Source organism: Carya illinoinensis, chromosome 8 (assembly GCF_018687715.1).
Source record: "Carya illinoinensis cultivar Pawnee chromosome 8, C.illinoinensisPawnee_v1, whole genome shotgun sequence".
Lineage (NCBI taxonomy): Eukaryota > Viridiplantae > Streptophyta > Magnoliopsida > Fagales > Juglandaceae > Carya > Carya illinoinensis.
Genome location: NC_056759.1, coordinates 8,661,611 through 8,805,789, shown reverse-complemented (window position 1 = coordinate 8,805,789; position 144,179 = coordinate 8,661,611). Strand labels below are relative to the sequence as shown.

The window sequence follows — 144,179 nt, the reverse complement described above, 5'->3', positions numbered from 1 at the left end:
ATGATTCTTTTGCTGTTGATAATTTATTCAAATGTGTGTAATCCATGTTAATCTCACTCATTTGTATTTAAAGAAATTTTAAATTAAAACATGTTAGAAATAATGCAAATTATGAAGTATAAAATATATAAAGGTAACATAAGAAACACATATAACTGAAAAATAGATGAGAATTAAATACCTTTAGACAGATTGTTGACCATTTCATTATATACATTATTTTTTTTGTACAGAAACGACCATTGTAGGATTTTTTTACGATAAGAACTTTTATACAGAAATTAGAAATTGTATTATCTTCAATATAAAAGTAATTTAGAATTAGAATGGGATAAAATTATGTGAAGAATAAATACTTTTTCTCTAAAGTGTGTCTGGTCATGATTTGAGCCTTAACAATCCATTTTGATAACTGAGTAACTATAAGTCTGGCTGTCTGAGTGACATTGCAAAGACCATTACTTTGATTTAAATTTTGAAGTAGCATTATTGGTACCCCAACTTTCAATCTGATCAATTTATGATTTGGAATGTCGGGAAATTTCAAATAATTTAAAAATTATACTGGAAACATTATTTGGTGTTTTGTTATATTGTCACCGGCTTTATATATCGAATCAACACTGAAAATAACCTGTTCATCCAAACCGATGAGATGATCTATCATGTAATCATTGATATCCTACATAACATCATTTGATGGTGCTAGAATTGCTCTTTCTCTCAAGTATCTTGAATTATTATATTTATCTCTCAAATTTGGAGAGGTAGCATTTACGATATTAGCAATAAGATAATTATCAGACTGAACAATTAAATCAGTTGTTATCTTAATCATTCATTCACTTTCAACACAACTCAAGTCACTATCATCCGTTCTGAAGATCCAATTTACAAAATCTCTTCTAGCAAAATATCCCTTATATTTTTGTCAAATCTCATATTTTGAGTCATTGTAAAAACTACCCAATTCCTCTACATTGAAGATCTATTAATAGTTGCCTCAACTATTTGCTTCCTTTGATCTTTGGATACAACTGGTAATATTTGATAGAAATCACCGCTGAGAACAACTGTCTTCCCCCAAATGGTTTTTTTACACTATTTACATTAGTAAATTGTAAAATATCTCTCAATGAATTATGGGAACACTGTTTAAATGAGCAAGTTGAATTATTTGATACATTAATTGGTATTTGAAATCTTGAATGAGTAGTTCGACCACCAAGGAATAATAGAGTCACAATTCTAGATGAAGCAATTGCAAGTATTATTTTCCCTCTGAATGTAATCGAAATATTAATGTTTTCCAAAGATAAGTTTATCTTATACCACCATATCCGTATACAAAAAAGAAATCACCATTTTCACCATTCACAGATTAAGATTAACAAATAACTTGTTATATTTCTCCTTTGACCCGACCCTATTATAGTCCAACTCCTCTTGTAGCAATCTGTTATTGCTTTCCCCAAGTAGTAATACATCTGGATATGACATATTTTTAAACTCTCTTAACGATTTTTCACTTCTTACCAACAACTGTTCAATTTTACAAAGTGCATAGTTTTTTATTTGTATCTTGGTAAGATGTAAGCTTTGACAATGAGAAACTCTTTTTTGGTGATGAAGAATGTTTTTTGATAACAACTCCCAATTAGCAATCTATAATTTATAAGGATATGCAATCTCACAAAAAATTAATATTGTGACAAACAATTCACGTAGTTGCTTCCCATATGCCTATTGTGAAGCATGATTTAGAATTTCTTAACACTCATTTTCATCATCAAGTAAACTAAGGACATAAGATGCCGACTTAAAAGATGAGTACAATACGTTATTTACTGTTCTTATTTCTTCAAAAGGTCGAGATCATTTAACTATATTAAGAAGCATGCATAAATAAAATCGTTCCCCACTTTTAGGATGTGAGTAATATATTCGGCCTACACATCATCCTTACTTTTTCAGATTCCATTTTTTATCTCTATTATTCTAAACTTATTTATATGAAAAATCTGAATATGTTAAATTTCTTGTTTTCTCATACATAGCTTTTGCCTTTATCCATTTAGTAAATTTTGTTTGTAAAATATGTGGTCGATTGAGTAAATTATCTAAATCATCCGAATCTTCAAATATGATTGACTGCTCATTTTCAAGATGGAAACTTAGCCTCTCCACTACTGGTTCACGATAATGAATGTCAAATCGAAATATTCTTCAACATGCTTCCATTGCAGATACATATATGCAATCTAAATACGATTAAATCTCACCAATATTAGTAACATGTTGTGATCCTATAAAACCATCCATATGAAGATTTTATTCCAGTCGTACGGTTAGATCCTTTATCATGCATTTGAACAAATACTTTCTACATATTGAACGATTGCACCATTCAACATTTATATGTACTTGATATTTCACCAACAGGTCCACGTTATAATGAACAATAAATTTGTTGTCTAACTTAAGACCATTCTTTTCAATATACATATCAGAATAATCTCTTCTCTTATATATTGCAAATCCATTTTCATCAATTGACGTTTCCCTACAAAAGTTTTTCAAAAAACTTTTACAACACTTGTTATTAATCATAGAACTTGCTTTTGGTTTATAAATCCACATGGACCATGAACCATATACTGATTCGCTGCATTATAAATGATTTTATCTTTGTTAACATCTGGGATATCTGTGGATATTATTGTATCTATTTCTGTCAGAGTCGAATGCTTGTCATCATAATGTAAAAAAAAAAAAAAAACAGTATATGTGCATGAGGTAGTCCTCTCTTTTCGTACTCAATAGTGTAGATGATTGAAAAGATAAAATATAAATTTAATTACATCTATATATATTTGTCTAGTTTAGGATACTAATGAATATAACGGATAATAAAGGAATTAAGTATTACCAGCAAGCACCCTCCCGAAGTGTTGGCCATGTTTTAAGTCATGTAGAAATTGATCAAGTTTAAGTTTAAAAACCTTGTGACTATATCTGGTCGATCATTTACTTTTTGTCCTGAATTCTTAGATATAAAACTTTCAACTTCTGGCCATTTTGCATTGCATGTGAATGTTACAAATAAATCAAGATAACCTGTCGACCTACAAATGACCATTGCATCTTGATAATTCACAATCATATATCTTGGGTTTCCTATAAAACTTGAAAGTAATACAATTCTCTTTCCAGTAGATACAGAGGTGGTATCTTCTCTCAAAATTGCATCTCTCAATCCACTATATAACTCAACCCTTAATTTACATCAGTTTATTCTTACCCACATCGGTCGGGTCTCTTCAATACATATGTATGAATCAACAACAAATTGTTGGAATAAACGACTGCCAAGATATTAATGTGTGTATTCTCGTTCACGTTCTTGCAATTTATAAAATAATATTTCTTCATAATAATGAATTCTTTCTTTCTTGATGTATTTCTATGATCAATCCTAGGTAAAATACCAAGTCTAAATCCATCTTCCCATATGGAAAAAGAAAATGATATTGTAATGCCATAAATGATGGATGCAACTCATTAATCATTTTCAATCTACCTTCTTTATATTCAACAACAATATTCCGATGAGCATCCTCAATACCAATATCACTAATAATAATTACAGCAATCTCAGAACAATTGGAAAAATTATGTTCTCTTCCATCTGTTGTTTTTGAACTAATAAGACGTAATCCTATTTGATGAATATCATCATCTAAGAAACGGTCTCTTACCATATGAAAAACTTTTACCAATTCATTTGTTTTGTTAAAGCTTCTAGACCAGTGCGGTAAGAATTGACTACCCAATATTTTTATTGGAGTTGTGATTCAATATACTCATTCAATTTTTGTACCTTATTCTCAATGTGATAGAAGTGTAATTGTGCGAATCGATGATTAAAACCATCTATTGGATGTAGGGTTCTAATTTTATGATGATTTTGACTATTATTTCGAAAGATGTATGGATCTTTTCCATAATTGATATTCTTATGTATATTTCTATCCATTGAAGTCATAGCAAGAACAACATTATAACTTCATATTTATGTCTTGAATCTTTTACAATGTTGCCCACCCATAGGACTTAACAATTCTTCTAAGAGAGAATGTGGCTTCTAAAGTAAAGGTAACACAACTTAACTCTCCATACAACAAAGAGAAAATCTCGATTGAGTGGGCATCCTTAATTTTTGAGTTCTCTCTTCATACCATAATATTGCTCCACAATAATCACATTCATAAAATGGAGAACCAAAATTCCAAGGCTTTGTATTTTTCTAGAACGTAGAAAATAAAATAAAAAATAATCATTACTATTAATTCTATATTAAAAAATATGTTATCATACATCAATTATGTAATCGAACCATTTACTCTGTGGATCCGCAATTGTACTATCTTTGCTTCGTTCACCATCAACACACATAATTGCTTCACTTTCTATATCATCCATTATCATTCGTCTTTTACGTCACACAATTATGCCATCATTTATACTATCACTACTTTGTTCATTGTCATTATGCATTCTTGCTCTACTCCTTTTATCATTAATGATTGTTTGTCTTCTATTACGTGCTAGTCTAGTATTTTCCATTTTTAATTTTTCTGAAGAATAGAAATGGTCACAAAGTAAAAAAGGAACATGAATACATTAGATAAAGTAACTAAAAATCATAAGTGAACATAAATGCATCAGATAAAACTAAAAAATGAACTTTGTATATTTTATTCTTCAGAAAATGAACCCTAAAAAAATGAACCCTAAACCATCATATAATGTTTAAGTGACTAATTCTTGGAAACCTTTTTCAGATTACATATGTTTTTCCAACTTTGGCTTTCAAAACTTGCACAAAACTTTTGCTCTTGTTTATTTACCAAATAAAAAATGTACATAACGTATTGACCGTATGTACTTGATGTATTCATTAGTAAGACCCTCCTAATCCAACTGGGGCCATGATCGCATTTGCTCTTCAGCCCACGTCCAGCCCATGTCTCTTCCACTTGCAGCATCCCACTTCTACTTTATTCCCTTCCGGCCCACTTAAGCCCATACTTTCATTTAATTGCCTAGGGTTCTCTTCGATCCCCAACTACCCCAAATCACTTCATTTAAAAAAAAAATATAGTTACAAGTATAATTATATATTAATATATATATTAATCTAATGTGATTAATCAAAAAGTAAATTTTATTAAAAACAGTGTTAATTTAAATTTTAAGTATGAATGAATCAGTATTGATACACAGATTAGTACGCGACTGTGCTTATATATAGTAAAACTCTTCATTTAATTCCCCAGCCTTTACCTCTTGCCCTTCCCAACCTCTTATCGCCACTGATCCCCCGAGGCCTTGTCCCCTGTCGCGTAAAAATTCCGATTCCAAATACTGAAATCGTAGACCTTGTGGGTTTAGGATCTAATAGCACTAGCAATGATTTATTCATCTTTATTTTTATTCTTAAATTTGAATAAATTTGCCTTAAAATCACCTACATTGGTTTATCTATCTTTATAATTTTAAATAATTATGAACAGTGATTATTCATTTTTGAAGATGTCATTTTCCTTCTTCAAACATTATTTTATTATTTTTTCTCTCTCCTCCCAACTCTCTCTTTTCTTTTTTCTCTTCTCTCTCTTTATTATTTTATTATTATTTGATCAAAAAATACATAATCCAATATAAGAATTTTTCTTCATATTCAAAATTAATTTTCAAAATATGTAATTTTACATATAAAGATAAAAAATCCATTATCAATGCTCTAGGTAATGGCTTCTTCATCTTCATTTTTATTTTTAAATTTAAAGAATATGCTATTAAACTCATCTAAATTGATTTATTAATATTTAAAATTATAAATAACTAACTACAATTATTATTTAAACATAAAAAAATATATTTTCATTCTTTAGATTATTTTTATTATTTTTTCTCTCACCATCCCGAACGGCTCTTTTTTTTTCTCTTTTCTCTCTCTCTTCTTCTTTTCTTTCTCTCTTTTTTCTCCCGGGTCCGGCTTGGGTCCTGTGGCAAAAACAACAAAAAATTTCCTGTTAGTCAAACCGACGCCGTCTAATGTGTTTAGTTAAAGAAAAAAAATATGAGAATTTAATACCTAATTAACAGGTTAAGAATACGAGAGTTTAATATTATTGAGTTTTGGAATCATCAGTTGGTTAAATTATTAAATAATAATAATAATAATAAATTTTAAATTTAATGCTATTTATGGTCCTTACCTTACAGTAATTTCAAATTTCTTGACGAGACATCTAAGTTTCAAGTATCCTGTTTAAAAAATGTAGATAAAATTTTCATTTATATAATAAATTTTATTTTTAATGGCAGACTCACTTTTTTTAACGAGAGTACACGACACTTACGCACTATATATTTATAATTACCCAATAAGAAAATTAGTGCTACACATGTATAATATTATACGTACTTCCCATTCAGTAAGATTTTTTTTTAATTTGAATTTTAAGATTTTTACTATCTTTAGTAGTTGACACATGTTATGTAAGTAAAATTGTAAATAAAAATAGTAAAATTGTAAATAAAGATAGTACTTAAAAAAAAAACATTTGATTTAAAGTTTGGATAGTAAGATGAGATGATTTTAAATAAAAGTTGAATAAAATATTGTTAGAATATTATTTTTTAATATTATTATTATTTTAAAATTTTTTAAAAAAATTAAATTGTTTATTATATTTTATATAAAAATTTATAAAAATTATAATAATAAGATGAAATATTTTTACTATCTAAATGGATTAACAGATTATGGTGAGCAATATTTTAGCCTTTTAGGCGATATTTTTTAAAAAAAAATTCATGAACAATATTGCTATTTATTAGCTAAATTCAATATTGATATTTCTTTACTTGAAATCGATATTGTAACTTATGAAGAAAAAAAAAAAAAAGCTAGAACTTAAAAACAGAGACGGCACCAGTTTTACTAACAGGAAATTTCCTGTTATTTTTACCACAGGACCCAAGCCGGACCCTTTTCTCCCATCCCGAACGGCTCTTTTTACTCTGTTTTCTTTTTTCTCCTCTCTCTCTTCTTCTCTTCTTTCTCCATCCCCGAACGCCTCCATCCAGGAACGCTCTCTCTTCTTCTCTTTTCTCTTCTCTCTCCATCGCCGAACGCTCTCCATCCCCGAACGGCTCTCTCTTCTCCTCTTCTTCTCTTCTTCTCTCTCCATCCGAACAGCTCTCTCTTCTTCTCTTCGACACCCATTTCACCCCTCTCTCTCTCGTTGCTCTGTTTTCTCTCTTGGACGCCCACAATTTTCTAGTGGTTTCTTCATCAACGGCGGCCTCTTCTCTCGCCCAAAAGGTGATTTCGTGTAGCCCATTTGTGGATTTGGTTGCAGAATTTTTTTCTGTGTTATTTGGCCTAATTAGAAATTTTTAAGGTTTTTTTTTTTTTTTTTTTTTTTATGTGATTGCCCCTAATATTGAATTGAGAATAGAGATAGATAGAGAAAACTGGGTTGGTTCTTCGGTTTTTTTTTTTTTTTATTTCCCCTGATCTTGTACATGAATTAAGAGTGTTCTGTCCCTATCGTTATCTCTAGACACTGTACTTTGTTGATGGGGTTTTTTGTACTCATCTCCGAGAATCCAACTTAAGAAAATCTCTAGTAGTAAAGTAATCCTTTCCGGCACCGACTTCGGAAGGTAGGTGGGACAGCAATTACATTTCGGAATAGAGTTGATTTGGGGCTAGGTTGCATTCTTAGTGCTCTAGAAAGAGATTGCTTGTATTAATTGTTGGGAGCTAATCATCTTAGTTACGCCAGTGATGTGGATTAAGTTAGAAGATTGTTGCTTACTTTGGCAGAGATTTTCGAAAATTCTCTATTAGCTTATAGCTATGTTGCAGGAGAGAGAGAGAGAGAGAGAGAGAGAGAGAGAGAGCATGTGCTATATCAATATGTTAGAAGGCTTTTGGGAATGAAAAAGTAGCTCATGCAGCCTGAAAAGGTAATCCATGAATTAACTGCATATTGAACTTAAAAATATATTCAATGCATAATTGTATATGGATACATCTATTTTATTTTACCTGGAAGCTAAGTTCACCCAATGACTTGCTGTCCTCCACCCAGCGCATCAATTTGCTTTTGAAACTGTTGAGAGCTGCTGTGGAGCTGGTGGTTGTTGCTGTGGAGCTGCTCTGGAGCTGATTGCTGCTGCCATGGAGCTGCAGTGAAGCTGCTGTGGAGCTGCAGTGGAGCTGCCAAGTTGTATTAAAATCATAGAGTATGTGTGTCTGTGTTGCTGAATATATATGGTAGATTGAATTTATTGGACTTGGATGTCTAATTTGTATGGAATATAATTGTCTAAGTTGTGAATTTGTATGAAATTAGACCACACATAGAGTATGTGTGGATTTCTATGTATTGCTGAATATATATGATAGATTCTGTCATCTACAAAGCAGATTGGTGACTACACGCCAATTTTGTGTAGGAAGATGACTATAGTAATATTTCTCAAGTTCCCTTCATCTTCCTCGTGAAATGGTCTCGTTTTCTTGTAGTAACGTTAGGGAGGGTACATGATTATTTAATTTCTGGGTACATGATTGTAGTAACGTTAATGTTGGGGACAACAGCTTGTGGAAGAAAAACTCACGTATAGGCATAAATAACACAAGAAAAATAGAAACATGGAAAAAGAGAGTAAATGAGGAACGTACCACCCTCAGCTTAGGAATTTTAGGGAAAAAAAAGTAATAATAATATTTTATTATTATTTGGTCAAAAAATACATAATCCAATGCAGGAATTTTTCTTCATATTCAAAATCAATCTTCAAAAGATGTAATTTTACATATGAAGATGAAGAAACCATTGCCAATGCTCTAAGAGGGCCAAACCATAGCGACCGCTTCAGGTATTTGTTATTTTACTAATGGGCATCACTCTCATCAATATGCATACCTAAAAGGTCAGTTAAGGATTGTAGGTTGTTAAAATGGCTTTTGGTTTCCCTTTGATTGTAATTGCAAGCCTATATAAAATGATTAGTTAAGGGGAGTATGAGTTGTCTGAAACTTGGGACCTTTTCTGAATTTCCAGAATTTGAGGTTGTATTTATTTATTTTTTTCTTTTTAAAATTTTATATTTTACGTCAATCGGTCTGAAGGTTTTTCATGATAGGTTGACATTGGCCTAGCTTATGAGCAAGGTGGAGCAGCTTGTCTTAGTGTTTTGACAGATGAGAAGTATTTTAAGGTAAATAAATCAGTTTTAATCTTTCTGGGCATTCTTATGGCTTCAATGTTGCTGGATTTAGTTCAGTTTGGTGTATGTTTGTGTTGTTGAAGCTTCGTAATGGGAATAAGTTTAGCTTATTGTTGCTTTTTTATTCCAACGCAGTGAAGCTTTGAAAATCTGCAGTTGATAAAGAATGCTGGAGTCAAGGTCTGCTCCTTGAATTGCATTTTTACTTAGTCTATGTTGTGATAGGTATGAATTATGCATCTATTGCTAGCAAAATATGCAGTGCCCTCTACTGTGCAAAGAATTTGTCATAGATGCATGGCAGATCTACAATGTTGTGCATCAGCCTGGTCTTCAGACCTGAAAACGTCCCAATTCTTACTATTCTGTAGGATCTGGCTCAATCAGAGGGATTGTGTTTATCCCATTTCTAGATTATTTAAATTTTAATGCTTTTAAAAGCACATGACAATTTGTATTTTTCAAGAAAGAGAATGAAAAATATTCCTATCTGTTTCTCACATCTGAAATTTTTGTGAAGGTGCATTTGCTGCAGACACCGCTGGAGGTAACTTCACCCCTCATACAGTACCCATACAAACCGGTAAGGTAATAACCGGATGGATATCCGAGAAGTTTGCATGGTCATTTTATATTTTAGTTTCTTACTTGGCATGTTATATGTTCTGTCATTTCTTAAGAGGTTTTGTTTTGTCTGCTTCAGGATATTATTAGTAAGATATCATCACTAGCTCAAAAGGGTCCTTCTGGTGATTATGAGGCATGTCATGCATTTGGGACTTTTTTTCAAACAACCCAAACATCATCTACTTGTTTCCCAAATACTCTTAATAGCCACTCATCATCTATACTTGTTTCCCATAAAAGAATACCCTCACATATGGACGCTTATACCTGGCCCAAATAATTAGTTATAAAATCCATGCAAGTCTTAGAGCATGTTTGGGAAACATTAAAATTTTGAAAATTCTTAAAATTTCTCATAAATTTATAATTTCCTGCAAACATCAATTGGGACCTGTGACTGTGTGGAAAGTAATCTAAATGAAGAACAAATGAACCTAAAAAAGAAAAATTTGTTCGAGTCTGCACATCATATGTCTGCAATCATTGGGACTTTAAGTTTTAATTGTAACCCTTAAGTTTTATGAATCTTTAAGTTCTATATCTTTAAGTTTTATGATTAATTTATGGTATCAGTTACTTCATTTCTTAGGACTATGAACAAACATGTGTAATGCATAGATAGGCTATATATACCATAAACACACAAAAGTCAGTTAGACTCACCCGTTTAATTTTCCTTTGAACTTCAGCACCTCCACACCCGAAAAACAGTTGAATGTAGAAAGTACAGTGGCCTGGCCTCACTTTATTTGGAGAGAGAGAGAGCGAAGAAGAAAGTGAAAGAAAGAAATGCAATTTTCTAAAGAAAGAGTGAAAGAAAAACGCGTCTTTGGTTACTTTTTGAAATGCAGAAAACCGCTTGCCGGTTTATTCGGTTGCCTCTTCACATTTAAAGTTCACCATTGCACCGCCATTCGGTTAACTATTATTTGGTTTCCATTTGATAATTTCATGCACCACTTGAAACTTTGTAAAGAAAGCGTGTTCAAATGAGATAATAGGATTAAAATATGAATAATTAGTATAGAAATATTTTATAATATTCAAACTGTTGAATATGAAACTATTAGTTTAAACTGTCAAAATATTTAATAATTATAAAAAAGTGTGTCCAAATGAGATAATAGGTTTAAAATATGAATAATTTGTATAGAAAGATTTAATAATATTCAAACGGTTGCTAATATTCATCTCTAAAATTAAGCAATGCTTGGCGCATTGCAGTTACTACCTGATTAGTGCGGGCTGAATGGCAGTTTATCTGATTTATATGATAATATATGTTCAGTATACTATTCTGTTTTTGCATTGTATCTGACTGTAGGTCTGAAGTATTGAAGATTTAATGACATTGAAGGGGTTCGGATTGACTCCTTGTGTATATTGATTTGGTCAATTACGTTGTGTTGGTAATTTCCACCCAAGAGTTCAATAAAATTCCCAAGAAAGAATAGAAAGCAAAACAAACTAAACCATGGGCAAGCGAGAAGGGACTAAGAAAGCACCAAGTCTTCCACCAGGGTTTCACAATTCGATCTCACTTAGAGAAGAAATCACTGGGAGAAAGCAAGTCAAAGGTGGTTCCAACAATTCCAGGTCCATGCTAAAACTTGATCAATTGCAGAAGCTATCGGCATGGACCAGTGGACAGGCTGCTATTCCTTCTCTAGGTGCTTTTTTTGGGCATCGTTTGGCTACTGTGAGAGAGGCCATGGGTTTATTGCCTGATCCTTCACTGTTTTCTTGTGAGAGGTTTGTCTGTAACTTGAATTCTTCCATGGTTGTTTTGTTTCTCTGTAGTTGTTGTTGTAGTATTGGCTCAGCTTTGAAGTTTTGATGGTTAGGTTTCATACTGATGTATATGTACATCTTTCTTGAATATTGGATTCACATGTAGATAGAAATATTTCTTCTTGTTGAATGATTACCTGTTTTGGTGTTTGCACTTATGATAAGCAAGGAGTAAGAGTATAAATGAGATGTTTTCTTTTGTATACTTCCTGTGTACACTGGCTATGCCTATTTCATTCGTATGAATAAAATCTTCTTATTACTTATAAAAAAATAAAAAAAATAAATAAATGAGATGTTTTATTGACAGTCTTGTTTCCTTTACAAATTCATTGTTTGTTTGAATTTTTAAGTTGCCACTAAACATAGAACTCAGATTGGTTATCCTGTGTTTAGAGAGCCAGACTAGGCTGAATGGTAGAATTGGTTTTATGTAGGGGAAGGGTCATGTTACATGTCTAGTTGGTTTGTGCTGATATCTATATAGAATCTTTGGGTGTTTAGATGGAGGAGTTCTTAAAGAAAGAAAGAAAAGGAAAAAAAAAAAAAAAAAGCGTAAAAGGAGACTATAGTCATATCTTGTTGGTGGAAATCAAATTCGGAGGCAGATGTGGATTGTTGTCAGCTTGCGTTATACCCCATGTACCTGATTATTATGGAAGGACTATCTGAATACCAGGCCCGTATTCACACTTCTTGGTTTTGTTATCACGTCTGATTTGACTAGAGAATCTTTATCGAGCTTTCTCTCTCTAGTCTTCCATGTGGCATTGACCAGCTTAGCTTATTTTTATTCGTTATAGAATTGAGTCATTATAATATCATGTAATCCACATTATAATGAGATTCAACCAAAAGTTTTGTTCTCAAATGCTTGATTGAATATGATGTATCAAAGTGAGTTATTCAACCGGTTATTTGTATGTGTCAGTTGTCTTGTTATCTATCCTTATTAATTTTAAGATTTTATGGTTTTAACTTCTCACGTTATGTGGAGAATATTGGATGGTATGATGTTTTTATGTCGATATCCTGTTAACATAAGTAAAGACCATGCAGTATACTTCCTAAAAGGATGTACAGTACCACTTTCAGATTGCACGAACAATGGGAGTTTATTAAAAGTAGCTCGAGTGGTTTGGGTTCTATCATCTATGGTTTAATTTGAATTGCTTTTTGAACTTATAATTTTATATGTTTCCTTTTCTAGTAATAAACCCTGATTGCCATGTAATTTTATTACAGATGTGAAACAATTCTTCAGCCGGGTTTTAACTGCACCGTTCGAATTGAAAAGAATAAGGCAAAGGCAAAGTGCAGAAGCAAGAAAACTAAAAATTTTATGCAGAACAATGTAGTGTACAAATGTCTCTTCTGTTCACATTGTAATATGAGGAGAGGGACCCCAAAAGGATATATGAAAGAGATATGTCCCTCAAAGGCTAAAGCATCGTCAAAATCAGAACCTGCAAAATCCAGGCCTCAGAAATGTGCGAGCTTGGAGAAGGGCACCAGAAGCAAAGATGGTATCAATAAAACCGATGGGGTAGCTTCACCAGCATATCCCAGGGAGGTTCCTACTGCAGATAGTCCCATAACTCCTTTAGCGAGAACTGCTACAGCTTCACCAGCATATCCCAGGGAGGTTCCTACGACAGATAGTCCCATAACTCCGTTGGCGAGAACTGCTACTACTTTGTTGGAGGGAAGGAGGAGAAAGAGAAACCTATCGATGTCCAAGAAACCAGTTGGACCTGAAAACAACTTTATCCCCACAGATGCAGAAAAAACTGTGAGCACGTCAAATAAAAGAAGGCGAAAATCTTGGACTAGTCTGAAGGAAATTGCTGAGGCATCGGAGAAAGATAGCAGCCAAAAATTTACTAATTTGACGATTCCTTTCTGTATTTAGACTTTAGACGGATACCGATGGTATCAAAAGTTATGATTTTGTTATACTTCAGTAGATGAATGCTCCCATGAGGAAACTGTGTAGGGAGAGTTTCAGGGATGCGTACATTGTAAATTTGTAATTTAGGGATGTTCTATCATTTTCTAGTTTGGACTTGTTAAGAGTTTTCAAAGATGAGAGAATAAAATTGAATTCTTATAGAAGAAATCAGCTATGTAAAAGTTGTATATATATGTACAAAAAATCCTAACTAATTCTTTCATTTGTACGAGCAGATGGTGTGCAGTGCACTACCATTTGCAGTAGACTACATTACAGTGACAGCCAAAATGTTACAATCGTGCCAAGAGGGCACGTACCAAGCCTATTCTAAGTTATTCGAAAGGATTCTGAAGGAGCAGCTGACGTGGAGAAGCAGTTTGTCATCTTTAGCTGAGGTGGTGATGCCATTTGGTGAAGTAGCTGAGTTGATGTCGTCTGATGAGGAAGCTGGAGTGTTTTTCAGCTTTGGAAGTAGGGCAGCTGGCTCAATATGCCCCCTCGAGCCTAACGGGGTGTCCACCACAGTGAAGCTCGTTTGCAGTAAATGAAATCTAGTTGAGACCAGGAGCTTAGTGAGGATGTCGGCCAATTGATCCTTTGATGGTAGAAAGGCGACTTGAAGAGCTTTGGTAGTGACCCTGTCACACACAAAATGGAAATCAATTTCCATATGTTTCGTACATAAATGTAAAACTGGATTTATGGAGAGATAGGTAGCCCCGATATTGTCACACCAAGGGATAGGTGGTTTGGGAATAAAAATACACAATTCTTTGAGCAGTAACTGAATCCAAAGCAATTCAACAGTGGTGTTGGCAAGGGCCTTATACTCGACCTCAATGCTAGAATGAGCAACAGTTTGTTGCTTGAGGGAGCTCCAAGAGACTAGATTTTTGCCAAAATAGATACAAGAACCATTGGTAGAGCAGCGGTCATCGAGATAACCTGCCCAATTGACATCTGAGAAGGCTTGGAGTTGAAGAGAAGATGATTTAGAAATGAAGAGGCCAAAATTTAAAAGCTGTTTGAGATAGCAAAGCAAACGCTTTGCAGCTTGCCAATGGGAGTTTTTGGGATTATGCATGAATTGGGAAAGTTTATTGATGACAAAAGCAAGGTCAGGTCTTGTTAAAGACAAGCATTGAAGGCTGCCTACACAACTCCAATAGAGAGTGGGATCGTTGAAGGCTGGGGTATCGGATATGGAAAGTCGAGTAGAGGATGCCATTGGAGAAGTGACCCCTTTGGTAGAAAGCATGTTGGTTCGGGAGAGTATGTCTCGAATATATTTTCACTGGCAAAGAAGAATGCCATCGGGTAGATAGGAAATTTCAATTCCTAGAAAAAAAGACAGTTGTCCCAAGTCTTTAATGGGAAACACAGAGCCAAGGTAGCCAAGGAGGTGATCAATTTGTGAGGTTTGAGATTTAGTGACGATAATATTATCCACATAGACAAGAACATAATTTAAAATTGAATTGGAAGTGCACCCAGACTTGACGAAAACACAGAAGCTCCAAAATCGAGAAGAGAGAAAAAATTTGAGGGAAGAAAAAAATTAGCAAGCTCTGATACCATGTCAAAATAGTGTGAATAGCCGAATAATTGGCCTTCAGTTCTGTATATTAGATATAGACTTTACAAGGATGCTATACATGGAAAGCATATAAGTTCCCACATGATTCTAGCCCTATACATGTAAACTATAATCTGTCAAATAATGTATGCTAACTGTACAGAATAATAAATAAATAAATAAGAAAACAATTGCTGGCTAAAATAAGAAAAGAAGTGTGGACAGCAAAGCTATCCGTTGACAGGATCGACTTTAGATGGAAGAAAACCATACTCACAGAATTGAGAGCTGAGCTGTGCAAACCATGCACATGGAGCTTGCTTGAGGCCATAAATGACATTTTGCAAACGGCAAACATGATGTGGATGCTCAGGGTGCATGAATCCAATAAGTTGGGCCATGTAGACAGTTTCATGTAAATCATTATGGAGGAACTTGTTATGGATGTCTAGTTGACGGGGTGACTAGCCATTGGAGACGACAAGAGAAAGAACGAGACAGATGGTAATGGGCTTGACTACCAGACTGAAGGTCTCAGAGTAGTCAAGTCCTTCTTGTTGATGGAACCTCTTGGCTACAAGGCGTTCTTTCCATCGGTTGAAAGTCCCATTTGCTTGGTGCTTGGTTCGGAAGACCCACTTGCAACCAACAATATTAGATAAGGGGGGAGAAGGAAGAAGAGTCCAAGTGTGATTTTCTAGTAGAGCTTGAAATTCATTTCTCATGGCATTGCACCATTCAGTAAATCAGGAAGCAGTTGTGTAAGATGCGGGTTCATCTGGTGTTTGAATGGAGGTGATGAGACAATGTCGTGGCTGGGGATAGGGGATAAGGCTATCGAAAAGTTGTTTTAGACGAGATGAGTTTGTTTTGGAGTGAGTGATTATGGGTGATCTGGGAGGATTTGATGGTAAGTGAGATATGGAATCAGGAAGAGAAAGGTCCAAAGGAAGGGATCGAATGGAAGAAGAATCACAGGTAGGGGAGGAAGAAGAAGGGAGTGGGCCTTACTTAGGGAGTGGGCTTAAATCTAAAGGTGGGCTGTACGATGGGTTGGGAGGGGAAGGACCCAAAGCAAAAGAAGGGATATGGGTAAGACCGTATGTGTGGTTGAAATGGATTGAGGCAAAGGAGATTCAGATTGTGAAAAATGAAGGAAATGAGTTCTCATTGAAAATGACATCACGTGAGATATACAGCCTATTGGAAGAAAGAAAGATGAAGACGCTTATAATCTTTGTGAATGGTACTATTGCCAAGGAAAAGACAAGATGATGAGCGAAAAAGAATTTTGTGATTATCGTAGGGCCTAAGATTGGGCCAACATTCGGATCCAAAAACCTTTAGAAATGAATAATCTGGGTCTTTTTTGTGAAGTATAAAGTGAGGTGATTTGTTTTTTAGAGATGGAGATGGGATTAAATTAATGAGACATGCTAGCTACGGTTTGAAAAGTATCGGCCCAAAATTTGTAGGGAAGTGATGCGGTTGCTAAAAGGGCGAGGCCCATCTCAACAAGGTGCTGATGTTTTCGCTCAACCACACCATTTTGTTGGTGGGTATGTGGATAAGAGAGACGATGTGAAATGCCTTGAGCATTGAGGAGACGGGTTAGAGGCTGAAATTCACCACTCCAATCACTTTGAACGGTTTTAATTTTAGCATTGAGTAAATGTTCAACATGGGTTTAGAAAAGAAGAAAACTAGAGGTAACATCTCCTTTGGAATCAAGAGGATAAAACCAAGTACATCTACTGTGATCTTCAGCAAAAGATATTTAATAATTGAAACCGTCTTGTGATAGATAAGGGGATGGACCCCAAGGCCCAAACATCAACAAAAACTAAATGCAAAGTTCTTAAAGACCAATTAACAGAAGACTTAAAAGGAAGTTTCCGACACTTGCCAAGAGGGCAAGATGAACAAAGGAAATTTGGCTGAGATGGAAAAAACGGCAAACACTTGGTGCGTAGGATTTGAGAGACAAGTCGAAGAGTTGGATGGGCAAGACGGTGGTGCCATTGAGCTAAGGTGGTCCTTTCACCAACAAAAGCAACAAGATCAGATGGTGCTGACGCGGGGGAAGGAAAAAATGTAGAGGCCACTATGGGTTGGTCCTTGGAGCAAGGGAGTGCCCGTCCGTTTGCCCTTCACAAAGAAAACAGAGTCATGAAATTCAAAGAAAACAGAGTTATCATGACAAAATTGTTGGACCGACACAAGATTCTTGGTTATATGAGGCACATGCAACATTTTACGAAGTAAAAAATTTGAAGAAGCAGAGGAAAGTTGAGAGTCACCGATATGAGAGATTGGAAGAGGAGTACAATCACCAACACGAATTTATTCAGTACCGGAATATGGCTCAGATGAAAGATTCAAATTTTGAAGATCAGATGTTAGATGATTTGTGGCTGCAGAGTCTGGATACCAAGCCGAATCAGAGAAGGAAGGAGAACTGGTATAATGTGCAGAAAGAGAGTGTGGTGGGTCAAATTGATAGGCTTGATTAAAACGATGATAGCATTGAAGTGCTACATGACCCACCTTGTTGCAAACTTGATAGGTTGGCTTGTTTGAATTTGGGGGTGGTTTTTGAGAGAATGAGGAGGATCGACCACCACGAGAACGACCGCCACGATGGCCACTGCAGCCTTCACGAGGAGTATTGGATGGAGAAAAGTTGGTGGTGACAAAGGCAGAGGGAGTTGGAAGCAGACCTTGTTGTATAGAGTTAAAAGAGAGGCGACTTTCAAAGGTGAGGAGGAGATTGAAAAGTTCGGCTGAGCTTATAGGAGTGGGTCGCATGGTAATAGATACAACAAATGACTCATACTGAGAGTTGAGGCTATTGAGGAGATAGAGACAACTTCAGACTCATGTAGAGGCTCTCCAGCAGCCATCATTGTTTCGGAGATGAACCTTGCGGTAATAATCTGTGACGTAGAGGGAACCTTTTTTAAGATTAGTGAGCTGGTGGCGGATTTGGAAAATCTTGTCTTGAGATTGTGAGGTGAACATTGTGTCAAGATTGACCCATAGTTCACGGGAGGTTCGGGAGGCAATGGTCTGGGCAAGAATGGGTTCAGTTAAGGAGGAAAGGAGTGTACTGAGAGGGAGCTGGTCCGTGCGACGCCATTGAAGGTAGAGATGGTCTGGTTGGGGAATAGATGTTCTAGATTGGGAGGGAGAGGGAAGGAAGCATGGGAGGTGGAGGAGGAGTTGAACCATCAATGAACTGATCAAGATCTTGGCCATGGAGGTAAGGAATTATTTGAGCACGCTAGAAAAGATAGTTGTCTGAGCCAGCTTGACTGAAACAATGTGGGAGAAGTTACTTGGGAGTTGGAATATGAAGGAGGGGAGGGGATTTTTTTCAGAGGAGGAGGGAATGTTTTCGCCGGCCATGAGGAAGAGACGTTAGTCAATTCTAGCTCTTGATACCACCATGTTAAGAGTTTTCAGAGATGAGAGAATAAAATTGAATTCTCATTGATGAAATCAGCTGTGTACAAGTTGTATATATATACAAAGAATCCTAACAAACTCTGTCATTTGTACGAGCAGATGGTGTGCTCTGCAGTGCAATACCATTTGCAGCAGGATACATTACGGTGACTGCCAGGATATTACAATCGTGCCAAGAGGGCATGTACCAAGCCTATTCTAAGCTATTCCAGAGGATTCTAAAGGAGCAGTTGACGTGGAGAAGCAACTGTCTATCTTTAGCTGAGGTGGTGATGCCATTTGGTGAAGCAGCTGAGTTGATGTCGTCTGATTAGGAAGCCGGAGCGTTTTTCAGCTTTGGAAGCAGGGCTGCTGGCTCAATAGGACTCGTCCCATGTTTGATCCCGAATCACTCCTAGTTCATTTCCTCGGCTTGGATTCTTGTTTCTGTGTCACTGTTAAACTGTGCTTACTGTTGCTTAATCCATCTCGATCTTGTAATTAGGGCGTGGAATCATATATAGAAAACCACCTTTATTTGAGATTTGATGAAAATGAAGATTTTAACATTTTAACTCTACAAAGCCAAACGACAGTTGCTCAGCCTGGGAGTATGGAAAGTTCACATTTTAGTAGACCACATGTTTGTTGAAATTTCTGTTTGACATCGAAGTGCATCTCAGTAACACTAGCACATGTTCGAATTTAATGAGCCTAGTTCAGACAACTGATTGCAGATCCTTGGCCATATTACCGTGTTTCCTATCCCATCAGAGAGAATTTTAGACGAAATGGAAGGGTAAATTTGCTTGGCGCATTCAAGGACTAGGAGAAGACCGCTCAAGCACCTTCGTTATCCACGGGCCGGTACGCCAATAGTCCTCCGGACTGTGGTGTTAATTTGTTCTTGAAAAGGACAAGCACGAGCATCGCAGACAATTCATTTACAGATTTGACGGATAGTAAAAATCGTTGTTTAGCCAATGATGAAAAAGACGACACTGGGGAGGAAGAGAGAGGAAAAAATACTGCTATTTGTTGGGATTCAGATGATATTGAAGATATTCCATCGCTTTTCCGAGGAAGAGTACCTCGAAATCCTGGATAGTTGAACAGAGAAAAGCCGGCCACTAACCCTTCCTCTTCCCTATAAGCTTCAGCCTTTTAGGACTCCTGCGCCAAAGAAGCATGTTAAACCAGCTCCTCCATTGGCAATTTCCTCGAGTGCATTTCTATCAAATCAAGCGTGCAAAACCCTAGTGTCCTTATTGGTATATCCAAAGAGATCGAGGGCCGTTGTTCGGAGGAAGGCGTCTGTTATTCTCAACAAGCGGGCTAGATTTAAGAAAGGGATTTGTTATTAGTAATTTAAGTACATGCATTTTTCTTTCTTTTTTCCATCATTATTGTTTTTTCTTTGCTGACTATGTTGCTTTCCTTTCCCAATTTCTATCTGGGTGTTCTCTGTTGCACTGGGCATCTCAGGAAGACAGGCATTAGAAACGTTATTGATTCTTTGAAGTTTTACTTCTTTGGGAAGGGGTCTATAATCGATAGAATTATTTGATATGACTAGATAGGCCGTTCACCATTAAACAAACACATCGACCAAGTGGCTTACATTCATAACTCTTTCATGTCAATAAATAATGCATGAGCCAGCTCTTATTTTTGGCGTTGGCTTTCAGTTGCTTTTTATCTCTCTATCTATGACTTCGGCCTCCGAATGTAGTAACTAACAGTTTTTTCTTTCCAAGTGTTCTTGTCAAGAAACATCTCCAAGAAGCTCACTTCCCCACTTGCTTTTATAGTTAATGCAGCAGTGCTCCTAGTGCCATAAGGTCCCTGTACGTGCACCAGAAGATAGATGGATGAGCACAACTCAGAAACTTCTATGGTTGCAGGTAGTGTATATAATATATATAGCTTATAACTTATATTTACCAGTGGGGTGTCAACTTCAACGAAGATGGAGCTCAAGTTGAACTCCCAGTCGAGGGAACAAATATGAGGTAATTTGCTTTCATCTGCTTTAACTGTGTCTCTCATTAGCATCTTAAGCATATCTTTCACATGTACCTCTCCCTTACCATATTGACACAGCTGTTCCTTGAAACTCGGCCCTAAGCGCTGAGCCTGCACAAATGAATAAGTGGTAATTTAAGATGATATATATCATAACAGAATTCTTGAGTTTTAACTCTAAACACAATGCAAATCTCATATTCAAATTATATATAAGAAAGCAAGAATCAGCGTTACGTAGGGAAGAACCCTGACTATGTTGATCTAATTTGTGGTCATTCTCTAGATATAACTTGTGTTTGAGGTGGATATTATATAGCTATCCAATGTGAATGCTACCATTCAACTCTTTCTTCTAGTCTTGTTCATCCTATAAAAATACCTTCAATTCTTACCAGCCAACTCCGCACTGTCTCCTCTCTCCTTATTATGTTGAATCTAGTTCCAATTTCAAGCAGAGTGAAAATTCTCACCTTGTGCCATGGGGAGTCGAGCTTTGCATTTGAAAGAACGTGAATGCCTGGAGAAACCTCTTGAACGGCAATGGGTTCTCCTTTCGGCCTGTTGGAGACATAAACCATGGATTTGGAAGAGATATCAGCCACAATGAGGTTAAAGCCGTTATACTGATGGGCCTCTGTTATCAATTCCTCTGCAAACTCCTTTGGAGTCTTTGTGCTCTGCATTCATTCCATGCCAAAGAAAATAATAACAATGGTAATAGAAAGTGAATCAATTAAACCATTACATTTAAATTAGACCTATTGGGCTATATATCTTATTGATAACGATGAAAATGGGCAGTAATTAGACTTGGGGGATATAGATCTTTGATTATGTTATTCAAAATAACATTATGTACCTCTAAGAAAAGCACAGGCAGGTCTCCACGACTCTTTGCCTCAGGGAGATTATGAAGCTCCAACACGTTTGTTAGAAAAGCTACCCTCCCTTCTCTTGAACAAGCCAACCATGTCCCTCCTGCAACCTCATCTCTCCCTCCTAGTATATCACCACCTTCCCACCATGCCACTTGCTTTGTAGGCCTTCATGCACACACAAAAACACCAATCCAATTATGTTCCCCGCAATTCAAACCAAATACAAAGAAAAGCAAGAAGACTGATCAGTATTAGCTTGCCTGTTGTGGTATTCATCTCTGTTCTGCAAGAGAAGAAAAGGGAAGAGCGGGTGGACTTGCCAAGCAAACGCAGCTATACACATTGTTCTGAACTCGAAAACTCAACTATTCTGCAATTTAACAGATTGAAAAGCTTGGCTAGCCTTTAGTCACTGCTGAAAACGAAAGAAACCCTATAGTAATCACTAAGAAAGAGTACTTGTGGAAGAGTTGAATGAGAATATTCACTTGCTTTTGCAGGTGTGTTTTTGGCTGATCCCTTGTTTCTTACTTTATAGGCTGCTTGAACTAAGAGCTGCTGCTGCTTGCTTGCCTGCATCTATTGCAATGTGCTGTAGCTCCGTACAAAACAGGTGGCCATGGCCGAACCTAGAATTCTAGATCGTCGGTGGCATCTGCTAAAAAGATGTCAAATAAAAAACTCTTTCACCCTTTTAGATAAGTACCCAAAAAGTAATCTGAATCATCAATTTGTCAACTCCAACTGCTACAGTACTCTGGATGCTGATAGGAATGACTTTTTCAGGACCCTACCCACGCAAGGCTCACACCCTAGCGGGGTCTAAATCCGAAATCAGCGACGTCGCGGCTAGTTAATTTTAAGGAGATCGGTGACGGCTGGGTACGTACGGTGGATGTTTGACTAACTGTTTTAGAAACTGAGGCGCCGCCAGGCATTTACTTCGTGCGAAATTTTATTGCCACTTGCAACTGCCCAAACAAGGAAAATATTTGAACAGTGCTATATCCACCGATATATTTGAAAATTTTTTAAAAGAAAATTCATAATATCATTAAAAAATATTTTCTTAATTATTAATAAAAAAACCCATTTATAATATAGCATTTTTAAACTATTTTCTTGTATGGATTTATTAATTTAAGTCCTTCGTACATGAGTGTTATATAACTAAAAAGTAATGTCATATATCACAATCTCATCTCATTTTTAATTTATTATATAAAATATGATATATTTATAATCATTAACTGATAAAAATTTATCTAATAAAAGATTATTTAATATAAATAAATACATCACATCGTATATAATAGGATAAAAGTGATGACAGTATTGTATATAGAATTTTTCATAACTAATATTGAATATTCAATAATTCTTATATAATTCATTTTATCTCGTATTTAAAACCCTATATTGGAGATTGTTGATCCGCCCAATTATGATTTATTTTTTCTTTTTTATTTTTTTATTTTTATGATGAGTAGTGCTTATGCACAGTATTAAGTGACAGTTCTATTTTATTAATATTTTTCTAATTTAAAATTAAAATGTTTACATTTTTAAGTAGCATGATACATCAACACGTAAAGTTATGTATATAAAATTGAAAGTATGGAAAAAATTTTCTTTTTATGATTGATTTTATTTGCATAGTGGCCCTCAAAGCAAAAATAGTATAATTTGTTTTTTTCACGTATTAAACATAGTGACCTTGATAAAGTAAAATAATTTTGAGATAATATATATTGTTTCTAGTAATTTCCATGTTAGAAACATTGAGATTTATAGTTTGCAGACATTTGTGTAAAATATAATAATTGTTGGTATGATAAAATCACTACCATGGATGTTGAAAATAATAATTTCTTGTAATTATTAACATGTATCTAATTTTAAGGCTTGTCCATGCTCGCAGCGTTAATGTTTGGAAAAGCTCTTTTTAATCTTAGGCCCTAGGTGTACTATTTTTGAATGTTTAGAGGACCTTGTGTGATGTTGATTAAGAAAATTGGGAGATAAAATGCTTGGAATTTGTCATGGTTGAGTTTTTAATTTTATTTTTTGCACGAGTGTTCAAGAAAACAACGTTCCAATCAATCTCGAGAGTGCACAGACATTCAGTAATAAGTTTTTTATAAGTGTATTTCAAGTAATTTAAAAAATATATATATTTAAATTCGATAACCCTTAAAAATTATTTAGACTCAAGAAAATTTGAATCCTCAAACCCATAACCTTTACCGCTAGAGATATACTTTTTGCAGTCGGCAGATGTAGTCGGCTGTAAAAAAGTGAATTAATACGGAACTTACATGAAAAAAAAAATTATTTTTATAACTTTTTTTTATTCATGTAGGTCTCCCTGAATATAAAAAAAAAATTTTATAATTTTTTTTTATTCATTCCGTACAGCCGACTGCATTTACCGACTGTATGTAGCAAAGCCCTTACCGCTAAATCTAACCCTTAGGGTTTATAATTGAGCTTGTTTTTGCCCCTAATTGAATTCTCAGTGTACAGTAAACAACTTTACACCTCATACATACGTTTAAACTATAAACTAAACAAGGTTCTAAGATTTCACTAATCTTATGGTTGTTAGAGCATTAGCATTGATTTTCCTACATGCATCTTCAAAATCATATCTTTTGAAGATTGATTTTGCATATAAAAAAAATTCTCACATTAGATTATGTATTTTTTAACCAAATAATAATAAAATATTATTTTTTTAATTTTTTTTCTTAAAATTATTATTTTTATATATTTTATAATTAGTACAATGTACTAAAAAATACCAGTTTCATTTATCTAAATACTATCAATTTTATATATCAAAATGATCAATTTCATCAATAAATATTAATATATACTAAAAAATATTTTAATGGGTAGGAGAGAGAAAAAATAGTAAAATAATGTTTGAGGAGTGAATAGTACTTCTTCAAACTTGAAGAAATACTATTTATAACTACGTAAAATTTTGAAGATGCATAATTTAATGTAGACCAATTTAAAGGGATATTATGCAAATATGAAGATAAATATGAAGATGTATAAATCATTGCCAATGCTCTTTATATATTAACCCAATCCAATTTTATAAAATATATCTCAACAATAGTAATTATTAAATAGTCTTGAATAATAGACACAGGGTATTCCCAACCTATCATAGTTATGTCAAAAAAATGAATATTTATATATGCAATTTGAACGACGGGATATGTTGTGATAGGTTCTGAATATACCACGTTATCCATAATGAATGACTCCTCAATAATTTTCCATCTCAAATAAATGTACTTGGGTTGAATCTAAATATCAAATACTGTACTTTCAAACTATCTAGGGTTATCTGTACTTTGCATGCCAATTTATTAAAACTAACACATTATAACTACAAAAAATGGGACACTTTGCACCCACTTTAAACTATGAAAATTATTTAAAAAAAAAAAACTATGAAAATTGAGATGAATGAGAAATAGGTAATGTAATACAATAATAACGATTAGATCTTAATAGATGTGCAAAATGCCAATTTTGGTATCATAATACACTATTAGCGTTTAGATTTTCATGAAGTGTACAAATTGTGTAATTTGTGATAGTTTGAATATAAAATGAGTCAATTTTCATGGTTGATGGTGGCTACGGTGCTACCCCTTGGATAGCTCGATCTAAGCCATCTCGTGGTAGCCACCCATAAGGATTTCAAACGTAATTTTTGAGTAATATTAGATACAGTTATATATATAAGTCCTGAGCATTCTATTTAAAAAAAAAAATTAGATCTATCATTGGAAAAATTAGTTTTCATGTGGGCCATAGATATATCAATTTTTTTTAAAATGAGTGCGTGAAGCTTATACATTTTATAACTGTAAATATAATTTTTTTATAAAAATTTAATTATATATATTTTTGAAAAATCCTACATAGAAGCTGTACATCACGCATCCATTTAATCAATATATAATTTATCATTTTTATTATTTTATCTTAATACTTAAATATATGTATAATTAAATAAAATAATAAAAATAATAAATCACATATTAGTTAAAAATAACAAATACATATTAGCAAGACTTTCTTATAACATTTGTTATTTAAAAAAAAACAAAAAAATATAGTAAAATTATTTGTTATCCACTTGAGTATAGGGCAGACATTGAAGCCGGTTATTTGCCCTTGACTTGGCGGGTCGGTTATCTGGCTTCGGATTCCGCTTGCCCAATATAATAGCCACCGGGTGGTACTAGAGCCAACGAGAAGCGCTACCGAACTTTTGTACCGAGTGTAATTTTTTTTAAAATTTTTTTTAAATCTATTTAAATATTAAAAAAAATCTTAAACTTATTTAAAAATACTTCATCATTGACAATTAAGCTAAAAAATTAAAAAAAAAAAAAAAAAAAAGAGCTACTTTGAAACAACCTAGTTGCTTTTGGGCGAAAAACAGCCATTCAACCTGGCGAGTACACGTAAGAAAAAGGGAATGAGTCGTATACATTGCATGGCACCTGATCAAATTTCTTCCCCTTCAAAAATCACATTCCCCACCGATTGGACGGGGATGAAGAGAAGGATGAATAGAACTGCAAAATAATTGGGCATCTAGTTGGAAGGTGGCTGGAGGAGCATAAACAGAAGAAGTCTTTTAATCATTTGGGTTTCTTTTATTTTCGAATTTATGAGTTTTCTCGGATTATAAGACTTCGCGTGAATAGAGAGTTGTATAATTTGGATTTTCTCCATTCCTGGGCATAATTTCTCAAGCGGATGTTTTTGATTTGGGGATTTTGACGAGTTTCCATATCGGCACACTCAAAAAATGAGAAATCTCCAGAAAACGTAGAAAAACAATCAAAAGAAAAAATAATACAAGAAAGTTTCATGACAGTATGAAAAACCCACCTAGATTTGCAATTCTCTGGGTTTCTCACATTTTCTCTCACAAATGAGTAAGCAAAGCTTCTGAGCTAAGCAAAATCGTTTTCGATTTATCAAATCTTGCACCCTCTTGGTAAATATTCGAATTTAATCTCCATAATGTCTTTTGTTAAATCTTTTACGTTTGGTATTACTGTTTGTTGAACTCCTTCAGCAGTGAAAACCGAGAAAGAAGTTCGATTCGTAAGTGAGTTCCTCTTATCGTTGAGGAATATAGTATCTATATTATTTGCATCTAGGTTGTTTGCTTGTTTCTTAAATTTTATTGAATATAAAATGTAGCCAACATTTGGTTTTGGGTGTAGGTGAAAAAGATGAGTCCCTGTCAATCATGTTCACAAAAGGTCTTGATAAAAATGCACTTCGAGTCGTTGTTGTGAATTTTCCAGCTTGCTCATTGCGAGTAGGATCTGGGTCTTTGTTAAATTGCTTGCATTTTTTCCCCAAAATTATTTGTACAACAAGAGAGAGAGGATGAAAGTAGTTCTTCTAATCTTGTAATGGACAATTCATACGAAGTCTTTTAATCCAAATGATAGAACTCTCTCGTCATGTTCATGCTGGGATGAGTGGAGATGAAGATTATCTTTGATGCAGTCTGGAGTGAGATGAAGAAAAGGGATGAATATGGATGTCTGGGTTTGGAAATACCCAGAAACGGGATGAGTGGGTGCGGGTGCAGTCTGGAGTGAGATGAAGAAAAGGGATGAATATGTAAATCAAAATGCTTACATGGCATTAATTTACTGGTGGGTTGGTTTTTTAAAAGGAAAACACTAAGTCGTTGGCATTTTTTATTTTATTTTTATTTTTTTCTTTTTCTTAATGATTAAGAAAAAATTATTTAATATTATTATAAAATTTTTATACTTTTTAAAAATATTTAAAAAACAAAATTAAAAAAAAATATTTTTACTTAATAGTAACTAACGGTACCTCTCAAGCCAGAGGCGCCGTCCTTGAAAAGACCAGTCTTACTGGCTTTTAGATTTTCATAAAAATAAGAAAGAGCTTTTGTTACATATAAATATACTAATGTATTAATTTATATATTAATATTAATTTATTTATATTTAAAATTTAAATTAATATTATTTTTAATAAAATTTATTTTTTATCAAAACCACGTGATATTAATGCGGTGGATTTGTAACCATATTTTTCTAATATGGTTGTAATAGAAATACGGTTGTAACCGTATTTTTCTAATAAAAAACCATTGGTGTGATTTGTAAACTGCCAAGGACAACTGCCTCGCGTCCTCGCATCCAACATGGAAAAAAGCCAACAACGCTGTTTTCTTCTGCATAGAGAAATTGCCCAAGACTTATGCAAAACAAACCACCGAAGGTATTCCATTGCCTAGCCCCACGACAACAATGCAACCTTCCCATTTTTTTTTTTTTTTTTGTTTGTAGAGGAGCGGCAGGGGCTTACCAAGAATAGGAGAATGCGGTGGAGGAGATTCGATAGAGTTGATCGCGGTTGATCTCGCACTCCATCATCACGCACGGTTGATCTCGGTTTGATCAACAGCTCAGCTGTTGAGATTCCTACGCCGCACAACTCTTCCCCACACGGTAACAAACATCACGAAGTCTCTTTTTTTCTTCCCAAAAAACAAAGCAAGTTTTCTTGCCCATACCTTCAACCGTGGTCCAAGCTAGCCATCGTTTTCGCCACCGTTGACCTCCACCAAGACCGCTGCCATGCATAGCTTTCTCTCTCGATAAGATCTTCCTCTCTCGGTTAGCTCCCTCTCTCATTTATCTTAATGCTTTTGATCTCTCTCTCTCTATAGTTCCCTCTCTCTCCGTTAGCTCATCTCTCTCTATCTCAGTTTCAGCAAAGGCCATCGTCAAATCAAAGTCAGCTCCATGCACAATTTCTCAGCCAGTTCTGTCGAGACTATTTCCTACTCCATCGCATTGGCTTTGAGAATTTGAGTTGCATCGTCGGAAACCAGATAGTGGTCGTGGTCGTCTTTGTGGGTAGGGAAAGCATCGTTTTTCGTTGATCTCTGTCTCTACTTTCTGCTTTTTGGTTTTCTTTCCTTTCTTCCGCTTTTATTCTTTTCTTTTTTTATTTAGTATTACCATATCAGCCGCGAGACTGTGACGGGGATATAAGACTGCTGTCCGGAACTGTTTTTTTCTGTATTTCCCAATAGCCACCTGTACCATGCCACGTGACAAAACCTTCCTTTCACGTAACTTCAGTGACTCGGTCCCAAGTCAGCACACCACACGTGCGGACCAAACTTGTTCCAGTATTACGAAATATTTTTCTCGGGGAAAAAGAGAACGAAAAGAATGGGCGAAACTTCGGAGACGACGATGCAGCTGCAGAAGAAGAAGCAGAAGAAGAAGGGACGCCCATCTCTCTTGGATCTCCAAAAACGCTCTCTCAAACAACAAAAGCAGCAACAAGACCCTAACTCTTTCAATTTAATCTCTATTCCTACCCGTCGCTCCATTCGACGGAACCCTTTCCCTGACGAGCCGGAGTGCTTTTCCGGCGAAGACGACGAACGCAAAAAGAAGAAGCACAAGCTCCTAAATGGTCTCGACCCCCATCCGTATTACCCGACATTGTCGCCCAATTCCTCGACATTGGACTTAAATCCGGACGGATCTTATTCGAATGCGAATATCGAGGATACTGAGGCGGCCCTCAACAGGCGCAAGATCAGCGTCTTCAATCACGGGTCTGACGCAGTGGTAATGATCATCAATTCATTTAGCAGAAAATCCTATTTTTTTAAAAGTGATTTTCTGAAATCGTTTTGAGGAACCGAGATATATATGCAGTATGCGATTGAGTTGCCGTTTGCGTTTCGAAAAGTTTGAATCGTTTGGGAATCCGCGCGCAATTTCATGGTGTTTTGGTGGTGGGCTCATTAGATCAGCGAGTGGATGGACAAGTTTGACTCGGTCCAAGTTAATAATATTCTTTAAATTTTATTGAAATCCGAGTGGGCTTCAGTTTTCTCTTTATTATCATTTCTTAACATAAATCTTCCATTTATTTTAATGTTTGTTTGTTTTCTGTATTCCTACCGTGTGTGTGTTAATACGCACAGACTCGCGCCCCTCATATATGAGAAACTTTAACTTGTCTGTTCGTTGATTAGTTTCAGAATTTTCTTTCCCCCCACCTGTACTTCCTCCGCTTCTTGTCGCAATATAACTTTTCATATGATTATTTTTCCCTTCTCTAATAATGACAGTGTTTCTGCAATTCCCTTTTATTTATTTTTTGGTAAATGTTTATGCAATTTTTTTTTCCTTTTTTTCTATTATCCTTTTGGTAATTTCGACATGGATATTGGACTAATTTTGCAGGATGAAAAGGTTTTGAAAGCGACAGACACCCTACACGGTATCTAAAAGTGAATCAATCTCAATTCTTTGCTGAAAGTCGTTGTGGGGGATTTTTGTAGTGATTGTTTTTTGTTTTTCTATGTGAAGAACCAAGGTATTGAATAATTTAATTTAATTTTGACAGGGTCGAAGGTGGACTCCGGTCCCACGACACCTTTGCCAGACAAAAAGTTGTTGGTGTTCATCCTTGACAGGCTTCAAAAGTGTGTATTATTGATAGCTTTGTATATTTTATTTTAATTTTAAACATTGTTTTAAGCTTGGGTTTTCATCGGTTAACTCCAATTCGCTTGCAGAAAGGACACTCGTGGGGTATTCTCGGAGCCCGTGGACCCAGAACAGGTGCATTTTTATGGCAATTTTAATTTGTATATTATATTTGAATACCCATTTCATGATTTGCTATAATTTGATTTCCTTCTAGCTTCCTGATTACCATGACATCATTGAGAATCCAATGGATTTTGAAACCGTGAGGAAGAAACTAGATGGGGGAGCTTATGCCAACTTGGAACAGTTTGAGGTTGGTTTAAGATTGCACTTCCTGCAAATTCCCACTCACACGCATTCAATATGAACATATATTTGTAACCAGAGTTTCAAAAATGTCGATCTGTCGCTGCATTCTAATTCTGTTGCGACTGTTATACAGGTCATAAATTTTCTAGTAGTTGCTTTATGTTCTTGTTCGTGTTTGTTCATGCTCACATGGACTTGTGTTCTAATTCTGTTCTCACTGGGATTTTGCTTTTATGGGATTCCTGATATTAAAATTGTAGCAAAATGTTTTTTAATTTTACCTTGTACACGGGAAGTTTGATTATGGTGAAGCCTTCTCTTATTTCATGCCTTCCCGGTCAAGGAATTTAACTCTCTTTGCTATCTAACTTGCAGAAAGATGTGTTTCTTATATGTAAAAATGCAATGCAGTACAATGCACCAGATACCATTTTTTTTAGACAGGTTTGGTCTTCACTGGAACTTGTATTCTTATCTTTTTTTGCATCTCTCTTTATTGCATCACTGGAACTTTACTCTTTTTGTAGGCACGGACTATGCAAGAGTTGGCAAAAAAGGACTTAGAAAACTTGAGGCAGGATAGTGATGATAATGAGCCACAGCCCAAAGTTGTGCGGAGAGGCAGGCCTCCAGGCAAGAACCTGAGGAAGTCCCCTGGCAGCTCTCCTTCTCGGCATGTTTGTCCTGGGCCAGCCTTGGATGCAACTCTTGTTTCTGGAGGAGGTAATGCAAGGGGTTCTGGTGCTTACAATCTAGGAAAAGGACTTACTCCGCCTGCTCAGTTGGTCAGGACTTCTCATTGGCCTAAAACCAGTGAAACTTGTACTAGTTGGTGGTCTGAGTGGGAGAATGAATTTCCAGGTAAGGTTTGAATCGAGTGTGTTGTAGTACTTTATGTTCTGTCTGTACTTGTCATTTTGAATCTCTAGCCTTTTCAACGACGTCTGAGCTGTTTTTCTCTTGGATTGCAGCTTCTGTTTTGAAGTATGTTTTGAAGTATGGGAAGAAGCAATTTGCTCTGGATGATAATAGGCGTGACACCTATAAGCATGCCTTGGACTCTTGCCGTCAGCCATCTGTCTGGGCTGCACTCAATGGGGAATTGAAGCAACTAGTGGAGGTATGTAAGACTGTTTTTCCTGTGTATCCTTATTCTCCCTCAAGGCCGGGGTTTAAAAAAGGAGCTATGTAAACCAGATATTAAGAAAGATGATTGTTGAAAACCTGCAAATGATGCCCTATGAAGTGAGTGATATTCTTGGTCACTAGGGGAGGTTTGGATACAAAAAGCCCCTCATCTCATATAATCTAATCATTACAACTTCTCAAATTTCCACACAAGATACAATAAACAATTCAACTTTTTCAAATTTCAAAATAAAAATAATATTAAAAAATAATATTCTAATAATATTTTATTCAACTTTCAAATTCCATTTCATCTCAACTCACCATCCAAACCTCTTCTAAGATGGTTTACCCCAATGTATTCTGTGTGATTGCTGTTTTTAACACTGTTTTATAGTATGTACGCTATTTCTTCTAAATGTAAATGTAAAAATCAGGTAAGTCTGCACTTGGAGCATGGTTATGTGAGAAGCCTAGCTCAATTTGCTGCTGACCTTGGGCCCGTAGTTTGGAAGGTTGCTTCAAAGAAAATTGATAAATTTTTGCCAAGGGGACTTGAATTTGGTCCTGGATGGATCGGAGAAAATGAGGCGTTAATGCAGGAGCAATCTTTATTTACTGAGGTGAGATCTTTTGAGAGGTCGATACCGGATGATTGTAAAAGCAAGCTTCTATATCACAGGATATCTGAATCAAACATTGGCTATACAAATGGATTCTTGTTGCAAGGTCAAGAAGACCTCGAAAGAATCGGACTGGATTCCTAATGTGAGTTGATTTCCTTAAACATATTGGTGGAATAAAACCTATGCCTCCTCGGAATAAGCAGAAATCCATAGCCTGCTCTGATATGAATGGTTTAATGGTGGTTTTGGGTCTGATTGATTTCTTAAAGTCGCATATCAGGACAGTAAGACTTACCTGATTAACTGAAATGTCTGGTTCTGATAATAAGTCATGTCTTCTAAGATGTTTGACGTAAATTCAAGAAGTAACACTACTTTCTGCCAAATGCCTATAAATTATTCTGAATCAAGCGAAGCCTGGTTCTCTGAATTTGCAACACACTCTGGTCTTAAGTGACATGAAATATCAGTAGTGATCCTTGGTGGGGGAGGCATATTTGCAGACATTGTTATTCATTTCCTCCTGATGTAGATGTGAGATTTCAGCAAACGAGTTCACCTAGTTCTAATGTTCAGATTGGTTCATCTCAGTGGCAGGATTCAACATTGCAACTCTGACAGCAATGGGAATGGATCATCTCGTAGCTTACCAGCATGCCTCCACGAGTCGCCACATTTTGGCTATTGGTGAAGTTTTGTGTAGATAAGTGCTTCCAAGTTTTAGGTTGAAATGATTGAATCTTATTGATAGTGAAACATTTAAAAGATTCAATGAAAAACTAATGGAAATACGCGTTGTGTTGTGGACCAAAGTGGCTTTGGATTGCCGGTCCATTGGAGGTAACAGAGGATAGATACTTTTGGAATACATATGCATTCCAGCTTCCCTTTGCCATCCTTTAATATCTGAAAAACACTTCGTGTTATTTTATTTTAGAAGTATTTTTAAGATGAAAAACTATTAGGTAAGTCAGGGCGTAATAGTAAGTAAACCTATCGTCTCATGCTATTAAGTTGTGCTAGAATTTTTGCGTATTATGTCATGTCATGTAAAAATGACTATACATAGAATTGTTTTGATATTAAAACTATTTATGTAAGATAAATAATATTAGTAATTGTAGAGTGCACAGCACAAGTGCTGCGTAATTTTTTTAAAAAAAGTATGTATGTACCGTGCCAATAAGAGAATACAAATATTAGAGTAATGCAAATGTTAGTGGATGCAAGCGTATTTCGCGACTGTAAATATAATTTCTTAAGTAATGTAATATACAGTTATAAAATGTGTAAGTGTCGTATAATTCTTTTAAAAAAATAAATAAATATAAAATTTATATTAAAAAATATTAATATTTTAATAATAAATCTTACTTCTTTTAAAAAATTATTATACAATATTTATATAGTTCATAACTGTTTAAAATTATATCCGCACTAATTCCCACCTTTTAGCGCATAATCCGGTGTCGTTTTCTGGACGTACATTAAAGGCCACGAGATTTCCAACACTGGGAGTCTGGACTAACTACAATGGGCCAGGCCCAAATAGCAATTGTTGAACTCTGTGTCGAAAGGCCTGTCTCTTTAACAAGTAAAGACAGAACTATTGGTTAGACATTGTCGTTGGGCGACAACGAGTCCCACATGGTTTAGTTACTTCTGCATAGTTGTCTTTTTAAGACAGAAGGAAGCCCGAGAAGAGCGTCCCTTCGGGGACATCCGATAAAATTGGAACGATACAGAGAAGATTAGCATGGCCCCTGCGCAAGGATGACACGCACAAATCGAGAAATGGTCCAAATTTTTTTTTATTCCTTTTGCCCTCGACCTGAATCTTTCTACCTTGTGCTCGGAGTCGATTCAAACCCGGTAAGCACTGTTTTAGTCACCACATGGCCTGGCTTACAGTTTTTTGAAGTTTCCGATGATTTTTCTTTCCGAAACTTGATTGAACTTTCCCTGATTGCTGAAGATACTGACGGAGATTTTGAAATCGTCGTGGTTGATATAATCGAATGTTAAAAGCTTGCAAAATAATTATTTATTTTACTTATTGGCTCGGGAGGATATCCCAACTTCAGTGTCAAAATGTTATTTTTTTCGTTCACTTGTGTATCTGTTGATCTAAAACATCTGCTGTTGACATCAAATTCTAGTTTAGTGTTTTCATTCACTAATTGTGTTCCTCATGCTTCAAGAATTTTCTGTAGTCAATTAATTATGATGTCGGGGCGTTCCAAGTATTTCAAGAATCTGTAGTCAAGAAATAGTATTGACAAGAATGAGGGGGAGAAAACGGAAAAAAGAACGGACTACAGAGAAAATGATTAACAAATTAGAGATGGAAAGAACCAAAACTTGAAAGGTGAAAGTAGATCTACTCTCTATGTTCATACTGTTAACTATGCTGATGAAGTTGTGGAGTCTAAAAAAAGAAAAAAGAAACTTGATTGGTGTTCATATATTGGAGTGCAAGGGATATATTTATTTCTTGGTTTCCCATCCTCTAGATAGGACAACTGTGCATTGTTGGGATTTCTCTGAAAGTATCTTTTGCAGGATGTTTTGTTAGGCGGTTGTGTTCTGCTTTTGTTTCTTTCTGTAAATGTGTTTTTCATGTGATTTTTGCTTTGTGAAATAGTAGGATTTTAATCCATATGATGTAATTCCTGCTGGCTCTGAAATGCTGGTGCAAAAATGTACTCACTGCGTAGCCATATCCTGGAAATGAAGTGTTGGGACCTGAAGTTACATGTTAAATGATCAACCGGGAATGGCGTTGGGCTTGGTCTAGAGCCGCGGACTGGCGGTGTTTGAAGTCATATTGGTGGGAGGAGAGTCAAGAGTATGGATGCTGAAATACTAGATATGTGAGTTCTGAAGAAACTGTGTTTTGTAGTAAATTATAAATATTCCTCACCCAAGTTTTGAATTAATCTGTGTTGTTTTGAAGATAATGTCTGGAAGTTTAATAAATTCAGTATTAATTTTATCTTTTTAATAACAAAATAGGATACATTGCAGTTACTTGGTGTTTTAACAAGGACATTGCCCCTAAATCTGGGAAAGTCCAGTCTTTTTTTCATTTTCTAAATTTTAAAAAGCTCATATTTTTTGGAATTTTTTGCTTTATTTTATAATTAATCAAGGACAACTAGGGACCTTAAAACACTGAGTTAAGATATCAGGACAAGTTGGAGGTAATGAGGTGAGATAGATTTTTATGAATAATAGAGAAATGTTTTGAATTAAAATATTTTATTAGATTTTAAAAAATAAAAGAGAAAAAGTTGATAAAAAAATTTTAAAAGTTAAAAATTTGTTTAAATATTAATATTTAATATTATTTTTATTTTAAGATTGGAAAATTTTGTATTGTATTTAATGTTTTGTCTGAAAGTTCGGTAAAATTATAATAATAATTAAGTTTTGATAGAATAAAATAAATTAAAAATTAAAAAATATTTTCTATTTAAATAATATTTGAGAAATACATTACGACAACGATAGATATAATCAAATCTATACGTGTTTAAACGAGCCAAGAATGTAAAAGCGAGTGGCCGTCGAACGTTGCGTGGCTCTTGGGTTTCAATTCTGTCATTTTGCGACGTCAGCCGCCAAAGTATGACAGGCGGGAAGGAACAGAACGTCGCTCGAATCGAAGCCGTTGACAATAAAAAGATAAACGGATCCAACGTGGGTCGCATAAAGCTGAGTCAGTTCGGTTTGGGTGATGGATCCGAAATGTCAGTGTCAAACCTAGTAAGAAACAGCTCACGGCCGAGGTCAAAACTGTAACCTCACCTGCCAGCAGGGGACCGTAACGTTTAAATGCAGCAGAAAGATAATTAAAAGGAAGAGGAAAGGGAACGGCAAGAAAGATATCAGAGTGAGCGGGGCGGCGAGAGCGACAGGTCAAAAATCAAGCATAAACATCGATGCTTACTGGTAATTATGATCACACGAGCAGAGAAGGAAAGCAAAGGAATTCAGCACTTAAAAAATAAAAATTATAAAAATATACAAATATTCAGGTCCACATTTTCCGAAAGCGAAAGAGGAGAGGCATAAATCAAAGGGTAAAATCCAGCTATTATTACAGTCGCCGCAAACTGTGCCGCTAAATTTGTCGCGCTCTATTTCTCCGTCTATCTGTGTTTCTCTGTCTGTAAATTTTGCGGCAAGGAACAACACACATTTTTCTTTTTGCCTTGTCCGCGTAATTTTAGTTTCGTTTTTTCTCCGTGTTTTTCTTTTCGCGTTTTCCTAGCGTCATTTGCCAAGCCGACGGTTCTAGGACTTTCTTCTTGGGTCGTTTTATTTTCGTAAAATTTATTTGCTCTGTCTGTCTGTCTGTCTGTCTGTTTTTGTTCTATTTTTGAAAGATATTTTACTTTGGGCTTGGATTTATTGGCTATTTTTTTTTAATTCTATTATTTTTATTTGGTTGAGGGGCTTCTTGATCTCCCGGGTTCGAAAAGAGCTTTTATGTCTTTGAATAGGGTTAGGGTGTGTTGCTTTCTTTGCTTATCCCCACCTCCTCTCAAAGCACGTTATGTTCTGGGAATTTGAGATGGGTGAGTGGGATGACAAATTTGTTTCGGTTGGTGGTTCACCGTTGATCTTAGCATTTTCTCTTACTGGTTTCTGTGTGCATTAGAGAGAGAAGGGGAGGGGGAGGGGGAGGGGGAGAGAATGGTTTGTTTTTCTTGCTTCAGTCCTGGAGGAAAAGGTGTGCGCAGGATTGAAATTGAGAATGGCACGCGATCCGGTTCTCGGCACTCTGCTGATTCGGCAGGTCTGCATGTGTATCTGTGTAGCTAAAGATTGGAATTTCCGTGCTTCCTTCAGACTTGTTTTATTAATAAATTTGATTTTATCGTATTCTATTGAATTTTTTTTATAGGTGCATTCTATTGAATTATATTTAACAGAAACAATTTGATAATGTATTTTTTTCTGGGATATGGATATGCAGGTAGTGGGAGGGGAAAGGAGGAGTCAGGCGATAACGGTAAGGGAATCCGATCCACAGCTAAATCGTGCGAATGCTGGGAGTTGATTCGGGTCTTTAATGTTTCAGTGAATGGGAAAGGGAAGGCGACTTTGAATGATACTAAGGGCAACAGCACGAGAAGCAGTGGGGCGCGCAGTTTTACGTTTCGTGAGCTAGCAGCAGCCACGAGAGGTTTTAGGGAGGTGAATCTGATAGGGGAAGGGGGTTTTGGAAGGGTTTACAAGGGCCGCCTTGAGACGGGAGAGGCAAGCTCTGGTTCTATTTACAACATGCCAACATGTGTGTTATTATCTGGATATTATGGAATTTGCATTTGCTTGCACAGAAATATAAGAATTTAGGGGAAATGGATTTCAATATTTAGTTTAAATTGCTTGGGTAAGATACGAAGAGCAACAATTTTTAATGTTAAGAACCTTACTTGCTCAAAATAAGGAATATGAAACAGTTGGGTGAAATACACTCTCTTTCGAGTTATATAGCTCTTTTCACGTATTAAAAAAAAAAAATTGTAGCCTTTGTTAAATTGATAGGTAGAGTATTATTAATTGCTGGGTTGTGAATCTTAGAACATATGGAAAGTATGTTATTTAAGTCAAAATTTCCTTTGGATGGAAATAAATTTGTTATCAGCCATCCTGCTGCATTTTTTAATATGGGTGTGAGTTGAGTTGGTTTATTGTATTTGTCATAAACCACTTGGTTTACATGTGCAGGTTGTTGCGATTAAACAACTTGATCATGATGGCGTCCAGGGATTTAAGGAATTCCTTGTGGAGGTTCTCATGTTAAGCTTGTTACACCATTCTAATCTTGTCACTTTGATTGGGTATTGCACTGATGGGGATCAGAGACTGTTGGTCTATGAGTACATGCCAATGGGTAGCTTGGAAGATCATCTCTTTGGTAAGTATGTTAGATATGCATCTTTTACACTTTCTAATTGATTCTCTTACTTTTAACTTCTAAAACATATGTTGGATGAAAAGCTCCACCTTAGCACTTAACTTCAAGCAATAAGTGGCGCAGGTCAAGAGAAATAGATGAATGAATTCCATGTTGAATGGCGTCTCCCTAAATAACCTAGGGTTGTTAAGCTAGAGTCTCACTGTTCAACAATGAAACTTGATTGAATATCACCACCAAAAGAAAAGAAAGAGAAGCCTCGTCTCAAAGAAGTTTAAATAGAAATCAAATTCATTCATTTATTTTCCAATGGAGTGCATCAACATATAGATACCTATTTATTAGATAATCAAGGAGATAGAGAAAATCAAGTAAGAAATAATACTAGAATAATGAAGTTAATCAACCGACATTAGTAGTTGCAACTAGATGGAACTCCAGATAAGTGACAAGTGAAATCACAGTTTTGCTGGAGTTGAACATCCTCTGCATCAAAAACTATGAGGGCTTTGTTTTCCTATACGTTTTTCAAGTGTATATAGAGCCAGAGAATGAGATTTTATATATATATATATATATATATATAATTGAGTCTGCTTTTATTGCTTTGTTGTTCAGCACTTGACATTATTTCTTTTACTGGAAATTTTGATTCTGGACGATCTTGGAAACTTTCATTCCTTTCTTAATTGCTATGAGCTCTGCTTTAAAAAAGTTTCTGCAGAAGGATCAATGTTAGTAATCAAACAGGATTTGTTTCTCGACAACCTTGAGGATTGCAGCTTGTTGTCATGTAGCTTATTTGTTTTTCTCTTTCTTGTTAAATTCACTTATAGACTGCAAAGTTTTCAAAACTGGAAAATCCGTTTGGGTGGGCATGCAGTTTTTGAATACTAATTTCACAATTGGCAACCTGGTTCATGTGTGGTGGCACCTTATATTAATTACTCTGATTGGAGGGACTGATTACTCGTTTTCTGTATTCAGATCTGGACCCTAACAAAGAGCCACTGAATTGGAATACAAGAATAAAAGTTGCTGTTGGTGCAGCTCGGGGGCTTGAGCATCTCCACTGCAAAGCCGATCCCCCTGTTATTTACCGTGACTTAAAATCTGCAAATATCTTGCTGGACAACGATTTCAATCCGAAGCTCTCGGATTTTGGGCTTGCTAAACTGGGACCTGTTGGTGACAATACTCATGTTTCAACCAGAGTGATGGGAACATATGGTTACTGTGCCCCAGAGTATGCGATGAGTGGCAAGTTGACCCTTAAATCTGATATATATAGCTTTGGTGTGGTTCTGTTGGAGTTGATCACTGGCCGGAGGGCAATAGACTGCAGTAAGAAGCAGGGAGAGCAGAACCTAGTTTCCTGGGTGTGTTAACTCTCTCTCTTTTCCCCTGTAGCATGTCAGTCATATAGTCCCTCCCCCCCCCCACAACACTACTTTCATTTCCCATTATCTTTATAAGTTCATGTCCGAGAATTATGAAGCATGTATAATTTGATATTTGCTCTAGCTAGATCGATATTTACTGCTAAACTCTCTGTATGAGTTGGTTGATTGTCCAGTTCTTATTCTGTGATGATAAATATGCACTTGCTGCCTTAGGAGTTGTGTATCCCATAAAGTACAAAGCTATAGCTTTTGGTGACTCTTTTCTATAACCTTGTATTTTGTTTTCGTAATATTTACACTTTTTGCATTGCAGTCTCGTCCATTTTTGAGGGACCGAAGGAAATTTACCCAATTAGTTGACCCTTTATTGCAAGGGCGCTTCCCTGTTCGTAGTTTGCATCATGCAATTGCCATTACTGCAATGTGTCTTCAAGAGCAGCCAACTTTCCGCCCTCTCATTGGTGATATTGTTGTAGCGCTTGAGTACTTGTCCTCTCAGAGTAATACTTATGAAGTCCATAATAGCCGAGTCCGCAGTTCCCTGCCTCGATCATCCTCGCAGCAAGACAGTGATATCTTTTCCTGTGAATCAGATTATCGAAGAAGTTCGACTTCTGTTTAAACATCGGTGGGCAGAAGCTGCTGAAATTATATGATGCTGTAAGGCACCAACTCACTCGCTATTGGATTTGAAAATTTCAAGATGTTGTAAGAAAAGAGGAACTAAAAATGCTTATTTGTGCTGTTTACCAGAGCATGTAGTAGGAAGCTCCTCGCATTGATTGCAGAGACACTGCAACTACCCTGCCGCTTCCACCCCCATAAATTCCAGAAGAAGCTATTGATTTCCATTGTTTTATTTTAAAGTCCAATAATCATATTCATTCTAGGAGCCATCTTTTTGTTACATTTTTTAGGCAACTGGGAAATGAAACCTTCTAGGGGGTTCGAGCTTTGGATGTCCTGCAATGTCCATACTTGGGCAAGTGAAGCGGCCAACTGGCCTGAGGGTCATTAGCCTTTTTGTTACATGTTCATTCATATGATCATCATCAACATAAAATATACCTTATGTAAATCTTTGGCAAGTATTTTAGCTTTTCCTTATCTTCATTTAGCATCTTTGTTTCCCTAGTAGTTATAAACCAAACAAGTGAATCTAGCATTCCATTAAATCTTCTGTGTATGCTTTTTAACCTCCGTGAGGCATGCTTATGCAGCATTTCATTTATGGTTTAGATCTGTGCGGTTCAATGTCCCTATAGTCTTATATTAGGTACCTTTTGACCCACTATGTTAGGTCTTCTTTGGTAATTGGACACCTATCACTAGGTTGTGTGCTGTTTCTGGAAGAAAGAAAAGGGGTGGGCACTCGAGTGATTCCAGTTATACAGTGCCTCTGCTATGAATGTGGGCAGCAATCATTGGAGTCACCGCACAAAGTAGCCCTACCCTTCTATAAGCTATACTGTTGTGGGGGATGTTTAGCATCAAAATGACACTTATGACTAGGTTTCCTTAAATCATTTTTGAAAAAACTGAGATCTAGTCAGGAGCCCAAGTGCCCTTAATTTAGTATCTAAATGGCATTCTAATTACCGCCTCTGGTTAGTATTGTGTGTATGGTGGTCGTCTTTTTCTCATTTTCTATTCTGATATTTACTTTTGGGGTGACAAAGAGTTGCCACACGTATCTATCTTTGCAAATCATATTCATGAATTTGGTATTATCATGCAAATAAACTACATTTTTGAACTCATTTTAAGTACATGTGTCAATTTGTTTCCTTCTCTGATACCAAGTAGATAAGATTATGGAATCTGCATCCTGATATGTGTGCTTCTCTGATATGTGTTCTTGCAGGTTTGCTACTTTGTGAAACTTGAAGGAGAAAAAATGTAATCCATTTGCAATGTAATGATATATATGCACCTGCATAATGGGTATCTCAAAGTATGCTTTACGTATATATCAGAGTGTTCAGGATGTAGTTTTTTCTTCTGAAATCATTAAAAATGGTTAGGTGCTTATCAGTGGCTGACTTACAAGAGAAAGGGAAGAGTTCAACAGAAGGAAAATAAGGTCATCTCGAGATAAAGGGGTTCTCCTTTTCGTCAAGAGTAATTACACCGTAGATTCTTTGATATTATGAAAGTTGGAAAAGAGGAAGAGGATGGGGGGCTGCAAATGCTGGAAAAACCTGTAATCTTCATTGTTTGCTGGAAACAATATGGGTTCATCCTTACGCTTTGAGCTATTCAGCTATTGTCCAGATTCTTGAGCATACAATGTATAGGAAAAAAAACAGAAGCATCATATGTCGTAAAAAAGAGAGACAACTTTATCTTGTGGCATTTCGTTGTTGCAAATGTAATCATGAGCAAAGGAAAGAACTATGTTTCCAAGAACAAAATAAAAGCAATTATATTGTTGTCTTCCGTTCACATTTTAAATGATTTTTTTATGTGAATTATTTAAATAATAATTACGTAAAGAGAAATGTTACAAAAAAATCTTATATCATGCATCTCCATTTAGGCTTGTTTGGATTTCGAAAGCTTTCATCTCATCTTCTGATAATAATTTTCTTAAAATTTTAAATAAAATATAATAAATAATTTACTTTTTCTAAATATTAAAAAATAATATAAAATAATATTTCATTTAAAACTATTTCATCTTATTTCTAAATTCAAATTTATGATTATATTTAAATATCTACATATTTAAGCATTAAAATAGAATAACAAATCATATATTTATTAAGTGGAGGTCGTATTGATTAGATAAACGTGTGTAGTGAGACACTTTCTTATAAATTGTTTTTAAATAATTTTTTTTTTTTAATTTCAGTACTGCTATTACTCATGAAAAACGTGAGGTTTTTTTGTGTCGGCAGCCTCTTTAATTTTTTTTTTTCATAAAAAAAAAATAAAAACAGATCAAAACGTAAAAGAAAGACTTGCCCAGCTATTTTCAATCCAATCATTATTCATTTCGAAACTGCTCCTACCATCTTCTCCCAAACACCACTTTATCACTGAAACTTGGACCGATCTGGGTTACAAATGCTGGGTTTGTGCCACATGATTTCAAGTTTACAGACTCTTGGATAGAAAGGAGCAAGAGACCGAATGAGAAACCGATTTGATTTGATCGGATCTGCAGTAGAAGGTTATCTGCTAGATAATTGGAGCTGGAGATCGAAACCGAGAACATAAACCATTTAACTTGTACTCATTCTCTTACTCAGACTTGAGAGAATGAAAGACTTGAGGCAGGCCACGTGGCACTGCCACAATAGCACGTAACGAGCCGTATGTGTGTTGCGCGTAAGGATAGCATTATTCTTTTTATTTAGACTGGAAGATATTAATTTAGAGAATTCAACCCATTTTGTCTTTTTCCCCCGAGAGGCAAGAGGTATGGATGTTCCAATAGCTTTACTCAGTACTTCCTGCACATAGTTTCTATTTTTAAACTTTGTCCTCACTTCCCTAGGAGACAATAGATTTTGTTCCTTGTGTTGGCTGAAGACTGAAGTTGATCACTGGCTGCCTGTGGCATTTCAAGGACAAGGAAAGAAATCTTAGGACGGCAACACTTCTTCCGGGTAGTTTACCACATAAAAAGGACAATTGCCATTAAACTAAGCTTTTTGATGTACAACATAGCAATCAATCTAACATGGTAAAATCAAAATATTGTGATAATAAAAAGCTAAGAGCTTATGAAGATGATATCGACTGCCATCTTGAAAATTATGTATTCCAGCACATGTACAGCTTCAAGGAATGACAACAGCTAGCCTTCCTCTACTAATTTAAGCACATTTTTATGGCTCGCTGCTTTCATGGCAACGACTTTTTGTGAAAGGTTTTCAATTTATTTATTACCAAATACCAATCCTACTCAATATCTCAGAATTTTCCTGCCCACCTAAACGTCGATGTATCTGGACATTTTCAGAAACATACTGTCTTTTATAAAATAATATAACTTAATTTATATGATATATTAAATTTATTTTATAATAAAAAAATTATAATATAAAGTATTGCATCAATTCACGTTAATTTAAAAATTTATTTTTATGAGATTTTTTTTATAGTTAAAACATTTTTCTGACACTTTTAGATAATCTCACACAAATAATGATATATACAATCGTGGAATGTACAAGTATCGTATAATTATTTTTAAAAAATTTTATTTTTTTTATATAAATCTCATATTTATTTATTATTTTCAAACTAATCATATAATATTTGTACAATCACAACTATAATTTTCATTTCTCATCTCACATTAATGTCACACTCAAGCGTCCACAGCACAAGTTAGTTATAGGTCATATCCCCCCATGACGCCATCTCCCATATTTTCTAAACTCGTGTGCCACTCGTAATATCAAGTGTCTAAAGTTTGGACTAATTAAAATTAATCAATGAGTTCTAATCCAACTCGATGTGTCTAGATCAAAATGGCTCGAAGCACGCCATGTGTTCAGCATTCATGGGTCATAATTAAAAAGGCGCTTTAGAAAAATGTTATCTTCCGCACTCTTTATGAATTTCTATCTGTTAAATAAATAAATTGACTTAATTATAGATCGAAGTGTCAATTTAATTATTTTCAAATATTATTTAAATATAAAACAATTTTAAATCTTTTAACTTTTTATCTAATGATTATAACTATTATAAATCTTAAAACAAAATATAAAAATCAATACAACTTTTTCAAAATTTTAAAATAAAAATTATATTAAAAAGTTATTTTAAATTTTATAATATTTTTATTCAATATTTTCCTTCTCATTTTTTAAAATTTAATAAAAAAATATATTAATTTAACTCATTTTACTTCTATTTAAAGACTATTATATTACTATGCACAGAATTCACGAACAATGCCTTACTCCGTTTACAGGTCGTGATCGTGCATGGAAAATGGAAACCAGCCATGGGAAATTGACAGAGACGTCGGCGCTCCATGTATATGATACGGCTGTATATATGTATACATGCATGTACTATAAGAAGTCCTCCTTCCCTTGTTCACACTGTTCTTTCGAAGTCTTGTTCACACTGTTTTTTTGTATTTTTTGAAGTCTTGTTCACACTGTTAATTTGCCTTAAATGTGCGTTGAATAAAATCTCTTTTATTTGAGAAATATATTATGACTATAAAAAATAATAAAAAATTAATTTATAATTTGATATGACCTAAATATGACGCATGCATCATGTCATAAATTACGTTAATTTATAAATTTTTTTTTTTAATCTCGTTAAGGCTTAATATATCTATTTATTTAAACAATATTGGCACTCCATCACCAAATACAAATCAATGAAAAATATTCAAGTTAGGTCATTGACCAGTAAATGCATGACCTACCCAACTGGACCAAAATAGTCAATAAGTTTTATAGGTTTATAAAAGCAAAAAATATTAAATAAAAAAGTAAAATAATTTAAAATCATAAAATATTTTCAAAATATAATAATTGAAACTTAGTTCCAAGATTCATTTAAAGAGTCAAAACTTTAGTATTGAAAGTTGTAACAGAAAATTTAATGGAGAGATTTCATTGATAAAATTGTCAAATCTAAAAAAATAAAATGATAAATTAATTTTATTGACTTTTTAATTATTTAATAATTTTAAGATGTGTAAATCTTATGCATTTTTTTAAGAGAGTTGCTACACAGCAGCCTCACACCCAACACACTATCATTTTTGAAGTATAAAATAGAAGAGGGTAAAATAGTAAATTTATATTTTTTAATAGTGTGAAAAAGTATAAGGTTGCTGAGTATATTTTTCCTTTTTTTAAAGTTGCGCTACTCCTACTGCTAGGGACTCCCGCTAGTCCAATTACGTGTGTTTTTTTTTAATATATAAAAGAGTCCATCATTGAAAAAAAAAAAATTATATACAAATATTGCACCCTAAGACTGACTACAAATGAACGGTAAAATACAAAACAAATAAAAGGCCGAACCCTTTACTAATGTAAATTTTATTCTTTTTATAATATGTTTGTAAAATGATGATCGAGTTGAGTATAGTTTTTTTTTTTTTTTTATATTATTATTTTTACATAGACTTTAATGTTAAATACATGTATAGACTTATTTAATTTTTTTTTTCTAATTTCCAAAAATACAAACAATCAGCCCAATTGCACAAGGGGTTTTGCTTTGCGTTAATTGATAAGAGCATTCACATTGAATTTTTCATAAAATTTCTTATAATTTAAATAAAAATCACATTTTTTAAAATTTTTTTTTTCTAAATTTTACTTATATTTCAAAAACCTCCTAGATCCAATTCTCTAAAAAGTCCTAGATCAAATTATCTATTCTTTTTCTATTCTATTAAAATTATATTTTTCTAAGTTTTTTTGTTACTTTTTTCTCCCACTTTCTTTTATAAACTTAACTACAAATTTAATTATAAAGGATCTCTAAATATGGGGATTCTCTATAGCAACTCCATCCATCTACCATAAAATAGACAATGAGATGAGGAACGGTTTGAGATAAAGTATTCCTTAAAATTTGGAGAATTTTTACTTTTATGATATGGAATGTGAATGCTTTAAGTCGCAATACGGTTGCCCCTAACGCTTGACTTTCTTGACTTTCTCTATTATGCTTCCACATTTTACTTTTTTATAGGAGTTTTGTTACATACAAGTATAGTTACCAATCTGTGTATCAATACCAATTTATTTATATTTAAAATTTAAATTAACACTATTTTTAATAAAATTTACTTTTTAACTAATCTCATCATATTGATGCATAGATTAGTACATAATTATACTTGTAACTGTATTTTTCCTGTTTATAATTATGAAAATTTCTTCTTGTAAGTAAGTTTGCTTACGAAGTCGCACACATACTAACATGTAATGCATCCATTTAATAAAATGGTGGTACGCAGTTTGGTGCATCAAATTGATTGTACCTAACAAGTCTCGTTAGTTATATTTGCTCGCTCCTTGATAAATGGTAAAAGTTGTAGGGCGAGAAGGGCTATAAAACGCGGTGGGCATGATAGTAAACGACATAAACGAGAGAGAGAGAGAGAGAGAGAGAGAGAGAGAGAGAGAAGCGATTAGCGATCCAATGATGAAAAGGTCCAAGTCGCTACACTCTGTCAGCTTGGCTCCTTCTTCGCTCTTTCTTCTTTAGGGGAACCAACTTGGAGACCACGGAAAACTTCATAAAAATATATATATTTCTGCATTGAGATAGACTTGAAGCCACAAAAAAGAGAGTAATCGTCATGGGAAACTGCTTTGGAGCTCCGGTAAACAACCACAGTACTCCAAGCACCACCAAATCTTCAACCCCATATCGTACGTATATCCTTATCCCCGTGCACCAATCTATTATCCCTAGCTAGCTTTCTCCTTCATCCTTCCTTCTATCTTCTCTGGGATTCCTGGCTTTCTTTGGGGCTGCCAAGAAAACCCAAGTCAAAGATTATTAAAACAAACTGATCAAAGTCGGGCTTAGCTCTTGTGTTTTTATTTTTGATCTGATCTCTAGGCTGTCTGCCTTGTCTATTTTGTTGTTTCGGAAGTTATATATTATGTTCATGCGACATGAACATCATATATAGACAGTTGGAGGTAGCTTTTTAAAGTAACCTTGTTATTAATTTAAGGCATGGTTTTTCCCTTTGATCATGTCATGATGCAGAAACATCAAAAAATATTGGCAAACAAAGTGATACGACACAAAGCAACAGCAATGAGACCCAAAACAGCAACGTCGTGGAAAGAACCTTCGGTGAAACGGCTCAGGCATCCGGAAGGGTCATAACGCCCAATCTGAAAGTGTTCACTCTGGCCGAGCTGAGGAGTGCAACACGAAATTTCAGACCGGATACGGTGCTAGGCGAGGGAGGGTTTGGAAGGGTTTTCAAGGGTTGGGTCGACGAAAACACGTACGCGCCGTCCAAGGTCGGCGTCGGACTAGCGGTTGCCGTAAAGAAATCGAACCCCGATAGCCCCCAGGGCCAAGGGTTGCAAGAATGGCTGGTAAGTTTAACTGTGTGCGTTTCCTGTTTCAATACCATTGACTCGGAAATTGAATAAAAAATACCACACAGTCTAATTTCAATTCCTAGAGTTGGGTCAATTCATAAGAAGGGACTTCGAGCGTACATTTAAATTCATTATTTTTTCTAATTTCCTTCCATGCCAACCAATAATTGGGAGGCCCACCGGGACAGATTCTTCTGTATTTGTGAAATTTCCAAGAGTAACTTTTTGGGTGGAGCTTGACCGATTCTTTGAAACATTGACCCGGCAGCTTGGTTTTATCTTTTCCATTGCATTTGCTTGTGCCGACAATGAAGGGAGGATAGAAATTTGTGGGTTTTGAATCAGAAATAGTTCCCTGATTTTCACAAACAATAGGCCATTCTAAGCAACATGACCACTACAGCGGTTTTTATTTCTTTCTTTTGGAACTTTCCGTGTGTTTGTGTTGAATCAGCATAGGAATTTTGATGCTCTACATTAGACCTTAAAATCCCAAAAGTGCATTTTCCCAATGCCTAAAGGTTTTTCTTTTGGGGTTAATTTGAATCGAATTTGATAATCACCTGTATTTGTGGGTGTGCAGGCTGAGGTGAAATTCTTGGGGAAGTTCTCTCATCCCAACCTAGTTAAGCTCCTTGGTTATTGTTGGGAAGATAAACAATACCTTCTTGTCTATGAATACATGCAGAAGGGAAGCTTGGAAAACCATCTTTTCAAAAGTAAGAATTCATATTTTTAAAGAGATTTTTCTCTTATTCTATTTGTAAATCGGTATAGACGATACTTTATTCATCGCTATCATGGTTTGCTACGTTAGCAATGACATGTCAGCAATTAAAAAGGTGTGTCATCTGTGTCGGAGTCCTTATTCACAGCTAACATGGCCTGCCACATCAGCAATGACATGTCAACGGTGAAAAATATGTGTCATTTATCTGTTTGCATTTGTTTTACTCTTATGCTGAACCAACAGGAGCTCCAGAACCACTTACATGGTTGACGAGGCTTAAAATAGCAATAGGAGCGGCTCAAGGGCTTTTTTTCCTGCACACAACAGAGAAGTCAGTAATCTACCGAGATTTCAAGACTTCGAACATATTGCTGGATGGGGTGAGTGAGCTTTCCAGGTTGTGACTTGAAGCCACTTGAACAGAGTGGGCTTTAGTTTTCTAAGACCATTACTTACTAGTTTGCTTCGAATTTCTTATTTTCAGGACTATAATGCAAAGCTTTCAGATTTTGGGCTCGCCAAGTTGGGCCCGGCTAGTGGCTACTCGCACGTGACAACGCGTGTCATGGGCACTTATGGTTATGCAGCTCCCGAATACATCGCAACCGGTAATATTAATAGATAATCGTAGGCTTTACTTGTTTATTATTTTATAGTGTATTTGAATTTTTTTATTTTTTTAAAGTATTTTTTTAACCTCCTTAATTATTAAGTAAAAATTAAAAAATATATATAATTTTATTAATAGTTACTTTATTAACCAAAATTAGTAAAAGAGCGGTAGCAGGATAGTAAACCTATCATTATTCAATATGGATAATGAATTTTCAGTAGAATATTACTTCTAATAAAAAAAAACATTTATCTTCTTGATCTATAGTTAATAATGGTTAGATTGTCTAGAATTTTTATCTGATACAAATTATTTCTTTTAATATTTCTGATTATATGCTCTAGATTTTGAATCTAAATATTTATATATATATTTCAATATATCTTTAATGAGTGAAGAAGACTAACGTATCAATTTTTAGCATTTGGCCTAAGGTCATGTTAAAAGTTATTGAATAGGGTGATGCTACTATGCCGCTCAGTGTTTATCTGCCTGTCGTTTTTTGTATTTTTTTTTTTCATATTTTCTTAATATATTTAAAATTTTAAATATATATATATATATTAATATATTTAAAATCATTCTTTTTAATCACAAAATAAAAAACAATAATAATAAAAAGTTTGTGACCAACGGTAACTTTAAGGGGTTAAGTAGAGAGGACATATCAGCATTTTTCTATTGAATATATTCTGTTTAAAAATTGAATAGACAAGATTCCTTTAAGCGAAAAATAAGTTGACTTTTCTATCCATTCTCCAAAGCAATTTCAAGTTGATATCAGCTACCCATGTACTCTAACAAATAAAAGAGTTTTGTTATTCATTATTTTCAAAAATTATATATTATATTTTTTTTATTTTTTTATTTATTTTTAGGTTTATTTTTTATAAATTAATTAAAATTTTCTACTCATTATTTATATACTAAATATTTAATTAAAAAAATAAAAATAAAATAAAAAATATAATGTATGATGTGTGAGTTTATGTTAAAATTTTTTTTTTAAATAAAAACAAATTCAACCCATTTAAAATCAATTTTCTAACATTTCACACTACTAACAGGTCATTTGTACGTAAAGAGTGATGTGTACGGATTTGGAGTGGTGCTGCTGGAAATGATTACGGGCGAACGGGCTCTCGACCCACATAGAGCCAATGGTTTGGCGAACTTGGTGGAATGGACTAGACCGTCTCTCTCCGAGAAGAAGAAACTCAAGAAAATAATGGACGCAAAGCTATGCGAATATTACCCACTTGAAGCTGCATTCCAAGCAGCGCAACTAATACAAAAATGTCTGGCATCAGACCCCAAACATCGTCCATCCATGGAAGAAGTATTGGAGGAATTGATAAAGATCAGCGCAATTGAGATGACAGCAAAAGAGAAAAAAACTGCCACCTCAAAGCACAACAGACACCAAGATCAGGAACAGACCAACAACCATCACCTTCGCTCTCCCATTCACCAAAAGCATGCAGGCGTTTACGGTGGTGGAGGTACTAGATCATGAGCTTATCATCTCTAGCTAGTTAGTCCATGGGTTACATATGAGAATTGATATTTGCAATTATAAAGTGGATAAGCGTCGTGCATTTTTTTTGAAAAAAAGTAAATAAATATAAGATTTATTTTGATAATAGACCCCACTATTTTTCAAAAGTCGCGTTTGTACGACTCATGCATTGTATCTAACATTACTTTTACAGATTATTTAGCACTTGTACTTCTCTTTGTTTTTTTTTTTTTTGAGGGGGGACTTAGTAATATAGCATGCAGCTTTGAGTTTTTATTCTTGTGTAAAGATAATAAAAATCACAAGAGATTACAGAAAATGCAGTTAAATACATTACAACTTCATCCTCAAAGAACTACATGCAAGGGTATTTCAAACTTTAAAAACATCTCCCATTTGAATCTAATCCTTCACAGCCCTTATCTTCTTTAGAGGCCAGACTAACTTTCGTCAGCTAGCAATTAGTATGTGCAGATAAAAAAGCACCCTCGGCTTTGGGCTGTGTTAATTTCACTGCTACAAAAGGTCGAGGGGCGGGGCATACTATAATGTGTTATGAGATTTATCTTTCAAATTAAATTATGTTACGTAGATAATATATAGTGTAAAAGCTTTATGTAAGAAAGTGGCACTCATTGTGGACACTCATTTCCCTTCTCTTGGGAGTTATGAAGTGGCTCTCAAGCCAATTAATGAGTTTTGATGGTTGACCCTTAATAGCCAGCTAAGGGTTACACTTGGATCTAGTTAGGGGTTAATAGCCTCTGCTCTTTTAATTTGGATGAGAAGTGTATGGAACAAAAAGAGAAAATGATCTCTCTCAAAAGAATTATCTCTAGTCTTGACATCTAGGCTGTGGAATTTGTGAGTATTGTTTTCGTATTATCACGTAACACACTCCACTATCGATACGAGAGGATTTCGGACGAACAACAACGACGACGGAAAATTTGTAGAACAACCACACTAGATTCAAAATATTTCCGACAAGATAGTATCACTTCTGTTGTGTATTTTGACATAATATTTCTAACATTTGCAAATAGAATTATTTTTCATGCTATTGTTGATAAGCAAATAGAACAATTAGAAAGGAAATACGATATTGAAAAAAAAAAAAACAAAAACTTGTAAGTTATCAAAGTTTAAAACTTTCTTAGTAAGTGTCTTTGAACATTTATGGTGGGTTAAGTTGCCCTCAAAACGTATCAATTTTTCTATAAACTTAGTTGTATATTTCATTGTAATTACCTATTTATAATTTTTTTTAATATATAAAACACTATATTTTGTTCGTAATAATCAAAAGAACTACAGAAATATTTAAAACCATACTCCATATACATATAGATAAATATATAGTAAAGTACGTGCCGTTTGGGTGCTAAATGATACGTAAAATGGAAGATCAGATCCTACGTTCTAACCTTCACCAAAATAATTCTGTTTTGGTGAACTCAATCCAATGGTTAGCCCAACGTGACCCATGAAATGCATGTGCATACTCTTTCCTAAAGATTTCTTCACCTAGCTTCGGCTTTTTGCCTTTTTAATTATTTTCTTTTCAAATTAAGTATTTTTACATTATTTGAATTAAGTTTCTCTAATATCTTATACACATCATTCACACATGGTTTGTCAAAGGATACGTACAAATCTTGTTAAATGACACGTGTTGAACTGTCATTGGTGTTGGTGTGACATTTCTAACAATTTACTAACCAATTTTTTTTAATAATAAGATAGATTAGATAGACATTTTTATATTTAGTCATAACAATTAGCCATAATTAAAAGCTCCTATCAAAAGAAAATAAAATGCCTTTCGTATTTGTTTCATGTGCGCCCTTCCCGTGATTTTGTCATTTCTCATTTTAAAAATAAAGAAAGATAAGAGCCACAGGTTTTAAATATGGTCATCGTGCTATGAATTCAAGTCAAATTATGAGGAATGAAATTTACAGTCGTGAAGTGCATAAGTGTTACTGATTATTTTAAAAAAATTAGTAAATACAGAATCTATAAAAAAATAATAATAATTAATTTTTTAATGATAAATTTCATTCTTTCAAAAGAATTGTGCGATACCCGTGCATTCCTCTATTATATTTAGTATTATTCTTAAATTATTATTATCTCATTTTCCCATATGGACTTTTTGTTTTCATTTTTCCTTTTTCTTGTTTTAGCTATCTATGCATTAATTTATGTTACTGAAATCGATTAACTTCGGTGCAAGAAAATGTTTTGCCTATTAAGCTCTATCTATCTCCTAATCCTAGTAGAGACTACAAGACCCGGATAATGGTGGGAAAAACTTCAAACATCTCATACCAATCATGGTGTTTATTTGAACAGCTTTGCTACATACAGTCGCCACATGCAGTCGGCGTGCAGTCGGCTGTACGAAATAAATAAAAAAAAATTATAAATTTTTTTTTTTATATTCAAGGGGACCTATATGAATTATAAAAAGTTATAAAAATAATTTTTTTTTTCATGTAGGTCCCGTATTAATTTTTTTTTTACAGTCGACTGGACTGCATCTCCCGACTGCAAAAAGTATTTCTCTTATTTGAATATTATGAAGTTTTCACTTGTCTCATTTACCATGAGTTAGACTCTTATTTATAAATAAGTACGACTGGATGTCTATTTTAATATTATGTAAAATTATTATTTATTTCCAAAGTTGATATAAAGAGATAAATTTAATCATTTATAATTATTTTAATAAGTTATATATTACTTAAAAATGAGTAATGTTAGATACAATATTCGTGGAGTATATAAGTGATACATAATCCTTTTGAAGAATGGTGATTTTCATTATTAAAAACTATTATTAAAAAATTAGTTCTTTTAAAATAGATATCATATTTATGATCATATTTTTTTAAAAGAATTATATAATATTTATGTATTTTATAACTATAAATTTCATTATTTTTTTCTTAGCGTGAAGGCAATATGAATGATCAAGCTGCTGGTAAGAGATGAGCAAGTCGAAGCTTAATAATTAAAATTAATGCGGTAAACGTAATTAAGAAACATGATTCCAGGAGCTGCACGCTGATGATCCGGGAAAGCTATATATAAATTCGTTTGTAGTACGGCTGGTGCATGCTCCACGCATGATTTAATTCTACCTATATAATATATATATATTAAATGTACGTGACATGATATTCCACATTAATGGACCCCGCGCGGCTGCTCAAACAATTAATGGGAGGGCGTGATGAATGTGCGATCGAGAAGCTTCACCCGGCAGGTCAGTTGGGCTTTAATCAATATCACATGATCAATGATCATGACGAGTTTGAACTTTGATGTCTTGGTCTTGGTCTTGGTTAAGATTCAAGCATGCATGCAGATCAATTGCATCGATATCTTTTCTGCCCTGTATGCACTGCATCTATAATGTGCGAGTGAATCCCAACATCTCATAGCTCGATGTTCTCAATCCTGATCGATTGGGTTCACACTTCTAGGTGCATGCATGATATCATGGATATTCTTCTTTAATTATCTAAAAAATAATGTAGAATTTTACTAGTCTCTTCAACGATCTTTACGCTTCAAATTCAAGAACCTACAACGACCGTTTTAGAAATGGTTGAAGAGATAGAAGATGTTTATTGTTTGAGATATGATATTTGTAGTTAAAAGTGAGTAAGTATCACGTAATTACTTAAAAATAAATAAATATTAGATTTAAATAAAAAAATTAATTTTTTAATAATAAATCTTATTTTTTTTAAATAATTATATAACGCTTATATATCGTTTACACACTTCACGACAGTTAGTAGATAGCATTAATTTTATTTTTCTTTACATATGCACTAAAAACTTACAAAGGAGATAAGTAAGAAACTTGAATTAGTGGAGAGTTATGAGTAATTGCTCAACCCCACCACTTGATTATTCAATAAATGTAATTATTTCATTTTGAATTATGGTTCAATTAATCCGCGTGGACACTCCTTAAATCATATTCCGCTAAAAGCCTATGTATCCAATTTTCAAGGAAGTCCATATACGGCATGTAATAAGATTGGTGTGCATTGATGATGTAATAAATTACTTAGGCCATATTGTTTAAACACTTAGATGAGGTGAGTCTCATCTGAAAATTTTTTATAATTTTATTTTCAAATATTACTCAAATATAAAATATTTTTCAATTTTTAACTTTTTATCTAATTATTATTTAATCATTATAATTTTTCAAAACTTCCAAATAAAATACAAAAAAATAATACAAAATTTTTAATTTTTAAAACAAAAATTATATTAAAAAAATTACATTCAGATGATATTTTGATTTTATAATATTTTTATTTTCTTGATTTTTTCTCAAAAACTAATAAAACGTCTTAATGTAAACCATTTATTATTATTCACATAATTATTATTTCATCTCATTATCTAAACATGTTGCTAATCACTCACAAGGCTCTGGATGTGCAAGTGTATCCAAATATAACATATATATATAATGCGATTCATTCATAGATATAAATCAAAAAAGTTTAAATATTTAATAATTTAAATTATAAATTGTAAAGCATATTTGAAGCTATAAAATTAATCATTCCCTCCCTAAGTAATCTAACTAGAACTAAACGGCTATATTTTGTCCCACTCAAACCCCCACTCCCCCCCACATACTTGATTTGGCATCTATGATATGTAAATAAATGCCGAGAGTAATAGCCTGATTGGTGATTTTATGGAGAAAAAAATTATCTACCGTTGATATATATATTTTTTTGATTTGGCATCTATGATATGTAAATCAATGCCGAGAGTAATAGCCTGATTGGTGATTTTATGGAGAAAAAAATTATCTACCGTTGGTATAAATTTTTTTTGGGGGGGGCTGGTGGAGAAGAGTAGTAGAAGAGTCATACAGGACCTCGACCATTAGCTTTTCTTCAACCTTTCTATTTGTATTATTCTTTTATCTTTAAAGCAAATACTATAAAGTAGGTTATAGAGAAATGTAAATAAATTGTTGAGAAGAGTAGTAGAAGAGTCATACAGGACCTCGACCATTAGATTTTCTTCAACCTTTCTATTTGTATTATTCTTTTATCTTTAAAGCAAATACTATAAAGTAGGTTATAGAGAAATGTAAATAAATTGTTGAGCTAGTTGGTTTGGATTCAGAAATAAGATGAGAAGGTTTTAGATGAAAGTTGAATAAAATATTACTAAAATATTATTTTTTAAAATTATTATTGTTTTGAATTTTGAAAAAGTTGAATTGTTTATTATATTTGTATAGAAATTTGAGAAAGTTGTAATGATAAGATAAGATAAAACGATTTCAAAATCTAATGATTCGTGTGCACTTGAATTTGTACTATTTAAAATTATAAAATTGTTTCATTCAACATATTTCTTTAAGGAGTAATGCTATATATAATCCTAAAGTAAACAATTCTCGAGCATTTCCTTTAAAAAATGTTTAGTATATCATTAAAAAGTAATTTTTTATATGAATCATAGATTTACCCACCTTTTAAAAAAAGAATGCGTGAAATTTAAATATTATAAAACTATAAATATGATTTATCTTCTTTAAAATGACTATAATTACACTCAAGGCTTGTTTGGAAGATGGGATGATTTCATCTCATCCTATCTTATCTCATCTCATTTCTTTTCAAAATATAATTTAAACAGAAATATAAATATAGATACTTTTTAATTTTAAATCTTTAATTTTTTTCATTTAATTATTAGTTAGTCATTATAGTTTTCTCAAACTTTCAAAAACAATACAAAAAATAATTTAACCTTTTCAAATCTTAAAATAAAAATAATATTAAAAAATAATATTTTAATATTTTTATCTAATTTTTTCTCTCTTATTTTTTAAAATCTAATAAAATATTATAACTCAAATATTTTTCCTACTATTTTAAAATTATTGACAAATTTGTTGTTGACAAACATTCTTACGGTTGAAATTGAGAGTTTTGTAGACAATTTCAGAATCCACTTAACAATTATCTTTCTCGTGTATAGAGTTTTTAGAAAGAACAAAAGAGCAGGTTTAGAAAGAACAAAAAAGCAGGTAAGGGTTGAATGGAACACAAACAAAAATTCCCAAAGTTGGTAAATATGTCGTCTACAAAAAAAACATACCATCTGCGGAGTTATTATCATAAGAGACATCTGCATCAAATAATTAAAGCAGTGCAGTTGTGCTAGCTTGGTCTACCTTCTTCATTATTCCGCCTGCTACTCTACAGTGATCTCCGTGGGCCCTCAACTCCACCCACCAAGGAGTCAGGACCAACCCCCCCTTCCCCCGGCCGGAACTTCAAAACCACCGAATCCCCAACCTCAAACTTCAAAGTCGCAGAAGTCTCATCCTGCGTAGTTGCATGTTCGATCAAACTTGTCTTAATTCCTACCGTGAAGCTGTGGACTATTTCTACTCTCCTTCTCTTATATTTATTTTTTAAATTTTTAAATAAAAATTATATTAAAAAATTATATTTTAATAACATTTTATTCAAACTTTTAATTTTTATCTCATGTCATCTTTGTAACCCTAAATAAGTTTTGAATTAAAAGGAGAAAATTTAGGACATTACATTACATAAATAGTAACGTCATTTTAAAAAAAAAAAAGTATTTTTAACTTTATAAAATCACTATTCATTTAATATGATGTTATAAGAAAGTGATAAATTAATCATTTACCTTATAATCCACCAGGCATTGACACATTTGATAACCCTAGTAAATCTTTCGTGACCTGTGACAAAAATCGGCTCTTAAAGTAAAGTAAATTTAGGTTTTTCAAATTTTTTATATAAACTATAGATTTTATCACAAGAGAAAAACAAATAAAAAAACATTCAACACGTATATTTAAATAAAATAATAAAAATAATAAATAATATTTTAATGTGTAATATAAAAATAATAAATAACATTTTAATATTCATATAGAAGCTTTAAGGATTAAATCGGAGCATGCGGGCAAATAAATGCTTACTTCCATTTGGAGTGCGGCAGTTTTGTATGATCGAGGCGTGTCGCCGAGCGTGATGATGAGCGCAGTAGAGTGACAATTATGACGATAAATATTAAATGGGTCTTTAAGTTTAAGCTCTCCAGGGGGCACCCCCAAAATGCCAACTCTAACCCTCGTCTAGAATCTCTCCCCCCAATGACTTGGTCGTCCCCACCATCATTACTCTCCACTGACATTACCCCAAATTGCTTGATTAACCTTCTCTGAACTCGTTTAGCATCCATATTGATTTATACATATGCATATACAAAATCATATATTTTAAAGATTCAATTTATTATATAAGTGAAACTCTCACGTTAGTTTATATAAATTTATAATAAAATATTATCATTTTATTATTTTTTTACTTTTTTTTAAAAGTTTGTAATTTCTATATATTGGATTAATATATAATTATCACTTAAAGAAATTCTATTAATACCCAATACATGTACTTAAAACTTGTGAGAGAGAGAGATGTGTATGGGTTTGATCTTCAAATATATAAAATATTTTTTAAGAGTGAATGAGTAAAATATATAGTAAAATATGTAAAGATAAAATATGTAGAAAGAGAGTGGGAGGAGAGAGAAAGAACGAGTAAAATATGTTTTGGAGAGTGAATAGTAGATCTTTAAACATGTAAATGTACTGTTCATAGCTATGCAAATATTTAAAGATGCATAATTTAATATAGATAGATTTAAACTCATATTATGCAAATATGACTTTGTATATGTATATGCATAGACCAATGTGGATGCTCAATGATTTAGAACTAATCTTAGTATTATAATTTTTTAAAATTTTTATATAAAATATTAAAAATAATTTAATTTTTTAAAATTTTAAAATAAAAATATTATTATAATAATATTTTATTTAACTTTTAATTTTTATATAACATTATTTAATTTTATTTATAAATCTAAACGAACTTTAATATTTCTCAAATTCCATCTAACTTTATTTATTTTTTAAAAAAAATATTATTTATTATCTCTATACTACCGCAACATATATTAAGATGTGATTTATTATTTTTATTATTTGATTTAAATATATATATATTGATATCTAAATATGTATATGTAAATAAAATTATAAAAATGATAAATCTTACTCTAATGCGTAGTGAAAGGAATAGTAAGTAGGATTTTTCATTTATTTATATATTAGTTGAACCCGCATCCCCAAATCATGGTATAAGCTCAAAATGATTGAGGAAGTGTATATATTTCGATTTTCGACCCAATTTTCTACTGTTTCAGGTCAAAACATAGAGCCTGGTTTTTGTCGTATGCTGTTCTCTAGTTAAATTATACATCAATTACTGAATGAGCAAATCCACTTTGCCCTCGTTGCCCTACTAATTAGTGAGCGTTTCTTTTTCATCATTTCCTTAACATCTTAACCATAATGATGTTTTTTTGGTTGACTATTTCTGTACACACATTGCTTGCGTGATTATATATGCAATAAAAGTCTGGACAGATGCATGATGATCATCTGCCGGATATAAAGATTATTATAATTAATGTAAGATACAACTCTCATGAATTTATTGTCCATATTTAACTTTGAGTCATGTTATTTTTTTTTCTCAGCAAATAGAATATTTATAAATAAACTAACAGTTATAAGATACAAATTTAATAAGGTGGGAGTCTCTTGTAATCTTTCTAAAACCAACACATATTATAATACAAAAGTTAAAAAAAAAAAAAGAGTGATCGGAGCGAAAATGTTAATTCTCACCCAATTCCCACAAGGGAAGACTGCTAAGTGACAGTTTTAAAATAATCTGATGAATAGATTATTAAACTGCAGCTAGAAACCGTAGTACAAAGGCTTGTGTTGTAACATGTTGGTCTGGACTATTGGAATGAACTATTACATCCACTTTCACTCGATCATTGATTAGGGAAAACGAAAATATAGTATAGCAATCGAGAACTGTGACGAATCGCCGACGAGAGGGAGTTACTGGCGGTGACACGCGTGTAGGCCACATGGCTTTGGGTCATGTTATTAGAAGCCCTTGAGAGTCTATTTTCAATGAATATTAAGAACCTACTTCAATGCATGCTTATAAAAGCAAAATAATCGACTACTACCTCTTCTTGGAGAGTGATTATTTAGGTATTCTCATATAACGGATATTTAGTATTTACATTTTAATACAATTGGAAGGGTAATTCCCCTCTCAATCCATTGGGTTGGGTCTGGGCAAGACATTGAAGCCCATTTTGGCTCAGATCTCACCCTCTTACGGTCTAGGAATTATCAAAAGAGTTTGGCCCACAAACTGTGTTAACAGAAAGAGGATATGTTGCACGAGAAACTAGTCGGGGGGTAGATGTGACGCGTCAACCCTAATGCCTACCTGTGAGACCTAATATTAAAAGATCTGCATTGTTAAGTGAATGGAGAATACTAAAAACCTCTTCAAGTTTCTATTAAGGTTTATCTTGTAAAGGTACTCAAATTGGATTAGTGATCGATTTCTGGGTTTCATTGTAAACCTAGTTGGTTACTTCTAATTACATAAATCAATAGTTCAAACCGCTCTCAAATGTAGGGCATTTTTCATTTTTATAGGAACATTTGTACCATAAATAATGGCACCTTCAATTATAGCCCATTTGGGATGTAAAATATATCTTTTCTCACCATCCCTATAGTATATGAGACAAATATATGCATTTCGATTAGGGTCGTATTTTATTGTTACGATTTTACCATACCCTCCATTCTCTAACGATAAGAACTAGAAGTAACCGCATCGATTACCTACCGTCAAGACGTCACTTAGGTAGCCACACCGCATTAATAGCATCACCTTAGACACGTCGCATTATAGGCCATGACTGGAGCAACTATGGGCATAACGTTGGCCCTGACCTAAGGTACAGAATGTCTCCCAAAACCTCATATAAAAGACATGCTTTAGGTATGAAGAATTCTCTTTGAACACTATCATTCTCTTACAATTCTCTCAGATGAAATACTAACTTTAGTATCGGAGGCTCTTTAGACCATCACCAAGCCCACCTTTGTCTTTGTGATTGCAGGTAAAAAGATCCCAGCCCGAGTTGCTGGAACTTAACCTATGTGTATGAAATACGACATTAATAACAATATTATGTCAATTAAAATTATTCTTACATGATTAGTAATCTTTATTACATATGAGTTTGATATGTTTTATCTTTTAATTATATTTTATATTAGTCAAAATTGTTATGTCTGCATAAAAAAAGGTGAAATATTTTATATAAGACTATCTACTAAGTTTTCAAAATCAGCAAATAGGTGATTCATTTCTTAACGAGTAATATTATTATCAATCTTAAATCTTATAATTCTTAGTCATATTCATTGACATAACATGTTTTATAAGTCATATTCTTAGTCAACGTATGAACTCATTGTCCATATTTGAATTCAACTTGTGCTATTTGGAGGCAAAGGAAGATTGTAGGACAAAGCCATACATGTCAGTAGTATAGCTTATATGATATTTTGTTTTGGATTAGGGTAATTGTAATATCCTACACGGTCAAAACAGGTGACTGCAAAACTTGTAGAGCTACTTTGTAATCCCTGGTTAGATTGGATGCTTACACTCTGTTATTCCCCCGGCCATCTTGAGCGAGGTTAGGCTCGTGCAGTGTGCACAACGGCCTTCTTTGAAAGGGGCTTGCGTCTCAAGTGGTGCTTGCTGCTCGTCAAATCTATCACTTGCTGTCTCCTAAACAAGCCTTTATTGTCTCTTTAAAATTACGTTTAGATGTTGAGATAAATTATAAATAATAATATTTTATGAATCTTATTAAAATAAGTTTAATTTTTTTAAATTTAGATAAATTTATCTATTTAGGTTGAAATGTATGAAATAAGTTAAGATAAATTTAAATTTTTTATGAAAAGTTAAAAAAAAAAAAGTCCAATCTATAATTGATTTGAAATAAATTAAATTTGATTCAATAATCAAACGCAATTGAATTCTAATTCGATTTTTAGGTTTCGTTTGGGAACATAAGTGTTTTTAGATAATTTCAATATTATTTCATTACTCTTATCAAATTATTTTAATATTATTTATAAACTACCTTGTAAACATTTTAAAATATTCATAATATCTCAACAAGCCCTTAATCTCGTACAATGAAGTCAAATAAATAAGTCTAAGGATCTATTTGAGATTACGGTATGAGTTTTAAAAATACTTAAATAGTTTTAAAAGCATTTTAATGAAAAAATTAAGTTATTTTGATGTTATATATTAAAACACTTTTAATATCAAATAAACTAAAAAGTACATTTTTTCAAATAATGCAGAACGTAATTCAAATTTTAAAAAGACTGTTAATGGATGAAAATACACATATAATTTTAAAATAATTATAACTTTCAAACTTTCAAGTATATATTCATAATCTTTAAATATTCAAATAATTGTAATTTCTACGTCCGAAAGTATTTTTTTAATTTGTTTCCAAATAAACGTAACATGTTTAAAAGGATTTTAAACATATAGTTACCAAACAGTTGTGGTCGTGTTTTCATGTTGTGTCAAGTAATGAACATTCGATTATATATGTCAATCAGAACCTAACCTATTAAGTTAAACGTGTTAAACTTTCAAACCCTAATCCAACTTATTTAGATAACGGATTGTGTTTTGTCACCTGATTTAGCCCGTTTAATAATTAATTAGAAATATATTAATATGACACGACTCATTTAAACCCGTTTGTTTAATGTAAATGAGTTTAACTAAAATGCATAACTTATTTGACCTGATTAATATAATTTCACATAAAAGTTATGATATATATTTATTAATAATCACAATATCTTAAGAAATATATATCAATATTCTTCAAATTTTAATATATAAAAAACAATATTACAAACTATACAATAATAAATATGAGCATATGTCTAAAATTACAATCCTAATAATAAAGATAATAAAAACATAAGCATAATGAAAAATATCAAGAGTACAACTTAACAATAATAAAATCTTAATTTTAAAATAAATTTTAAACCAGTCAAAATAAGTTGATTTCGTGTTAAACAAGTTGACCTGTTATTGACTCGTTTATAAGTCATGTATTAATAGGTTAATCCGTTTTGATTCGAATCTGTTAATATGAAACTCGAACCCGTTAATATCAAACTCGAACTCGTTAATATCAAACCCAAACCTGTTAATTTCGTGTCGTGTTCATATTAAATTCATAGATCGTATCACATATTGCAACCCATATCAAACAATAAATAAATTTTTAATAATAAAGTTTTTTACTTTATAAGTTATAAATCTTAAAGTTATAAATTATATTTTCTATTGTAATTTCAAACATGTACAAGTATGTGTATTGTCCGCGTTGATTCACATGTGGAAATCATAGGTAGAAAGGTTGTCTATGTGCATGTTTGAGATTGCGGTGAAATATATAACTTATATCTTTAGGACTTATAATTTATAATACAAGTAATAAGTTATATTATTAAAAAGTTATTTATTATTGATAACCATTTCTTTAAAATACTTTATAAGGTAGAAATGACAGTTATTTGAATTTTTAAAAATTATGATCATATTTTTAAAAATTTGAAAGTTGTAATTATTTTAAAATTGTATGAATATTTTTATCCACTAATAATCTTTTTAAAATTTGAATTAAGTTCCGTATTATCTAAAAAAACACTTTTAAGAAAAAATACGTTTGATGTTTTTTCTCAAATATATTTTTTTAAACTTATTTAAGATTAAAAATATTTTAATTTATAACACTTAAATAATTTAATTTTTTATTAAAATTTATTTAAGGCTATTTATACATTTTTAAGACTGTTATCCCGGTCGTATTTTTGCTTCGAGCAATCTCTCGTAAATTCAGCCACCACTAGCATAAAATTACGGGAACACCCTCAGTCCCGACGGAACCGACACACTCGAGTTCAACCAAAATCGATTGAAAAATTAGACCATTCGATAAAACCACCGAAAGCGAGGGCAGTATCGTAAACAAGCTCGCGTACCGAAAAGATTGTCCCTAATAAATACCAACGTCAGAAAGACCACTTGCTCTCTCTCTCGGAGTCTCGTGTGAAGACCCATTTTGACTATCACACTCGCACTCTGTATACGACGGCAACGGCTCTTTAGTTGCTCACTCTTTCTCCCTCTCTCAAAGATTGAGAGAAGTACGCATAGGTCTTGGTTATCTTCCTCAAATGGAACTCTGGAACTGGACAATGGGGCTTCTTCTAGGTGTTCTCGTTTCGGTTTCTTTGTTCCAGGCAAGTTCAACTCTGTTCATTTTGTTCATGCTCTGTTCTTCATATTCTTTCCCTTTCTGCTCGGTTGCTTCCTCTTTTTGTCCGATCTTTTTTCTTACTTTTTTTCCGATCTCTTTTTATTTTCGCCTCTTTCTTCCTTTAATTGGTCTCCAACTAAACGAATGAGAATACATTTACTTTTATGAAAAATCTTGTTTCTCACTGTCGAAGTATTTTTACGAACGGAACGGAAATGATGAAGAAATGAAAATCTTATTTCTCATCTTCGATTTTTTTTTTTTTTTGAAAGAGTCGGAAACTTTGTCTCTGCTAAGCCTTATACTCGGATCTTTAAGCGAGAACAGAGCACAGAAGTCAGTCCTCTGTCTCTGTCTCTGTCTCTGTCTCTCTCAATCAAATGAAGTTAATTTGTATAACTCCACAATCATGTTTAAACAACTTCGATTAGATATGCAAGGGAATTGAAAACCTTCTTTGATGAATATGGCCGACTTTGAATATTATGTGCAGGTCATACTTAACGTGTCTGTAGTGAGCGCAGAGAATGCACTGCTTTTTTCGACGCCCGATGTCATCTCAGGGTGAGGCGGTTATTTTTGTCGCTTCACATCATATTGTATACTATACATTACAGTCGTCATAATTAGTGCATAAAAATTTACGATGCCAGCACGCCCTGCTTCTGTTCGGTATATTCTCTTACGTGGTTGCGTTGCGTATTCTGTGGTGTCAACACGCGTAATTTTGGGGGAAAAGTTTATAAGAATTGCTTTTGACAGAAAATGAGAAGCTCTGGTACCATGACACAAAATGAAAGAAACTTTTTCTTATTGAATGAATAAATACAGATGAAACCTCTGTTTTTATATGAGCCTCGGGTTCCAGTCAGGAAAGAAAGACACAACTGCTATTTAACGGAAACTAACTAACCTGTAAAATATTGACACGTAATCTTGATAGCTGGCTTTGTGATTTTCAAGATTTGAATTGTTCTTCCTAACCGTATCTGCTTCTGAAGATGATGAAATGAACAAAATTTTGGTTATTTTATTTCATTTATCTACAAAATAGAGTATTTATAATCCTCCATGCTGTTTAGGGAAAGGCATTCTGAAGACTATTGTGCGATGTATGGCATATGTGGAAAACGTACGGATGGAAAAGTCTTGAACTGTCCTTTCGGTTCCCCTTCCGTGAAGGTACTTGATAGAGATTCCTATTGCTGTCTCAGTGTTAACTCTGCACTAGTGGAGGCAGCAGCAACACACCTTGTATTACTATTATTACTCCGAGTGTTGCTCCTGTTATATTTTTATGTATCCGTGTACATAAGTATGTATATGTTTCAGTTTATAATCCAATATATATAGCATTGTTTGATTTCAGGATTAGTCCCTGTTTCTAAAACAGGATAGACTCTCCTTCTGGTTGTGCTAGTTTCAAGTTTTTTGTTTTTGAACCTGTGAAGGCGCTACAGTTAGCTAATGATTAGATATTGTCATGATTACCAGCCAGAAGAGTTGCTTTCGTCAAAGATTCAGAGTTTATGTCCAACAATTACGGGCAATGTTTGTTGTACAGAAGCTCAATTTGACACATTACTGACCCAAGTCCAACAAGTAAGATTTTTATTGAAATCTGTTCTTTGTATCCAGTCTCGTTGTTTGATATCTATTTTTGTTACTTGCCCTAAGATTGGCCACTCCTGCTGTGTAGTCCAGGCATTACATGGTATTGCATTAATTTGTATTTCTTACTTACTGGAGAAGCATTTTGTGTAAATGCTTATATTAACTCATCTTCATGGCAATGTCTGCATTGAGGGTAGTGTTGGTACTGTCTGTGGTCCGCTACTGTGCTTTGCTTTATGTTTGTTATATTTTGAATTATAAATATTAACTTCTCTAGGCTTTTTTCCCCAAGAGACATGTGAAACTTGATTTTTGGTATTAATGGTCCATAATTTTACTGATTCTAGTTATTTTTTTGGGGCTGAGTTTCAGATCTTTTTAGATGTACTTGTTCATCTTGCTCTTTCTTTTGAAGCTTTTTTGCTCCCTTAAAGTAGTCATTATCTAATCTTAATACTAATTTTTCTTGCAGGCAATTCCTTTCCTTGTAGGTTGCCCAGCATGCTTGAGAAACTTTTTAAATCTGTTCTGTGAGCTCACCTGCTCTCCGAATCAGAGTTTGTTTATCAATGTGACTTCTGTTTCCAAGGTCAGGAATTCCCACTTAGCCTCACTGGTAATAATAACAGGGAGGTCTTGTTGTTGTCATTCTGTTGTGCCCCTCATTGGGCAATCTAGTTGCACACTAACGTTGGAAAAGAACAATAATTTTGTGACAAGGACCATTTTATAATATTGGAAATATATTATAATCTTAAGTGGAATTTTTTTTTTTGTTTTGAAAAAATAAATCTCGGACGCTGTTTTCAATCTTGGGAAAGCTAAAAGGTTGTTAAAATTTATCCAAGCAAAAGAGAACTTCACTTGAATGTCTCAAAAGGTCCTTAAAGAAGCTGCACAAATATGCCTACAAAAATGTGACTCTTCTTAGTGCAAATCTAGGCAAATATGGAACCTGAAACAGAATGACACATTAACAGGAGCAAAATCTTATGTGGAATCTTGTTATATATAAGCAGCTTTTTGTTTCCTAAGTCGAGTTGCTTGAAGTACCTATTTCAACAGTGTTGTCTATGGTCTTTGATATTTCCCCTTAGGCATAGATAATCACGTGGACAAGATAGATAGTAATGCATGTAGCTTCCCGTTCGATTCTGTCATTGAAGTGAATGCATATCTTCTGTTGGATAATAGTTTGAAATTGCTAAAGCTTTTGTTTGTGTTTAATGAGGCTATTTCCAGAGAGATATATGTTATTGGAGAAAGATACATAATTATATATGTAAAACTGTAACTCTATTTATGTTAACTTATTCCTTTTCAGGTTAATAGCAATTTGACCGTGGATGGAATTGATTTTTATATAACTGATGCTTTTGGTGAAGGGTTATATGACTCCTGCAAGGATGTAAAGTTTGGCACCATGAATGCTCAAGCTCTAGAAATTATTGGTGCTGGTGCTCAAAATTTTAAAGGTAACATGATCTTTTTGAATTTCAACCCAAGGTCTTTCTCTCTCTGTGCGCCATATATGCAATGGTTTTAGGCTGTAATGGGAAATAACAAATATAGAATCATGTTTGTGAATTTGAACTTTTGAAGGATATCCATGTTCTTGACTATTTAAGAATGGTTTGGCTTAGGTTTTAGGCGTTCCACTTTGCACAACCCCTAGTGTATTTTGGTTGCCCCTAGCGCTTTTAATAAAATGTGGCACCTTTACTTATATGCAAAAATTCTTTTAGATTGAAATTTTGCAAAACACCTATAATATTTTAACATTGGGGTGAAATTTTGAAGTGCATGCTCAATTAGTCGCGATCACCTTTATTCTTATGCCATCATATGTTCAAAGGTGCTCTGAATGTACTTGAGATATGAGTACAATTATGGGCTAGTATAGATGACGTAAATGAAATTCCTCAAATGGATATGACATTACGGATATGAGTACAATTATGGGCTAGTATAGATGAAGTAAATGAAATTCCTCAAATGGATATAACATTACGGATTGTTGTGAATGAGTTTTAAGCGATTGTCAGGAGTAATGTTGTAAAAGAGTGTAGCTTGATACTTATTGATCAATGGGTTTTCTATGGTTTATGTGATTGCTTGAATATAAAGTGGGAAATTTGATTTTCCCTGGACTGATGGGTTGAAAAAAGAAAGATGCATTCGATCTCATTTCTTAGGTTCATGTGGACTCTATGACTAAGACAAATTGTTAATGATAGATTTTTTTTTAAACTTTCTTTTTCCTGGCATAAATTTGATAGGGCAAAAACTAATTTGATGGAGAAAATTCCACAATTTTATAATACAAAGGTGAGATTTTAGAGAGAGAGTACACTGTATTTTATAGTTATTTCTGCATGTACAGGTACAATATTAAAAAATGTATCCTTTTTCCTTTTTAACTATTTTTGGGTAAAATTTATGAAGTTGTTCATATTTTAATCACTTAGCAGAGAGGGAGAATATTTTTGGTTCTCAATGTGCTGCATGCTTTTAATTCTTTTTGTAATTATTCATGCTGTTCTATGGGTTGTATTGCTCATACTTTAATTTATTTGGCAGAGTGGTTAGCTTTTATTGGTAGACAAGCAGGGCCAAATGTGCCAGGTTCACCGTATGCCATTAAGTTCCATTCAAATGCTACTGATTCATCTCGAATGAAACCTATGAATGTTTCTACTTACTCATGTGGTGATATTTCACTGGGCTGTTCTTGTGGTGATTGCCCTTCATCTCCAGTATGCTCTAAGACATCTCCTCCTCCTCCCCACGAAAGGGGTTCTTGTTTGGTGAGAATTGGGTCTCTTAAGGTGAGAGAGCCTATGGTACTCTGGTTCTAAACCCCTTAGCGATTGCTTTGGTTGATATGTTCAATCCAATGAAAATTCTCATCGGTATTTTTATGTTGCGTGACTGTATAATGCAGTGTTGCTAATATGGTTTCTCTGTTTGTCAACTGCAGGCCAAATGTATTGATTTTGCTTTAGCAATCCTGTATATCATATTGGTTTGTATATTTTTAGGATGGGGTTTATTTCATCGGACAAGAGAAAGGAAGCCACGTTATCAAACAAAACCAGTGTTGCATTCCGCCATGCATTCTTTTAACAGGAAAAAGGATGAGAACTTCCCCATGCAGGTGCATGCTGATTTACCTTTCATTCCCAGTGATTAAACCATCATCCTCTCTAATTTGATCACCTCTAATAATTCAACTTGAGTGCAAGGCTCATCTGTCACTAGCTCTAGCTGATATAAAAAAGAGAGGAAAAGTACACATCCCTCAAACTGTAACCCAAATTGTAATCACCTCCCAAACTATTAATTTTAACAATTACCTCCTCAAACTATCCTAATTCTACAAAATTTGATATAAATACTCTTGATAAAAATTAAAAATTAAAAAATGAAAAATAATATTAAAAAATTCAAAAGATAAAAAAATGGAACAAATAAAAAGATAATAAAATAAATTTGGAAATTAATTTAAACAAATAAAAAGGGACGAATAATTTTTTTAACAAAGAATAAAATATGAAAAAAATATTTTTTTAATTTTTAAAATTAATTTTTATTTTTCTATAGAAGTGTTTCTCATTTTTTTGAAAGAATTTATTTATTTTTATTTTATAAAATTAATTTATATTTTTTTAATTTAATAGGATATTTTTTATTTTTTTGAAAGTTTTTAGGGGTAGTTTTCTATTTTTAAGATGAAGTGGGGGTACATTGCTATTTCTTAGTATTTTGGGGCTAATTACCAAAATTAATACTTTATGGGTGCTTGCAAATTGGGTGGTAGTTTGATTGGGGTTTGCATATTGCTCCCCCGGGCCCCAAAAAAAGTAACAGCCATTCTTCAAATTTTGTTGCTTGTTTCTCCCAGGGAGTGTGTCTAGTAGACTCAGCAATTTAGGATTATTGTAGCTCAACTGAATCCTCTTACCTTTTGAAGTTTTTACTGTGTTTTCGATGTTATACATTTTTTTTTTTTGGTATGATCATGATTTTTGGTTGTTTAGTGACCTAATCATTGGTTCAGAACTAGGAGGAGTAAATTTGTCAGGAGAAGCCGGGTCAGATGAGTTGCTGTATCTTTGTAAAATTAATTCTTCCTTCTCTCTATTTTGTCTTTCCTTACCATTCCAGCTGTACCTGTCGAGTCTAATTGTCCGTATGGTATGACCTGTTTGCTGGATAAGTAATTAATGTTCTTATCAGTGTTTCTATGACAATGCTTCAAGCATCCTTGATGTTGCTGACTCTGAAACTTATAGATTACTTACACTGTAATTGAACGGGGTATCGATTTTTCTAGGCCAGGAACAAAAAAAAGGAACCTGAACTCACCAGCCATGCTCATCACATGCTTTTGCATCTGAACTTTTTTTCCTTATATGTTTTGCGTGACTGAAGAATTGCTGTGTCAGCAACCAATATATATTCTTAAAATAGGGTTAGCTATGCTCATGATCTGGCCCTGAAAGGGTCCAAAGGGACTTAGTAATAACTCAGCTTCAGTTATTCCAAAATTTTATACAAAAGATTTTATAAACTTAAAAATGGTATATTCTCTGCCTTTCATTTGTTGTTAATCATATGCATGTTTTTTTTCTTTTATTAATCAGATGCTTGAAGATGCTCCTGAAATTGGAATTGGGATCCAACTTTCAGTCGTGCAAGGATACATGTCCAAATTTTACAGGTCATTACCATGCCACTACTGCTTATGCTTGTACAGTGGAATATTTTTTGACGTTGTGTATATTTTCTCATGTTCAGGATATATGGGACATGGGTTGCTAGAAATCCAACCTTAGTTTTATGTTCATCATTGGCTATGGTTCTTCTGCTTTGTTTAGGTCTAGTCCATTTCACGGTGGAGACACGGCCAGAGAAGGTATTTGATGTTTGTTTGGCGCTTAAAAAAGTTTTTTTTTTTTTTTTTTTTTTTTCTATTTTTGTGAAAGAACCCGTTTCACTTTGCTTTCTAGTGTATTATTTCAGGAAATATTGATTGTCAAATTTGCTTGAATTTGCCACTTGGATTTAATTATATCACATTGCCTTTTTGCTTGGGGAGGAATTCTTAATTCTCTGCTATGAAAGCATTGCCAAGATAAATTAGATTTGCTAGAAACAGGTTTAATGTGCACTGGGGGGAATCATCTTGTTTATACTGTATACATGGATTCTCAAGTGTGTTTACAGTTTCTTGGAATCTTGTAATCTTGAAATGGGGTTTCTCCAAGTGATATACAGTCAATTTACTGCCACATTTATAGCTTGATCCTATTTCTAGTTTTGAGCTGGAACCGGCTGATTCAATTGTTTAAAGCAACATTTGTATTTGTATCGTACTGTTAGTACTTTGTTTCCGTTGCCTACACTTATGTCAACGTTGATATATGCAACTGTTTCAGCTATGGGTAGGACCTGGGAGTAAAGCTGCTGAAGAGAAACAATTTTTTGACAGTCACCTAGCCCCTTTTTACAGAATTGAACAGGTTCTACTTTATCATAAGTTTTTGTTGTTAATATGTCTTGTCATACTTCCATTTGATTTAAAAGCTAATACGTGTAAAAGGAAAATACTGTCTTTATGGCTTTAAGGAGACCCAAATCCAGTCTTTGCTGGTACTATTCATGGAGGTTGCCCATCTCTATTTCTTATTGTATAGGTTAGAGTCCTGTTTGAATCAAAGACTCAAATACACCACAACTAGTCTAATCATATCTGCCACTGAGCATGGAGTTGATAACAGTTCTTGCCACTTTCCACTTCTGACACCACCACGCGAGGGGATTATAGTATTTATTTTACTTCACATAGGTAACAATGATGGTCTGCATTTTTCTTTGCAGCTCATATTAGCTACGATCCCAGATGCGTTAGATGCTAAATTACCAAGTATAGTTACAGAGAAGAACGTCAAGCTACTGTTTGAGATACAAAAGAAGGTATCCATTGCGGTATTTCTTTTTAGATATAACTAGGTTATATGACTTGCAATGGACTATGAGTAGGGGCTTTTTTTCTTCATTTTATTTATAAATAATTTGTGAGTTTGGCTATGTATTTTTTTTTTCCAACATTAGTCTGTTTTTTCAGGTTGATGGACTTCATGCAAATTATTCAGGATCAATGATTAGTCTCAGTGATATTTGCATGAAACCATTGGACCAGGATTGTGCCACTCAAAGTGTTCTACAGGTAAACTTGGTAGTTGGTAAGCCTGTGCTTGGGTAGTTCACACTATTGAATGTAATGAGAGAACTCGTAGAATCTCTCTCTTTTCTTGTTATTCAATTAATATGTCTGATTTAACGACAATTTTCGGCTGCGTGCATTTTTGATGCTTGAAAAAGTCTAAAATGAGTAGCAATATTTTTTTTTAATATAATTGACTTGAGCAGAGAAACTTGTTACTGTTGCACTAGCCTAGTGCTTCGTATATGCTTGTGTCTATGTCAGAAATACTAGCCTAAAAGCCTTTTATTTCTTTTATTAATTTGCTTCTTTTCTTTGGGTTTTGTTGATACATTGCATATTTTTGTGTAAAATATGAATTGACATTGGTGAGCTAATATTTATTCTTCTTGTTTCTGGTTTTTTTATTTTTTATTTTTTTTAAATTAGAATATAAGCAAGCTATTTCAAATTTTTTGCTGGGCATGAATACAATATTTCTTGTCGGTTCTTATTTCACAATGAAAGATTAACTTATCTCTATTTTACACCATTGCATTAATCTTGCTATTCCAACTGTTGCAATATATTTTTGTTGAAGTGCCATGGGGTATTAATTCTTAATTATGGCTGAAGCAACTTAATGTTTAATTTCACGATTTGCTTTCTTTCTTTTGATAGGTCCATTTGGTAAATAAGATTAACAACATCTGTTTTTTTCCTCTTCTTGGCGACAGTATTTTGAAATGGATCCTGAAAATTATGATAATTATGGGGGAGTTGCTCACCTCGAGTATTGTTTTGAGGTAATTTTTGGTAATTTCCATCTTTATGTTGTTTAAAGCTCAAGCTTGTATATGTCCCGTGTACTTAGGCTATGCCTATTTCTATCAATAAACTTGCTTACTGATTAAAAAAAAAAGCTCAATAGCTTGGATTTACTGTTTTTGCTTTTAAATGGCTTGCATATTAGTGAACTCTTTTGACATATTGGGTTGGGTCTTTCATTTCCAAATCAGCTGCTAGAGACAATACAATCTCTAAGAATTTTCATTTTTTTGAGGATATATGATTGTATATTTGCTTGTCTGTACTGATATGAGCAGCGAAGTACTGGATACTTGGAATAAGAGGTCGTTTATTTTACTTGGATTGGGCATATACATTGATCGTATTCTGGTACATCTATTTCCAATCCAATTGATTGTATCTGAAATCTGACTCACACCACACATAAGCACACCAAACACCTGGTGCAGGGAGCAAAAGAAATCGATGTATTATTGTTTTGTTCTTCTAGCAAAAGAAATGTATTGTTGCTTATGTTTTATGTAACAAGTAATCGATGTATATTACCTTCATCTCTTGCTTTGAAAAACCATCAAACACATTGCAATAATATTTTGGACTTAACTGTTTTTTTTTTTTTTTAATTTTTTTATCTTTATTTTATATAAATTCCAGACCCTTAATTTTATTTGAGTATGTAGGTTAGTTTTTGAAAATTATTAACTTTTTTTTTTTTTTTTTAATTATTTCATAAACGACATTGAATGGTACCCTTTGAAAAAGCTGGACTTTGAAGGGGGACAAAAAATATAGGATGAGTGGAATATTTAATAAGACATGACATTCGTGAGGTTAGATATCACTATAAATTGAGATTGAACAGTCTCAAACATTATTATGCAAACTTTATATTCGTAAGGCTAGTGTTCTTAAAGTTTTGGTCCTTAGCTATGATGAAAGAGTTACGTAGTATCAAGCCTAGAGTTTATAACATCTTTCAATCTTCACTTATGTAATTCTATTCTTTCAGCACTATTCCTCTGCAGACAAATGTATGAGTGCGTTTAAAGCTCCGTTAGATCCAAGCACTGCATTAGGAGGTTTCCCCTCGAATAATTATTCTGATGTAATTATATTTTCAATTCTTTTAACTTTCCAACTTAAATTTGATTGTGGGAGCATGTAATAACCCTACGGTGATAATTCTGTGACAGGCTTCTGCATTTGTAATTACTTACCCTGTCAACAACGCTTTTGACAAAGAAGGAAATGAAACTCAAAGAGCAGTGGCTTGGGAGAAGGCTTTTATTCAGTTAGTGAAGGTTTGTTCTCGGTAAAATTTTCCTTTCATTGGTTGTTTGTTATGTGTGCAATCGTTCTTTTCTTATGCACTCAAGTATTGGGCTTCTCTGCTATGTTTTCTCCACAAGTAAAAGACACTTGATGTGAAATTTTATATCATGCTATATCTGTAAGTCCTATTTTAACATTTTCATTTGTCTGAGAATTTTGTTAGTGAAGGTGTTTTTGTCTATATGGTTCTTATGGGCCTTCTACGTCATTCTTACCATAGATGAATTTTGACATAGCTAAGTATCTTATATATTAGTAAAAAAATGTCCTTTGTCCTTTCTTGATCTCTAGTTAAAAAGGATAGCAAATTTTATGTAGTTTTTTTTATACGATCCTACTCATGCCAGATCCCTTTTCACTCTGAGCTGCCAACGTTCAATGATTTATGGAGCACAATGAAGTGCTATAAAGGCATCTTTGTAATGAAGTTAGAATATCCAGTTTCTCATATAAAAAAAATAAGGCATATCCAGTTGTATATAATTTATATTAGGGTTAGATTATTCCAACTTTTTTCAAGACAATATAGAAATATGGCTTCTAGTGGTTGTAGGAACAAAGTTTGGATAACATAAATCTTGTTAAGCTGCTGTGATTGGACATGAGATATGAAGGTGTGGGCATTGCCAAGTTCTGCGCTCTCAATGTAAACACCTCAACTTCTGCATTGCAACAAGGAAATGAATCAAGATTATTTACAAACTCATGGCAGCGTATGAAAAAATACAATCTGGCCCTAAATGGTGGAAAAGGTGGAAAGGGATTTATTTAGAAAACCAAATCATTGAGATAGAGTCTTACCATTTTGCTACCCTGCTTTAGGAGGCTGCTGGTTCTGTAATGTTGATATGATATGATATGATATGATTATAAACGCATTCATGCATAAGCATTACTATTTTGTTGGTGGTTAAAACTCCTTTTGGGTCCTTTTTTTTTTTTTTTTTTTTTTTTTCTCTAAATCTCCATTTTTGTTTTCTGAATCTCCTTTACTGGTTTACTTCTTTGTGATAGGATGAGTTATTGCCGATGGTGCAGTCTAAAAATTTAACACTTTCTTTTTCCTCGGAAAGCTCCATTGAGGAGGAACTGAAAAGAGAAAGTACTGCAGATGCCATTACTATATTGGTGGGTTTCCCCCCTTTTTTCCTTCATGGAAATATTTTTTGTGTGGAAACAATGTTCAAATACTGCCACTTATTTATAATAGAAGTCTTAATTGTATATTCCTGTGGATGAGCTGTTTTCTTCTATAATATTTGAATGCGCTTTTTCTTACTGAAGTTAATTATTTATTGTCTATATTTGATACTTTATTTTGTTGCAGATAAGCTATCTTGTGATGTTTGCTTACATTTCTTTTACTTTGGGGGATACGCCTTGTTTATCCTCCTTTTACATTTCATCCAAGGTATGGTCTCATCCATGGTTGTTCTTCCATATCATGGAGACATGCTCTTTAGTGTATGGATTACGGTCTTTCTGCATAGGTTACTTATCTTATATTTAATATAATTGTATCATTTGATGGCTGGATTCCAGGTTTTGCTTGGTCTCTGTGGAGTTATTCTTGTCATGTTGTCTGTTCTCGGATCAGTTGGATTTTTTAGTGCCATTGGAGTAAAATCTACACTGATCATCATGGAAGTTATTCCTTTTCTTGTTCTAGCTGTAAGTTCCTTTCCTCTCCTGTGTCTTTTAGATTTCATGCATTTCTCCCACTAGTTTTGTTATTACCTTGTTTCTAAAGTGAAGGATACACATTCAATCCTGTTTCGTTTTACTTAAGATCTATATTCGGAACGCCATATGTTAGTTCCAAAATGTTATTTTGATTAAATTTGTCCGTCTTCATTCAGTTAACTCTTTTAGTATCTATGAAAGGTTTGGTTCATCCTTGTTATGATTTTTTGAAGATTAATCAATAATTGGTCTATTGGTGGTGATGAACTCTACCTACTCTCCCCACATTGTTGTGCTGACATCATCTTTATAAGGCTAATATTTTTTCATATCAGGTGGGGGTGGATAATATGTGTATACTGGTGCATGCTGTGAAGCGGCAACCGACAGAGTTGCCTTTAGAAGGACGGATGAGCAATGCACTTGTGGAAGTAGGGCCATCCATAACACTAGCCAGTCTCTCGGAGGTTTTAGCTTTTGCAGTTGGAAGTTTTATACCTATGCCAGCTTGCCGTGTGTTTTCCATGTTTGCAGGTTAAAACATGTTCATGCATTTCAATATGTAGCAATGAATATGATTTTTTTTTTTTTGTTTTATATATTTATTCTGTCATGATGCTTTACCTCTGGCTAATTATGTTTGCACATTCTTTTGCAGCATTGGCTGTTCTTCTGGACTTCCTTCTGCAAGTTACTGCTTTTGTAGCTTTAATTGTTTTTGACTTTCTTCGAGCTGAGGATAGGGGGGTTGACTGCTTTCCGTGCATTAGAGTTTCTTCATCAGATGAGGACTCTGGTAGAGGTACTTAGTACGTTTATAATTTATGCCTAACTGATGCATTATCCTGATTCCCTCAGATTATTTTAGACTGTGACGGGTGATTTTTTTTTTGCTGTACATGTCTTTTTTAACACTTATCTGATTGAGGCTATCTTATGGTAGCATAGGCATTGGGAAGAGAAAACCTGGATTACTGGTTTGTTATATGAAGGTAATTAACATCTTTTTAATAACGAATATTATAGTGATTTAATATTTGCACTTACCGATACTCTGCATGTATGATTAGGAGATAATGGTAGCACACAATATGTACATTTATGTCTTATCGATTCAGTGGTGCTTAAAACAATGTGCAGTGAAATGTCAGGAATCTTCTGCTAACTTGGGCTTCCTTTGTAATCATATCATGACTTGGTGTGGTTATATTGATTTCCTATAAATTATTTTGCAACTAGTTAGTAAACATTGTTTCTATTAACTTTCAGGAGTCATTAAGCTAATTTTTTCCTTTTAAAAAAAACAGATCATTATTGCTTGGTGATTCGAATTTCTTTTTTCTGGCTACAATCTTGGTGTTTATTGCTTGCCCTACTTTTTAATTATTTGGATTTTAATTTACATTTCAGGAAGTCCACGCACCCTTCCTCAGTCTTCGGGCAGTGAAAGTAGTTGTCATTTCCGTCTTTCTTGGATGTGCATTGGCTAGCATTGTGAGAAGTTTTTTTGTTTAATCAGCCTCTGACATTCTGTGAGATTATACATTTATCTGTTTTTTTCTCCTACACATCTGAAACTAATCTTGCTTATGTTTTTACTTTTTCTTAAAAAACAATCTTAGGCCTTATGCACTAGGATTGAACCTGGTTTGGAACAAAAGATTGTTCTTCCTCGAGACTCCTATCTTCAGGTTGAACTACTTGAAACCTTCTCATTATGCATATATTATGAGAATTATTTATTTGGTATGCTAAGACTTCATTTTTATATCTACAGGGATATTTTAATAATGTTTCAGAATTTCTCAGAATTGGACCACCACTATATTTTGTTGTGAAGAACTATAACTATAGGTATCATATTATCATTATATTCCCTTTTACCTCCAATTTGATCTCCTTTGTACCTCTGCTATTCTTGTCATGATATCGGCATTCTCCACCCTGATGAAGAGAGGAAAAAGTATCAACTGCCAGCTGTCTGTTTTGTTTTATGGAGTTTAAATTTTGAACCCTATTTGCTGGTGTGTGATGATGAAGCTTTGATTGTGATACTGTTTATGTGTATTTTACCACTACATGTCTTTGTGGGAGAAAATGAGGGGTTGGGGATGAACCTTAATTTTGATTCAGTTTGTTACTGTGTTGAGACTCCATTACTGATGTTCCACTACTCCTCAGCTCAGAATCAAGACATACAAACCAGTTATGCTCCATCAACCAATGTGACTCAAACTCCCTTTTAAACGAGGTAAAACCTTCTTCGTTTTATGTAAAATGTCTCAAGCACTATTTATCCCAGCTGCTTCGCTCTTCATTTCTTTTGATACACCTCACACTTTTGTGCAAGGTGCCGCATAGATTGCATTTTATTTTACTTGCTTGAGCCTTTCCGTATATTTTTACATGCCTCAATTTTCTTTTCCCTTTTGTACTCCAAGTCCCTCTATACATCCATGTTAAAGTCTCCTTGGCTTTCTCGTAGAATTTTCTATGGGTTAATTAATATAGAAACTTTCGTTTCTTTAAAAGATTAGATATTCTCTAGAAGCAATAGCGAATATTTTTCCATATAGTTGTAAATGAATGGGTACGTGCAGGGATGTTCATTGGTAAAATTATTCCTTCTCTCTAGTTTTGGAAACAATTGTTTGAATAAAAATTATAGTTATTCTCAAATTCTCCATTCCTTATTGTTTGTTCACCTTTAAAAACTCAGCCTCTAAGGGGATATAATTTATAATGTATTTCTTTGAAATAAAAGCAATGCCTTGGATTGAGTATTGGAGGGTAGGAGAGAGGTGAATGGACCACACTGTCTCAGATAGTAGTTCTTGCGGTTTATAATGATTCCAAGGGATTCAATTTTGACCTTAACTAGTATTTTTGGCATATAGTCCCAGATGTATAATATAACGAATTATTCTTTTTGGAATATTAGCATGGATGTGGTTTGGGTTTTTCTTGGGTCATTATGCAAAAAGTCACAATTTCCTGAAATTACCCCCATTAATACTCAATTAAAGAAAATAAAAAGGTTCATTGACTTTTTAAATAAAGGTTAAGGAGAGTTACATTGTGGCAATTGACTCTTCAACAGGGATAATATTTTGGGATGTCCCAAAGCAGAACAATATACAAGCAATGTGAGATGAAGAGTCTTTTTTTTTATAGGCAAGATAATTTTATTAATTATCAAGAAAACTAAGCTTAGGTGATATGAAATGAAGCTAGTAACACATTTATTGTATTATCTTATAATAACACATGTGAATATGTATATTATATTTATTGACTATGTCAGAACCTTAGGGGTGGAAGAGTGCAAGTTTCATAACCATTTTTTGAATAAAGATGTATTTCTTTTTTATAAGTAATTTTTTTTAATAGGTAAAAGAAATTTTATTGATCCACGTAAATAGGCAAAACCCGAGTATCCAGGAAGTATACAAGAAAGAGCCTAATTACAAACTATGTGCTACGGGTAGTAGCATAAAAGTCATTAAAACTCATTCCGTTCAATACAATAGATGAGGCCCACAATAACAATTTATGAAAGAAAAAGTTTCTTAAACCACTCGGAGAGGGTTCCCTATTCTCAAAACAGCAGCTGTTTCTTTCATTCCATGTACACCATATTAGACATAACGGTACCTTTCAAACAGGTGCAATCTGCCAATTACCTCTAATCCCTTGCCAGCAGGACAATAAATCTATCACCCTTTTAGGTATAACCCATGCGATACCAAGTCTCGAGAAGATTTCATCCCACAATACCTTAACTACTTCACAGTGAAGGAGAAGGTGATCCACTGATTCAATGTTGTGTTTACACAAGAAGCACCATTCCATTATGAATAGATTGCGCTTTCTTAACTTGTCTATAGTCAGTATTTTTCCATGAGAAGCCAACCAACCGAAGAAAGCAAACTTGACAGGGGCATCATTGCTCCTCCAGATGCTCTTCCATGGAAAGGTATTGGGGGTGTGGGCTGTCAAGGCCTTGTAGTATGAGCGAACTGAAAATTTCTTGTTCCCTATGTATGTCTAGAATAATCTGTCCTCCCCTCCAACCCTATGTTTCAGCGCATATAACACGCTATAAAAATCAGTGATGTCTCCCATCTCCTAATCCTAAACAGCACGAGTAAACCTCACAGACCAATGAATGGAATCAGCAGTATTACTCATATTCTCAGCCACTGAGGAGCCCTGATCAGACGCAATCCTATAGAGAGGAGGGAAAGCGTTTTTCAAAGCGACATCCCCACTCCAAATATCATGCCAAAATCTGATTTGCGCGCCCCTTCCCATCTCATATTTGCAGTTACCGAGGAAATCATCCCAACCATTCCGAATAAGTTTTCCAAACTCCCACACCATACGCCCCTTACTTCCTTTGAGCACCCCCCCCCCCCCCCGCCCCCCCAATACACAAAAAAAACAGATGCTCCCATATTTGACATCCAAAATATTCCTCCAAAGGGCATCTTCCTCATGAAGATAATGCCATACCATTTCCCAAGAAGTGCCTTAGTGAAGTTTCTCAATTTTAGTCCCAACCCACCGCAGGACAAAGGGGTGCATACTTTGTTCCATTTGACCAAATGGAATTTCTTTGCATCTTCTAACCCTCCCCAAAGGAAATCATGGAAAATCTTTTCCATTCTATATGCCACCCCTACAGGCAAAAGAAATAAGGAAAGGAAGTACATTGGGAGATTAGATAAAGTACTCTTAATAAGTGTGATTCTCCCTCCTTTAAACAAGTAAATTCTCTTCCAACTTGCCAATTTGCCTTCAATTTTCTCAACGATCCCTTCCCACATTTGATGGGCCCCAAGGTGGACCAAGCCTTAGAGATCCTTTGCAAGTTCGGATCTCTAAGGCTTGGTCCACCTTGGGGCCCATCACACATTGCCTTGGATTTATGAGGGGCCCCCAAGGGTAGCCCAAGATAGCTCAAAGGCAAGGATGAAACCTTACATCCCTGGATGGCGGCCACTTCATTTAAGTTATTGACCATGCCAACTAGGACTACTTCCGTCTTTGATAGATTCACCTTGAAGCTAGAGACAGCTTCAAAACCAAGAAAAAGTCCTCCTAAAGAGTGAATCTGATCCAGATCCGGGTCACAAAAGATCAACGTGTCATTGGCGAAGAGAAGGTGGGAGATTGACATACTTCCATGCGAAGAACCACCCACCGAGAAATTTGAGATGAAGCCCCTATCCACCACCCCTTCCATCTTGCCTCGTGTGGATCGGCAGGCCATCCCTGGCCTTGGCCCAAGCCAGTTTCTCCCGCTGGTGGTTACACTACCACCACAGATACCTCCGACGACCATCGAGGTTCCCTCCGACGAGTGTGGGGAGCATCCGAAGGCTACTTAAGAGCCACTTTTTCCTTGACAAGTAAATAGGCATAGCCCAAGTACACAAGAAAGTATATATGAGAAAACACCTAAATACACGTTAAGAGCTTGAATAAACTAAGAGCAAATCATGAAGGTTATACTTTGGATAAAGATATAAAGGGCTTTGGGTATATTTATATGTTTGTATGGTATTTTACTCATATTTGAATATGTTCAGTATCTGTTAGTACCATGAAATTGTGGAATTAATTTATTGTTGTTCAATGTGTTTTCCTCGTGATTCCCACCATTAATTTTGTAGAGCACATTCATTTATCTTGTAAGTCCGTAGTTGAATCTGGATAGTTTGTTAGGTTTTTGCTACTCATTTATCTTTGGTTGTCCCTGCAGTATATTCTCTTGATATGAATTATTTGTTTTTTTTGCTTCTGTAGATTGCAAGAGCCTCCTCAATACCATACTCAACTTACATTGCCAAGCCAGCTGCTTCATGGCTTGATGATTTTCTTGTCTGGATGTCTCCAGAAGCATTTGGGTGCTGTCGGAAGTTCACAAATGGGAGTTATTGCCCACCTGATGATCAGGTCAAGACCCAATTATTCTCAGAATATTTAGAATTTTTAGTTTTTCTTTTTCTAACATTGCTATGAAATTTTGGGTAATTTTTGTGCCTAAATGGATCCTTTTACCTAATAAATGACTGATTTAGATTGGGCTTACTCATTTAAATGACATTAGACTATGATGCACAGAGGTATTGGACTGTGTAATAAAACGGTTTTATGTTATACAAAGGCTTAGGCAAAAAATGAGTTCCCTGAAAGCAGTGGAAACTTCTTTCCACTTTGAAAATGCAGAATTGTATTTTTCTGACATTGATGGTAATAAGGCCTCCATTTTTTAATTATAAAGCAACAGGATGTCTTTTCTTTTTTCATTCCACTTTCTTGCTTAACCATGCATGACCCTCGTCATAGTAAGAATGAAACAATGATCTTGCTATAAAATCAACTTAGCTACTGTTATTAAAATTGTTCTGCGTTGGTAATGCACATCCCATTGTAATCACTGAAGTAAGTTCTCTTCCAGCCTCCTTGCTGTTCTCCCAATGAAGTTCCTTGTGGTGTGGATGGAGTATGCAAAGATTGTACCACGGTAACTATATGCTAAAGACATATCTTTTGAATCGACTTTTTCTCATTGCTTTGTCACATAACTCGATTTTTGTTTGTGAAATACACATTTTTAGATTGAGGGTTCTTAACAACTAACGATTTTGGAGCTGTTCAGTGCTTTCATCACTCCGATTTGGATAATGATCGTCCATCTACAGTACAATTTAAGGAGAAACTTCCCTGGTTCCTGAATTCTCTACCCTCTGCTGATTGTGCCAAAGGTGGCCATGGGGCTTACACTAGTAGTGTGGAACTGAAAGGTAGATAGGTTTGAGTATTTTTTACCATTATTTGCTTTATAAAGAAATATGCCAGTGTTTAGACATGCAATGATATACGAATCGAGCTCAAAGTATGTGGTGAGAAATTTAAATTTGGTATTAATTAATTAATAAATAATAATCTCCTATTAACAGGATATGAGAATGGTATTATTCTAGCATCGTCATTCCGTACGTATCATACACCCCTCAACAAGCAGGTATGGCGATGCATGATGAAGTCAAGACTGCTTTTTGTTGTAATTGAGTTACATAGATCTCCAATTTGTTGTATTTTAGGTTGACTATGTTAATTCAATGAGGGCTGCTCGAGAGTTCACATCAAGGGTTTCTGATTCTTTGAAGGTAATATTTCAGTGCTACCTGTCTCAATTCTTTCATTTATCTAAGCTCCCTTTCTCTAAAGCAAGAAAAGGATTTTTTTTCAGAATGCTCTTTGTGCTGATCATCTTACATCTGTTACGTGACATTTGTTATTTTGCTGCAGATAGAGATCTTTCCATATTCTGTCTTTTATATGTTTTTTGAGCAATACCTTGATATTTGGAGGACGGCTCTGTTCAACCTTGCTATAGCTATTGGTTAGTGAATGGACTCTGTAATGGAAAAATGATTTTTTTTTATTTTCATGGGATAACTTGATCTACTAAGTTCATCACTTCAATTATTTCCTTTTCATGGGTGCAAAATATTTGGTTTCCCTGCTAATAGCTAGGAATGTATTATTCCCAGCGCCCTGTCTAAAAAATGTTCAACTAGGTAGAGGGAACAGGCATTTCTGTAACCAGAATCTTTTGTTTTGTAGTTGTTTCTAAATCATAATATTTGATTGGAGTATTTTAAGACCCTGGTTATGCCCTCCTCAGGATCTTTGAACTAAAGTGTTTAGTTGAGTAGTGATATATTGCTTTCTTTGTTCCTTAGGGTTCATTCATTCATTAACGATGAGGGACAAATGGAGAGGGAAACCCATGAAAAACCTTTACTCACCATCGAGACCAAGTCATTTGACTTTTAGTAGAGCAGAGGATTTTTCTGTTAATGTCACTTAAAGGAGTAGGGGTGTTTGTTGCTCGATATTTCTGGGTAAGGTCATCTACCTATCAAAAAAATATTTCTGGGTAAGGTCATCTGTGGACACTGCTTTTTCAGGTGGGGGCCGAGGGAATTTGTAAGAACTTTTAAGGGTTGATAATAGAGCATACATTGCTTGACAATGTTCAAACCATTATGGTTGTAATTTGGTCCTTGTGGAATACAGAAGAAGTGAAAGGAAAAGTTTTCTGGTTATCCCAGAAGGAAAATATGGAAAATTGCAGAATCCTCCAAACATTTGTTGGTAAGAATTCCAAAGTTGTACTGTTGTACCACCTTGGAAGGGTTTTTTGGCTTTTTGCTGTCGGGAAAGATGGATACTCTAATGGCTTCAAAGCAATCATATGCAACAGTCTTTGTAGGGCTGATGCGGTGACTTGAATTACATAACACTTTTTTTTTTTTTTTTGATAAGTCAGCACTTGAATTACTCAACACTTAGGGGCAACTTGGGCAACTTACGGTCATGTGAAATTCTAGCCAATATAGGAGTAGATACGACGAGCATAAAGAATTTAAGGTTGTCAGATGTCCATGTCATTGAAGAAGAGCCCTAGTTGTCTGCTATGGTGGGTTCGTCAGATGAATTTGAAGAATGGAATGTTGTCCGCACGTTGTGGTTTGTTAGAAAACAGCTGGAAATGTTATAAGGGGGAAGGTGTATTGGGTTGTAAAAGAATTTGAACTGGGCCTGGTAGGCGGCCATGAGCAGGCTAAGAAGCAAGGAACAGAGGTTATTTCTCAACCTATGCTGCTAAAGGTAAAGGAGCGATGAAAGTCAATGGGCCACAACACACATGGGCAAAGAGAGAGAAATTGATGTGATTGCAGAAGGTACGGAAGGTAGACCCATGCGTGACGAAGAGAAATAAGGAAGACTTTGCTCATTAGTGATCTCGAAGGGGCAACTGGAGGCTTGGAATCAATAAAATTTGTTTGTTTTATAATCCCTTTGACTTCAAACAATATTAGACTACCAAAGGTCAGCTTGGGGCTGGCATGTTAAAGAGAATGCCATTCGGCGATTATTTGTGTTAAATTGTCAACAAAATAGTATTTGTCTTATTAATTTGATTTTCATAACATAAAATTTGGATTTTACAGCAAATATTAAATAATCTAACATAAATATGCATGTATCAACTCAGTAATTTTTATTTCTTGCAAGAACTAAATAGATCCGTTTGATGATGTAAACAGGTGCAGTGTTTATCGTTTGCTTAATCATCACGTGTAGGTTGGTATTAATGTTTTTAGCTATTGCTTTATATTATAGTTTTTTTTTTTTTTTCCTTCTGCTTTTTGATACTTGACTATAATGTTCTATTCTTTCTGAAATAACTCAGACATTCCATTTCTTGTTCTTGGCTTACCAATTGTAGTTTTTGGAGTTCAGCAATTATTTTTCTGGTGTTAACAATGATTCTCGTAGATCTCATGGTAATTTCCTTCCTTGATAATTAGAGAGTTTCTTTATTTGAAATATTGATGACAATTATTGTGTAATTAATTTACAATTGACCCAATTGTTGTTTTTCTTTTAAGTTGCTTACAAAATGACACTCTACAGGGTATGATGGCAATTCTGGATATCCAATTGAATGCAGTCTCCGTTGTTAACCTTGTTATGTCAGTGGGCGTTGCTGTGGAGTTTTGTGTGCATATGACACATGCTTTCTCGGTCAGTATCACTCTCAAGTCCTAGTTGTTGCTTGGAAAAGATGTTTCCCATTGCTGCTTGATGGACTTGTGCGAACATAATTTTTCCATACTACATTATCTATATGTTTCAATAATAGAAAATGGATTTGGTTGAATTTCATTCCCTTCCCATATATGATTTGATTGAATCTCAATATCAAGGGGAGAGGCCCAGCATGAAATGTGCCCATGTGATGATGCAATAGGATCCATGTAACCAGCCCCAATTAGTTGCTGTTATGGTTTAGTTGAATTTAATTTTAATATGGTTAACAGTTATATTCTTTGAACAGTGAAAATTAAGTGTTCTGAAATGGAGTATACTAACATAACTAGTCAAGGTAGGTGAGTCACTGATGGCTCCCCCTTCTGAATATGGGGAAATCTTCTTCCTTTTGACTTTACAATTTTTGTTAGAGCATGATAATGGAATACTTTTGTTAGTCTATTCTTATATATTTCTTGCACAGGTAAGCAGTGGAGATAAGGAACAACGCATGAAGGAGGCTCTGGGTACAATGGGAGCATCTGTCTTCAGGTGTTTTTTTCTTCTTTGGCAAGATAGCTAATCTAGATCCCTAAGAACATTGCATTACTTTTTATAACCACTCAAGAAAAGCCCAAGCCACATCAAAGCCCATACTTCAAAAGAACTAGTTAATGTTACAATTGGAGCCTATTGGAATCATTATAAAGGGCTTGGGCTTCTCCCTTCCAATGTGGGATCTCATTCACCACATTCTCATGCACAATCCAAAGTATTACAATCTTCTCCCTTATACTTTGATGTCGTCATTGGGCCAAGTCTATCATAGGTGGCACGGCTCAAATCTCACAATTTTGGTTTGGAATGATTAATACTATTTGTAACAATTTAAAGAAAGTCCAAGTCACCTTTAGGCCCCGTACTAGAACTAGTTAAGGTTACAATTAGAGCTTTTTAGAATCATTATAAAGGGTTTGAACTTGTTAGTGTAAAAATAATATGTTGGCATGTTCTTATGACAAACTTTAGTCCAACTGAGTTGTAAATATGTTGGGTAGAGTGTAGGTTTCAATTGGAACAAAAAGTGCAAAATTTGCAAATTTGCAAATTTGCAAGACCTGATGTGATCGACCCAGTCAGAGTAAATCAAGCATAACTTTTGATTTCCGTATCGGATTGAGGTGATCTTGGTGGCATTGGAAAGCTAACTCAATTATCTACAAATTCATGTTTTTCAAGGATCTTCAAATTCTAATGTTTACTTGGTCAAAACAGCTCAACAATGTTAGGACCAAAAAACTGGATAGAAAGTTCGCTTGACAATCGTTCGACAGTTGGGTTGAGCAAAAATTCCAGAAATCACTTTTTCACTAGGGTTTGGACTCTCTAAGTGGCCTACACAAGCTTAGGTACATATAGAATAATATGTATGACTTCTAAGGTGTGGAGAGAGACTAGAGCTGTCATATTCATTTTATTCTTGAGAGAAAACCCATTGTGCATAGAAGATCAATTCTCTCTTGATAAACAGACCTCCATCATATTGTGCTCGTGTTCTAGTACTGCTGAGTCCAATGGTGTGATGTATTTGTTGGCTGGAAGGATCTCTGGAGCTCCTGGGTGTAGAGATCAAGTTGGTGCTCGTGGTAAAACTATAGAAAGGCTGGTGGTCTGGAGCTGCCAGGGTGCAGAGATTGAGTAGGATACTTATGGTGTTGTAAGCCATATTTAGTTACTTCTAAATTGGTTGTAATGAACTAAATTTCTATAGTGAATTTTAGGTGGTGACTTACAACCAGAATGGCTTTAGAGTTTGAAGTTCTTCAAATGAGTTTCCACTTCATGACCAAAATCTGTGTGTTGATTATTTCTTGTGATTTGATTGATTGATTATTAATTTAAGAAGTCTAGTAAATTTGGAAAACACCAATTCACCCCCTCTAGGTCTACTTGGGAGCTGAATTCATGATTTTTCAGAACTTCTCCCTCCTAAGCAATGTGATATGCCCCCCCTCAATTCACCACCTTTCTTCTATACATTATCCGAGATATTACAATTCCTGACAAATGTATATGGAGATTGTTGAACTTTCTTAAATAGCTCCAGTTCTATACATGAATCTGCTTCTAATTTCAATACAAAACTCCTATTTTGTGGTTAAACTTCAAACCACGGTGTATCAAATAAATGGCATTTTAGAGGTTAAATATATTTGGTGTCCTCTTGACCTGCTGCAAAATGAGTTTTTTCCTCGCTTGCCTGTTAAAACTTCAGTGTGAAGTTTTCTGTCAATCTAAAATGATTTCAACAACTTACCTGTCTTTGACATAATTTTGCAGTGGAATCACACTGACAAAGCTAGTAGGCGTGATCGTACTTTGTTTCTCGAGGACAGAAGTTTTTGTGGTATTAATCCCTCTCTAAATTTTGTAATTACACTGACCAATATTTTCCTGCGTTTTTAATTATCTTCTCTGCATATGTCTTGCAGGTTTATTACTTCCAAATGTACCTCACATTGGTCCTTCTTGGTTTCTTGCATGGACTTGTATTCTTACCAGTAAGTCCACAATATTCTCTCTTATCATTACAATATTAAGTTGTGATTTCCATTTGTCTACATATGGGAAGTACTGAGACCATGAGCAATTTTAGGCACGAATCAGCACTGCTTTGCTTTATAGATCAAAATGTATTTTAAATTTAAGATGGCAACGAGAAAGTATGTTGCATCATTTTAGCCAGTCCAAAAAATATACAAAGATTATAATGTGATCTTTTAACTGGCTGTTAGGTACGTCATAGTAATCCCTCTAGTTTTGCTTTTAAGAAATGTGCATGAGTTGATTTGTTTCTCATATCATCCATAAAAAGGAGAAAAAAGGTCAAGTTTCTTGAGGTGGCCTAATTTGTACTATTTGTTGCTTTTGAGGAGTCGAATTTGGCTTCCAGAACGTTGAAGTGAATGTTGGTTTCCAATTGATACACACCTACCTAGAGAGATGAATAATGGAAGGAAGAAGTCATGTCTCTTCTTGGTTTTTTATGTTCACAGGTATTTTTGAGCATATTTGGTCCGCCGTCTAGATGCGTTCTTGTGGAGCAGCTAGAAGATCATCCATCTGCTTCATCACAGCTGTAGGAAGAAAACTTTTTGCAGGTTAACATTCTTCTCTTTCTATACTTAAAATTGCATGTATCGATAGTTCAAGAAAATGTCAAGTAGGTTCCGACATGTATTATATTGGCCACAAAAAAAAAAAAAAGAAAAAAAAAAGAAAAAAAAAAGAGGACGAAAGGTAGTGTGAGCCATAGAAGGACTTCTGTTAGGCTTCTGGCCCGTCAAGATTTATAGGTCTTTTCCCATACGGCTAATATTGTCCCTACATGCAGACTCAGACTGCCATTAGAGTAATTCTTGATGTACAACTATGTTGAAAAGGACATGTTTTGTGTAACATCGATGAAAGAATTAAAGAAAATGAATATGTTAAGTTCAACTGGCTTGAATTGGTCGCCACTTGTGTGCTTGCTGTTTTTTTATTCAGACTGAATCTAATATTAATTGAGTTCCACTTGGGTGGATCATGACATCATATTTGGACAGAAATTAGTTTCCAATGAAATTTAATCTTTGTTGATTCCTTCAACTTTTAAAATGAGGGGTCTAAGTCAATGACGCCCCTTTCGGTAGATTTAAATAAGCAGACGCAGATTGCACCTGCTGGACTATTTGGTTTTCCACCGTTCTAAATAATAAAATGGTGTATAATTGAGGCAAGTGAGTGGTCTTGGACGACGTATGAGCATTATTTTATGTTGTTTGGAAGATCAAAGGCGGCAAGTGTAAGAAGAGTTTCATGATCACCCACTCAACACTTCCTTGTCTAACATACGCCGACCAACCGAAATGGCCTTCGCGTTGAAACAAAAGAGGTTGCCCAGGAGGCCGAAATGCTATCAGCATCAGCAATTGTTTAGTAGAAAGGCAAAATCCCACCTCCATCATTCTTCATAATTATTGAAGTGCTTGACGCAAGAATCATTATATGATAAAAATTACACACTCCATGTCACGTTAAACGATGCATGCCCATACAAATCTGCACACGACAAGGAGAAGATAGAAACAAGGGAAAGAAAGGAGGGGTCGACTTTCCACTTGCAGGGATCGACTTTCCACTTGCAGTATCCATCCATATACGTCTCTGAATAATACATAAATTTCGCTTTCATTTTCAGTCTTAGATTGAAAAACAATATCGCCTTAAAATATACAAAAAGTTATAGATTGCAAACGGAAAATAATTTTCTTTCTTCCTGAGTGAGGTTTCTTCTCTAAGGAGGAGAAGAATGATTGAATGTACAAGCTACCATTATTGAGGAGAAACTCTAATTTTTTGACATATTATATAAAGATTCCGTAGCCATTGTGGCCCACCGTGAACGATCAAGATTCTCTGCTTTCAACCACCCCTTATAGATTACAAGTCCGGATAAAAATTACTGGAATGATTTGAATCCTTTGTGAACTTGAAGAATCTCTGGATATATCATTCGACGACCAGGACTAAATCTCAAAGCAAGCACGGCTTGAACCACTGCTGTCTAAAGACTTTCCTGAATGATGAGAAACTTCCATTTTGAACTTGAACCACTGCTGTCTAAAGACGTCCTAATTGATGGCGAGAAACTTGGAGGGAGAGCTTGATAGCGTGGCTCTGTGATGATTGGCAGACATCGATACACTCCTCCCAATCCGCATCGCATGTTAATAAGATCCACTCGGCTTCATCATCCAAGTACTTGAGATCAAATCCACTCATATCATCTATATAGAATCGCCTGGCAATCTCTAGCAGCAAGTCTGTGTACTTCCAATTGTTTTGCAACCGAAATCGGACTTTCTCATCACCATATGTGACTTTTACTTTCCGAGCAGACCATTCTTGAGATACATGACCACTATCTTTCAGTGAGGGTACAAGGTTCTCAGCATTAAGAGCTTGATGGCTCTGGGATTTTGGCAGGAGCTTTGGTCCTTGGCCTGGGGCCTGGATCTCTGCTGCACTGCCGATTCTATTTAGCACACCCTGACGATTTTCTCCAATTATTGCATCTTTGAAATGAGCAACGTTCTGCGTGGTAGGATGTTGATGTGTCCCACTCGAACAACTATGACTTGAGGTCGAAGCCTGACTGGATGAAGAGGAGGGTGATTTCGGTGCAACAGCTTGAGGGCTGAAAAGCTCACCCTCAGTCTGCATGCTTGATGGCTGCGTATACTCACAGAGTTTTCTAGCTGAAAGTGGGCTAGTTCCCGATAATTTTGGAGAGGTTAGCTCTGGGAAGTTTGTGTAGAAGGAATTTATTTGAAAAGCACCAGATGCGCCATGGACTGAGTCGATTACAAGTTGGAGTTTCTGTAAGGAGTGACCAACCTTCTTAATTTTTCGAGAAGGCCATCGTTTAATCCCGTTTTGTCTGCAGATTCTTTTCAAAGTCGTCGAACAAACTGAAAGTAAATAATGGTTAAACAAGTTAAAATGAAGAGCCAGATAGTGGAAATTATTAACACATTCTATCTTGAAGGGAAAAACAGATTCACACAAATCAAAACAATTTTTGCATACAGATCAATGCATCAGCCAACAAAATTGATACTAGCGATCATCTTTCTGGGAAAATTTACATTGGAGCAGTTGTATACGAATACACAACTTATACAATGTATAGATCTCTTACCCAACATAAGTGCAGAGCAGTCTTTCTGTGGCTTCTATTTTTTTATTTCCCACTTTTGGGTTCAATTTTTATATTCGTCAAGGCAAATGTACTTTTTTTTTTTTAAAGATTTTTCATCCCCCTAGGCCGGCTGAGGGTGGTGGGGGTTTAAAAGTCACCAACATTAAAACATCGAATAAACCATCACTTCAATTTCAGTGAAGCTTTACCTCCAATACTCTTTGCTGCATCTTTTAGACTGCCAGCAAAATATTGCCTAAGAACTTCCAAGGTGATAGTCTTCTCGACCCTGGAACGTCTTCTCTCTCCTGCTTTACTCGTGCCTACACTTGGGAAGATACCCTCATCATATGCAGAACACTCTTCACCAAACTCAATATTTCTTTCCAGCTTAGAATCTTGTTGATGTGGCCAAAGCTCTGCGGACTTCTCATGTAACATCTCCTCCCTACTAGGTTTGTCATTAACTGGCAAATTAGTATCCTCCTCTAGCTCCTTGTCTGTTACAATCCGTAAACTTTGGCAAACCTGTTGTACAATAATGGACAGTGAACTAAGCATCTTCTTCTGCTCCACAGAATCTGTGCAATTCACGGGTAAGAAGAACTCCAGGACAAAGTCAACTGTACCAGTGTGGATGCTGCGCAGGTGTATTGCAACAGCAGCACACAATCCAAACACCCTTGCATGGTGAGACAGAGGGTACTCGGTGTTGCCAAAGGATGTTATATCAGCTGAGAAGCATGGTTGATTCGTCCTAAATGCTCCCCCAACAATGCCTTGACCCTTTAACAAATGATGCTCAGAGCAAGCCTCATGAAAACCCTGCATATTGGGATCGGCGACAATGCAAGCTTGATCCACAGTGGAGACACAATTGACATAGTTATCATCAGAGTGTCGGCACCCCTCTTTACCTTGTTGAATGCATGGAACCCAGGTTTGAGCCAAGGGCAATCTATGTGTCTCACAAGCAGATCTCAAAACCTCTTTAATCTCAGGTAATGCAGCTAGGTAGGCCGTGTTGCATGCCTGCTAAAAGAAACCCCAACAATAGCATGAATAAGAAGATTGGATTGTTTTGATGAACAAATTTTATATTGCCCCAGTTATCCACTTACCTTTACATTATCAGTGCTCAAAGCATCAGAACTTCTAAGGTCAACAGCCTGCAAATTAACGAGTTTGCTCCAATTAGAAAAAAGGAATTAATGCAAATTCTGCATTGAATTTCCACAGCAGGCATGTAAACCAGCTAGCTATACAAGAGAAGCTACAATCTATCCGTGTTTCCAGACTGATACCTATACTCGATTTAGAGAATGTCTGAAAATGAAATTAAAGAAGAAAGTTTTTTAATATGTTTAGAGAGGAAAAAGGTGGCCAAGGAAAGTTGAACTATAATGAATCATATACAATACAAATCAAAACAATTGGTAGTAGTGCAGCTTTTTGCTGAAGATGACCATCTAATCAAAGACCTGGAGTAACTGAAGATCACTACTTAAGCTGTATCTTCTTCTTTCGCCGTCTTCTTCAGATTTTCTTCCTTAAAGAATCAATCATCATAACTGCAAATGTAAGGTCTTCTGCATAAAGTCAGTATTTTTCCAAGGTCTTTCAATCTACTTTCATTAGACGGGGGATCAGACATAATAAACATCAGCTATTCATCGACGCACTTGAACCTTTTTTCTTTCTTATATATATATATATACACACACTTTGCTTTTTACTTGAGCAGAAAAACTAAGCTTTCAGCATAAAACACAGTGTGAAAATAAGATTGACATAACTTTGAATGCCATCCCTAACATTTAGTTACAAAGAAAAGACGAACATACACAAGAAGACAAAATTCTGAAAAGAGAACAAAGAAAACAGACCTCAAGTGCCTTGCGAACACTTTCAACCTCAGGGAAATACTTGATCTGCTGGGTAGTCATCACAACCTCAATAACACCGAAGCAAGTCCTACTACCCTGTTCAAAGATTGGAAGAGCAAGGGTTCCACAAATATTATAATGTTGAGCATGACCAACTCTTGGGTACTCGTCACTTCTAAAGAATCGGACATCAGGAGTCCACTCAGGAACCTTGTCCAAGAAAACCCTACCAGGCAACCCCACCAACTCCCTAGAGTCCTCCTCAGCAGAGAATTGAAACTTCCTAGAGATGTCTCGGTATCTTGCAAGCCTTGGACAGCTGGAATCAAGCGAAAAAGGTTGATTACTAGTTGTTAGAACACGCCGATTCCCTCTATTGATAGGCACCCATATCTGTATAAGAACACCTTTATCTCTTTTGAATTCACTGAGGTACCCAATGGCCTTAATTAATCTCTGTGTTACAGAAGTAGTACAACCAGGATTTCCGCTGGGTGCAATCCACCACCTCTTGCCTAGTTCAGAACCTTCAATTACATAATTTTCTGGTTCACTAGAACACCCGGCAACATTAATCTTGTCTTGTCTAAGAGATGCGGCACTGACTAAACTTCTTTCCAGTAATTCATCAGCTAATGGTCTCTTTATCTCCTCTTCATTGTCCATTTGAAATGGATTCGATCTCAAGTTGTCATTAGCCTCCAAATCAGGCCATTCAAATGAATGGTCTAGTGGGGCACCAGACGTAGAGGGATTCTGATGAAGGAATTCGGATCCATTCATCGCTTCCAACAAGCATCCATCGAAAAGGAGATCATCCATGATATCCAGATCCATTGTTAAATCAGGCAGAGCACCTAGCATGGTACCGGGTGATAAAACACCATCTTCCATTATGATTGATCCTTCTTCAAAACCCCACCTATTTGTAGACCCTATTCCTCTGAATTTTAGAAGTTTGTGGTTCCAAAACTGATATTAAGCGAGCAACAATATAGAATGAAAGGAGTTATGGGATAACTTCCGGTCTTTATTCTTCCTGGTTCAAGCACTACGCTGTTCAAATTGGTGAAACATCGTCAGCAAGAAACTCGGAGACAGAGGATAAATAACCAACAAATGTTCTCCGAGAGAAAAGGCAAAGAAACTTGACTAATCAAAAGTTAAAACATAACAAGAAAGTACTGCAAAATTTTAATAAAGAGTGGGTATCTCTTTACCACTTGCATGTCAAGAATAAGGCCAGCTTGCAGAAATCAGTCAAATCCTATTTGTGAAACCACCATATCTTGGAATTTGATTTACTTTCATGATGAAAATTTAAAAAAGGAAGAAAAGAAAAGAACACAAAATGAAAACCCACTTTTCATAGATCTTATAAAGATGGTCAGTCAATATCTTCTGCAACAAAAATTCAAGATTCAAGTTTTCAGCAAAAGACTAAAAAAGAAAAAAAGAGAGAAGAAAAAAAAAGAGAACCAAATTCATTTCCCCCGATGGACTATGAACAAAATCACATTTTATGATGGAACTAAACTAGTTTTATGACCCAAAAGTGCCAAAACACCGAAACAAATAAAAACCAGTAAAATATAACAAGAAAATTGAAAAGGAAAAAAAAAAAAAAAAAGATTCTAGGAGAAACTAGGGGGGATTTTATTTATTTATTTTTTACTTTCATTTTTCCGTAAGTACCCCAAGAAAAACCCTCCGAGAGGCAGAATCATGAGCGCATCAAGTAGACAAAAAGCTTTGCTTTCAAGAGCTTTGTCCCCTGTACCTCCTTGTCTTTGTAATATCCCCCTCCGGCCACCAAACTCCAAGTGGCCTAACTCTGGTATTACCTCCACAACCTTTTTATCTCCGAAGTCAGCAGTTGTAGATTTTCTTTTTCTCTCCAAAGTCAGTAGTTGTAGATACAGTCTGATTCACAGTCTTTTATGATTCCAGGCCATTGATAAAGAAGAAGAAGATTCTCCTTCCAAGAGGACGACCCCACACAGGCACATACATACGCACTGGCTGGCTCTTTTTGGCTTGGGAACTCCAAAGTAAAGTCAGCTAACATGAAAGCATTTTAGGGAGAGAGAGAGAGAGAGAGAGATTGCATTTGCATCTCTGCTGACGCTAGGCATGATGTTGGTTGGATCAATTTTGGCGTTGTCGTGTTGATGGTATTATAACTTTCTTTGTTAATTATTATTAGGGATGGATTCGGTGAGAATAACAACTTAACAACGGCTGGATGCTCGGCTGGGATTCACCTGCCTTCAAAGAGCCGAGGAGAAAAATATATACCATTTCTAAAGATTCAAAAATGGACTACAAGTCTATTAAAAACACAGATTAAAATTATTTTTTTTGTAAATGACATATCCAATCTGTCCAGCTCAAACTCAAATACAGCCAAAACCCAGTCACAATGCAGCAGAAAGGGTCTCGAGATTAAGGAAGGACGTTACTCTAAAGAAACGTTTTTTTTTTTTTTTTATCATCTTTTCCAACACCTGTAAACTTATGTATCATCGCCTCAATTTTCATAAAGAAACTGAAGGGGAACCAATTAAGACAGGACAAACACGTCAGAGCGTAACAAACAGATCAGTTCATAAACCTTTGACTTCCTTCGATCGTAACCTACTTGTTTGAAAACATGGCATTATTTATGCTCTGTGTGCTCCATCTCTCGTGTGGCTGATTTGGACGTCGGAAAATCCCAGTTACAATAACCAATGAAGATTGAAGATCAATGGACAACGCTTATAAAAATTTATAGTCTTTGTGCTTCACTTTTCTTTTGATGATCCTTCAGCTTTGAGATTGAGAGCTTCCCATAACTCCGATTCAGATAGATTCACAGCCAAAAGGATTGAGTCCAGGATTCCGTGAGATAGATAGATACCAGGAAATCATCCGGCTTTAGTTGAACTGTCGATTGTCCAATCGTCCGGAAACACCGTTGAACTTTTCAAAACAATCCTACGTACTTCCCAGTACTCCTCGAGGATGGATCGAAGTTTGGTATAAAGTTTAAGGAATCACAAATTCTACCCAAAATTGGATGGATCTGACGTACATGTTTTGATGAAACCTCTAAAGATCGAAACAGTTTGATCAATACCAGATTTTTTATTTTTATTTATAATCTTAAGACAATTAGACGTGGAGCCAAATGACAAGTTCATTTTCAATTCAACAACCAAAATCGACCAAATTCCACATGGGTTCCTTAATTTAGTGGTAATCCATACCAAATATATATAGGATCAACAATCCAGGGACCAAACTATTGCAAGTGTTACAACCATATCAACATCAATTTAAAAATAAAATTAAAAAAAAAAAAACAAGTGGAAGTCGTTGTAGAGATGCTTGAGATTCTAGTACTTCGCTTGTGGGACTGTACTTTTTTTTTTTTTTTTTTTGTATTTTTTGTTTTCCCTAAGCAAGCGATATTATATATAAAATTAAGCAGGTACAAGATACAAGATATTATAGGGATGAGAGTACCCAACAATCATCCCAAAACAAACAAAAGCAACACCAAGAAAAATAAAAAAGCGAGTTTCAGAGCCAAAAGTATGGCTCTCACCAATCCCACTAAGGGGATGCTACTTGAAGCAGTTTTAAAATAGTCTAATGAATAGACTATTAAACTACGACCTAAAGCCATAGTTGAGAAATGTGTACTGCTTTTTGTTGATCCGGTCCGGCTGAAGGGGATTCTTACGACCACTTTATCTTGATTTTTGGTTAAGAAAAATAGGAACATAGACATAGGGATGTAGCAATTAGAAGATGTGTCGATACATTGGCAAAAGACCGCCATCGGCTGTTGTGGCGGGTGAGGAACATGGGCAGCCCTAGAAGAAGAAAATGTAGTCGAATTTGAAAGATCTGAGGCCGCTGTCCCCAATAGAAGGGCGTGTGGTGGTGATCTTCTAAGTCTGGCAAGCAGTAGATCGAAACACCAAAGTGCTACGGGAAAAATTTTAGGGGAAAAAAACCATATAAAACAGCTAAAGGTGACTGGACAGGCGAAGGGAGGGAGGAGCTGAAGCTCCAACCCCCCCGGGCAGAGCGGCTATGGCTGGCTGGGCTCTGGGCAGAGAGAAAATACCGTTGGGGAGAAATAAGAAAAATATTCCTCAAGGTAAACTATTTCATTCTAGTGAGACTCGTACTTCTATCTGTGTAGAAGTGGCTAATATTAAAAAGAAAATAAAAACTATTTTCTTTAATGAATAATACGTACTTAATCCTACCTATATAGGCAGTTCCATAGCTATTTGATTAATGTGTGACATCAACCACTAGACATTAAAAAAAAAAAAAAAAGATGGAATAAGTTGTTCGAAAAGGGATCCGTTGTACAATGATATTGCTAGACCATTTAATAAAGAACCCCCCCTCCCTCCCACGCAATTGAAATAGAATGCAATTTCTTTAACTTCCACGATTTTGCTCAAATATGAACGAGCGACTGTATAATTAGGGGTGTAAAAAAATTTGTAAAAGGGGTCCGGTCTGGTTGTGTCGGTTTTGGACCGGTTCGATCTGGAACTAATTTTTATAAATGAAAAACCAGCTGGAATCGGTCCGATTTTGGTTCCGGTTAATTTTGGATCGGACCAAACCGAACCGGACCGATACTATTTATATATTAATATTATATATAATATGTTTTATATTATATATAATTTTTAATCACATAAAAAATAATCACATATATACTAATACTAATATTCTAATATAGACTATAGTTATACTCATACTAATATAGTTATACTAAATCAACAAAACTAATACTAATATATAGCTATACTAATAGTCTAATATTAATACTATTATATTGTCTAATATATTATATAGCTATAACTAATACTAATATATATATATATACTAATACTAATCGTCTAATATAGGATTATAGCAGATTTTTTTTACACTAAATTTCTTATTTTAGTTTTTGTTTTATAGCAGTTTTTTATATAGCAGAATTTTGTTTATATAACAGATTTTTTTTATAAAGCAGATTTTTTATATTATAATTTTTTTACATAGCAGATTTTTTTTTATAAAGCAGATTTTTTATAGCAGAATTTTTTTAAATAACAGTTTTTTTTTGTAAAGCAGATTTTTGTAAATGGTAATAGATATTTAATAAAACATAATTTTTTAAACCAGTTTTTTTTTTTTAAACAGAATTTTTATGAAAAATTTGTATTTTATTAAAATCGAAAAACCGGACCAAACTGGACCGGAAACCAGTAAAACCAGAATATCGGTTTAGGAGGAAAATCGATGCGTAATCGATTTTAAAAATACAAAACCGGTACCTACCGGTTCAGTCATAGATTTTGTCCAAAACCAGACCGAATCGGACTGGTTACACCCCTATAAATAATTATAAATGTGTTGTAAAATAGTTGTAAGCACATCATCATCCTTAATATTCGTGAATTAAGGATGACAATCGAGTAAATTAAATAAGGAAAATAATAACTAACTTCTTATTAATAACTTGTATACAATTATGTAATAAAATAATATTATTTTAAATTTTACTTTGAATTTTTTTATTGATTTGATGTGTTTAAATATAATAAAAAAATATTATTATATTTAAAGTTGTTTATAAGTTGTGAATGAGTTGTTAGCCTATGATCATTACCCATCAAATAATTCATGAATTTGCAAATAGAATTCCGGCATTTATTTAGATTGAAACATCGAGTTTAAGAAACACATGAATGTGCAAATTGTAACATAAGATTTATTGTATACGTATATCATGGTATTAGCTGTACTGATTTTATCCTTCCAAATGATCGGCATATATCCTCTTAAATTTAGCCTTTCTTACTCTACTTTCTTCCAATGCAAGCCTGCCTGCATCGGTACCCCTCACAGGCCGTTGGCTTCACATTAAGCCGAGTGGCTAGCTTTTGACCCAGAGACTTGTCAGCCTGTAGACAATTAATTCCAGAAGCAACATCAAAATACCACAAATTCATTCTGAAATCATGGCCTAAAATCATGATAACCGGTATCAATTTGAGAGGGAGTCACCTGAGACCAGTATGAGATCGAGATGCTGCGGATCTTATGGGGGACACGTGGGTCAGATAAAGCGTCTACGCATCGACAGATAAATCACTCTTGCCTGGAAAAGGATCACGAGAGAAATGCGAAAGAAACCATATTAAACTAAAAGATACATCCATAATATCTATCTCTTTATATTTGTAGTTAATTAGAACAATGGATGAAATCAGGTACTGGCCTGTCTTGTGCCCAGGATCTGTATCTCTCTCCTGGTTGTTTAAAGTTGTTCTCCTTCTCAATGATGCACTGCAGTAACCAACAAATACAGGGTGAATAGCTATACAAATATTTCCATGTTTATTTATCACACGGCCCACTTAACTTATGCCTGAAATCTTGGAAATGAAAAAAATTAATGTTATTGCTCAATTAGAGAGAAAAGTAGAGAGAAACGTGGAGAGAAAAAGAAGGAAAGGGCAATTATTTTTTCAATGTTTGTAACTATGGTATCAAGAAGGTTAAAAACTAGCTACACTGCTACAATTAGATGATCTAATCGAGGAAACAGCTTTGCTGAAAGAAGGAAGAAGATGAGTACATACATGCAACTTTGATCATTATGGTTGAACTCTGTCAACAGCCCACATGTCAAAAGTTACATTTTGAGGAAAGACTGATACAGTTGATGAAAACTGACCTTTTCACTCCTTCCAGTGCAGACAGCAGCAGAACGGGCCGGGAACCTCTCAGCATGGCGAACTGGATCATATCTCGATGGAAAATAATTGACCTACAAATTAGCATCATAGCGCCTGAGAAGCGGCCTTCTACGTAAATTGGAGAGCATAAAATCGCAATACCACCTTAGTGGGTATATATATAGTACTAGGGTTCCATATGTTGAAAAGCCACCCAAGTGGCATGACTTGTACATGCACCGTAAGGTGCATTGTCTTGTTAGGCACCGTTCGGTGCCTTGTTTCTAATGTTAGGCACCTCCCACCCCGTATTTTCAGCAGCTGATTGCTGCACCAAAACTGATCAAGAATTGCTGAAGAGAACTTCTCCTATAAATAGGAGAGTTCTGATCTGCAGAAGTAGCAGTGGAGAGGAGAGAAAAGAAAGAGAAAGAGGGACGTGAGAGAATTGAGAATTTGTAGATTTTCATAAATCTTGTACAAATTCTATAAAAGAGACTCCAGTGGACATAAGCAATTTGCTGAACCACTTTAAAATTGTTTTATGTGATTTCGGACAGGTTAGAGGCATAACAATTGGTATCAGAGCTCTGGTTCGAACTGTCCAAAAATTCAAGTTGCTCAAAATCAATTTTTGACAACTCCAGGGTGTTCCTCGCGTCGAGACGAATCCGTTGCTGCAAACGGCATCGAAAACGGAGGTCGGACGAGCCCACACGCGCCCCTAGAAGGTCAGCCCGTGTATCTGCTGTCATCCACGCGCCCCCACGCGCATCGGAGGAAGAAGACGACTGAGCCACATGTGCCCACGCGCCCCGAAGGTTGAAGACGCGTGACGGACACGCGCCTCACGCGCCCCCACGCGCCCTACAGAGGTTCGGCGCGTGTACTACACGCGCCTCACTCTCCCCCACGCACAGAAGGATTGTAGCGCGTGTATTACACGCGCCTACTCGCTGCCCACGCGCACTGTTCAGCGCGTGTAACCCACGCGCCAGAGAGATCAGAACCGTCCATTTTTCAGATCCAATTTCGGCTTGATCTAAGCCATTCGGAGTCCGATTTCAACAATCAAATAGTGCTTTCCTACTATTTGGATCGTTCCGGACTCATCCGTACGGTTAGAATTTTGAGTCTAAATTTTTAAATTCAAATGGAAGGATCTGGAAGAGACAGAAGCTCTGAACATGCCAGTAGCTCGGGACGTCGGTCCACTGTGTCAAATGCCAAGTTTGAAGTTGAAAAGTTCGATGGAACAAGTAACTTCGGCATGTGGCAGTGTGAAGTCATGGACGTGTTGATCCAACAAGAGTTGGATATTGCGTTAGGAGGAAAGCCAGATGATATGACTGATCAGGGTTGGAAGAAGCTTAATACTCAAGCTTGTAGTACAATCCGATTATGCCTTACCAAAGAACAAAAGTATTTTGTCATGAGAGAAACAAATGCTAAGGTACTTTGGCAGAAATTGGAGGATAAGTTCATGAAGAAGAGCATTGAGAGCCGTTTGCACTTGAAGAAGAAGCTCTTCAGATTCCAATTTCGTGAAGGTATTTCTATGTCTGAACATCTGAATAGTTACAACCAAATTCTTGCTGATTTGTTAAACTTAGATGTTGAAATTGAAGATGAAGATAAAGCTTTACTTTTGTTAAATTCCTTACCCGATACATATGAGCATTTAATTACTACTCTACTGTATGGGAAGGAAAGTATTAGTTTTGATGATGTATCTAGTTCTTTAATTAGCAATGAGTACCAGAAAAAGGATAAGCAGGTACATCAAGATACATCAAGTGAAGCTTTAACAGTAAGAGGGAGACCAAAGTCAAGGTATCCCGGAAGGAGAAAAGGTTTTCATTCGAAAACCCGGGCCACATCACGTGGTTCATCAGTCGGCAGAAAACTCGCCAAAGACGAGTGTTCCTTTTGTCACAACAAAGGACACTGGAAGAAGGATTGTCCCAACCGGAAGGGACAACAGCAGAATCAACCCACCACAGCCAATGTCATGGATAGAGATGATGATTCGGATTTTTCCTTGATAAGCTCATCATCCATTTGTCATTCCGATAAATGGATTATGGATTCCGGATGTACCTATCATATGTGTCCCAATCGGGACTGGTTTACTGACTTCACAAAGATCAAGGGTGGAGCAGTACTTATGGGCAATGACAGTGCCTGTAAGACACAGGGAATAGGTAGCATTCGGTTGAAGCTGCACGATGGCAGCATCAAGACTCTAACAGAAGTTCGGTATGTTCCGGACTTGCGGAAGAATCTCATCTCACTGGGATCTTTGGATTCGAAGGGATTCAGAATCGTCATTGAAGACGGAACTCTCAAAGTACTAATGGGAGTTCAGGTGGCAATGAAGGGCTTGAGGTGAGGAAACTTGTACTTCTTGCAAGGAAGTACTGTTGCTGGAAGAGCTTCCACAGGCTGTGAGAAGCTAGATGAGACTGATGATGACACCACCAGTCTTTGGCATATGCGTATGGGACACGCAGGTGAAAAAGCTTTGCAAACACTGGTGAGGCAAGGCTTACTCAAAGGTGCCAAGACTGGTAAACTGTCTTTCTGTGAGCACTGTGTATTGGGGAAGCAGGGGCGGATCAAGTTTGGAACCGCAGTACACAATACACAGGGAATTCTTGACTATGTGCACTCCGATGTTTGGGGACCTACCCAAAATGCATCTTTGGGAGGTAAACATTGGTTTGTAACTTTTGTTGATGATTATTCTCGTCGTGTGTGGGTGTATACGATGAAGAATAAAGATGAAGTGCTGAAGATCTTCCTTGATTGGAAGAAAATGGTTGAGACTCAGACCGGCAGGAAGATTAAACGGCTCAGATCTGATAATGGAGGTGAGTACACTTCAGACCCCTTCATGGAAGTATGCCGGAGAGAGGGAATTGTCAGACACTTCACGGTACGAGTTACACCGCAGCAGAACGGTGTGGCAGAACAAATGAATCGTACTTTATTAGAGAAAGTGCGATGTATGTTACTGAATGCTGGACTCAGTAAGAAATTTTGGGCTGAAGCTGTGACATATGCCTGCCACCTCATCAACCGACTACCCACAACTGCCAATGATGGGAAGACACCCATTGAAATGTGGAGAGGTAAACATGCTACTGATTATGACTTTTTACACATTTTCGGATGTCCTGCTTACTATCATGCTAAAGAAAGTAAGCTTGATCCTAGAGCCAAGAAAGCAAAATTCTTGGGCTTTAGTACCGGTGTAAAAGGGTATAGACTCTGGTGCATAGAGTCCAAAAAGGTAATCATCAGTAGAGATGTTACATTCAACAAATCTGAGATGCTTAAGTCACATAAGCATAAAGATTCCAGTGAAAGCAGCAGTGATGGCGAAACATCAGATGATTCGCAGAATGTGGAGTTTATTACTTCAAAGAAGCATGGACAAGATGAGACTGATAATCCAGTCACAGTACCTCCATGTCAACCCGAATCAATAGCAATCAACAGACCAAGACGAGAGAAACGTGTACCAACACGTTATGCAGACTATGTGACATATGCATTACCAGCTGAAGGGGGTGAGATCCCAACCACTTACAGAGAAGCCGTACAGTCCAGTGAACAAGTTGAATGGACAAAGGCGATGAATGAAGAGATGCATTCTCTTCACCAGAACCAGACTTGGGAGCTTGTGCCGCTTCCAAAAGGAAAGAAGGTAATTGGCTGTAAGTGGATCTTCAATCAGAAAGATGATCAAGCTGCTAAAAATGGAGTACGATACAAAGCTAGGTTGGTAGCCAAGGGCTACGCTCAGACAGAGGGAATTGACTACAGTGAAGTATTCTCTCCTGTTGTGAAGCATTCTTCCATTCGGATATTGCTAGCTTTGGTTGCACAATATGATCTTGAGTTAGCACAGCTTGATGTGAAGACAGCTTTCTTACATGGTGATCTGGAAGAGGAGATTTATTTGTCTCAACCAGAAGGATTCAAAGAAGCTGGCAAAGAAAATTGGGTATGCAGTCTGAAAAAGTCTCTTTATGGCTTGAAGCAGTCACCTCGGCAATGGTATAAGCGGTTTGACCGCTTTATGATGGATTTGAAATACATTCGTTGCCAATACGATTATTGTGTATATTTCAGAAAACTTGCAGATGGATCTTTCATTTATCTACTTTTATATGTAGATGATATGTTAATTGCATGTAAAAGTAAGGGGGAGATAGATCGTTTAAAAACTCAGTTAAGTAATGAGTTTGAAATGAAAGATCTGGGAGAAGCACGAAGAATACTGGGGATGGAGATCAGCAGAGATAGGGTGAAAGGTACAGTTCACCTTACTCAGAAGCAGTATCTGAAGAGAATACTGCAACGATTCAACATCGACTCGAAGACGAAGCCGGTGAGTACTCCTATGGCCTCATATTTCAAGCTCAGTACATTGCAGTCTCCTAAAACTGATGAAGAGCGGGACTACATGAGGAATGTCCCATATGCAAGTATTGTTGGAAGCTTAATGTATGCCATGGTGTGTACACGACTTGATATCTCCCAGGTCGTTAGCTTAGTTAGTCGCTATATGCATAATCCTGGAAAGGTTCATTGGCATGCAGCTAAGTGGATTCTACGGTATATTGCTGGGACCGTAGATGTTGGTTTAAGGTTCGAGAAGAGTGAAGATAGTCTAGTAACTGGATATGTTAACTCAGACTACGCAGGTAATCTTGATAAACGCCGATCGACAACTGGTTATGTATTCACTATGGCTGGAGGACCAGTTAGTTGGCGATCAACTTTGCATTCGACAATTGCACTATCATCAACTGAGGCTGAATACATGGCTATAACAGAAGCCGTGAAAGAAGCCATTTGGTTACAGGGACTGGTAACAGATTTGGGCTTTGAGCAGCAAGAGGTTACCGTTTACTGTGACAGTCAAAGTGCAATCCATTTGGCCAAGAATCAAGTATACCACTCTCGAACAAAGCATATAGATGTCCGTTTCCACTTCGTACGTGAGATATTGGAAGAAGATGACATCAAACTTCAGAAGATTGGCACTGAAGATAATCCAGCAGATATGTTGACGAAGGTCGTCACAGGAATCAAGTTCCAACACTGTTTAGACTTGATCAGTATTGTACACTGCTAAGCACCCTCGGGTGCAATGGAGCATATTCGATAGCAGAAGTCTCTCATGTCAAAGAAAGAGGTGCATTCATTTAAAGAATGAATCAATTTGCAAACAGCTGGGTATGGCACACTTGGGTGGAGGGGGTGATTGTTGAAAAGCCACCCAAGTGGCATGACTTGTACATGCACCGTAAGGTGCATTGTCTTGTTAGGCACCGTTCGGTGCCTTGTTTCTAATGTTAGGCACCTCCCACCCCGTATTTTCAGCAGTTGATTGCTGCACCGAAACTGATCAAGAATTGCTGAAGAGAACTTCTCCTATAAATAGGTGAGTTCTGATCTGCAGAAGTAGCAGTGGAGAGGAGAGAAAAGAAAGAGAAAGAGGGACGTGAGAGAATTGAGAATTTGTAGATTTTCATAAATCTTGTACAAATTCTATAAAAGAGACTCTAGTGGACATAAGCAATTTGCTGAACCACTTTAAAATTGTTTTATGTGATTTTCAGACAGGTTAGAGGCACAACACCATACAGGGCAAGCTTAAGTACCTCCTCATCCCTGTGTATGAAGTTCATAGAACCCTCTTGGTTATTTTTGTGATGAGCACACACACTTGGGAGCATTAGCTGGGAGCTACAGATAGTTTAGTCCAAGACGGTGTCTCTGAGAATCAGAATAGGAAAAGATCCGAGTCTGGAGCAACTTGTCATTTGAGTAGTAGATACCGGGAACCACAATTGTAGGGCAAAATGCAAGTTCTTCATTCTCAGCAAAAAAGTTATATATCAATGTTCTTGTTTAAGACCAAGCAGCCAACTGGCCGCAGGGGCAACACATCCTCAGGCCAGGTTTTGGTTACATCAAGTGGATCAAAGTCAAACTTCTATTATCCTCATGATCAGGATCAATTGTCTGAATGTATAGTTTCCACTCAGGATAGTTTCCTGCTGCAATTGAGTCATAAAGGTCCTGTGTGGCATGACTATGATTATCTCCTCCAATTCTAATGGCCTCGTCCTCCAACAAACACTTCAACCCACAAGTGGGTTTCCAGTGAAATTTCACATGATGCGCTTTCCCAGCCTTGTTGATCAAGTGCACCTCCCATGATCACTATTAATATTTTAAATTTACTACATTAACGAGTAACGAGATAATTTATTATTTATCATGATATGATCATTTATGAGTTAATAATCTACGTTCTAGAAATTGGTATATAATTAGTGAAATTAATAAAATAAATGGAAATAATTAACACTGAGGCTAAGAATTGAAGAACATTATATGGTTGAAAAGCCTAAATGGATATAACTAGGTACCAACTTTTACTTGATGATTAAGAGAGGCCTAATTATTATATATATATATATATATTCAACAATAATAATAATAATAATAAAAAGAGAACATTTATTTTTGTCATAAATTTTGTTGAGTTTTGGGTGCATGCATGCAATGCACACTACAAGAAATCAGGTCATTTGCAACGCTTAAAATCATTGTAAAAAACATCTAAAATGCTGCATATACTCATTTCCAGCGATTTTAAATTCCTTACACGTTCGCCGCTATTGGAAATGACTACGTATTTAATTGGCCTCATAATAATTAAGCACGTAAAATATGACTTTTTTTCTCAAATCGGCGATACGTATAAATACATGAAATAAATTTGTAGGAAATAATTGATGAGGACATATGTACGTACGTACTCACGCATGGGATTCATTCATTCATGGGACGTTCCTTAATTATCCACATCGTTTTCGCAACCACTTACGGCTGGGGTGGGAGGTGTTTTATATATATATATATAATATTTATACTAGGTTGGAGCAATGTTTAAAGCAGTTTTGTTTAGTTGGGTGAGAAAATGTTTTTAATAAAAATAATATGATTTTTTATAAAAAAAAATTAAATCACCAAGTTGAATCATGTACATATCATGAATAAGTGTCATGCACTTACTTGAATTACATATTAATTTTTATTGAATTTCAAAACTAATCAATTCTAACATTAATTATGTGTATGAATTTATGGAGAAATCATAAAACCTTGGAATCCAATAAAACCAATAATATTTCATGAAGTTCTAAACAAAATTTGTCACATATATAAGCTAGTCTAGTCAATTTTAATAAATCAAATGACTTTTAATTTCAAAAATATTATTTATATTATTTGATTAAAAGTTGAATAGACTATATATTATTTCTCTTCTTTACTAGACTATTTCAAGCTAATATATTTTTAAGAGATCACAACTGTACACCACATTACAGACATAAAAAATATGATCAATTCTTTAATAAGATTTTTATTCAAATTAATTCTTTAATTAGTGGAAGTGTTTGCTTAATTATGAGATAAATTGTTGTTAGCTTCATGAATATTATTAATGAGTAGTATAGAGAGAGTGGATCAGCTTTCACTTTTATCCATTTTATTGCATACCTCTTTTCTGCATCATGCATTCCATACGCACGTTGATTAACTTTGAAAGAAAAAACTGAATATGATACACCTACAACCTACCTGCCTAGCAAGTGTCTTCATTTGAAAATTATAATTTTGAAAGAATAGTAACATATTTAATTAAAAAAAATAATGATTAGAAAGGCAAATTTGTCTGTCCACAAAGCATGCAGACCCAGCGTATGGGAGAACGTGGTCATGAGATTCTTAGAGATTTTTTTATTACTTTTTGTTACCCATTGGCCATCAAACAGAAAAGATTTTGATTGAAGAGACAATTTTCCTAAACTTTAACCATATGCATGCATCCATCTTTCTCTTCTCCTAATGCAACCAACAATCTTGATTTATTGCAATTAATAAAATAATTAAGGCCAATAATAGTTATCAAATCAAAGGGAAAAAAAAGTTAAAGAAAAAAAAGAATAATTAACAGAAAGACAAGAAAAGTTATTATAGTAGTTATATATGAACCACTGAAAGCATCCACGATCGATATATTGCTTCCAAAAGCCAAAAACCTGTTTGTGCAAATTAAGTTTGAATTGTACTGAAAGTTGGTTATATATATGTGTACGTATACATATATAGGATAGAATAGTATATGTGTATATATATATATTTCTCTCTCTCTCTCTCTCTCTCTCTCTCTCTCTCTCTCTCTCTATATATATATATATATATGGCTTCCGAGTTTTGCATATTTTTCTTTACTAGATAATATTAGATATAATCTTAAGATCATATTTTCTTTCTAACAAAAACATGCACTACAACATTTTCTGCTTATTTCTGCGAAAACTTATGGCGGCAATAAAGATAACTTTTGCTACAAATGACCATAAAGCCACAGAAAAGTATTGCCACAGGTTTGCAGATAATAAATTGCCAATTTAGCCACTACTTTTGGCAATATGAACTTTTGACGAAAATACCTATATATCTTGGCATACTGCGCCGTTGCCATAAGTCATTTATATTGTCATAAATAAGACAAATATAACCTCCCAACCTCGAGCATTTAACTCAATTCTCAAAAAGCAGGTTGGCCACTAATATGCTATGTCCTCAATTGATAACTTGGCTAAGACTACACATATATATTGTAGCAACTATATTTTATTGAGAACTTATGCTGACAAAATATAGATATATTGGCAACTTTGATTTGCCAATATAACTCAATTACTATGAGTTTCGAAAAGTTCAGACTGACAATTTTGCGTCTTTTGGCACAACTACAAATCTATGTAATAGGTTTGTATTGGCAATTAAGTTTTCTGGGAAAAACTTTATAGCAAGAACGTTGGCTCATCCAGTCTGCCTTTTTTTGGCTACCTATATTCTCCAGACTAACCACTTGTTGGCAATAAACCAAGTACCAATAATAACTATTATTGGCCATTATTTTCTTGGATTTTGCTCAATGTAGGCAAACCAATCACGCGCACACACACACACACACACACACACACACACACACACACACACACACACACACACACACACACACACACACACACACACACACACACACACACACACACACACACACACACACACACATATATATAAACCGAACAGGACTAGCTACGTGCATTATATTGGCCGAAATTGAAGCGTGCTGATGATGCATTGTTGCCATAAATAATTGTTTCCCATAAAACCCAACATGCTGTATAAAGTAATTGGACATTATTTAGGCGATGCCCCTTAATTAATTGCTTTTCAACCTAATTAATTGCTTTTCAACCTACGTACTTTAATTTCCTATATATACCTTACCATTTGTCAACAGGTACACAACTGCATGCCCCATATATGATTTGTAATTTAATGCTCAATAAGTATATAAAATATATAAATGCTTCCCATGCATGTTGCAACCGAAAATACCAAAGTTAGCATACTATTATTTCCAACATTTGTGCGCCTAGCGGTATAAAACCAAAACAGAGAACATGCATGGGAAGTTTTATACACCAACTGGCTGATTTTCCCCTGAGCCGCTGTACCTTTCCATATTATTAAAGTTAAATCAAACATACAGATCAGAATGTGATTCTAATGGCAAATGTATCAAACAATCGCCCAGTAAAGATCATCATCTATTACTTATATTAGTTAGTTCTCCATATTAGGGCTGTGCTCCGATTCCGACTTCCGATTCTGACTTTTGTCGGAATCGAAATCGAGCTCCGATTCCAATTCCGAAAGGAATCGGAGTTCGACTATGTTCGGAATTTGAAATTCCGATCAGAATTCTGACTTCCGAAGTCCTAACGGAAGTCAGAATTTCAATTCCAGTCGGAATTCTGAATTCCGATCGGTGCCGGAATTCTAAATTCCGACTTCTTTATTTTCATAGGTTTTTATCTTCTTTTAAATTTAATTATATACTAATTTATGTATTAGTTTAATGTGATTAATCAAAAGTTTATTTTATTAAAAATAATATTAATTTAAATTTTAAATATAAAGAAATCAGTATTTATACATAGATTAATATACAACTCTGCTTATAATTTATATGTAGTAAAATTTTTTATAAAAATATAGGTCTTGATCAATTTTTCACGCTTTTTTATAATTAAGTCAATCTTTTTATAAAAGACTTGAATTTGTACTTTTGAAATTAGTACATGGCATTTCTCTTTTACCATTTATGATTAATTTACTAATTAAGGAGACTTGCTTAACAATATATATAGTACTTATATATATGTGTGTGTGTGTGTGTGTGTGTGTGTGTGTGTGTGTGTGTGTGTGTGTGTGTGTGTGTGTGTAGGCAGCTCATGATCTAGCTAGCTCCCTACGCATTTTCGAGCGAAAATCACAAAGAAATTTCCTGCATGCTTGAGGCAGGTACTACTAGCTAGTACTATTTTTTTGGAAAATCTTATAATAATTATGGGCATGCATGCAATGATTTGATGATTGATTTTTTTTAGTGATCATGATCAGATAGATCAAGATGAGTGCATACAACATCACAATTAATACCGTTTACGATCGAACTCTAAATTTTATTCTCCACAAAAATACCAACCAAATATATTATATAATAATAATATAAATAAAGCTCTAAAAAAAAACTGATACTGCAGGGAGAATTAATCAAACTACGTACGCGAAAACTGCGAGTGTGGGGAGAAATGATATGGCATTGTGGATATTTATAACTGAGTTTTGTTAAATACAAATGAATTCGCACACCGATTTGCGTATTAATATTATTATCTTCATATTCAAAATTTAAATTGACATAATTTTAATTAAAAGTTTGACTTTCTAACCAATCACGTTAGATGGGTGCGCGTACTGGTATACATAATCGTTTACAACAATATATTTCCTTTATAGCTAGCTAGGAGCTAATTATACATAATTCAGAAGATCATAAACAATGAATAATAGAAATAACAGCCGAGTTCAAAGTTTGATTAAACAGTACATAAGAATAAACATTTTGATTCAACAAAAAAAAAAAAATCATTTGCAGCATCGTAGTTGGTCATTTAAAGTACCTGAAATTAAGATAAAAAAAATATTCAATCAATAAATGTAACCAAATATTGATCCAGAAAATTGAACACAATAAAAGTAAAATTTAATTACCATTAATACTAATAAAGATTAAGTTAATTCTGATATCAACTTATCAGAATTCCATACTCCATCAGTCATCGGCAACTATACTGGGGTTCACAATTATATCTGTGAAATGATAAAAAAATATAAATTAAATAAATTTATGAAATCATAAAAAAAATTAAAATAATCAATAATAAAAAAACAAGTAAAATAAGGTTACCATCTTCAAGCCTATAGCTCTCATCATCAATGCCAATGCTATCTAGTCCAAGGGGTGTATCACTGATCCAGTTCTGTGTGCAAACGAGGGCCTCCACGGTTGACGGTGACAAAGAACTCTGGAAAGCATCCAACACTCGACCTCCAGTGCTAAATGCCGACTTAGATGCAACTGTCGTAATAGGAATGGCTAGCACATCTCGGACAATACGGGAAAGGATTGGATACTTGATGGAATTAGCTTTCCACCAAATGCATATCTCAAATGCAGGAGTAGGTGCCTCGACCTCTTCCATAAAATACCGTTCAACCTCTGAAGTACACCCCATAATATTCTTGATGCAACGAGCTGATGATACTCATTCATGATGTCGTAATTCCTACGGCGTCGAGGCCATGCACCTACTGGGCTAAAGTCATCAGAGGGAGGTGTCGGAGTCACGTGTGAGGTACCCACTGAAGATGAAGGCTGTCCACTATTTTTGTAGTGGTTGTACAAGTCATCGAGATCAGTTTTAAGCGATGTAATAAACGATGCAGCCTTCATTGCCCCAAGGACGGAATTTGCCCAATATTCTATCACGGCCAACTTGATTCGGGGGTCAAGGATCACAACCACAAAGAGTAATCTATTTATCTTCTCAACTTGCCCCCAATATTTATTATATTTGGACAGCATCCTCTGAGCCATACCAGATAGAAGTCCTCTAGGGTCATCACAACCATCTTCCAAGTGGTGGTGTAGTGTGGAGATCTGACTGAACCACAAGTTTGCAGTCGTGTATGCGGATCTAGATATTTTCATTGTAATATCATAAAAAATCTACAAAAATGTGACAAAAAATCCTACACTCGTCCAATCATGTGTGTCCGGCGGACCGAGCCTCTTTCCGGCAGGCTCCAGCAAAGCATACTTAAGGCCCCCATCTTTCACCTCCATCCGCTCAAACACTTTTTGGTACCTCTGTGCCACATCCAACATCATATATGTAGAGTTCCATCGAGTGGGAACGTCCAATCACAGCGTCCGTGAATGTTTTATTCCAAGTTGTTCTTCTATTGCCTTGAATTTTTTCAGCCTTTGGGGGGAAGCCCTCACATATCGCACAATGTTGTGGACTTTTGTAATGGAATCATCAACCTCTTTAACCCCTCAGTCACAATCAGGTTGATTATGTGAGCACAACAACGAATATGGATAAACTCATGGTCCCGGATGATATCATCTCTCACTCTCGTATTCCGCTTGAACCATTCAATTGCAGTATCATTGGCACTAGCATTGTTAACTGTAATGCACAAAACTTTCTGAATTCCCCAATCTTTCAAGCAATCATCCATTGCTGCCCCAATTGATGCACCTTTAGATCACTGATTTCTTTGAATCCAATAATCCGTTTTTTTAAAATCCATGAACTGTCAATGTAGTGTGCTGATATAGGAAACATTCTGTATAGACGTCCATGTGTCAGTCGTAAATGAGACTCTCTGGTCAGTCCTCACAAACATTTGTCTCATCTCAGCCTTCTCTTTTAAATGTCTTTTCATACAATCCCGCATCACTGTATACCGTGACGTCAATGGGAATCGTGGCTCAATGAGCTTGATAAACTTTCGAAACCCTCTTTTCTCAACTGTAGTGAAAGGCATCTCATCTTCAATGATCATCTCGGCAAGCACATCTCTCAACATCTTCTCACTGTACTGAGGGATGACCATTTTCTTAAGTTGCGTACCATCAGTCGCAGTAGAAGTTTCATAACTTAGCGTTGTCTGATCTTTGGCCGCCAATCCCTTTGCTATCTTATACCTCTGGCAACTATTTAGATGTGATATCAAACAAGTAGTGCCTTGTTTCTTTGAATGACATGCAACTTCTTGGCCACAATAGTTGCAAGCTGTGTGCAGTTCCGAGGGATTACCATCAACCTTGGTGAAATGTTTTCACGTCCATGACCTTTTTTTATTTGATCGTGGACGTGGTGGCTTGGCCCTCGCGGATGGAGGTGGTGCATCCGGCTCATCCCCAATACCCATCTCATCCTCCTTATTAAATGTATCCTCATCTTCTATGTTTACCGGGAGTGGGAATCGACTACTTGCACATGAAGTTTGTGTTCTTGACGTGGGTCTCGATCTCGGTGCTGGGGACGGAATTGTGACATCCTGATCCTGTTCTGGGGTCCCTTATCATTCTTCCTCTATAGCTTGAAATCTGACACATATATAGAAGACCAAATTAAGAAGTTTATTAAAAAAATAAAATAAAAAAATCTGACACATATAATAGCTTGTAAGTGTCTTTTTCTGTGTCCTGTTTTTTCAAACCGTGGGCATGGGCAAAAGGCTAATCATGCTTACTGTCCTGGTTACATATTAGTTAAAGAGTAATAACAAAGAGTGAAGGAGTTGGTCCATTGTTGTTTTAACAGGCACAGTTCCATAACTGGTGGTCAGTGTTGTGTTTATAGCTAATATTACAAGTCCAATGGTAGCAGTGGTACTCTAAGCAGATTTTTTGTAAGAATTTAGATGGTGATTCTTATGGAGGCGTGCTGCTGATAATAAACAAGGTGTCATGAGAAGATGCAAAATTTTTCTTTCAAGAGCTTATTTTCATTCTAAGAAAATTTAGATACAGAACCCAAAAATTTTCAACTGCTGTCACATATCACAATGTACTTTATTTTTGGAACAAAAACCCTCCTGAAGTAACAAATAGTGGCACATGCCCCCACCTCTATCAACATGCCATCGGGAAAAGAATCGTGCATCTCACATATTCTTACAGAAACTTTGCTGTCTCAAAGAGCAAATATAAGGTGGCTTTCACCCATTAAAAAAAGACCAAATGCATCCACGAGTCAGATAAACTATCTTAAATTCGGTATGGCATATTGATAGTTAATTTTCTAATTCTTGAGTGTACAAATATTTATTTTACGATCTTCACACGTTTTGGAAAGCAAAAGGACTGAAAATATGCTTACTACATGGAGAAAAATTATTCATTACCACTACATTGTATGTCTTGAGGTCTGCTCTAATATTAACACTTATGGGACTCACCATTCTTGGAAATATTTTCTGATGTAACTTAAATAATGATTTGGTTAAAAACTTAACTGATCTTAGGAACATAACATGCCACCAATTACCTAGCCAAATTACCATATATATATATATATAATATATATCTCATAGATATCCTGTCAACCAGGCCTATGCATGAGTACTTTTGTACGAGAAAAAAGGCCTACGATTGCTGCTTTTAAACCATGAATAAATCTTCTCAACCCCCAACCCCCCAACATCCCACCTCTTTTTTATTTTTTAATATTTTTTTTTGAATTTATTTTTTTTAAATTAATTTAATTATTTTATTTATTATTTATATATTAAATAATAAATAAAAAATAAAATAATAAAAATTAAAAAATAAGTGGAGTGTTGGGGGTTGGGGGGTTGTGTAGCATGACTCTTAAACCATATATATAATTAATACTTCTTGAATCAGACGTGCATCAGGTCTAAAGTTCTATTAGCTTTTTTCCTTTTATAGAGTACTTCTATTTCCTTGTCATGCAACTTCATAAATGATGAGCGCACACTTTTTACTTTCGGGAAGAATGATATATATATATCTATATATAAACATACAATGTAGAACATGCATGCACATGATCCCCGGCCCATAGAGAAAGATATCATGCATGCAGTTGAGCCTGAGATGTACGTCATATATCTTTCATGATACATGCATGTATGTGTTTAATAAAAATTTCCATGAATTGTCCCCCAAAATCTAAATGGTGACTGACCAGTTTACATGTAGGCATATAAAGCGGCTTTCACAGTAGGTGATGTAACAGCCCGCTAGAAATTCAATTGTGAAATTTCTATTGACTTTAGGAATCTCGTGAAGACTCTATAAGCTTTCACGAATCCATTAATCATATAGTTTTAGTCTAACTACATAGTTAGTGTTATTACTCATTATGGTATTAGAAGTGTGTTTTTGATTATTGGAGATAGTTAGAAGTGTCTAAATGTATTATGATTTGTGCCATTAGACTTGGAGGGTTATTTAAGGTTTTATGGCGCAATAACATTTTTTCATATTTTCGGACGAAACGTCTGTTCAAAACTGTATATATTATTGGATAAAAATATCTTGAGCTAATTTTTGTAGATATTATTGGATAAAAATATTTTAAGCTAATTTTGTGGATATTATTGGATAAAAATATTTTAAGCTAATTTCGTGGATATTATTGGGTAAGAGAATCCTACACTTAACTCTCATTCCAGTCTCATTTCTTCCATATCTCATCCATAAGTATTTCCAGCCACTCCTCCTCATGAAATTATCTCATTTACACTTTCCATTAAAAGAATACCAAACACTCTCTCTTAGATAGCTTTTAGGTGTTCTTTTGCACGCCTATTTTGAAGCTTTTGTAAGTGTTTTATCATAAAGTCTCATTCATATAAGTTGTTCCTTTTTTAGTCTAGTTTACATGGATATATTATTTGTCTCATTTGAAAATCATTTGGTCAGTCAAATATTATGTAAACTATAGAAAGGTCATTCTAAGAGATAAACTGGAGAATGTGTTATAGTTTGGAGTTTTTGACCAAGCTAATGGATAGATATTGGTTCGAAATTTTTATGGAGTATTTTTAACATATGTATATGATTATTGGTTGAGGATTTTTGCATGATTAAAGGTTTTGATGAAAGATTTTCTTAGATTTAGAAACTTAGAAACTGGAAGAAGAAAAACAGTTTCTGTTTTGAGAAAGTTTAACTCTTTGGTGGTCTAAACCTATTCCAATGACTTTGATAATTTTATTGGAGGATCCTAAGCATCTTATATACATGTTATATTATTATTTTGAAGATATTTGATGTTAGTTTCAAAGATATAAAATTTTATGCAAAGAGATATTCAAATAAGCCAAAGTGTGGATGCTCTTGGCTAAATTTATATTTTGGTTAATTTTTAACCATGTGATCTTGAATTAGAAGCTTATATATGTTTTAGGAAATCTTTTTAAACCATGTGATGGTTTGGTTTGAAGATCACATATTAATAAGTCATAGATTAAAAGATTGATCAAAACAAGTTGGAAACAAAAATCAATGGAAATAGAATATGAGAATTTCGGCCCTATGGAGTTTTAATAGTTGTGATTAGTTTTAAATTTTTCTAAATTGATATTTGAGTTGAGGATAAAATTTACATGAGGCATGTAAATTTTGGTGACTTTTAGAGTTAGTATGCAAAATCCTTAAGTTATGAGTAAAACGGTCATTTTCCTACATGTGGAGAGTAAAATGGAAATTTTACTCTTTAAGTTAGTATTTTCCATATTTCAAGATATTATTGATTTAGTGCTAACTTTTAGAATCACTAATTACATTTCCTCGTGATCGCGCTTGAGGTTTTATAAGAAACGCGGAGATCGAGGTAAATTAGTTTTTAACTTACTAGCAGTCTACTGTGTATGTGTGCTAAGTAAAGGAACTATAGTGTATGTATGTATGTTATCATATATGTCATGCCATGCCAAGTTATTACGTAATTGTCTGTTATACAGAAATTATTTCGTCATCAGATTTTATCTATTACATAATATATTCTGTCATGTATTGTTGTACATTACAAGTACGTCATGCTAAGTATACCATCTATTACATGTATGTCAAGTCATGTAATATTCACTGTTGCAAGTATGTCATGTTAAATATGTGGTCTATTATATGTTATGCCATGTTACGAAATGTTTCTATCTCAAGTTGGTCATGTCTTTCAAGTTATGTTCAAGTCACGTTATGTTATGTTAGGGCTTCAGTTCTTTTGTATTCCAGTCACGTTTCATATTGAGTTTGTGTAGAATCCATAGGGCCACAACAACTGTGGAATATGTATTTACACGTAGAATACATGGGGCCACAACAACTGTAGAGTATGTATTTTTCATGTTAAGTCAAGTTTGTGTAGAATACATGGGGCCACAACAACTGTGGAGTATGTATTTACACGTAGAATACATGGGGCCACAACAACTGTGGAGTATGTATTTTTCATGTTAAGTCAAGTTTGTGTAGAATACATGGGGCCACAACAACTGTCGAGTATGTATTTACACATAGAATACATGGGGCCACAACAACTGTGGAGTATGTATTTTTCATGTTAAGTCAAATTTCAGAACAAGTTCATGATAAGTCAAGTTTCATATCATGTTCATGTTAAGTCAAGTTTCAGATCAAGTTCATGTCAATTCAAGTTCAGTTCATGTTTCAATTTAAGTTATGTCAATTATGCTATGTTGTACGTTAAGTTATGCTTTAATTACTTATGAATTTGATTATGTATTTATGCTTTTACTGTCATCCATGCATCATTAGCCTGTGTGGAAGTTTTTTGTTAACTTGCTGAGATTTGTAATCAAATCTCACTTTGGTAGTCCCAACTACCATTCCCCCCGAATGGTAGATCTTGTTACAGGACCTGAAGGAGAATCAGGAGTTGACTGAGCGACGATGCGACGTCAATGTTAATATAGTAGTTAACGTAAAATACTACTTGTACGATGGAGTTGCATCTCCAATACTTTTTGGATCATAAGCATTTTGGACTAGTGTTATGATCTTAGTTGTTCAATGGGTCTTTATATATGAAGTATGTTTTAAGCATTTGGGATATTTTCAATTTGGTGCATAGTATTGCTAAAGAAAAATTTATCCACTGCGAATATTGCATAATGTTAGATGCATGTTAGGAACATTGCATCTTATATGTCATGAACGGGGGCAAGTAACCTTGTGTTGCCTGTCTCGACGCTTCAAATGTCCATCCAATCCCAAACGGAATTTGGGGGCGTCACAGGTGACATCTAGTTGAAGATGCAATTGCAACCTTCCCCACGTGGCTATCAAAAGCCAGAACCCATTCATCTATTTCTTTGCATAGGTGATCAACATAGGGTTCTGTTGGGTTATCTTGCAACCTTGGAGTGCCTGATTTTCCAAAACTCTATTGAGTATTGAGGAACCTGTTTTCTTTGTGACATTTTCACAAACAGGTTGCCTTCAATGGGAATCACCAGCAGTACGTAGTGGTCGATTGAGTACGTACCCACCGGGCCACCAACTCAGGACTCTATTAGATATGAGATTGATACTCTAGTCAAGATCTAGTAGAGAATATGAGTTAGGCATGATCATTGGCTAGGTACTCCCTCTAGTCCGGTTTGAGTTAGAGTCAGGTATATTCACCGATTGGGAAAAATATACCTGGATTTGGCATTGCGGCGGTGCTACCTCTGCGACGTAGGTCCGTGGGGGGCTGCAGCTTCGTGCGGCATGAGAGGTCTCACGATGGGTCTGAGAGAGAAGGAACGAGGCTACAAGCTACGGAGGTGTCAACTGTCAAGGTGAGACCGTGAGACTTGAGAGCACTGAGAGCAGTGAGAGGCTTGCAGTGATGGACCCTTGGGAAGAAAGGTGCCGTGATTCAAAACGGCGTTGTTCCCATTTAAATGGAACGATGCCGTTCCAGTCAATAAGATTTAAATCCAGGTGCAAAACGACGTCGTTTTGCACCTGGATATTTTTTTAAAAAAATAAGTCGGAAGTCAGAAGTCCAAAATCGGAACAAAAGGGGTTACCGATTTCGATTTCGACTTCCGACTTGGAATCAGAATTACTCCGATTCTGATTCTGATTTTCAAAACTTTCGACTTTGCCGGAGCCGGAATCGGAGTGGAATCGGACGGAATCGAAAGTTTCAGAATTTTGCACACCCCTACTCCATATCCATACAATTTCCATCCAAATGCACCCTATTCAGTTAGTTAATATCCAGCCAACATAAACCACATTTGTCATAACACTTGGTAACATATCACATAATCATCAATTCTAGTCTCATTAATTACATGATGATGCCAACCATGACATCCTGTTCAAGCTGACATGTCCAACCAATATACAAGTTCTATGAGTCCCATTTCTATGTCCCAAAACAAATTCCATGACATATCAATAACATATATTGATTGGTTTCTAATCTCTTCCCTGATCAAAGCAATCAGTGGGGATCTTCACTAAAAAAAAAAAGGGCTAGCATCAGACCTCCAATTGTCCACATAGATGGCAAGGGTGGCCTCATGTTGTCTTCGTTTCAACATTTCCTTCAAAGCTCCTCCTGCTGCCAGGCTGCATACTCCCAGCACATATATCTGGCATATAGTCATGCCAATCCATTTTTGTGGCAAGAGTTAGTTCCAATAAACTGGTGAGCTGATAAATTAACCCCAGAATGACAATAGTATGACACTTACAAACTGTCATAACCTTGATCATGCAATTTACTCCACTCAAAAATAATAACTTGACACGGCTAAATATCCAACTCATGCAATATATTTATGTTAATCCTAAAGCAGGGATATATCAAGAGTGTTAGCAATATAATGAAGGTACACAAAAACATATATTGAATAAATAGCATCTTTCAGGTCCAATAGTTTTACCTATCTGTTTCTTCCTACCTTAGCAGGGCAGATAGAAGAGACTAAACAATTCATTCTTGATAACTTACTAACTACTCTATCCCATCATTAAAGTCTACGTACTCTCAGCCACCAGTAGCATCTTTTGTATATTTGCTACAATCATGCAAACTATTACATTTTGTTATCTTTTGTACCATGGACAGTTTGAGTGTATATCCAAGCAAAACCATAACTGACCATTCTGAGAAATGTGTATATGGGTGGAGTCAAAATATCTCTGATTTTTCCCAAGAAATCATTTACAACATGTAAGAAGAGTGTGGAAATTGCATACCTTACGTGTAGCTTTTCAGGTAGAATGCATGGCACCAAGGATTCCCATTGTCAATATTTTACTAGCTGACTGTTAATATAGACACCAACCAAACACTGACGCCACATCCATATAGGTGCACAGCAAAAAGGACCAAAAGAGTTTACTCCTGAAATGTTAACCTTACTTGTATAGTTGTACTAGGACTTCCCTGTAACAGCCCGCTAGAAATTCAATTGTGAAATTTCTATTAACTTAGGAACCTCGTGAAAACTCCATAAGTTTTCACGAATCCATTAATCGTATAGGTTTTTGTCTAACTACATAGTTAGTGTTATTATTTACTATGATATCAGAAGTGTATTTTTGATTATTGAAGATAGTTAGAAGTGTCAAAATGTATTATGGTTTGTGCCATTAGACTCGGAGGGTTATTTAAAGTCTTATGGCGCAATAACATTTTTTCATATTTTCGGACAAAATGTCTGTTCAAAACTGTAGATATTATTGGATAAAAAGAAATATCTTGAGGTAATTTTCATGAATATTATTGGGTAAAAATATTTTGAGTTGATTTTTATAGATATTATTAGATAAAAATATCTTAAGTTGATTTTTTGTAGATACTATTGGATATAATATTATGAGATAATCTTTTATAGATATTTTGGGTAGGAGAAAACTACACTCAACTCTCAACTCCAGCCTCATCTCTTCCATATCTCATCCATAATTATCTCCAGCCATCTCTCCCCATGAAATTATCTTCATTTACACTTTCCATTGAAAGAATATCAAACACTCTCTCTCGGATAGCTTTTAGGAGGTATTTTGCACGCCACTTTCGAAGCTTTTGTAAGTATTTTATCATAAAGTCTCCTTCATATAAGTTGTCCCTTTTTGAGTCTAGTTTACATGGATATCTTATTTTCCCCATTTTAAGATCATTTGGTCAGTCAAATATTGTATAAACTATAGAAAGGTCATTCTGGGAGGTAAACTGGAGAATATGTTATATTTTGGAGTTTTTGACCAAGCTAATGGATAGATATTGGTCCGAAATTTTTATGGAGTATTGTTAACATGTATATATGACTATTGGTTGAGGATTTTTGCATGATTAAAGGTTTTTATGAAAGATATTCTTAGATTTAGAAACTTAGAAACTGGAAGAGGAAAAACAGTTTCTGTTTTGACAAAATTTAACTCTTTGGTGGTCTAAACCTATTCTAATGACTTTGATAATTTTATTGGAGGATCCTAAACATCTTATATACATGTTATATTATTATTTTGAAGATATTTGATGTTAGTTTCAAAGATATGAAATTTTATGCAAAGAGATATTCAGATAAGCCAAAGTGTGGATATTCTTGGATAAATTTATGTTTTGGTTAATTTCTAACCATGTGATCTTGAATTAGAAGCTTGTATATGTTTTAGGACATCTTTTTAAACCATGTAATGGTTTGGTTTGAAGATCATATATTTATAAGTCATAGATCAAGAGATTTATCAAAACTAGTTGAGGAAAAAGTTTCTGTTTTTGGACTAAGTATAAAACCAAAAACTCTAAATGTTATTTTGTGATTTTGGTGACTTTAGTTTGATGATTTAAAGCATGGTTGATGTTAGGATGATATTATGAATATGTTAGAAGTAAGATTTGATTTTTGAAATTCTTGGAGATGTTTTGATTTAAGGTCAAAACTTGTGATTCAAGTGCTTGGATCTTTTTACAAAAAAGTTTGGTGTTGATTATTAGCTTTTTCTAAATGGATGTTTTAAGTATGGTTTTTGAACTTAGGATTGGAAGATGTTTGTTGCAAAATTTTGGTTTAAGCATGAGTTTTGAAGTTGGAAGGAATTGCAACAAAAATAAAGGGAAATGGCCTATGGATGTTTCGACCATAGTGTGTTCTTCATAGTTGTGTTTTGTTTTAAATTTTTCTGAGTTGATATTTAAGTTTAGGACAAAATTTACATGAGGAATGTAAATTTTAGAAACTTTTGGAGTTAGTATGCAAAATCCTTAAGTTATGGGTAAAACGGTCATTTTTCCACATGTAGAGAGTAAAATGAAAATTTTACTCTTTAAGTTAGTATTTTCCATATTTCAAATATTTAGTGATTTAGTTCTAACTTTTAGAATCACTAATTACAGTTCCTCGTGGTCGCACTTGAAGTTTTATAAGAAACGCGAAGATCGAGGTAAGTTAGCTTTTAACTTACTAGCAGTCTACTGTGTATGTGTGCTAAGTAAAAGAACTACAGTGTATGTATGTATGTTATCATATATGTCATGCCATGCCAAGTTATCACGTAATTATCTATTATACAGAATTTATTCTGTCATCAATTTTTATCTGTTACATAATATATTCTGTCATGTATTACTGTACATTACAAGTATGTCATGTTAAATATGTTGTCTATTATATGTTATGCCATGTTACGAAATATTTCTATCTCAAGTTGGTCATGTATTTCAAGTTATGTTCAAATCACGTTATGTTACGTCAGGGCTCCAGTCCTTTCGTTTTCCAGTCACGTTTCATCTTGAGTACATTCAGTATGTGTAGAATACATGGGGCCACAACAACTGTGGAGTATGTATTTTTCATGTTAAGTTAAGTTTGTGTAGAATACATGGGGCCACAACAACTGTGGAGTATGTATTTACACGTAGAATACATGGGGCCACAACAACTGTGGAGTATGTATTTTTCATGTTAAGTCAAGTTTGTGTAGAATACAGGGGGCCACAACAACTGTGGAGTATGTATTTTTCATGTTAAGTCAAGTTTATGTAGAATACATGTGGCCATAACAACTGTGGAGTATGTATTTACACGTAGAATACATGGGCCCATAATAACTGTGGAGTATGTATTTTTCATGTTAAATCAAGTTTCAGATCAAGTTCATATCAAGTCAAGTTCAGTTCATGTTTCAATTTAAGTTATGTCAATTATGCTATGTTGTACGCCAAGTTATGCTTTAATTACTTATGAATTTGATTATGCATTTATACTTTTACTGTCATGCATGCATCATTAGCTTGTGTGGAAGTTTTTTTTTAACTTACTGAGATTTGTAATCAAATCTCACTTTGGTAGTCCCAACTACCATTCCCCCCGAATGGTAGATCTTGTTACAGGACCTGAAGGAGAATCAGGAGCTGATCAACTAGACACAGTTGACTAAGCGATGGTGCGACGTCAATGTTAATATAGTAGTTAACGTAAATTACTACTTGTACAATAGAGTTGCATCTTTAGTATTTTTTGGATCATAACCATTTTGGACTAGTGTTGTGATCTACTCAATGGGTCTTTATGTATGAAGTATGTTTTAAGCATTTGGGATATTTTCAATTTGGTGCATAGTATTGCTAAAGAAAAAAAATTATCCGCTGCGAATATTGCATAATGTTAGATGCATGTTAGGAACATTGCATCTTATATGTCATGAACGGGGGTAGGTAACCTTGTGTTGCATGTCTCGACGCTTCAAATGTCCGTCCGATCCCAAACGGAATTTGGGGGCGTCACATTCCCAAACATCAAAAGCTGGGCAACCAAAAAAAAGGTAAAACCAGGATGCCTACGCATCCATGTGAGTCTCCTGATGAGACTCTCTTTGATTGCATTCCAGGTCAGCTACACGATTGTTCATCGATTTCTCGTAGTCTTTAAACTGACTCTTGAAACTATGCAACTCATCTCTTAGTACCTCTAACTGGCTCTTGTACAAAGCAGCTTCATCCTTGTTCCTTTCATTCTCTTCAACAATCCTAACAAAGTACATATTTTTGCGCAAAGCTATGGAAGGTTCAGGTATAACTGAGTGTCCAAGTCCTGTTGCATAGCCAGGTCTATGTCCTAAAACCTCCTCAGCTGCATTGCACTTCTCATTGTTGTTTTCTGTATTCACCTCAGTCTCATCCAATCGCTCCAGCATTAGTTTCTACATCCATAGATAGGAAAACACCATTAACTTTGGATTGAATACCTGTTTTAACATCAGAAAATGCACTCAACTGGAACTAGAATTGAAGTATGTAGTTCTGTTCTGCTTGGCCACTTATAAAGCAGCCCTTCTTTCTTGACCAATGCACGTCTTTGTAAAACTGTATCAAGTTCGGGTCTTCCTCATTCTGGTCATCAACAAAATTTCCAGTTAATAAGTTAGGGTGGATAAGAAAGCATATGTGGTGTTAGATGATTTGCTGAAATTATCTTAGACTAACCATTTCCTCCGATATTCGTATGAATGGCTTTCTCCCTCCTGTATGGTTCACATTTTGTTTCTGCCTATTTCTGTGGGGTATTGACAAGCAAAACATTATGAGGTGTATTTTTAATAATACATTCAGATTCTGTGGTAGCAAGCACAATTACTAGTTTCTGTTTATCTCTAAAAAATAAACCTAGGAAGTATTTATATTATTTGTGGGCTTTTTATATGAATTTTTTTAAACTTGGGTGTAACCTGTAATGGCACTACATTTAATCTATTACTTCCCCTAACACCCCTGTCAACTACAAAATGAATAAGCAAAGGTAGATAACTGAAACCTAATTGTATAAAGGCTGTTCTACATGACTATTCTGGATGCCATGTATAAAATATTCACTGTTTTATACCTTATGTAAGGTATAAAACAGTGCCTACATAAGTTTTGTAACCTTTGGTTGGCACTACATTTAATATATTACTTCCTTCCACACTACTGTCAACTACAATATTTTCAAGCATTTCAACTGAAACGTAACTGTATTTGATGTTCTACATGACTATTCGGATTTAATTCCACACAATTTAGTACAATTTTTGACAAAAAACAGTGTAAATAACAACCATGCATAATTATTTCACTTGACATATTACACAAGATTGAGCTATACACATACCAACAATTATCTGGTATGTGTCTTGTCTGAAATCAGATTGCATAATCACTCTATTTTCTGTGGAGCACACTCCTCTCTTTTTGGTACTTTGTTTTAAGAGGTTTGCAAGTTGTAACACATTTAATTTTAAAGTATTGTGTAAACTTGTCTATCTACCACTCTAGCATGCATACATCTGGTATTCTCTACGTAATATGTACCATCCCAAAAGATGGTTCTTAACTCCAGCTGGAATTTGCTTTAACCCAACCAGTATCCTACTTTGACAGAAATAACTTCCACCAACTCACTTTTGCACATTTAACAAACTGCACTAGCAGCCAAGAACTTGAGTCATTTCATTATGTGTCATCTAAACAACCGTAGAATATATAACAAATGCTGCATTATTTGCTAAATCAGGAGACTGACTTCACATTCTAGTGTAGATATCAAGATTTACCTCGAAATCTTCGCTTGACCACATTCTACATAGGTGTTCCCATACGGGCTTCTCCACCCACGATGTCCCACCAAAGAGTGCCGCTTCTTTCGACCCATACCTTAGGTATTGCTTTCGCAGGAAATAGTGAAATGCATTGTATTTCCTGGCAACTGCATTCGTCACACACTCACGATTTGAACTTCGTGTCCAATCCAATTTAAAATCAGCCTACATTAAGCTCAAACAGTCAAAGCATTTCACTAACAAGAGCATACTCAATGTGTCTATGATGGCATCACTGAAAAAGACTGACTAGATTTACAAAAAACAGATTAACTCCTCAAACTCTTCACTGTTGCACAAGTTACCTTAACACGGTCGAATAGCTCTTCTTTCTCCTTTTTTGGCACAGCCTTCCAGCTTGCATGGATCATGTTGGCATGGAGTCTCACGATCGTGGTCACCCGTCCAGAAAACATGTTGTAATTTTCGCACGATGGACCTCTTTGTCCATCCTTAATAATCAGGGGGTATCGGCCCAAATTTTCTAACTCTCTCAAACAATGTGTCTTTTGCTGGTCCTCGAGCATGTTTTCGGGAAGGTGCATCAGTTTCTTCTATCCATTTAGAAAACATTAAAGTTAACACCAGCTGAATGCTTTTGTTTTATTTAAGTAAAACAAACCCAATATAGGCCTTATGTGCATTAGTTAGAACGCACATGCATTAGTAACAATCCTGTCATCATGATTTGCTTCCTCCTTGGCCTCCTCTACACCCACAGTTGGAGGTTGAGTGGAATCACCAAATACACATTCTGCTTCCGTATCACGAAGCAGTGGTGGCCCATGAGGAAGCCGTGAAGTATGCTCCCCGCATCCATATCTTCCAGGGAGCCTTCCTCTTACCAATCTCACCATTGTCTTATTTCTTGAAATTTCAATCCTACAAATACACCCACACAAGCCAAGTCAAACATCCAGCCTAGATATAGTAAATAGTGAAAAATTTACTACTTCTATCTAATGCATCATATTGAAGTTGACTTCACAATATTAAAACTATTAGAACCCTAGGCTAAGACCATTGCATTACTTACATCCTTCATGTGAAAACAAATTCTGGCGTTGAGAAGTAGTCACCAGGTTATTGCAGTACACCCTCACTACATTAGATAGCACAAAGGCGCACAATATTGTAGAGTATGGGTCTATAACCCATACTCTCAAACTGCCACAAAAGCTGTATGTAATCCACTCAATATATTGTAAAGGAAAAAATGACTAATCTTTTTTCTTCAAGATTTGTGTTGACAATATTTAAACTATGTAATTAATTGAAGATCCGTGGCTTCCAGCTTGCATTACTTACATTCACCAAGGCTGATTGTAAATAATCGTATAGCCGACAAATGTCTGAGTTCATGCCATAATCTAGTCATGGATCCACGGATCTTACACAATATAATGCCCATTCCAGTCTATATATGCAAGCATGAAAAATCAGCATCAAACAAGTATGGGGCATATGAAGACTATTTGCTGGATGTTGAGATTTTTTGAAATTATTGAAACTTTTATCCTACCCTAGAGTATGAAGCATGCATTACTTTCAGTGTACTCTATTAACTCTAACTCAGATAGAGTTAGAGGATGCTGCCCATAACTATGCTTGTAAGTATCATGCATTACTACAATGTGGTTGAATGTAAGAAAAAATCAGACAGAGAAATGAGAGTCAGAGCAGTACTCCCTCTATTGTATAAACACGTCAAAGGGGCTATGCATTCCACGCATAAATATGGTCTCAGGAAAAAATAGTAGCAAGCTTTAAACATGCATCCATTATAATTATCACATTTAGCAAAGTTTAGTACGAGCTTAGTAGTCTGAAACATGTTTAACCCTAGGGTAACATGTTTGCATAGCCTGGGTTAGAACAAACACTAAGTATAGATGATTTGAGATATGGATTGTTATAGTAGTTTCCCCTATATATCCCACTACTTTCTGCAAGAAAAAAAAAAGTTTTTGAGTTCCCAAATCAGCAAAATCTAAGAACAGCCAAAGTAAAACATGCTAAAAAAGTCATGCTTAGTGTAGAAATGTGTATGCAATATGCACCTACTATATAACCCTAGTTTAAGAAGCATGCATTACATTTGCATCAAATGTATATACTATCTACAGAGAGAGAAATGAAAGTGACAGCAGTAATCTGACATCAACTTCGGCCTAGTGTAATAAAAAAAAAAAAAAACATAGTGGTGGAAAAAATGTTGAAAAACTCAGACAGAGGCTGGAAATTGAGAGCAGTGCCCCCTCACATCAATCTTTTTCCATACAAAATCTCGCCATTTTCTAGTCTAGAGCTGACAACAGGGGGAAAAAATGTGCAGCAATGCTAAAAACCAGGAATGGTTCTTCATGAGAAATGGTGTTTTAAACACTATATCCCATTTACTTGTATGTGTCAGTTGCATGCATTACTCTCAATCATGCATGCAAATTACCAAAAATCATGCAAAATGAGGGAAAAATAACAAAGAAAGATTTAACATATGAATATCTAAGAGGAAAAGGAGAGGACCCTGAGAGGAGGCACACCCAGTTAAACCCCTAACTTCGTGGATGAAGGCTTGTTAGATCTGCTCCTCTCTCTACTTGGATGGATCACAAGTGTCAGTGGAAACCGATGCTAAGTGATGTAGGAAGACTTCTGAACTTTAGATATAACGTGGCTGAAAAAGTGATTGGTTTTGCTCCTTTCTCAGAAACATTCAGCAAACTTCTCTGTTATGTGAGCAATGAGAAACAAGAAGTTAGCCATTCACTTTTTCAATCAATATTTTACGGGCTCCTAGGTGTTGGCAGGATAAATCAGGAGATTACTGCATATGATTAGACAACTAAACACTCTTATCCCTGCCACTTTTCTGAACTCTTCCCGCCCACTTTTTTTGTCATATTTTTTTTAAATGCATCATCCCTATCTGCCTTTTAGACTAATATAACATCATCTAGTCCGCTGGTAACTCGCTCTGTGTGTAAAACCAATTATTTCGATTATCTTGGTCTGCATATGATTATCACAAGGGTCTAATTATGGTCGGCTCATCTTTCTGCAATGTTTAGCTTTTTAATCAGTTTATTTTTTATTGAGAATACTCATTGTCAATCCCAGCATACATGTGGCATATTATATAGGGATAGAGCAATACAGGTGTCAGCTTATATATAAGTGGCAAGTGGGAAATATTTCCTACAACATGTAAGTGCCAGCTTATATACAAGTGGCAGATTATTGCTCAGTTATAGGTGTCAGCTTATAATGGCTATATGTGTGAACCTTTAGTACAGGTGTTCCAATATAATCTGCAGTTATATAACCAGAGTTATCAGACCCTCTTTATGTGAACTGGTCCTCGTTGCAAACCTTAACTAGGATATTAATATTGGAAGGCATTTCATCATAGCTGCACCATACATATAGAATTTAGGACAAAATGGTACTACCCTTTTTGCTGCATGTTTAGATTGATTTATCCATCTAAATCCCCCTCTCGATAGGCATTGAAACAACACATATTTTCTTAAACCATTATGTCAGGTCGATATTTGCACTGAATATATTGTCATTCAATTTAAAGTTTGATAATGATCACATTTCTTTTCTATTTTGCACTGAGGTGAATAAGTGATATTAGTGCATTATGGTTTTGTACATAAGCCGAGTCGCTTAGAACCATGTGCTTGCTACTTTGTAGGCTTCATGTAAGTCAAGTACTCTATCAATTCTACTGCCCAGGTGGCAAATTATAAGACTATTATCAAATTATAATAATAACATTTTACGGCACCCACAAATGTTTAGCCAATTAATATAATCTTCAATTAAACTTATCCCATTTACTTTGGCTGGAGTTTATTGGATTGATAAGAAATACCTCGTGGCAGTGCATTAATGTATACTTATTGGAGGATTGATATGGATGTTCAATCGGACTTCATGTATACCTCTAATGCTGTATGAATTTAGATTCATTGAAGCATGCTAGGGAGCTGGAAATCACATCAACCAGATGACATAAAATGCATTTTTGTTTTAGTTGAATTCCTTGATACCTGTCATCCCATCTTCAACTTATTAGAATCACATCAAACAAATTGTAAGTTTAAAAGTACAAATGTGAATAAATAGTACAAGCTGAAGACTTATACTACTTAAGGCCCTACCAACCTTGTTCAGCACAAACGTTTTACCCTATATAACCTTGACAAAGCAGCAAGTAATAGCATTGTGTGCAACAATGCTATTTCCATTATCTGATGTGAAAGCTGGCAGGATGTTGTGCCGCCCACTGTGTTTCTGGAATGCATAGAGAAATAGTCATTTTCCAAATCATTCATGCTCCACACATAGTGTACAAATATATTTTTTATGAATATTTTTTAATTAATAATATATAATCCTTCAATTCTCTATTTTTTTAAGTACATAGTGTAGAAATATCAATGCTATGTTTTCACTTAAATAGCCTTAGAACCAATATAGTAAATCTGAATAAGTGACCCTAAAACCAAATTCAAGGGAATGTCTCCCCCTAGATAACATTATTAAAATGCATATTTTCCTTCCAGTTTAGGTAGCATCTGAACCACGCTATGTTTTCATTAATATATTCCTAACATAAGTAAATGATCAGGTATAACTACTTGCAGTATGCTAAATCAGATGAATTATTTTAATCGATACCTTGCCTAACAACTGGAACAGATAGACCCCTTGAGACTATCACATTTAAAACATTTTCTTAACCACAGAAAGTGGAGCAACATAATATTGGCCAATTTTGCACAAACCTCCCATACACTATGTATGCATAGATGGTAATTCTTACAAAATGAAGGTGGTGCCAAACCTTTGGGGAATGTCTTTGGTACAACACCCTTCATCTGAAACTAACAAATAAGATACAGCTCTATACATGAGTAAGAGGTTGACAACTGGAAGGATGCGCACAAAATCCAGCAACTGATGTCCTCGCTTCTCCAGTAATGGATACTGAATCTAGTTGGTTGTGGATGGCATGCCACATAAATATCAAATTGCAAATTCAACACTCACGATTATTTCAAACCACATAAATTTATCCTTTTATGAATTTATAGTCTTTAATAAACACGTCAACTCAAGAGAGAGCGTCATGTCAAGAAGGAACCAATTAGGAAAAGGATTTGGATAACTACATTAGTTATCCAATAAACACGGGGTTGAGGTTTTGTGTACTTAATTGGGCATTGTGGGTAAAAATGATGTACTGTTTACATCATAATCACTAAAGAAGGAGAACATGCATTGTGCCAATACCATATAGAAACTTGATAAGTTAGGGCATACCATCTTCTGAGTCTGAGGTTGCATCATCGGCAAATGCAATACTGTCCTCATCGCTTCCCTCGCTATTAGAATCAGCATCGTCGAATCCCAACTCATCATCAACGCCATCATCCTCGAGGTATGCCTCGTGGTCAGGTAAAGCAGATGGTTGATGTTCTAATATGGTGGAAGGGTCAATTAGTAATGGTTCTTCATCTACCTTATTCAATGGCTTCACCAAGGCTGGATCACTACATTGTGCATGCGGCATGTTTCTAGCAATGGTTTCATCTTCCTGGAAAGCGTCATCTTCACCAGACTCTGCACCATCATCAACATTGTCCATCGACACAACTAAAGGAATGTTGTATACATTCCTATTTGTTATCTTATGGACCACATACCAACTGCCAGCCACACTAATATCTTTTAAGTAAAACACATGCTGGGCTTGGCAGGCTAGAGCAAAAGGCTCATCTTTATACCACGTTCTAGATGTGTTAAGGCTTGTTAGATGGTCACCAACGCGAATCCCTTTTCGCTTATCACCAACATCCCACCAATCACATTGAAACAAATAGACCTTACGCCAATCCATATATCTTAATTCTATAATATCCTTCAAAACCCTATAGAAGTCAACGGGATTTGATTGATGTTCACCATGGACCACCAAGCCACTATTTTGAGTTCGTTGGTGCCCCTTTCGATCCTTTGTTTGGAACCTAATTCCATTCATTATGCAACCAGCGTACGATGCAACCCACTTGTCGGGACCACATGCAAGTGCATATAAATCATCCGGTACACTTGCTGGATCCATCATACGCTTCTCTCGAATCTATATTCCAATCAAAAGACAAAATCAATAAAATTATACAATAGGTAGAACACTCATATAGCATGCATTGAAAGGTATGTAAACATGTGGTGTAGTACAATTTTTTTTAACATTAACTAAATTTTAAACAACAGGTTACTAGTGGACAACATCTTTTATGTCAGATTCAAATTGCATGCATACCAACCGGGGTACATTTCGAGAAGGTTGTATGAATTTAGAGAAATACGTACTTGTTTCTTGAACCACCCAGGGAATTGAGCTTGGTGCCTGCGCGCATTGTTGGTTGTGACTTCCCTTGTAATAATGTTATAATGATCACTGCAAAATATAGTTGTATCAGTACACGGTGTAATTCGTATCCGATCAGTACTCTGGACTTTTTACAATGAGTCTTAACGACTTACTCGAGGTAATGCTCGATCTCGCCACAATTATTGAGAACATACCAATGGGCTCTTGAAAATAGTTTCTCGGATAGCATGTGAACGTTGGCCGCCCCGAGCGGACGTACCTTTTGTGAGAATACAGAGAAAGATTCTTCATTAGGCTGTTCTGGGATGTCTGAGTTTCTTTCAACTCGTTGATATCTGGTCTCAATGTCATTGAGGTACATTGAGCAAAACGTATGCTTCAGCAATTGAACCCTCAGGGCGGGCTTTGTTCCGGACATATCGCTTGAGCTTCCCCAGGTACCTCTCAAAAGGATACATCCGCTTGTATTGCACTGGTCCAGCAAGTAATGCCTCGTCTGGTAAATGAATAGCGAGGTGCACCATTATATCAAAAACTACAGGTGGGAATATCATCCCAAGTTTACATAGGATGATAGGAATATCTGACTGAAGCCGATGCAATGATTCAAAAGTCAATGTTCGAGCACACAATTCCTTGAAAAAAGTACTTAGCTCGGTCAAAGCTAGCAGGATGTCGGGCCGCAGAAAACCACCAATCACGACTGGAAGCAACCATTGGAGAAAAATGTGGCAGTCATGACTTTTCATTCCCATAATTTTGCCTTCACGAATATTCACACACCGAGCAATATTAGAGGCGAAGCCATCTGGGAACGTAACTTGTGACACCTACTCACAAAAGGATATTCTCTCATTATGGTTGAATGTGTAACATGCAAGACTCATTCGGCAATGGTCACCATCCGAACGTAAGTGTAATTCCTTGCTCAGCCCGAGCTGTTCCAAATCCCTGCGCGCATTTGCAGTGTCTTTACTCTTTCCATCAATACTCAGCAAGGTGCCCAATACACTATCACAGATGTTTTTCTCAATATACATTACTTCTAGGTTATGCCTCAATTCCTCATCTTGCCAATATGGTAGATCGAAGAAGATGCTTTTCTTTGTCCAATTTAATTCTTGTGGTGCCGTTTCCTCTTCCGCAAACTTTTTCCAAATTCCACGTTGGAGACCATGCGTAATGATTCAAGAACGGCTTGGGAACTAAGTTTTGTAGGGTGACCTTCAACCTCAGTGGCACCATTGAAAGTACATTTATTCTTTCTCCAAGGGTGGTCCGGGGCCAACCATCGACGGTGGCCCATATAACAATGTTTACGCCCATAGGACAACCACATAGAATCAATACCTACTTGGCATACCGGACATGCCAACTTACCCTTGGTGCTCCACCCAGAAAGATTGGCATATGTAGGAAAATCATTTATAGTCCAGAGTAAGGATGCATGTAATCGGAAAACATCGGAACTGAATGCATCATATGTCTTAATACCAATCTCCCATAATTCTTTCAATTCATCAATTAAAGGACACAGGAAGACATCGATATCATTTCCTGGTGATTTAGGACCAAGTATCAAACATGTCAGTAGAAAGTATGGGTCTTTCATGCAAGACCAAGGTGGCAAGTTGTAAGGCAGAAGTATGACTGGCCATATACTATAGGGCTTGCTCATGTTATTGAAGGGGTTGAATCCATCACTCGCAAGTCCAAGACGTACATTACGAGCATCTTTGGCAAACCAATCATGTTTCCTGTCAAAATCTTTCCACACTTTGGAATCAGCTGGATGCCTCATACAGCTTGAATCATCAATACGCCCCTCTTTATGCCATCACATCGCTTGTGCTGTCTTCTTCGACATATAAAGTTGTTAGAGCCTAGGCTTCAATGGAAAATAACGCATCACTTTCTGAGGTACCCAGTGTTTACTTGTCATTGAGACCCACCTAGATGCCTTGCATTTAGAGCACTCATCTTTCTGAGCATCTTCTTTCCAAAATAACATACAGTCATTTGGGCATACATGGATTTTGCTGTAACTAAATCCCAACCCACGCTCTAGCTGACGTGCATCATTATAGTCTTCAGTCAAGAGAGCATTCGGGAAGGCAGATTTCAATAGCTTTAGCACAATGTTAAATGACTCCACGTTCCAACCTCCGTTAGTCTTGATGTGAAGCAACTTCACCATAAATAATAGTTTTGAGTAGTTGGTACATGATGGATAGAGTGGACGCCGTGCATCCTTTACGTATTGTTCAAATGAATGGTGTCTTGAAATCCCAACGTTGGGTTCTTCATAGTCATTGTCACCACCACCATCATTTAAACCGGTTGCCCCTTCCACAAAGGATCCTACCCGGATGTTATCTAACATCTCGTCAACGTCATCAATGTACTCACCAAAATCATCTCCATCATCCTCATCATCTGCCCGATTAAGATGAAAGGGATCATTTTCTCCATGAAATATCCATTGAGTATAACTTCTATCAATCCCTCACAAGAAAAGATGATCCCTCACAACAGTAAATGGTTGGAAAAAATTATTTTGACATATCCAACAGGGACACCTAATGGCGTCACTGGCTAGTGCATTGGATTGAGCCATGGATAAGAAATGATTAACTCCTTCGGCATAATCATGGGACCGCAATCTATCTTCAATATGCATCCAAGATTTATCCATTCAAGTCTTGGTAACAGCCAAACAGCCTAATCAAAATATTCTTGAGGGAATTTAAGATGAAGCTGCCTTTTCAAGTCCGGATACCATTATGTCCCTGACAAATATAAATGGGTAAAACAACTTTCAGCCAAGTAGAACAGTAACCAAAAAAACATTGCGGAGGGAAGTTGCATGGGTGGATGACGATTGAGAATCCAGTTTATTACATAGGGCACACACTAACCTATCTATTTTCTGAATGAAAATGCCTGAATCATATAATCTTCTACACAAATACAAACCCTACATGTGTTTAATATGCAAGCTAGCAAGACAAAAAAACCAAAAGGAAAACACAAAAGGTTAAACCACAATAGTATGACATACATGTGCACATAAGCACAAATGAGCATAAAAACCAATGGGATTCATTAAAGAGCATAGACACAAAATGGAAGGGTTAGTTTGTGTCAAGAATTTGTTATTTGAACCTAAACATTTCAAATATAATCTATAACTATGTGTAAGGCTGGTCATCAGCGTAGTTTATCATAGAATATATAAACTACGATAAGGGGAAGCAGGTGGGTTGTGAGAATTCAGATGCTTGACTTTAGTTTCAACATGCTTCACTCCAACTCCTGTTGTTGCTCGTGTATAACAATGGGTGTAACTAATAGCAGGTATGGAAAAAGTTCAGCTTTGCATTTGTGTTTTTTTTTAGCTGGAGAGTGGGAGTCACCAAAAAGTGCATTAATTTTCTGAAACCTAATACCATATGGGTATAGGTACTGGGAAGCTAGAGGGGTTGGGTTTGTATTAGAATAGTAGCTGCATATGGAAGCTTCAGATGTTCTACAATAGGACAGAGCATGATTTGTAACATTTTTGCTAGGTATAATTTTCAGCACGTATGCGAGAGAACACGCTTGGTGTTCTCAATATTAATTCTCCAGTTTGAGGGTCAGCAGGTGGGAATGACCCTCCATATTCTAGCAGAGAAAGCATTCTCAAGAAGGAAAGTTATTCTGGAAGCAAACATCTTTATAGACAAGAATAAGAATGTACAAGTACATAGGCAAGCCAAAAACAAAAGCTCAACTAGGAAATTCATATGAAAAACTCTGGAACAAAAACAAAACATTAAACAAACTGGAGACCAAAGAGGAGATATCAAACCCAATAGCAACCGATGAGGGATTAGGATAAATCAAGAGATGGATTGCTGCATGCATGACAAACTGTTAAATGTAATTGCCCATTCAAAAAGGGGGGGAAGACAACAGCAAAACTGAGCCACATATGTATTATTAAAGTTTGGACATTACTGAATAGTTTTAACTTGCTACAAAATTGTAGTTTACATTGTGGAGGAAACAATTTTAAAGTTAATAATAAGATGCTGAGGCACGCACTGGCTTGCGTGTAAGAAGGTAGAAGTTCATAAATGAATCCGGATTATTAGTATGGATAACAATATTTTGTTAGAAACTTAGCAAAATATTCTATATACTATTACGACATCAACAATCTGCTTGCTACCTTGATATCCAACAAGGTAAGAAGCAGATGTAGGGAAAAGTAATGACTTAGCGAAGCCTATGCTAAATCAGTTCTATATATGAATTGAGCCAAATAAGTAATATCCATGTTGATGTAATTGGATATTCCGTAGGAAATATAATGCTCAGTTTAGCAATTAGCAACCCGGCAAATGTATTCAACGACCGAGTTACTAATTGATGAAGGCTTTAACTTAAAACATTCGAGGGTACAGCCACACAAACAGGAGATAATTAAAGTTGTTGGAAAATGGTGTGTTTACATCATAGTGGTATGGCTTGTTGATTGAGGACATTAAAAGGAGCTGCTTAACTAGACCTGCTTGGCAAAGCTAAGTTTTAAAATAGAGAGGTGTAACTGTGAACTCCACTCTATTGAGAATTATATTATAGATCAGAAAATGAATGCAAATGGATAGAGGCAATCCCTGATCTGTATTGAATATGATTATCCTACCCTAGGGACAAAACATCTAGTCTTTGTAAAGGAGCCGCAACTGCAGACTGCGGAATAATGTTCTTTATCCAAAACAATTCTGGCAATTGTGATAGAGTGCATCTGAAACTCACACTTCCTGGCTACTGTATTGCATATATTGTACTTTCGCAGCACCCAAATAATTTTTTAATGAGGATAATTATTAACTTCAGTCCTAGATTAGTTGTGAGTCGTGCATGTTAAGTATAGATTGGTTTCAAAATCTCATTATTGTTCATGAAGCTGGAAACATTAAAGCCCCACGCCATTGGGTTGGGCCAATTCAAGTGGGATTGGCCCAACCCAATGAAGAGCAACTACTGTCGAATACTCAATTTGCCAGATATATATATATATATATATATATATGGGTACATAACTATATAAATAACTATTATTCAAAGGGATAATGGCACTACATAGTTCAGACTAATATAAGCTGCTGCATATTAGCATATCTCCAAATGACCATGCCCAGTCCTCCTTGTAATTCATGATTTATCAATATACAACTCATCAGTTTAGGCTTCCAGCCAAGACACATGTATATTTTTTTTAAACCCATACAGATTTGGTAGGAGTAGCTCCAAAGGTGTGGTTTACTGTTCAACATTTGTCATAACAAATGTGAAAAAGACAAATACAAACATAGTTGTATGTTTGTATGTGTCAATTATCACAGCAAGCAAACATACAAGCACTTGGAAACAACACAAAAAACCACAACTCCATGAATATTCATACCTAAAATCAGTCTCAGGAAGGGGCATACACCCACTGGGTGCTTGTCTTGATAAAGCAGCAGCTATTCCACTTCTATATAAATGACACAACATCCAATTATTCCAAAAGTTTAGTACAATAGAAGTAGGTATAAAGGCAGTTTAACTCTGCTACATTGATGAGTTAGATTAAAACTACAAGTAGATAAGTGAAATCCTGATAGGATATGCATCCAAACACAACATTCTAGAAAATGAGTTAGATGAGTGACTACAATGTTAACAACGATTCGTTTCTATTGGTCATATGTATTGTGGGTTGTTTGCACAGTAGAAAAAATATAGGTCGCAGTTCTGGGATGTCATATTGCTGAAAGCTAAATCAGTCCATAAACCAAATGGGGAAGCAGTTCATGATGATACAAAGGCATATGTGAAATCGCATACAGGCAGAGTAGCAGCTATACCCATTTTGCCAAAGGAATAGTATTGGCAAAATGGGTATTCTGGAATTGTCCAAAGCAGTCCCAACTTTGTATTTTGCGGTAAAAAACGAGATTGGGAAGGCTATGTTTCTGATATAGCCTTCACATGGAGTGATACTTCATGTCAAGGTCCAACATACCAGGTATAACTTGGTAATCATTTTATTTAATTAGGCTAATGTTGTGGATATATAAATATCCAGTCTATAGGAAAACAGTAGCTCGTGATTTAAATGCTTATCTTAATTGCATAATGTTAATCATAACTTTGAGGTGCACTTTCTATATAGGCAAATACTGCATCAAAGGGAGAGAATAAAACTTCCAACTTCATTCAGTCAGTCATATCAATGATGGCTCTCCTTTGAAATTAGCATGCTAATGTTTTATGAAAAGAAAAACTAAATAGAGGTGTTTAGAATACAAGCGGACTATTAGCATTATAAGGATGGTAAGCAATTACATATTAGCCTTCAACTAAATAGCATGGTATGCAAATAGGGGAAGACTTCTAATTTATTGAGAAGTGATGAGTAGTTTCTAATTTGGTAGATGATGATAAACAGATTCCATTAGCAAGTGGAATGTTAACAAATCTAGATGTAGAACATGGACATCTAGATAGATAAGTAAATGATTGGACTACCTATCTTAAAGTCTAAATAATAATAAAAAGAGTGTCCAAGTTGCATGCCTATTTGTAGTCCCTATTTGTTTAATATGTTACAAATAGACTGACCATATTACTTAGTAATTTAGTTAAATAAATTATTAGTTAAACTAGCTAATCAATTCTGAAGTTTCTATACAATGATTGACATTGTTGCTATAAATGAATCCAACATTTCCTCTAACTGGCTGTTTGAGTGGGATGGAACACTCATTTTGAAAGATTAGAAGGCTAAAGAATTCAGGAAAATAAAATAGCGAACAGGGGAAAAATAACTTGTCATGGTAGGTCTACGATATTAAATAGTATGCACTTAAAATAGGCAAAAAGGGCTAGCCTTTAGTGTGTATGCAGATGTGCATATAAACTTGAAGAACAGGTTAGGCTCCACAAATGCATTAGGAAAAAAAAAAGTTATAAACTTGGAAGTCATTATTTCTTCTCTTCATTAAAATAATCAAGAGATTAAACCATTTCATGGAAGTTGAATTAACATTACACATTCAACACTCCATCATTGGCCAAGTCTAAAGTAAGTTGGAGGTTTAGAAGTCATTGCCCCATAAGTTACCATGACATATCCAACATGTAATGCTGTCAGGTCGATGTGTGCAGATGGTGTTTTATAGCTACATGTGAAGGAGAGGCAAATCCACAAAATGAGGGATATACCAAAGGCTTTAATCTATTACTAAATTATATGGGACGATCCAAAAGGCTAAATTCACAAATGAGAGTGCCTAAATTGCCAATTGGCAACCAAAACCACGAGTTCAGACATATTAACAGAAGAAAGGCAGAGTAAATGGTGACAGTCCATTCAAATGCACATAACTATCGAAGTTTAATTGAAGGAGTAGCTTAATACGAACTATAGGTTAACCAAATTGTGAAAATGACACGGATAAATAAATTTTGTACGCTCAATGAAATTACTTTCGGCTATAAAAGAGTATTTACATAAACCCGGCTACCATCCTATCAATCACAGCAGCAATATATTTCTAGAAGTACTAAGTTCATTATGTAAATGACCACAGAAAAGCCACTGCAATTATTAAACACCAATGAAGCAACTGAAGATAATTAAAACCAAGGTGCAACATATTATTTGGTCTATTATATCACTTAAACTAGGATGTTCTGAAAGAATGTAACCACACAGATGTCGATGATGGAGGCAAGAGCCCAAGCAAGCACAAAGGGTATAATGAATTGGAACCGGGGATATCGATGTCGAACCCTTGCACGCTACTCTGTAACCAATCAAATGGGAAACTTCATGAGGTACATAGAACAATAAAACAGTACCATATGTCGTTATAATTGACATGTTAGTTAAATATATATATCAAAAACTAGAATTGTCGAGAACTGTTAGCGAAACAATAAAGGTACATGCAATATATATAGTCCAGTTTTAATCTCCCAAAGGCAAACTGTAACTTAGGAAACAAAATGGACAAACCCCCATAACAGACCACTAAGATTAAAGATTCGATCGGAAAGAAGTCAAGGCATTAAGTTTTACAATATATACAGAGGGTTCAGGTTTGATCAAGATATCCACCCTGTAAATTGCAGGCACCAAAATTATAAAGCCAAGACAAAAAATTGAAGAAATGAAAACAGACATGCCGGTGAAGAAGGAGAGAAAAACAGAGACTTTTTTTTAGAATGCTGAAAAATAGCTCAAAACCGGATATTCACTCAGCATTTCAAGCAATAATCAGCGCTACAATGACAACAACTCACAAAAACACAGTTATAAAAGCTTCTAACTCATGCCGTGTCCCAGACTATTGCCTATTTCAGATTTCTCAAGTATATAAAATGCCATGATATACGATCGTGTGATTACAAACTAGAAAGAAATATCGCCCAACCAAAAGCTAATATGTGTACAAATTAAAGCTGAACAAACAGAGACTTATGCAATATATCAGGGGCAGGAAAAAACCAAGAAATGAAAGCTAGCTTCTTTACCTGGCCGTAGCTTCCATGGACGATTTGTTGATAGGTCACAATAAATGGTCCCGCAACATAGGGGAGATTTTTGGAAGGATCAGTGAAGGGAAGGAGATGGTTTCTAGGAGAGACAACTAAAACCCTTAAAATCTGCCGATACTACTGCAAATCGAGGGTAAGAAAATCAATCGGAAAGCTGGATTGTGCCGTCACCGTCGACCGAGATTCAGTGGTTGTTGGTTCAACACCTAAACTATTACGGCAGATTATTGCATTTACAATCTAGGGATGAGAAGTAGGCAGATTCGGAGCTAGGGCTTGGGTTTTGCCCAAAATTTGGAGCTAAAAAATTTCCAGATAGAAGAGGGTCGCGCGACTGAAGAGAAGGGAGGGAAAATGACCCACGGGTGCTAAGTAGGGGCTATTTATATAAGTCGACTATAATGACGACTTTTACTTGTCACAAAAGGATTTAGTCATTTATTAATGGGAACCACATTCCGTGACGACTAAATGTCGTTAGAACAAAGCCAAAACGTGAAGATTTTGACTTATTGTGACAAAAAATTCTTCGGTGAATATTTGTTGCAGAAAATACTGATTTTTATTGACAAAATGCAATTGATATTTATGGAGAAGTGAATTTTGTGAGAAAACATACGTATTAGCTGCAATTTTTCTTTTGCGGGAAAAAAATTTGTGGCAAAAAGCAGAATTTGTTGTAGTGATGATCCATTGTTAAAATAATAATTTTTTCATCACGTAAGTTCCAATTTTTAAAAAAAAAATATATAAAAGGCTTGCATAGTCTAAAATTGTAAATACATTTCTTTTATTTTACTTATATTTATTATCTTTGTACTTTCATAAATAGCACATGAAAAAGTAATTAGAATTTTGTGTTCAAATTTTGTAAAACATGAAAAATGGTAAATAGTCCTCCACAAAATAAAATAAACAAATTTTCTTATTTTCTATTTTATTTTAGTTTTCTAATGGGACTATTTTCTTTATTTTTAATAATGGGGAGACATTTCAATCACATTACTATTATACAAGAGAGTGTGAAATATATTAAAATATCGAGAATATACTAAATTAATGAAAGTTAGAAAAAAAATTTAAATTGAATAAAAAATAAATAATACTTATTTGGGTGTAATACTGTAAATACTATTTTCATTATAAAAATACAATTCTCTAAAGAGTTTTGTTACATACAGTTATTTTTATATATTGTTTGTGTACAAAATAATTATTTTATATTAAAAAAATGACACAACTAATCAAATTAATAAAATATGTAAATGAATATGTAAAAATAACTGTATAAAGAGTTTTTATTCTCCAAATACTTATTTGGATGCTAGATGGGAAACTTTTCTTCGTCAACTCTCCATCTAAGTAGTCATGATCAGTTTGGACTTGGATTGTGTATTAAATATGCCAAATGCACCATTTCAATATTACATAGTAACTCAATGTTATGTATATGAAAAATTCTATTTATAAGTCAGCATGCATGGATAACACAATTATTAAAGTGATTATATAGTGTAATTTAATTTGAAAAAAAAAATATTTTAATCTTATAAATTAAATTTTACAATTTAAGTAATGTGAATGGCGTGCTCTAGCCATGAGAATAGAATAACTCTTATAGTTTAGATAAGAATATACCATCATGTGAAATCACCACTTACTCAAAAAATTTAAGTTGATGGCAAGAGATAGATTTTATTATTTATTTTATATCTTAATACTCCTTCTCACGTGTGGGTCAGACTCCCTTTAATGATTGATTTAACATGTGGTGTTATAGGTAATTTTTGTCCTAGGCCCATAAGCGCCCTCAAAACCTAAGCCCACCAAGGGGGCTTCACTAGAGGACAAAATAGAGAGAAATGAGGGAATACGGGAGAAGAAAAGGAAATGGAGGGTGGAAAGCAATGTCAGGCCTACGAGTAAGGGATGTGGGAAAATACATGAGAGGTAAGGTGATGTGACGTCAAGAAGAGGAAATGAAGAGATAAAATGGGAGGGACAGACGACTAGAAGAGACTTTTGATCTCCAGGAGGAACTTTTTCAGGTAAACTCTTGGCCAGGCTTCGGAGAGGCTTTTCGGGAAGGCTTCTTTAACCTCCAGACGCTACGTCAGTGATAGTGTCCAAATCGGGAAGAATGAGTTGTAAATCTACTGTACAGTGAGGATGAGAGACCCTTAGAAACTGTAAATCTGTTGTACAGTAAATATGAGAGACTATAAATCAAGTTTATATAGTGGATTATTCCCTCTCTAAGCCCCTGTGGACGTAGGCCTAGTGCCGAATCACGTAAATCTGTGTGTTTCTCTTTACTTTCCTTGCATTCATCTACTGTACACCACCATGGCCATACGCATGAACTTTGTACATACTCATCGAATCAGCCAGGGGCTTACCCAACCTCGTCTAAGCCTAGCACCACTGGGCCATCATATAACTGACCCGGGCCCAATGCCAGCATTAACATGCCGTCTACAAATCGAGCGAAAGCTCAGAAAATTGATTAATCCGGCCCAAAGGCATACAAAACATGACATTAACAGATGGAGCCGTTTGTGGGATTTGACTAAGTTTAAGTCGAACGTGTCATTCGTATGCCCGTGAGGACCCGTTCTCGATTGGTACGGGATAGAGATACTTTTTACACTGGAAAGAGGAAGATGGTTGACTTTCTAGCATGCTCGATAATCTCCAAAGACCAGATAAAACTCTCTAGAAATAAAGCTTTCCAGATAAGTGTTCCCAGCTCTCTCCCTTTTATTTTTATAAAAAACATATATATATCACTGCAGAAATAGATCGCGTGAGCTTTCTTGGTTAAGTGCAGGGAAATGCTACACAACCTCCCAACACACCACACTCCACTTTTTTTTAATTTTTTAATATTTTTTTTAATTTATTCTTTTTAAATTAATTTAATTCTTTTATTCATTATTTATATATTTAATATTTAATAAAAAATAAAATAATAAAAATTAAAAAAAATGTGGAGTGTAGGGTATTGAAAAGTTGTGAAGATTTTTTCTAAAAGTATATGGAGCAATCACATTAAAGGTTGAGTATAGAGAGCACTCAGACTAGGGAATGTGACTAGGGTACTGTGCATTTTAGTGCACCACACACAGGCCATGTGATAACCATGCATGGCACGTACAGTGCCATGCACAGGTGCACGTCACTCTTGACTGTGAAGCCTTGCAGCAGGCTGCCGCAAGGCCCAGCAGCCCACTGGCGGCCACTGTGTGGGTTGTCGGTACCTTCTGTCTGGCGAGGGATCGTCCCCTCCCCCGGGGCTGCACCCAGCGGCTGGGCTGTGATGAGCAACAGTGCGCACGAAGACGCGGTACCATGGAGGCAGCTTGTGGCCTCCGCAGTGAGCTCAGGTGACCAGTCGGTGACCCCCTCTTGATCGCCGATGATTTCTGGCGGGGACCCAAGAGGCCCCCCATCCTCTGAGGCCATGAACGGCCTAGCTTGTGTGCATCGCCTTGCACGCAAGGACAACGGCCAGCCCATCAACGACGTAGCCTAGGGAGGATGCCGATGGCCACCATCAGTCTCCACCGGTGTGACGCAAAAGCCACTGCGAGCAATGCGGTCACACCGACAACAACCCATCCTGCTGTCGGTGTTGTCTGTCCATCCCGAAGGAGCTACCGATCTCCATGAGCATGTGACGTGAAGGATACCGTGAATCACCATGAAGATGAGTCTCGAACTGTCACCGTGAAGGCCCGTAAAGGTCACCGTGAAGATGAGTCTCGAACTATCACCTTGAAGCACTGTGAAGGAATACACGTGAAGCCCCGTGAAGGAAGACCTGTGAAACGCCATTGTGAAGAAAGAATCGTGAGGGAAAAGAGACTTTGAAGGGGGTGAACTGCAGGTTGCACCGTGAAGAAAATGAACCATGGACTGCCACCATGAAGGACCATGACGGAGATAATGCAACTTACACCGTGAAGGAGATG

At 35.2% G+C, this 144,179-nt stretch overlaps 7 protein-coding genes, 1 non-coding gene and 1 pseudogene across 24 annotated transcripts; 6 read left to right on the top strand and 3 right to left on the bottom strand.

Annotated features, from left to right (window-relative positions):
* The first annotated feature begins 7,081 nt into the window (after window positions 1-7,081).
* On the top strand, window positions 7,082-13,852 carry LOC122318262. 5 transcript variants are annotated; one of them, XM_043135482.1, is made up of 7 exons: window positions 7,082-7,396; window positions 8,172-8,325; window positions 9,232-9,306; window positions 9,451-9,495; window positions 9,836-9,898; window positions 11,267-11,694; window positions 12,979-13,852. In XM_043135482.1, exons 6-7 carry the CDS (start codon window positions 11,417-11,419, stop codon window positions 13,643-13,645), a joined length of 945 nt encoding a protein of 314 aa, XP_042991416.1. In that variant the 5' UTR covers window positions 7,082-7,396; window positions 8,172-8,325; window positions 9,232-9,306; window positions 9,451-9,495; window positions 9,836-9,898; window positions 11,267-11,416; the 3' UTR covers window positions 13,646-13,852. The 5 variants fall into 5 exon arrangements, with proteins under 5 accessions (XP_042991416.1, XP_042991415.1, XP_042991419.1 ...); XM_043135481.1 differs by having other exon boundaries at window positions 9,836-9,903; XM_043135485.1 differs by having other exon boundaries at window positions 9,451-9,540.
* Window positions 13,853-20,262: 6,410 nt separating this feature from the next.
* On the bottom strand, window positions 20,263-22,505 carry LOC122318263 (transport and Golgi organization 2 homolog). Of its 2 annotated transcripts, none has more exons than XM_043135486.1 (6): window positions 22,109-22,505; window positions 21,877-21,986; window positions 21,598-21,781; window positions 21,209-21,415; window positions 20,655-20,846; window positions 20,263-20,555 (listed from the first exon to the last, which is right to left on the bottom strand). In XM_043135486.1, the coding sequence occupies exons 2-6, from the start codon at window positions 21,957-21,959 to the stop codon at window positions 20,418-20,420; spliced, it is 804 nt and encodes a 267-aa protein (XP_042991420.1). In that variant the 5' UTR covers window positions 21,960-21,986; window positions 22,109-22,505; the 3' UTR covers window positions 20,263-20,417. The 2 variants fall into 2 exon arrangements, with proteins under 2 accessions (XP_042991420.1, XP_042991421.1); XM_043135487.1 differs by having other exon boundaries at window positions 22,105-22,129.
* A 6,317-nt stretch (window positions 22,506-28,822) lies between these two features.
* On the top strand, window positions 28,823-33,135 carry LOC122318261 (bromodomain-containing factor 2-like). Of its 3 annotated transcripts, none has more exons than XM_043135477.1 (10): window positions 28,823-29,301; window positions 29,926-29,962; window positions 30,089-30,167; window positions 30,261-30,306; window positions 30,389-30,487; window positions 30,859-30,927; window positions 31,011-31,344; window positions 31,455-31,603; window positions 32,049-32,379; window positions 32,829-33,135. In XM_043135477.1, the coding sequence occupies exons 1-9, from the start codon at window positions 28,894-28,896 to the stop codon at window positions 32,376-32,378; spliced, it is 1,551 nt and encodes a 516-aa protein (XP_042991411.1). In that variant the 5' UTR covers window positions 28,823-28,893; the 3' UTR covers window position 32,379; window positions 32,829-33,135. The 3 variants fall into 3 exon arrangements, with proteins under 3 accessions (XP_042991411.1, XP_042991414.1, XP_042991412.1); XM_043135480.1 differs by adding an exon at window positions 29,392-29,520 and having other exon boundaries at window positions 29,166-29,301; window positions 32,049-33,135; XM_043135478.1 differs by lacking the exon at window positions 28,823-29,301 and adding an exon at window positions 29,789-29,842 and having other exon boundaries at window positions 32,049-33,135.
* An 808-nt stretch (window positions 33,136-33,943) lies between these two features.
* On the top strand, window positions 33,944-34,046 carry LOC122274891. The gene has a single exon (XR_006228429.1). It is a non-coding gene; the product is annotated as a U6 spliceosomal RNA (small nuclear RNA).
* Window positions 34,047-36,118: 2,072 nt separating this feature from the next.
* On the top strand, window positions 36,119-42,008 carry LOC122318260 (probable serine/threonine-protein kinase PBL21). Of its 6 annotated transcripts, none has more exons than XM_043135475.1 (7): window positions 36,119-37,041; window positions 37,222-37,257; window positions 37,327-37,505; window positions 37,977-38,166; window positions 39,154-39,545; window positions 39,883-40,229; window positions 41,434-42,008. In XM_043135475.1, exons 1-6 carry the CDS (start codon window positions 36,939-36,941, stop codon window positions 40,189-40,191), a joined length of 1,209 nt encoding a protein of 402 aa, XP_042991409.1. In that variant the 5' UTR covers window positions 36,119-36,938; the 3' UTR covers window positions 40,192-40,229; window positions 41,434-42,008. The 6 variants fall into 6 exon arrangements, 5 of the variants coding, with proteins under 5 accessions (XP_042991409.1, XP_042991408.1, XP_042991407.1 ...); XR_006244776.1 differs by having other exon boundaries at window positions 36,120-37,041; window positions 37,222-37,505; window positions 41,434-41,484; window positions 41,594-42,008; XM_043135474.1 differs by lacking the exon at window positions 41,434-42,008 and adding an exon at window positions 40,323-40,744 and having other exon boundaries at window positions 36,120-37,041; window positions 37,222-37,505.
* A 4,642-nt stretch (window positions 42,009-46,650) lies between these two features.
* Window positions 46,651-50,710, top strand: LOC122317901 (probable serine/threonine-protein kinase PIX13). The gene is made up of 6 exons (XM_043134973.1): window positions 46,651-46,945; window positions 47,292-47,632; window positions 48,222-48,357; window positions 48,612-48,748; window positions 48,853-48,976; window positions 50,049-50,710. Exons 1-6 carry the CDS (start codon window positions 46,873-46,875, stop codon window positions 50,495-50,497), a joined length of 1,260 nt encoding a protein of 419 aa, XP_042990907.1. The 5' UTR covers window positions 46,651-46,872; the 3' UTR covers window positions 50,498-50,710.
* Window positions 50,711-63,665: 12,955 nt separating this feature from the next.
* Window positions 63,666-88,656, top strand: LOC122318403 (NPC intracellular cholesterol transporter 1-like). The gene is made up of 39 exons (XM_043135703.1): window positions 63,666-63,866; window positions 64,377-64,447; window positions 64,966-65,065; window positions 65,378-65,485; window positions 65,970-66,086; window positions 66,822-66,972; window positions 68,078-68,325; window positions 68,478-68,654; window positions 70,144-70,220; window positions 70,298-70,415; window positions 70,939-71,022; window positions 71,381-71,476; window positions 71,628-71,729; window positions 72,443-72,511; window positions 73,525-73,620; window positions 73,709-73,816; window positions 74,862-74,975; window positions 75,175-75,258; window positions 75,390-75,518; window positions 75,866-76,064; window positions 76,189-76,332; window positions 76,479-76,522; window positions 76,941-77,024; window positions 77,153-77,221; window positions 77,308-77,384; window positions 77,712-77,781; window positions 81,342-81,491; window positions 81,997-82,062; window positions 82,198-82,342; window positions 82,499-82,563; window positions 82,643-82,708; window positions 82,851-82,944; window positions 84,659-84,695; window positions 84,841-84,898; window positions 85,029-85,139; window positions 85,630-85,697; window positions 87,486-87,552; window positions 87,638-87,706; window positions 88,202-88,656. The coding sequence occupies exons 1-39, from the start codon at window positions 63,801-63,803 to the stop codon at window positions 88,286-88,288; spliced, it is 3,885 nt and encodes a 1,294-aa protein (XP_042991637.1). The 5' UTR covers window positions 63,666-63,800; the 3' UTR covers window positions 88,289-88,656.
* Window positions 88,657-89,359: 703 nt separating this feature from the next.
* Window positions 89,360-94,935, bottom strand: LOC122318404 (protein NLP5-like). Of its 5 annotated transcripts, none has more exons than XM_043135704.1 (5): window positions 93,998-94,935; window positions 92,778-93,833; window positions 92,013-92,060; window positions 91,101-91,926; window positions 89,360-90,661 (listed from the first exon to the last, which is right to left on the bottom strand). In XM_043135704.1, exons 2-5 carry the CDS (start codon window positions 93,669-93,671, stop codon window positions 89,811-89,813), a joined length of 2,619 nt encoding a protein of 872 aa, XP_042991638.1. In that variant the 5' UTR covers window positions 93,672-93,833; window positions 93,998-94,935; the 3' UTR covers window positions 89,360-89,810. The 5 variants fall into 5 exon arrangements, with proteins under 5 accessions (XP_042991638.1, XP_042991642.1, XP_042991641.1 ...); XM_043135708.1 differs by having other exon boundaries at window positions 91,101-91,923; XM_043135707.1 differs by having other exon boundaries at window positions 94,453-94,935.
* A 3,524-nt stretch (window positions 94,936-98,459) lies between these two features.
* Window positions 98,460-111,494, bottom strand: LOC122274372 (annotated as a pseudogene).
* Between the last annotated feature and the right edge of the window lie 32,685 nt (window positions 111,495-144,179).

Excerpts from the sequence above, each read along its gene's own strand:
- LOC122318262 (XM_043135482.1), top strand. The coding sequence starts at position 11,417 with ATGGGCAAGCGAGAAGGGACTAAGAAAGCACCAAGTCTTCCACCAGGG. Across the intron at positions 11,695-12,978 it reads TCACTGTTTTCTTGTGAGAG|ATGTGAAACAATTCTTCAGC; the intron begins GTTTGTCTGTAA and ends ATTTTATTACAG.
- LOC122318263 (XM_043135486.1), bottom strand. The coding sequence starts at position 21,959 with ATGTGTATAGCTGCGTTTGCTTGGCAAGTCCACCCGCTCTTCCCTTTT. Across the intron at positions 21,782-21,876 it reads AGAGATGAATACCACAACAG|GCCTACAAAGCAAGTGGCAT; the intron begins GCAAGCTAATAC and ends GTGTGCATGAAG. Across the intron at positions 21,416-21,597 it reads TGCCTGTGCTTTTCTTAGAG|AGCACAAAGACTCCAAAGGA; the intron begins GTACATAATGTT and ends GAATGAATGCAG.
- LOC122318261 (XM_043135477.1), top strand. The coding sequence starts at position 28,894 with ATGGGCGAAACTTCGGAGACGACGATGCAGCTGCAGAAGAAGAAGCAG. Across the intron at positions 31,345-31,454 it reads GTGGGAGAATGAATTTCCAG|CTTCTGTTTTGAAGTATGTT; the intron begins GTAAGGTTTGAA and ends CTTGGATTGCAG. Across the intron at positions 31,604-32,048 it reads AATTGAAGCAACTAGTGGAG|GTAAGTCTGCACTTGGAGCA; the intron begins GTATGTAAGACT and ends TGTAAAAATCAG.
- LOC122318260 (XM_043135472.1), top strand. The coding sequence starts at position 36,939 with ATGGTTTGTTTTTCTTGCTTCAGTCCTGGAGGAAAAGGTGTGCGCAGG. Across the intron at positions 37,042-37,221 it reads GCACTCTGCTGATTCGGCAG|GTAGTGGGAGGGGAAAGGAG; the intron begins GTCTGCATGTGT and ends ATGGATATGCAG. Across the intron at positions 38,167-39,153 it reads CTTGGAAGATCATCTCTTTG|ATCTGGACCCTAACAAAGAG; the intron begins GTAAGTATGTTA and ends TTCTGTATTCAG.
- LOC122317901 (XM_043134973.1), top strand. The coding sequence starts at position 46,873 with ATGGGAAACTGCTTTGGAGCTCCGGTAAACAACCACAGTACTCCAAGC. Across the intron at positions 48,358-48,611 it reads GGAAAACCATCTTTTCAAAA|GAGCTCCAGAACCACTTACA; the intron begins GTAAGAATTCAT and ends CTGAACCAACAG. Across the intron at positions 48,977-50,048 it reads TCCCGAATACATCGCAACCG|GTCATTTGTACGTAAAGAGT; the intron begins GTAATATTAATA and ends CACTACTAACAG.
- LOC122318403 (XM_043135703.1), top strand. The coding sequence starts at position 63,801 with ATGGAACTCTGGAACTGGACAATGGGGCTTCTTCTAGGTGTTCTCGTT. Across the intron at positions 82,564-82,642 it reads ATACACCCCTCAACAAGCAG|GTTGACTATGTTAATTCAAT; the intron begins GTATGGCGATGC and ends GTTGTATTTTAG. Across the intron at positions 87,553-87,637 it reads CGAGGACAGAAGTTTTTGTG|GTTTATTACTTCCAAATGTA; the intron begins GTATTAATCCCT and ends TATGTCTTGCAG.
- LOC122318404 (XM_043135704.1), bottom strand. The coding sequence starts at position 93,671 with ATGGAAGATGGTGTTTTATCACCCGGTACCATGCTAGGTGCTCTGCCT. Across the intron at positions 92,061-92,777 it reads GTGTTCGCAAGGCACTTGAG|GCTGTTGACCTTAGAAGTTC; the intron begins GTCTGTTTTCTT and ends GTTAATTTGCAG. Across the intron at positions 91,927-92,012 it reads TGAGCACTGATAATGTAAAG|CAGGCATGCAACACGGCCTA; the intron begins GTAAGTGGATAA and ends GGTTTCTTTTAG.